General features: G+C 38.2%; 10 protein-coding genes across 12 annotated transcripts in view; 6 read left to right on the top strand and 4 right to left on the bottom strand.

Moving 5' to 3' along the window:
• Nucleotides 1-530: 530 nt before the first annotated feature.
• On the bottom strand, nt 531-8935 carry LOC131797934 (nuclear pore glycoprotein p62). The gene is made up of 12 exons (XM_059115599.2): nt 8689-8935; nt 7828-8145; nt 6388-7125; nt 6149-6185; nt 5210-5288; nt 4342-4437; nt 3684-3733; nt 2916-3053; nt 2002-2116; nt 1808-1874; nt 1265-1344; nt 531-906 (listed from the first exon to the last, which is right to left on the bottom strand). Exons 1-12 carry the CDS (start codon nt 8861-8863, stop codon nt 895-897), a joined length of 1905 nt encoding a protein of 634 aa, XP_058971582.2. The 5' UTR covers nt 8864-8935; the 3' UTR covers nt 531-894.
• Nucleotides 8936-14964: 6029 nt separating this feature from the next.
• On the bottom strand, nt 14965-17113 carry LOC131797965 (uncharacterized). Its single transcript, XM_059115630.2, has 3 exons — nt 17044-17113; nt 16740-16833; nt 14965-15904 (listed from the first exon to the last, which is right to left on the bottom strand). The coding sequence occupies exons 1-3, from the start codon at nt 17095-17097 to the stop codon at nt 15735-15737; spliced, it is 318 nt and encodes a 105-aa protein (XP_058971613.1). The 5' UTR covers nt 17098-17113; the 3' UTR covers nt 14965-15734.
• A 59-nt stretch (nt 17114-17172) lies between these two features.
• Nucleotides 17173-26583, top strand: LOC131797942 (dynein axonemal assembly factor 3). Its single transcript, XM_059115608.2, has 15 exons — nt 17173-17313; nt 17610-17669; nt 18092-18186; nt 18353-18446; nt 19057-19150; nt 19342-19405; nt 20104-20186; nt 20936-21026; nt 21588-21713; nt 22786-22908; nt 23892-24105; nt 24505-24619; nt 24953-25027; nt 25114-25195; nt 25878-26583. Exons 1-15 carry the CDS (start codon nt 17241-17243, stop codon nt 25935-25937), a joined length of 1449 nt encoding a protein of 482 aa, XP_058971591.2. The 5' UTR covers nt 17173-17240; the 3' UTR covers nt 25938-26583.
• Nucleotides 26584-26909: 326 nt separating this feature from the next.
• Nucleotides 26910-40460, top strand: LOC136279537 (streptococcal hemagglutinin-like). Its single transcript, XM_066163479.1, has 10 exons — nt 26910-27083; nt 27918-28056; nt 29172-29578; nt 30487-30597; nt 31063-31210; nt 32024-32181; nt 32945-33081; nt 33601-33652; nt 34535-39962; nt 40057-40460. The coding sequence occupies exons 1-10, from the start codon at nt 26910-26912 to the stop codon at nt 40458-40460; spliced, it is 7158 nt and encodes a 2385-aa protein (XP_066019576.1).
• Nucleotides 40461-41893: 1433 nt separating this feature from the next.
• Nucleotides 41894-78276, top strand: LOC131797922 (uncharacterized). 3 transcript variants are annotated; one of them, XM_066163425.1, is made up of 33 exons: nt 44021-44281; nt 44505-44576; nt 44709-44752; nt 46043-46069; nt 46868-46987; nt 52732-52767; nt 53923-54041; nt 54550-54915; nt 55619-55774; nt 58780-58970; nt 59913-60096; nt 60685-60872; nt 61308-61497; nt 62043-62236; nt 62709-62877; nt 63732-64002; nt 64408-64739; nt 65629-65822; nt 66341-66515; nt 67112-67302; nt 67721-67898; nt 68547-68740; nt 69230-69392; nt 69958-70099; nt 70683-70803; nt 71617-71685; nt 72395-72442; nt 73335-73610; nt 74125-74478; nt 75217-75367; nt 75597-75735; nt 75983-76076; nt 76699-78276. In XM_066163425.1, the coding sequence occupies exons 1-33, from the start codon at nt 44213-44215 to the stop codon at nt 77251-77253; spliced, it is 5772 nt and encodes a 1923-aa protein (XP_066019522.1). In that variant the 5' UTR covers nt 44021-44212; the 3' UTR covers nt 77254-78276. The 3 variants fall into 3 exon arrangements, with proteins under 3 accessions (XP_066019523.1, XP_066019522.1, XP_058971566.2); XM_059115583.2 differs by lacking the exon at nt 46043-46069 and having other exon boundaries at nt 76699-78275; XM_066163426.1 differs by lacking the exons at nt 44021-44281; nt 44505-44576; nt 44709-44752; nt 46043-46069; nt 46868-46987 and adding an exon at nt 41894-42166 and having other exon boundaries at nt 76699-78273.
• Nucleotides 59092-59733, top strand: LOC136279882 (uncharacterized). The gene has a single exon (XM_066164297.1). It carries the CDS (start codon nt 59112-59114, stop codon nt 59625-59627), a length of 516 nt encoding a protein of 171 aa, XP_066020394.1. The 5' UTR covers nt 59092-59111; the 3' UTR covers nt 59628-59733.
• A 2683-nt stretch (nt 78277-80959) lies between the features above and the next one.
• LOC131797924 (uncharacterized) lies at nt 80960-95473 on the top strand. The gene is made up of 20 exons (XM_059115586.2): nt 80960-81110; nt 81232-81275; nt 82665-82737; nt 83560-83666; nt 84484-84564; nt 84678-84717; nt 84960-85025; nt 85138-85182; nt 86045-86063; nt 86187-86334; nt 86921-87022; nt 88102-88178; nt 89276-89390; nt 89745-89786; nt 90703-90769; nt 91285-91392; nt 91663-91727; nt 92070-92159; nt 93020-93120; nt 94007-95473. The coding sequence occupies exons 1-20, from the start codon at nt 81100-81102 to the stop codon at nt 94175-94177; spliced, it is 1572 nt and encodes a 523-aa protein (XP_058971569.2). The 5' UTR covers nt 80960-81099; the 3' UTR covers nt 94178-95473.
• Nucleotides 95272-101196, bottom strand: LOC131797925 (alpha-2-macroglobulin receptor-associated protein). Its single transcript, XM_059115588.2, has 4 exons — nt 100738-101196; nt 98812-99152; nt 97662-97814; nt 95272-97347 (listed from the first exon to the last, which is right to left on the bottom strand). The coding sequence occupies exons 1-4, from the start codon at nt 101147-101149 to the stop codon at nt 97291-97293; spliced, it is 963 nt and encodes a 320-aa protein (XP_058971571.2). The 5' UTR covers nt 101150-101196; the 3' UTR covers nt 95272-97290.
• Nucleotides 101197-102157: 961 nt separating this feature from the next.
• On the top strand, nt 102158-109485 carry LOC131797966 (follistatin-related protein 5). Its single transcript, XM_059115631.2, has 7 exons — nt 102158-102500; nt 104042-104090; nt 104509-104736; nt 104871-105164; nt 105374-105667; nt 106794-107097; nt 107762-109485. The coding sequence occupies exons 1-7, from the start codon at nt 102453-102455 to the stop codon at nt 108684-108686; spliced, it is 2142 nt and encodes a 713-aa protein (XP_058971614.2). The 5' UTR covers nt 102158-102452; the 3' UTR covers nt 108687-109485.
• A 7433-nt stretch (nt 109486-116918) lies between these two features.
• The window catches only part of LOC131797962 (uncharacterized), a 9718-nt gene continuing 8336 nt past the window's right edge, over nt 116919-118300 (bottom strand). The window contains exons 12-14 of the mRNA XM_059115626.2: nt 117954-118014; nt 117457-117500; nt 116919-117122 (exon numbers count right to left, since the gene is read on the bottom strand). Of these exons, the coding sequence (XP_058971609.1) occupies nt 117482-117500; nt 117954-118014 (80 nt within the window). The 3' untranslated portion in view covers nt 116919-117122; nt 117457-117481. The remainder of the gene's footprint in view (nt 117123-117456; nt 117501-117953; nt 118015-118300) is intronic.

Genomic DNA, 118300 nt, shown 5'->3' with positions numbered 1-118300 from the left:
CTCCTCGTTTTTGGAGCTCTGCCGACTTCATTTTTCATCGAGCGTCCAAGAAACCGCTAGCCACACAAGCTTGGGAAAATGGGAACTGGACTTAAGCTATTTTTGTTCCCGAGAAAATGAGATCTGGCTCACAAGGATGGGAATCAAAAACGCAAGAAGGGAACAAGGCCGGGATTTAGATGCAATTGTGGTCTATCCACTACCATCTTACACATCACAGTTAACCAAGAGGGAACATCTTTCAGTAATGGTCAACTTCATTCCTGGGGCTTTTGGCTTAAAAATTGGAAGAAGATGAGAAAAGTCCTAGGAATGAGGTTGGTTACCCCACTTAAACTAAAGATTGCTTATGAAGTCCATTTGTCTAGGCAAGGGAGGTCCTGACATTGTCACATTCAAATTTCCAATTGCCAAAGCCTAATATTGTGCAAGGGAAACTCTTGCAATACAAGAGCCACAGGGAGGGCAGGAAGTAAGAATCAGCCCCTGTTAATTATAAAGGTCACAATGAATTCAAAGGCAACAATGAGTTGACTGGCAACAAAAGTTGACTGTTTAATCTATTAAAAAAGAATAGTTGAAGCCTTGTAATCTACTGACTTGTTAGGATACTAACACCATATGACAGTTCTACTATTATGCTTGCCTAGCTTATGGTAAGGATGGTAGGAATCTTCAAAATATATAGAGAGACAGGAAAACTGTGAAACCACAAGGCAAAGCTACAAGACAAGACACTCATAAATTTTTCTTCTCACAGGTTCCTAGCTCATTTTTCCATCTCATACCTAAAAAGACCCATTATGCCGACAGCAGTGTAAAGTTAAACACTATACATTACAATAGCTGATGTTGTACAACTTGTATTGGAAGAGTTGAGAAGTTATGAAATTATCAATCAAATGCCTGCAAGAAAGAGAGATAGAAAACCAATATGATGATCCATTTGTCAAGGAAACACAGGCTTGCAACCATGAAATCCATAGACATTGACATTCCTTTACAAGAGGGTTGTTTTAGAATCATTTTTGAAGAGTCAAATGTAGAATTTATTCTTACACAATGCTCTGTTCATAACAAAACTCTAAACATACAAACTCTAAACCTGCCCTTGATGGTAGGGTTACTATCCCAGAGGTGCCATTGAGACAAACTGTGCTCTCCAGAATTAAACTAGATCTCTTTTATTGGGGATGCTAAAAAAAAAAAAATTGTCTAAATCTGTACTCTCCAGGAAAAGAATACCCCTTTGCCAAAAACTCACCAATCTAAAGTTTCTTTCCTGTTCTTTTCTCCTTGTTTCACTGAGGCGAGAAATCTCTTCAACCTTTCTCTGAAGGATTCCTACAGGAAAAAGAAGCTTATTATGGGTAATTCATAACTTCCACCCAACACTTCAAAATGACTTTTGGCACCTGAGAAAGAAAAACTCTGGGAAAATACCATTAATTGATGAGTTACATAAAAATTAGTGTGTGTGAGTCAGTTGATTAACCATCAGTGAAGTGATTAAGTTTATCAATCAGTCAAACAGTAACTCAGTCAGAGAAAACAAAACTCAGTCCCTCACAAGAAAAAAAAAAGAATACAGGTCAGCAAGATCTAAACTAGTCTTTTTCTTTGTTCCAGGTAAATTACCATTACGATAATCCTTCACCAAAAAAAAAAAAACTAAAATGTATTTACCAAGCAGTGAGAGTAATGGTTGATTATAGCCTTTGAATTCAAGAATTTGAACTGCTCCCACCCACCCTCCTCTTAACATTAACTGCTAAGAAGGATGGTTCCTAATCTCTTTGTGGCTCACCTGAATTTTGATCTATCCACTGTAGTGAATTCATGTGTGCATTCAAAATCTTGGCAATCTGTGCGATCTAAACACAAACAAAGAGTCAAAAACCACAATAGAAGAGGGAGTGTAGAGACAAAACGCTGTTTTTGATTTTTGTTAAATTATTGTTTCTTTCAAAATTTCAACAATACCAATCAGCAATCACTTACAGGGTCATCTGAGTCCTGTTGCTGAGTATTTGCAGTATTAAGATGTTCAATGATTGATTTGAGATCTTGCACCATTTGCTTTAACTGTCCATCAACATCTTTAGCCAATTTGTACCTGATTGAGAAGAATTTGCACAGATCATGTTACAGGTAATGTTGTCACAAATTCATGCCAATCCTTCAGTGGCTGCCAAAGGCAAGTCACCAAGCTGCTGACTAAAGCCTCAAATTCAGTACTCCAATTTTTTTTCCAAACCATATCTGACAAACTGCCAGGTTTCATTCCAGTACATTTCATGAACTCCACCCCATCCATTCATAAAAACACTGTAAGTTGTTAATGAAAGTGATCCTCGCAGTAATGTGCACTACTTAGGCAGTAGTGAAAATAAGGCCTGAAAAAAATTCAGGCCTGTACGGGATTTGAACCCATGACCTCTGCGATACCGGTGCAGCGCTCTACTCTAGCGTCTAGCACTGCACCGGTATCGCAGAGGTCATGGGTTCAAATCCCGTACAGGCCTGAATTTTTTTCAGGCCTTATTTTCACTACTGCCTAAGTAGTGCACATTACTGCGAGGATCACTTTCATTAACGTCTTTATCTGCAGTTCAAATATATGACTTTCATATATTCTTAACCACTGTAAGTTGTGTTACATAATCAGCAATTCATTTGAGCTATCATTAATCCTATTCATTCCACCATTCACATCTTGTCATGTTTTGTCGCAATATAAATACTTGTTAATAAGTGTATATGGTCCCAACCGTGATATATGCAGAAATGCTACCAAATATATAAACTTGTGAGTTTAGTTCTAGATAGGATTATAACTTTGATTAGTGTGTGTATGAATAAAAAACTTTTGCAGAACCAAGTAGTTAACAAGTTATAAACTGTGTTCTACTAACGTGAAGTCCCTCTCCTTATCAGCCTGCTGGAGTTGCCTGCTGCCTGAGTTGCTTGAACTTACAGCATCTTCCAATGGCTTCAACATTTCCTCCAGTTCTTGTTGTTGGGCCATAATAAAGTCCAACTCTTGATCAAGTCTAACAATACATTTAATATTCTGGTGATTATTTCCAGAATTTGTGTTTACTTGTTACCTACTGGCTGAATAATGCTGTAGATACTTATCAATAATCACATTTTGGATATTACAGGTTAATAACCAGATACTTTGCATTGACTACTGACTGAATCCCTCTAAGGCTTGTTTTGAACCACTGCCTCTTCCAACTTATTCTCCATCAAACCCTTGAGATTTTAATGAGTTGTAAAGTGAAATTGGATCTTTGAAGCAAAGCTATAATATCCACGAGTTTCAATAAGTTTTCATCCTACAATCCTTTCAGAATGTAACTTTCATCAGTAAGAGGACATTTTCTGCTGGTTGTCCAATTAATGTGTGAAAACTACATACTCACTTCCTTAAAGTCTGCAATACCTCAGCCTTACAGACAGCATACTAGTAACAAGTGTTCTCACTTATTTAAGCACAACAGGTAAAAGAAATATTCAAACTGGTTGATCAATCCTTTTACTTGTTCAATTTTTAAGAATTCCAAGCAATTTTAGGCTGTAAAAAGAGATAACCAGTGCTACGTGCTGTAAATTTTACCAGTTACTGCTTGAAAAGGAGAACACCTTGCAGCTTACATTCTTTTGCCAATGTTTACCTTTTCTGTTCTGCTTTAACATTCTCCACACCAGCATTAAGCTCAGTGATCTAAAATGTCAGACACATAACATTTGAATACACAATCGTATCATTGTCATTTCAAGTTATGGTGTTCACCAGACAGACAATTACCCCACTAACATAACAAACCAATAGCTTGTGACATCTTTGCTAATTCCTCTTCATAGGATGCCCTCTTGACAGTTTGTTAAATGGACTAACAGTCAGACACTACGAGAATTAACTATCTCATCTGAGAAACACCATGATGACAACCCAGGGCTTAACCTGTTAAAAGCATCTAATTTTTCCCAATAGTATCACCCCTAAATCGAACATTAAGTTCATGAAAATAAAGGAAATGTTTGGAAACTCAAAAAGCTCTTGATTGTTAGACCAGATCTCCTTGCAAGCTCCATAGGAAATGTATAAAGAACAGTATGGAGAACTTGCATACCGATGTTAGGGTGTAAATGGCTAATGGCAGACTTTACCATTATGCTAACTGAAACATCTCTTTCACAGTCTGTTACATAGAGTTCTCGGAATTTAGAGTACTGTAGAGAGACCCATTTAAAGCAATGCTGTAGTAATCGCATCTCTTGTCTAATAGTTTTGTGAGATAAACTACTACAGTGTATGTGTATCATTTTCACCTTTTCTCCATTTTCCATAAGAAGCCTATCCCATGAATTCACTTGTGCTGCCTGATCCAAAAACGTTTTTTCATAGTCTGCTAGTTCCAAAGCCCACTAAAAAAAATTTCAATATATATATAAATTATATGAAAACGCAATTGAGATATCTGGTTTAAATTAGTGGGCAAACAGTAATCTACACCACCCTCATTAATATAAAAACAACCATTTCACTAGGAACTATTGACAAACAACCAGAACAAAATAGAACAAATGAAATAACTCTTTGTTTTAGAGGCTTGAGAATGAAACCTGAAAGCTTTCCTTTCTATACAAAAAAATTTTAACCAAAGGATACCTGTTGATGTTACAGTGAAATAATTATCTTTTGTCCTGCAGATGGAGATACAAGGCAAACTGATCCTTATAGGAAAACTAAAATTTAAAAAATTGTTGAAAGTGAAGCTTGGAAAAAATTCCAGCCTTTTAACCCTTTAAGTCCCACTAGTGACCCAGACAGAATTTCTCCTTACACTATCAATACAATATCAAGCAGACAAGTAATGAGAATAAAGAAAAATATCAATTAGGGGATTATTGGTTGATCCAACACCAAATTCTCCAAATTAGAATCATATGAATTGTATGGCAGACAGTAAGGAGAATTACTAATGAGATCTTGGGAGTTAAAGGGTTAAATGATTCAAACAGAAGCCTTTCAAGTTCTTATCACCATCTTCTTCCAGTTGGGCTACAATACTGCTTTTTGGAAGCAGAGAAAATTCTATAAAATTCTACAATCTCTGTAAAGGGATCTGATTGCAAAGAAATGAAATGCAACATAATTGAAACATAGTAATCTACCAAGGTTGAGTCCAGTATTTACCTTGTTAATGAGTTCTTCAAGCTGTTTATAAGTCAATTGTGGTACATTGCTAGGAGCTCCAGCTCCAGGTGCAGAGGAGCTATTGAGAAAATAATCATATTTCCTGACATCTAGTTAAAAAGTAAAACTAAATAAAGTGATTTAGGGGTTGGATAGAGTTCATTTAATTTTTTGTTGCAATCTTTCTCTCATAGCTATTTCACAGAAAAATTGTGCAGCTGCTGTGAAGCTAACAGTACTGCTTTTACAGTAAAAGGTTTGAACCCAGTGGTAACATGTAATAGTGTAGTTTGAACAACAGATCCAAACCAACCAATCACGACAGACCTACACCACTTGAGTCTTACAGCCAATAACATCACAGCAAAACTGACCAATCAATGTACACAAACCAGACTAAGTACATTCAACCGACAACAATCTTTCACTTGACTCTGATGATGACTTCCACACAGGTTGTAGAAATGTCAGTCACCACTACCAACAACAGTCCTTCTCAGGACTACACTCTTCTGGATGATCAAACTACACTAGTACTGCTTATATAGCACAGTCTCCTTAAAACTAACAAGAATTGAGAATTGAGAATCAAGGATCCAGGATCACTGAGAAAGAATTGAGGAAACAAGGAAGGAGAAGAGAGGATCGTAAAGCATGAAGAACTTTTTTGTAGATGAAAATATAAAAACTGCGCTGAAGACAGATGAGCTTATTACTTCCAAACACCACTGAAAAGTTACCAAGTTCCAAAATGACCTGAAAACTATCATTACCTGTTTGCTGGATAATGTATGGATATTATAGGGAGAATTTATATGTTAATCAATTCTGGAAGCTAAAGGGTTCAAAGATTGTTCCACATATTTAATATAAAAAACACATATTTAATATAAAAAACAGATCACTTTGGAATATTTGAGGAAACAAAAAAATATTCACCTTGCTGTGCTAGCTATGGTTCCAGGTGCTGAAGCCACTAAAAATATATACATAAAAAATTATATCAGAAATCAGAGTGTGTGAGTGAAAAATGTTACTTAAATGGACAATTATGTTGTTCTATAGCAAAAAGAATCTACTTCCAGTTTTGCATTTAGAAGTACGACTTTAAATGTCACATCTCTAGAGTGAACCCAAACACAATTATTAATCAATTAATGCATTGTCACAAAACTGACCTGTCGTTGTCGCAGTTGATAATGATGTTGTTTGCAGAGTGCTAAATTTTAGTCCTGATGGTCCGGATGCAGGTAACCCTGAAGCAGTCGTAACAGCAGTTGTGCCTATTCCTGAAAGCTTTGTACTCAGAGTGGGAACTGTGGAGACTGAACTGCTGGCTGTGCTAGGTGCTGCGGTTGTAGTTAATCCAAATGATGATCCTGAACTTGGTGTTGCTGAAGTACTTGTTGCAGATGGTAGATTGAAAGACAACCCAGTACTAACTGGGGCAGCTGCAGTGCCACCTAATTTGAGGTTGTTTCCAAGAGAAAATCCACCAGTGGTAGTTGCTGGGGCAGTAGCCCCAAGCGTAGGTAGAGTGCTAGGGTTACTAGTAGATGCTGTTGCAGTGACTGCCCCAAAAGACAGTCCTGACTGAGCAGAAGACACATTAACTCCAAGTGAAATACCCACAGTCGGAGTCGCTGTTGTGGGTGCTGTAGTTTTGTTTGTCCCCTGTGTAAGCCCTACTGGTGCTCCACCACCTGTTATCAGTCCACTTTGTTGAGTGTTTGGAGTGCCAAATGTCAAGCCCGAGGACTGACCAAAGCTGAACCCTGTGCTTGTAGCAACTGGTTTTCCAAAGGTAAGGCCCCCAGTTAATTGAGAGGAAGCAGCAGTGGATGTAGAACCCAGGGAGAGGCCTCCTGTTGCAGATGTGGTTGCTGGTGCAGGGCTGCTGAATGAAAAGCCTGATCCTGAAATGAAAGGACAAAATCAATATCCATTTTAAACCGTGATAACATATTTACGCTGAGTTGGAAAATACTTATACACATTTTACTCTATAAAACTTAAAAGAAGTGGAAAAGTAGAAAAGCCAGTTATGAAAAGAGAATGATTTTAATGACTAGGTTTAACAGAATTCCTGCTAGAACAAATTTTTCACAAGTACTCAACAAAATGTTATTATATCAATGTAATTCTTGAAGTGCAGTTGGAAATCCTTCTGTGAAAGAGGGCCAGGACTTCAAGCCATACTCAAGGCAAGCTTGGGAAATACATAACAAAACAGTTTTTTATTGAAATTTGGCTGTTGTAATATATTGTGATTTGTTTCTGTCTTGCAGATCAGTGATGTGCCTCTTCTCTTGCTTTAGAAATTTAGCAGTTTTCTTGTCAGTGATTAATCACTAAATCTTGTTCAACTTATTCTACCTAACAAATAGATTCCAAGTTGCCGTGCGTCTGTTCCTCTGTGATCTATTACTGAACAGATGCATGGCAACTTGGAATCTAGTTGTTTTATATAATACAGAATTAAAAAAAGTTTTAATGATGACGTCATCTATATGTCTGTCCTCCAATAGATCATAAGTGAGAACCAATCAGAATGCGTGCATAACTGAGCGTATTATATAATAGTTGTTATACCCCTACTTTCCAAGAAAAAAGCTTACCTGCTCCACCCAACCTAAACCGACCACTAGCTGCTTGACCAGAAGATGTGGCAGGTGTACCAAAGGAAATTCCAGTTGTTGAAGAAGAATTTAATGCAAACCCCCCAGGTTGTTGTGTTGTTGCTGCAGTTGCTGTTGGTGTACCAAACTGAAAACTGCTACTTGATTTTGTGCCAAAACTGAATCCCACTGGCTGAGATGTAGGTGTTCCACCCAGTGTGAAACCTCCTGTAGTGCTAGGTGTCTGACCAAAAGTAAGGCCTCCTGTGGCACCAGGTTTTATGGCTGATGGTGTGGTAGTTGAGCCAAACTGAAATCCTAGACAGAGAAAGACACAAGGAAACAGGCATTTTAAAAGGTTTTAAGTGACTGAGTGGATGGGCTGGACAGGGAAAGAATTCAGGATTGCTGCCCTAACATTATCCATACTTCCTCTAAGAGCCAAATTTTTCCTCTCCAGACAGACGTAAATCAGTCAATAAGAATATCATTGTACGATCATTGTATGTACAACTCGTTAAGTTTAAAAACTTAAATTTTTTTCCTTTTCGTCTCAATTATCCACCTCCTTAACAGAAAATCACAAAAAGTTGTTTCTCAGTAATAATTTCAATTGTTTCGAACCTCACACATATTTCTGCAAAACCCAAAAAGTCACCTTTTGAAGAATAAAATTTCAGCAAAATTTCCACTCAACGTGAGAACACTTTGAGTTTATGGGTGAGCCTTTACTTAATATAAAGCATTCGAATATTTATTCCGGTATATTTCACTAACTCTACTACCAAAGAAATAAGAACGAAATTTTTCTTATGTTACAAAAAAGTAGCATCATTCCAGAAGAATCGCCGCAAATTTCACCTGATTGTTGTGATGGTGCAGCAAAGGCGAACCCGCCAGACGAAGAAGTTGAACTCGAAGCGGCAGTACTTCCTGCGGGTGTACCAAAACTGAACCCTCCCGTATTCTGGCCAAGCTGAGGCGTAGCTCCAAATATGCCAACAGGCTTATTCTGCTGGTTTTGTTGACCGAACATTTCAATTTCCAGGACTGAAATTGTTTTTCTCTGTAGTTTACCTTAATCAGAGCACATTGCCCGCCATAACGGAAGTGGAAGCGCGGCTACTGAGCATGCAAGAGATGCCTGGCCTTTCCAGAGTAAGGGAGTGGGGTGGTGACAAGCCGCCGGTTCGCGAGGGCATAAATCCGAAATGGGTGGCAGAAGAAGAGATTTTGCTTCGTTTGAAAAGCTAAGGGATCTTTTTTTTGCTAGGAGGTCTGAAAGAAACTCGGGTTTTCTCAAGTTCATAAAAAAGATAGGAAAATGGTTCAGAAAACCTGGAACCTCAAACAAGGAAAAACAGTAGTAAACTAAGGCTAAGGAGAAACGGTCAGGAAATAAGATTTAAGCAGGAGCCCATTGAGCTCCTGATTTAAGGTAAAATTTGCGCTGAGAAATGGGGCTTGTAGTCTATAATTATCCTTTACGGGACTGTCTTTATTATCTCCTCAACAACAACAACTTTATTGTATCCTATATCAAGTTTTAGCAATGTATACAATTAAGATACGTCCATATCAATAAACTCAATCTAATGAACCTCGCTTACCAAATAAATGAGACAAATAATTGATTGACTATAATTAAGAGGGGGAAGTTCAGAGAGAGATCTAGAGTTTTTCATGGACTATTTCAGGAAAGAGACTACCCATGAATCATACTATTTGTCTTTCTTTTAAATTTGCTCTCTAAATGTTTTGTTCTGTCACTTCTTTCTACGTCTCAAGAAGCCGCTCGATTTAAATGGTATCGGCTGTTAGAAAGTCAAATATGTTAATTTTTTTGCGTTTCTTTTTTTAAACAGAGAACTAGTAGAACTTTCAACCTTTCGGTGGATACAACATTTACCTCAAGCCTACCAAATCAAACGCATCCCTCTTTTCTCCGCCTCTTTGTTAATTCATTTTGTTTTTGAAATTAGCCTAATGTAATTAGTGATTCCTCACATTTTTCCTGTTGCACGTGTAAAAAGATGCACGTAGGTCGGAAGGTGAATAGCCAGAAAACTGGAAGGAAAATTTAAGATATCGCTCTTTTTGATAATAGTTTATTGAGAATTTTTATTTTCACTTCTTAGGAAAAGAACTGGTTTTTTTTTTTAAAGTATCCTTGAAAGTTTGTCACTTGGGTAAAGTTAAATGATCCCCTACCTGCTTGATGAACATTGAAGTTGATCAATCGGAATTACAACAAGCTGATTTTTTCTTCCCACCTTTGTTGGTAAAATGTAACGAGCGCAAGTGACACACAGAAGAAAACGATAGATAGCATTCCTAAAACTCATCGATTCCATCATTTCTTTGTTTTTGACATTGATTGACAGCGTGAAAGCTGTAGTGCACGTGTTTTGCGGCAGTGTTGAATATTTGCAAACCGGCTTGTTTTTGTTCAGCTACTTAATCTGCATTTTAAGCAGGAATGATAATCTAACTTTTTCCAAATATTTCAGGAACTGTTAATTTTCTCGCGCGAGATTCATTACCACAAGAAATTGATACGACTGTGTTTGTTTCAAAGCAGAAATCGTAACTTTCCTAAACAAGCGACCTTTCTGACTCAACAGAAACAAGGGAAATACGTTTCCAATATCAAATCTGTTGCTAAGGAAGAATGGCTTACGTTTTAGCACTGAGAAAAGGCAAGAGTAGAAGAACAAAGAAAAAAATTTTGCTGAAGAATGGAGGAGGCTTGTCGGAGGGGTCAACGGTTGCAACACAGTGGCCGACCTTGCCTTGTCTACCATTTACGAGAGTGTTGAAAACTGACAGCTCAAAGAGCACAGCTTCTCAATCAACCTCCGGGTTACAAACGTGGTTGGACTCGTTTCCTGGTAAAGTCAAACAGAGCGAGAAAATCATATTTAAAAAGATTGACCAGGCTTGGCAAAGGAAAGATATAGATGAAATGTTTCAGCTGATAAAAGTACGTCACCTGTTCCTGTGCAGCTTGAAATTCTCATCAGTAAGAAAATGAACTTCTTTACTTAGTACGCGATTGAATGATTTTATGTTATTTTATAATTTTTATGTAGGAAAACGAATTCAGCGATGAAACCCAGAAGAAAGCTCTGCATTATTGGGACCAGGGACATTACTACCAGGAGGGTGAAAAGCGAAACAAAGCGCTCACCCCGTTAGCTCGTTTCAGAATCCGAGAGAGGTGAGTTAACAACAGAAAATCGATGAAATAACTCCGCTTCGCCGCAATCTTCTGGTTTTGAGAGTTGTAATAGCTTTGATCAATTTTGTAATAGCTTTGATCAATTTTGCTTGTAATCAGGTAGATGTCGACAGTTTCAGTAAGCTTTTAAATGGTGACAACCATTGGCGAAAAAGTTAAATAATGTCTGAAGAGTAGACATTTTGGCGTCCTTTTACTTGCGAAATCGCCTTTGAATGGTTCTGAAATAAGTTGACTTAAGCCAGTGTGCAGGGAAAAAAAGCAAAAACTTCCTTTTATTCATTTTTAAGATATCAGTGGCTGAGTTTCTGATTGACTGGGATTGACTGAGTACAGTAATGTAGGGTTTTCAAAATTTGGTTGTGTTCTTTCGGGTCTTCAGGTTTAAGTACATTAAACTCACTAAAAAGATACACGAACCGACATCCTAATTGGGAATCTTTCGAGGCTGAGCTATCTGCATTCTCTCGTGCTTTTACTGAAAAGAAAATCAGATTTCAGAGAACGAGAGCTGTGTAGCTTGAATCGATTAAAATCTGAATTTTTCTTGCTCTATCAAAAGCCTCAATCTGGGAAAATCGATGCTTAGCTTCGCAACGCTTTCTTTATTTCTATCAAAATCAAAAAACTACATCACGACAAAGTCTTCAAATTTCTTTCAATTTCATGTATTTCCTCAGCAAATTTATCAGAAATTTAACCGTTCAACCATTATCAAACAAAAATCCTTGCTGCCTTTGCGCGAATTATTCTTTAGATTTCTCTTGGGTCGGTCTCGACTTTTTGCGGGGACATAAGTTATACGTAAAAATTAATTTGTCTTGTAGAGTGTTTCCAAAATTCTTTGTCGCAGAAAGTTTTGTATGAATTTATATGAATTCTTCCCCACGAAACGATCGTGGCAAAAGGATAGAAAAATCTTATCTGAAAGGATAACGTATTACACTGGCAAACTTACGTTTGCAAACTTAAATTACATCAAATATTTCCTCTGTCTCTCAAAACTTTTGCCATCTCAGGTTTCTCCCACCGAAAAACATCTGCCCGAACGGAAGGAAAAAAGCGACTTTACCCAGGGAAGCCACTGCTAAGCTTCGTGCTTGGCTAGATGAAAACCCTCGTCCGTATCCGACGCGGGAAACTAAAGCTGCACTGGCCGATGACACAGGCCTTACGATCTTACAGGTATCTAACTTGAAAAAGATAACTCCTAAATAAGAAAAAAAAACAACAACTAAAAAACTCTTGGCACAAATTATGAGTATTGAGAACTTCAGGGGTTACATTATTCAGGATAACATGCGTGGGAATTTTGAGGACGTTCTGAAATGGTTCAGATAATTGACAAGAAAACATTTCATAGTTTTCTGTAGCGTAATTTTAAACAAGACTTTCCGGTATCAAATTCATTTGCTAGATCTGTTACGGTACTCTTGCACATTCAACTAGGTCAATACATGGTTTGCTAATACACGAAGGAGAATGCGGGGGAAAAGAATAACACAAAGAAAAGACGAAGTCAAGAGTAAGCACTTGTGGAACAGGTCAAGGTGAGTTTATCAACTAATCAGGTACAAATCTTGATTCTATTCTGACCGACGTACGTAACCCCCTTTTAGAGCCTTATCCACATGGAAGGAACTTTCAAAGTGGTGTCGAAAAAATAAACGAAGACTGTGTTTTTTGGCCAAATGTTGACGAAAATGCCTTTATGTTGTAGTCTGCCAGAGCCATGGCAAGTTCCCATCTTAACAACTACAATGGCGTCCACTCCAGGTACGGTCCCTCCGTGCGCTAGTTTTTGCACGTGTCCACCTCACGCCACTCAAATTCACGTGCCTACATCTTTAGGTAAGTCTAAAAATTTCAATACCCGGTTAAACTGAATTTCAAACGAACCGGCTATCATAGTTCCAAACTAGTAGTACTCAGTATTGTTCCCATGCGCTGCCAGCAGAACTAATGCATCAAATATTTCCGCGCTAAAGCGCGATTGGTATCGGTTGGAACTCGTAACTCGACGGAGTATACCCCGACTAAAATTAAAATATGGAAACAATAGATTCCATTTGGCGCGTATATATATATAATTAGGGTCAGATAAATTATGCTTGAAAATTGGAGCATTGTGCTATTGAGCGTCGTCTCTGAAAACATGGCATTGTGCCGAAAATCATGCTCAAGCAAAAGTTTTCGTTATGTTCAATCAGAAACATGTCATCTAGGGTATATGATTCTACCTCATATTTAACTAACTAAGATTTTAAGGCTTACCGAGGTTCAGAACACAAAATATGATCAAATTCCTGACGAACAAGCTAGAAAAGCAGGCTAACTGTTGACACAATGCAGGTTATAAAGTTTATCTCTCGTTGAACTGTAACAGCAAGGAGATCATTTTTAAGAAATTTAGTCGTTATGTCAGCATTATGCTTGATGCTCCAACTGTAGCATTATGCCTAGCATTATGCAGCATAAGTTATCTGTCCTATATACAAAAGCCTTCAATTGTTGGCAGACTTTATATGTTTCCGAAAGGCAAACTGTGAGCTTTGACCTTCAATTGTGGGCAACTATCAGAGCTTATTTTCGTTTCTTCGGTGTAATAAGAGTCGAACCGATGAATGAGCTTTCCCTTTTGATTTTCACAGGCTCAAATGTATCAGACTACTGGACAGAGATGACTTGTAACGCTGGCACTCTCACAGATTGGCCCGGAAGGTGATCATTAGAAGATTACACGAGCAACACATCAACTAACTATTACAATATACACGCGTCATTGACCTGCATGAGGTCAAGTTGCTTTTTCATTGGACAGTTTTCTTTTCTTGCTTTTTTTCGCATAAACTTAGCTGATATAAGGGTCTACAGCCCCCTTCCCCTCCCCAAAATAAGCGCAAAGAACCATGAGGAGGAATCAAACCAAAAGAATAATTCTGTGACCATAAGATTCCATAAAATAATTTTGTTTTGTTGTTTTATTTACACACGAGGTAAGTCACTCCGTTTTTCATCTTTTTTTTTCGCTGTTTTCGAAACTAGCCCTTGTGGTTACTGGGTTTCATTGCTGTAAAAATTACCCTCAGAATAACCGTTGAGTTACGATTACAATATTTATGAGCGCAAATCCCGCGCGAGTTAACGGAGGTGAAAAGCAAAGGATAAGCCAGTAAGAGTGCACCTTCAACGCTATCCACGGTTTTAGTATAAACTGATATCGGTTAATTAAAAAATCCAACGTGACACTTGTCGTATTCAGTTACACAGGAACTGTTGGTAACCAGTACCTAGCTCCACCTGTAGTTGCGCTTACACCGAATCTATGGGAACCTGAATTCCAGTGCCGAGGGCTCCACGCAGCCGCACAAATACTCATGGACATGGCAAGCAAGTGAACTGATGCGAGGCATCTTGACGTCAAATTTGAATCTGTGTGTGATTTTTTGAGTGATTCACTGCGTTTTGAAACCAAATTTGTTGATGCAGAAATTTATTTAGATAACGAATTTGGCGAGTTCCGGTTATAAAAGTTTTGTTGAGCTCATTTCTAATGAAACATCATTAATGTGATGGCAAAATTCAGTTAAAAATTTATGGGCTTAATGGCATTTCACAACTTTTAAATCACACTTTAGTGATACATGTTTGAATTTACAAACAAAATTTAAAAGTTGATCTTGAAGTATTTTTCGGCCGATCAGTGGTGTCATTGTAATTTCAAAAGTTTATAACTAATTTTGTACGGTTTAAGGATTTACTGACATATTAATGAAAATTCAAATCAACTTTGTGGCGTTTTGCAAAGGCTTTCATTAACTAAATAATGATTTGAATTGTGAGGATGTCACTACCCATGCAAGTTTTATGAAACAAATATAGCTGAAAATCAGATATATGTTACACTGCATCTCCTTTATTTGAATAGTAAATCTGCCAGAGATTTCTCAGTTTTAATGTTACAGTTTCATTGACCACGTGATTGCAAAGTTGACCATTGTTATCAAAGAGAAACTGAAGTATGAATTAAATAAATGTTTCCACAATTGATTTGCCTGTTTACACTCTGTAAAGAATATTTGATGAGGCACTCAATTTCAGCTTCATAAGTACTTATATTAATGGAAAATACTATATCAGACACATTCTCTTTTTCAAGGTAGGGGATAACAACAACTCCACAATCACGCACCTCCTCAGATTCATTTATTGTAAATTTTTACTGAGAAGTACACCAGCACTACAAATCCTGAAAACAATTCTGATCTGTTGGGAATATTTTTTTTGTACAAATGATGAGTTTTATCATAGTTATCCCAATATATTAGAAAAAAAAAAGACTACTACTAGTGACTACCACAAAACTAAAGTTAGCATTCACTCAGTCAGAGAATTCATTTTGTCTCCTGAAAAGACAAACATGAGTTTCATTAACAAGGACATAATTATAGCTTTCATAAAGTCACTTTCAAAAATGCCATGTTGGTGAATGTTTTAAATTTATCCAACAAGTAATTATGGTCCCCTTAAATGAGCTACATCTCAACATTTGAAGTATTTGTGCCATGGAAAAGCAACTAAGAACATCATTTTTTAAGCATACTTTTGAGAAAGATTAAGAAGAAACAACAGTATTTTCAAGAGTTGCACCAACTGTAACCATGTCCTATGTCGTCCAAGGGTCAGTGTGAGCGTACTTCTCCATAGGATTTGGCTGGATTTGCCTCTTTCCAGTAGCATCAATGACATTCTCCAAATCATAGAAAGAGTATTCATTGTATGAATAGTATTCCTTCACTTTGTATGTGCTTATGTCGCTGACCTCTTCTTTGTTTTCTGCCAACAAAAGGATTGTTATATGGAAATTATTCCCTAAAACAATAGACTAAAAAATATGAAAGTCTGGTTAAATCATAAAATCAGTCATTCAGCCAATAGGTATGTCAGTCAGCCAGTCAGTTGGCTGGTGAGTGTGTTAATTATTTGAGCAATCAATCAATAAGTTAGCTTTCTGTCTTTCAGTCAGTTAGTAAGTCAGCCAATCACTCAGTTGGTCTGTCAGAAAGTCAGTCAGTCAGTTAGTTTGTCAGGAAGTCAAGCAGTCTTTCACTGGATCAGGCAGTCACACAGTCTAACAGTCAGTCACACAGTCTAACAGGCAGTCTGAGAGGCAATCAATCAGTCAGTCTGCAAGTCAGTTAGTAAAAAGTAAATGAGATGGTCTCTCAGTCAGTCAGTAAGTCCACTAATCAATGAGTTCATTGCTCAGTCAGTCAGTCAGTCAATCAATAAATCAATCTCTCAGTCAGTTAGTTAATCAATCTAGGATTCGATAGCTTCATCAGTCAGTCAGTCAGTAAATTAACAAGTTAATTGCTCAGTCATTCAGTTGGCCAATCAATCAAATCAGTTAATTCATTAACTAATAAGTCCATCTGTGAGCCAGTCACTCATACAGTCTGTCAGCTGGTAAGCTAGTTAATAGACAATTGGTAAGAGGGACAGTCAGAGAGTGATTCGGTCAGTCCCACTAGGGTGGTCAGATAAACAGACAGAAAAACAGACTGGCAGACGAACAGTCAATCACCTGGCTCCTATACCAGCCACAGCTAGACTGGACGAAAGAAATTAGTAAACCAAGTTACTTTCTTGTGTTAAAGAATTTTCACACCTGTTGGTGAACTAGAACTGGCCGTGTTGACGGAATCGCCGTCATCAGATGCTGAGCTGCTGGATGTCAACCTCCACATTGCTGTTGGAATCCGCTGAAAAATAACAAAACGTAATTAGATAGAAGTAACTTGGTATTCATCACTACTGACGGTAGCCTAATATGAATTGTACTAATATACTCTATGTGCGGCATGTAAAAATAAAAGTACTTTGCGTTTATAAACGATGAAAACCACAGGAGAATAAATTATAACATAATATTGTCTTGCCAAAATAACTTTACTATCAGCTCAACCTCTTACCACGGCAAATTGTCGTAAATATCGAGGACTGATGTTCCTCGCCACGGCAGCCATCTTAGAAACCGGTATAAGCATGATTACGGGAGTGGACTGGAGTAATAACACGGAACCCAATCCCTTATCGGACAAACGAAAAATGGCGGACTGTCTTGCAGATTTTGAAAGTGTATAAAGTGCTTCTTTAATTTGACGCTTCCATGGCTGACGGATTTGGTGCAATTACGTGGTGGGGATTTAGCCCAGCTCTTGATCTGCAGGACAGATATCAGTGTAAGTTATGCTCCAGCTGATAATCATACGAATAAGGTTATCTCTTCTGCCCGGTTCCTGTTTATTTCTTAAAAATACGATTGGAGAATTAACTTTAAAAAACTTGATAATGACGACCAACAGAATTTTGTTTACTACACCAGGTCAGCTTGATACATGATCTTGAGTGGTCAAACTCGGAAAAAAAGAAAGGTTATTCTTTGTCAACTTGGTTCTGTTTTCAGGGTTGTCAAGGGGAAAAAATGGTGACAGTTTCTGTCCGTAGTTAATTCTATTTATATTTTTCTATCCCACAGCTTTAGCTTCCAAGATTAAAAATTTGAACATCTCAGAGTCAAATGGTGCCAACAAACGAGGTAAGTAGCAGTCTACGTTCAGGAGGCATGATGGAACTAGTTGTTTGGAATCTGTTGTTGTTATTCAGCACTTTATTTTTTAATTATTTAAACGATGCATTTTAAATTCTCATTATTCATTGTTATTGTTGTTGTTTCTTTTTCTTAACCTTAACATTAGTGTTCACTTTCTCTGCACTGATCTCTCGACATCTTTATGGTACTGGCAAGGAAAATTTTTTTAACAATCAGGAGCTTCCTAAATTGGTGATTGTTTCCTTAATTCTCTGGACCTTTATGTTTAATTTAAGGACGGTAATGTAAGGAGAAATAAGATGTCCGTCACCCCAAGGGGTTAAAGGGCCTAACCCTGCCAGAAGTGGTTAACACACAAGGTCATCTTAGTTATTAATTTCTCCAAAGTTTTGATTTTTTTTTGCTAGGAAAATGTAATATCCTTCTGATAGGAGCAGGTGATTGTCGACACATTCTAAAGACCATTGCACATACCTACAGACATGAGAGGAGAGAACTTTGTGTGAGTTTGATGATTTCTTCCATGTTTTGATCACAGAGAGATTATATTTCATTATCTGCTTGTAATTTCATCCGCAACTTAACTTTTGTGCTTGCATTTCAAGCATGAAAATCCTTTGAAGTTCAACATCCTAACCTCTTTCTATACCAATTGTTTTACTCAACAGATCTGTGTTGTTGAGAATAATCTTGAGATTTATGCAAGACATCTTTTGCTTTTGTCCATTGCACTGGAACCGAAAGAAAGACTTGGCTTGCAAGGTGAGCTGTGGATCACAATTTTGTTACAATATACAGTAGCCTGTTCTGAGCCCTTGGCTGTTGTGATAACTTAAAAGTTGACTGATGTGGAAAAATGTGAAATAGAGGAAACTGAGCTGGGGATTGAATTCTTCTGTCATGTTAGACTTGCCTGTTCTCATTTTCGTTTGTTTTTCTGATGGTTATTGATTAAAGTTGTGTCTGAATAGACAAAAATCTGTGACCTGTTACCTATTGTTTTACATTCAATACTGTTACTCATAATTCAAAGTTTGAAAATGAAATAAAAAGAGATTTTCAACATTGAAACTTCATGAGTTCTTCAAGAAGACTTCGTAGATGCTGAGATCAGAACAAATCTTTTGAGCCCCTCGATTTTCAACCAGGTACCATTAAGTTCTCTTCAAGGTTGATCAGAAAGGTACATTTAGTAAAAGAGTGTTTTTTCATGTACAGTTTTTGGAACTTCTGTAGCTGCAAAGTGATAACTTACTCTGTGGGATGGTATATATTGAGGCACTGAAATGCAGTTTTTTTTACCTTCTATTCAACTAATTGGTAGAAATATTTATATCCTTTTAAAGACTGTAACAATTTCCTTTTATTTTAGAAAAGACAGAGTTGTTTCTTGAGCTGTTTGGGAACAGTCTTGTGAGACCACAAGCCAGTGAGTACTTGCAGCAAAAGTCATCTGAATTTATCAGGTAACTATACTTTGCTTTGTTGGATCATAATGATGATTTAAATTCTCTTGAAATTAACTGAAAAGAAGCAATAGAAAAAACCTTAAAATATTTGCATAATATAATCCAAAGAAGAGTAACAACAAAATCATACAATTACATTGTGTTAGAGTTGTAAGCTGTTGGGTTTTACCGTATTTCTTTTCTTCCAGGATGGTCACGGATTCTGATTACCTTGAAGCTCACCTTCCAGTGTTCAACTTTTCACAGCTGAAGGTTGCTATCAAAATAATTTTATTCTATCTTAAGACTGTGATCATTAATTTTGAGTTGCTGTATGACAATACTGTAGACCCAAAAAGTGGTACTTTTCTCCTGTTAAATGTGGCTCTCTCGTATGCCACTAAACTTCCCATAATACCTCTGTTTTGGTGTTTCATGGCAGCCAACTTACTATTGCTGGTGGCCAGAAGAGAAAAATTTCAGCCTATGATCAACATTATGAGCACAGTCCACACCTGATATGACTCAGAGTAACTGAGACAAACCACAATCAAATCTGCTGGGTTTATGGCAGATTTTTGGTGAGATGCATCTGTATGGTGCTCAAAGCTCCTTTGCATTTTTTGTTCTCCTTACATTTAACAGTGAGGAATTTTTTTGTTCCTTTGTCCTTTGTTTGCAGAGGATTGTGTGCTCTTTATTTGGATAGATTTGATGAGAGTTACTTGCACTTTCAGAGAGAAATAATTTTCCAGACTCTACTGAGAGGAATTTTATATATTTTAGGCTTGGGAAATTTATTGGTGTTAATATTTTACTGTTAATTTATCTGCTGCAAGATCTTCTACTTTATTAAATGCAGAATGGTTACCTAAGTTAAAAAATTACTCTTAAGTCACTAACTAGTAAAAATATATGTGGTTGTAATGTAAAACATTTGTATTAAAACTATTTCTGATTATGTTGACTAGTTTAAAGAAAGAGATCAGCTGGAGAGCATATTTAAATTCTGGAGAAATTCAGATCCCAAAATATTTGACATCTGCAGACACTGGTAGGGTTTTGGCTGCAATTTCTTTTACATTTTTACTCTTTGATTTAGGGCGAAATATTGAATGAAAAAAACCTGCACAGCATCTGCTTTTGCATAATTACTGATAAATTTTCAATTGCTGTTGCTCCCTTTCCTCTTTGCCAGGCTTATGACAAAAAGAATAACAGCTCTCCATATTTGATGACCTAAACCATCTTTCTTATCCTGTTTTCTTAAAATGTTTTTGAAATTGCATATCCTAGCAGTAAAAAAAGGAAAATCATTTTTTCGAAGAAGAGGATGTGATTGGCTCATGTTGGAAAAATTACGTGTGTCATGCATGAATACAAAAGGATTTATCAAAGGATAGGGGAAGGAAGAGAAAATTGTCCTTTGGAAATATTTGAGAATATTTCAATATGTCCTGTGCTTGGCAAATGTGAACCTAGAAAATTACCTACTTTGCCAAAAAACTCTCTGTCGTTAATGTAGTGGTTGAGTATAGGACCCTGAAGTTGGAAGGTTTAAGATCTCTAATTGTTTCACCACTGTGGTGAAACAACAGACATTTTTCTGTTGAGTCATCAAGGATTGCGTCTCACTGAAATATAAAACTGAAAACAGATCTTATCTTATCATTCAACAGAAATGACAGTCATAACTCACTGAAAACAAAAGTTTTGCCATCCTCTGGATAATTTATTTCAATAGTACTTTCTCTCACATCATTTTATGATGATCTGTTGTTATTTAATGATTTTTTTGTGTAGGGATGAGAGGTTGAGGCAGTACCTCGCTGTTCGCTATGACTCCAGGGAGAATATTTATGACTGGGACTACAGTATGAAATTGTCCAAAAAGGTAAATTGAGTGACATTGCTAGCTGGGACAATTTGGTGGTTACTACTTTCACTGCACAATTCCTCTTTCCATGAGAGGAAAGTGTGTTTGGCTCGACTGTGCAATCATTGGTGCCATTGGCTTAATACCTGGATGTGTCGAATTTTCAGAAGTGCCTTTGAGGCTAAAACTGATGTCGCTAACTTTTGAGGCATTTTCTGCGTCAAGCAAAATTGCTTTGACTTTGTTTTTCTCGTAATTGGTCCAGACAACTTGCGCCATTCTCGCAACCAATCAGATTCAAAACTTAAAACCGATCGCAGCTAAGTCAATTGCGTTTTCCCGCGTTTCAGACAACCTGCTTGTTTCTTCTCTGAGTTCTCATTGGTACACGTGATATGGAACTTTTAATGGAAACATAAACAAGATAATCACTCACCAGAAAAAAATTTAAAATTACCTGGCCCAATTGGAACTCAAAGTAAAAACAAGTTAACTCCTCGGGAAGGGGAAAAGGGAAATTCATAATTTCTCAAGTGAGCGAGCCATCTAAATATATTGCTTCTTTTATATCGCTTTTAGGCATCAATTATCAATAGTCGTGAGTACAAGAGTTGGCGGGAACAGGGCGTAGCGTTTGAGTTACGAAGTGACTCCACTTATGAAGTTACCAACAGGACTTTGGCTTCTGGTATCATCATTAAAAAGGTATTTAAAAAAAGTGGAACACGAGCCATATATTTTGACGTCTTCTGTCATGAAATCCATTTGTTAAACAGACCCACAGCAACATAGAGTCGGTTTTCTTTATATGATAAAATGGTAAGTGTTGTTAATAGTGACGTCATCCAAGCGTCTTACCTCCAATAGTCATGAATAATAGCCAATGAAATGTGTGCATAATTCATGGTAATTTAAAAAATTTAAAGCGCACTTTTAATTCAACTAATTTATTCTTGTTTTCTCATGACTATATTCCCACCAATAACATAGTTCCATTTTCTGCGCCAAAAAAACCCACACACAACCCACAATTCCTCTAATCGCTCTGACGAAGGGCTAACGCTCGAAACGTCAGCCTTCAAAGTCTTTACGGTGTCAATTTACGTTTTCAACTCAGTTGTTAACACTAAATTACCTGCGAGGATCTTCTAATTTCATCTTTCCACCGCAGTGCAAATATGTGAATTTTCATATATCTAAATCTTCATTCACTCGGATGTTTATTTGTACCCAATTCATTGACCAGCTCCCAGTTGGCTTGTTAGCTCAATTGGTAGAGCGCTGCACCGGTATCGCAGAGGTCATGGGTTCAAATCCCGTACGGGCCTGAAATTTTTTTCAGGTCCTACTTACAACTACTAGTTTCAGTAGTGTTCTTAGCTGCGAGGATCTTCTAATTTCATCTTTCCACCGCAGTGCAAATATGTGAATTTTCATATATCTAAATCTTCATTCACTCGGATGTTTATTTGTACCCAATTCATTGACCAGCTCCCAGTTGGCTTGTTAGCTCAATTGGTAGAGCGCTGCACCGGTATCGCAGAGGTCATGGGTTCAAATCCCGTACGGGCCTGAAATTTTTTTCAGGTCCTACTTACAACTACTAGTTTCGGTAGTGTTCTTAGCTGCGAGGATCTTCTAATTTCAACTAAATTACCTGTTATACTGGCCCACCGACGCAGCACCACAATTTCTTTAGAAACTTACCCCCTTTATTCATTTGTGTATAATTCAGCTTATTATATATAAAATGCTACTTTCTTTCTTCGTGTGTCAGGATGGAGAGAGAGTTGCTCGCAGAGGTTACTGGGGAGACATAATCAACAGTCCATATTTAGCTTTTGGTACTGAAAGTGAAGAGGAATTTCTTTTTCAAACGTCGAATGGACAGCATGTTAGAGTAAGTGAACTTCTCGGGTCGCTTATATTTATGTGCCCATTTTACGTGGCTTTACAGAGACGTTTTCTCAGATTTTCTTGAAATCCTGAGGTCAAGGAATCGTGACCTGAAAACTACCCACAGGACCTTTCGGGGTTGTCGCGCAGACCCGGTAAACAGCTGAAGGTTGCGAATTCTTTTCTCGGTTAGTTTAGTTGAAGACGCTAAAATCTATGTAGATGATGTTTGATTTTTAAACGCGTTAGTTGAAGTTTCCTCGTACTTTGGTTCATTTACCGCGTGTCAAAAACGTCTGTGTTCGTCAATATCAATTGTAGAGTGTGACCCTTCGGCTTGTAACGGTCAGGCGATGAGGTTGAATGGTTACGTGTCGATAGAAAACGTTTCGACTGAGTGTCGTAAAACCAAACCTGAAGAAAATACAACGGTCTAAGAGAGATTTCGCAAAGAACCGATGAGACTCAAAGTTAAAACAAGGTCACTGCCTAAAGCGCGGGAAAACGTGGGTGACCAAGTCGCGATTGGTTTTAGTTTGCATCTGATTGGTTAGTGGGTGGCGCGAGTTTTCCTAACCAATCACAGAGCGAAGTAGATTAAAACTAATATAATACCAGATTACTTTAGGCACTCAGATTAAAGTTACCTGATCTTACCGCACCTTGGTTTGCTCGGTATGATTTAGTGCATCGTCATTGTTGCATTGCCATCTTCATAAACGTGGCTAATAGTAGGTCGGACCTTCGGATTTCGCATCCTGTCGCCCTACCACTGAGATTAGAGAACTTGATGGTGACTGCGGACATGAACTGCATCATATGCGACAAGCTTTCTGCATCCTGCAACGAATAGCAATCTGGAAAGCGTTGAATATGAAAAAAAAGAGGCAAATTTACCTAAATTTTTTACCTATGTGATGACCCGAAAAGACCCATACTTTGGGAAACTCGGCATGCTATGTTTCTAACTGTTTTTTTTTGTATCAGACAGCAACAAACGTCTCTGAATACAACATCACGGCTCTCATGCATGAAATATTAACAGGAGAAAAATATATCCCGCCAAAAATTGAGGATGAAAAGGAAAGAAAGAAAGAGATGGCTACTTTACAGGAAATTAGGGAAGAAGAGATTGAATCGGATCAAATGGGAAATACGAAAGACGGAGATACGCCAAAAGAAACTGTACATGCGACGCAAGGTGAATTACAGGACTTCCTATTACAGACCTCCTGTTCTTTTTGTTTTGGTTGTTTCGAGTTAGAATACTCCCCGAGCGTTTCGCAAAAACCCTGCTAAGCTACTGGTGACGAGCGCAAAAGGCAAGGGACCACTGCTCCTGACTCAGTCGGGAACAGTGGTCCAGTTGACTAGGAACTCGGAATGATTGTATTTTGTGATGGAGGGAAGGAAAACTGAAGGATTCAGAGAAAAAACTTCGACTGAGCAGGAATGCAAAACAGATAACAGACTCAACCTCCATGTGAGCCAGGTTCGCAAATCGAACCAAAGCAAAAGCGTTGAGAGGCAAGGGCTATATTCTGCACCAGTCCTGCTCCCCTATAAAACTCTGTAACTTATATTTCTTCTCATTTTACAGGGTACATGGAGTGTCCTGATGTCAAAGTCACTTTTCTGCCGCTGAATTGTGTTCCGGATCTCTCTAAGAAAAGCAAATACAACAAGCTATTTGACGTCATTTATTTTTCAAACAGGTATGTGATCACGGGATTAACTAAGAGTCACGTTTCAATATTATGGGCTAATTTTCACGCCATAAAAAATATTTTAAACTTGTAAAATACTTTTAAATATTGGCCCCGTGTGTGAGAGATAAACGTAGGATAGACGAAAATGAACCAAGGAAGAATGTAGAATTTCAGGATTGGAGAAGATTGAAATGGATTGTTAATAGTAGATTTGAAACTCTAGCCAAAACATCATTTCAACGTTCTGAAACTGCGACGTGGCTCTTGTAAGTAACAAGTGCGCCATCTTGTATGGTTACGCATACTCCGATAAGTTAGTGTGTGTATTTTTACTTTCAGTATGGTACACTTACTGACACCCGAGGTGAAAGAAATTTTTTCTGACGAAGCTGTTATTATCGCTGAAACAACTAAGTAAGTATGTTACATCAAAAGTTTTATAGTTATGAGTGACTTCAATGTATTAGAAGTAATGCTGTGTACCTTCCGTGTGCTTGTAGGTTCATGTTGGATCTTAAACCGGAACAAACGCAGGAATACATGAAAAAGATAACTTCAATGGCTGTGAGTGCTGGATGCAAGGTATGTTGAGAAAATATCAGGAAGACAAAAAGATAAAAGACTGCAGACTCAAGGCAGACCGACGCACAGGCAGACCGACAGCCAGACAGATATACCTCAGACGATGTGTGGACTGACGGACAGACAGAACGGAAGCCAGACGTACAGCAGACTATACATAGACTGAAACACAGACAGAGTTATGCAGTCAGTTAGACATACAGACTCAAGGTAGACCAACACTCAACAGACCTTGGGTATACGGACAGACAGACAGACAGACATTCGATCTATGCAAGGTGGACGGACACATAGACAGAGAGACATACAACAAACTCCATGTAGACGGACAGAAAGGCATGGGTCAGATTCTAGAAAAGCTACCAAACACATACATGGGTCAAACTCTATGCAGACTCACAGACTTATGCGCGAAAAACACAGAGCAGTTAGATAGACAGACCTACGCCAGACTCTTGGCAGACAGACAGGCGCAATTTTATCACTTGATTAGAAAGTCATCTTCCATTTCAAGATGCAAAATAGTATTCACCGTCTCCCATCCCCTCTCACGCCAATTCCTCGTATCGCGAGGAGCTATAGCTTGCTTAGTTTCCTCCCAGAGTACCACTCGAGTGAGAGTTTCAAACTTGCGTGACAAGAGACATTTCTGCGCGTGTTTATGTTTTTCATTTCATTACAGGCGGTAGACCACGCTGATGGAGAAAAAGACGCTCACGCCTTCTTCACTTTTCAAAGATAACCTTCACCGACTGAAGTCTTCTTGATTTAGAGACTTACCTAACTGGGCTCACGTTACACAGCATACTTTTTGTAATATTTGTTACGGCCTCCGGCTAGAGCTCTGAACGGGTCTGGCACTGATAACCTCATTTTTAGCGCTAGACCTCCACCACACCTCTTCCCGAGACCCTCACGCGTCTCAGATCTTCCTGCTGGCGGAGAAACGCATGTCCTGCAGCACGCAGGCTTGTTTTAAAGAGAATTGGGGCCAGAGGCCCACTGACTGCGTGAAACAGTGGTTTGGGTTATACCTCGTGTAAATAACTGGCCCTTAGTGTTTCTGCTGTGATACCGGATATTTCTATTTATTTTGCGGACAAGAACTGTAATAAAATTGGTAGAGTGTTTAGTTTTTTCCCGCATGCAAATTTTGCTGGATCATAGTTTAAAGAAGGATGATATTCCGCTGTCAAGTAGAATTGCAACTAGTCAATAAGATCTTAATAGTATACTTTGTTCGCTACTTTAAACATGGCACTCTCGCAGAAAGCGAAATTCACGAGTCGATTGAAAAAGATTTCCAGCCCGGGTAAAAAAGGGTCTCGACTCTAGAATCTTTCGACCTCTTGTGTCCATTGTATGTTCCCGCGCATTTGCAATAAACTGTTTTAAACTTGTTTTCAAATTTTGATAAGGTCAGAAGAAGGCCGAATTTCGGAAGTCAGATTCATAACAAATGGGAATCCTAGAATTTTAACTTTTAGAATCAAATCGAATTTGGAAATTTCTTCGAACGCTTTATGTCTCCGCGCGCGGATATCTCCTTTCGTCATTAATTTTCTTACTATGACGTACAGTGTTTTCGCAAAGTTTAGTCTGAAAAGACATCCCATGAATGTTCAATCACGGACTGTACTTTCGGGTGAGAAACCTGTTTTGGTGAAGAATTTAACAGAAGGAGAAACCAAAATTTAGAATTCTTCTCAAAATCATGGATGCTCTAGAGTACGTGTTTTCTGCTGCAAGCGGGGACAGCTCTAAGGTGCTGGAATTCAAACCAAAGTGTGTCATGCGAGAGGATCTGATGAGCTTAAGCAGAAAATTTCCATTGATTCCTGGTTCTGAACGATCGATAAAATTTTGCACAACTAAACTGTCTCAAAAGGTGAGTCTTTCATATCGTTTCTTCATTATACCCCAATCTCACGAACAAAACGTATTAAGTTAAACCGGGTTCAACTAAATAGAAATCAGAAACAAAGAACTGAAAACGGAATTTTCTATAAGTTTCAGGTAGTACTAGTTTGTGAATGCCAATGAGTGAAACGGCAGCTTTTATGAATAAAAGCTTTTCAACCGCGTTTAATAAACATGTTTGATTTCAAGAGGGTATCAGTTTATATAGAACTAGCGGACTTGGACATCACTGTTCCCAGAACTAGACATGTAGGCTGTAAGATAGCTCAAATTAAAATCTGGCGTTAGCTCAGTGTTATGTTAAGAAGGCGTCAAAGCAAGTTGTGTGTGGCAAAAAAAAAAATCTATTTTCTTTGTTTCTGTTTCATCCGGGGTGAATTTTGGGTAGAGGAAAGTTCGCTTTATGGTAGACATTCAAAACTCTGTAAAGCTGTCTCATTGATTGGGAAAAAAATGCAATTTCGAGCAAAAAATAGTGCGATTCATGAAAAAAATCGCACCAATGAGAGCCAATCAGATTGCGAGGATCATCGATGATTTCAAAATGGATATAAAAATAATATTAATTGCAATAATAAAGAAGTAGTGCTCATAATATAACAATACTAATAATGATCGCAACCGAACCCAATGTATTTACTTAAGAGAAAAAAAGGAACTTTGCCTTTCTGTTGCATCGCTATTTCTTACAATGATGAATATGGTAGAAGCTGTCAAAACTAAGACTTTATTTTCGTATCTCAAAAAATTACAAAAAATTTTTTAGTTTGATGGAATTCAAGTATATACTTTATTATTTCAGCTGCGAGAGACACCAGCCGATGCTGATTTTGATCTGACAGATCCCTATAGTTCACCGCCACAGTACAATGTACTACACGACCCTCATTTGAAGGATTACTTTCAGAGTCCAGCCATGAAGCGCAGACTTGTCGACAAAGGTAAGCGGCAATTTCCAATTGAATATCGTTCATAATCCCAGAATGCTTTGGTTTCGCGTTACTACGCCCTGTTATCGGTCAAGAAAACGTGCGCTACTCTCTCCACTATAGCCTGCTCTTTACTTTTAGTGAGTGAAACGAAGCGTGGAAGGAAGCAGTTCGATAGAAGCGGAGGAGTGAAAAAACGAAGGGGTTTGGGTCTGCTCGCGTATAGTCTTGTACCCAGACTTTTCATGACCAAGCGATTGTACATTTCAGTAACAGTTACTTCGGTTTTTACACTGCCGCCACTATCGCACTGACTATTTTGCACGGATTTAGCATCCTTCTGACTTGCTGAAAGCCTGTAACAGGCTTGGAAACTAGAGCCAAGTATGATTTGCTCACACGAGATTTCCAAAGTTCACGCTGTTCACTCGTTTCAACTTTAAGTTTTCATTGACTTCTTGTAATATTTTCCATTTTCTTCTGATTGACTTTGAGTCCTTTTTTATACCACTCGATTGAAATCTTGATTATTCAGCAATGATCAGTAGAGACCACATAGGCGAATAGTGGTTTTTTGCGCGCGCTGATTGGCTAGTTTTGAAGCGATTAGCCAGTTGTATTCACCCCCGAGCAGCTGAAGAGACAAATTGCGCGTCAGGAGTTTAATTTCTAACCATTTTCGGGAGAATATAGGGAGAAATAAACTGATTTTCTTGTTTCCGTATACTAAATTATTTAAAAACCTTATTATCAGTGACCAGTATTAACCTCCTACTATGAATAATTAACAATTATTCCTTAAGCGCTTGTTGAATATGAGATGGTAAATAGCCAACGAAGTGCATAGTACCGAGTTGGCTATAACCAGTTTCGTATCCAGCGAGCGCGTATGAAACAATTGTTTGCTTAAATTTCATTAAATCCTGAACGTTGGATATTAGGAGCCTTTTCAGCTCCGCAACAGTTGGTGCAATGCATTCCCGTATGAGGTGAATCGAAATATGAGCTGACAACTGGAAATGAGTAAACCAATCAAAACACTAGAAACTTGATGTTCGGAGCTGGAAATTTAATAATTGTTAATCATTGTTTGCTTACTTTGAATCTTTTCTTGGTTTGTACTGAAGGTTTCATCACAAACAGCGGCTTTATAAAATGTACCCTTCTTGAATTCAACATGTTTCGCCAGTGGATTAGAAAGCTTAAGTTAGATCGAATGCATCAGGAACGCCGAAGACAGCGTCGGCTTGAGCTTCAGCTCTGGAAAGAGAAGCAAGCTAGGGAACGTCTTCTTCGGGACAAAGAGCTGTACAGCATCGTGCGGTTGCGGGAACAGAAGGCTAGAGATCTGAAAGAACGCGCTGTCAAAAAGCGTGAAACAGACAGGGAAAAGTACCTAAAACTACAAGCGAAAGATCGGAAGAGGAGGGAAGAGTACAAAGAAGCCGTGAGGCGAAAAAAGGACAGGGAAGCAAGTGAAAGAGAGAAGCATCTCGCTGATAGAGAACTGCAAAAGAATGAAACGGAAACCAAGGCGTGTTAGACATAAATAACTTTGAATATAAATATATGAAAATCATATATATGAACTTGAAGACGAAGGAACGTTTCTTTGTCCGCAGTTCACATGTATGATTTTCATATATTTACAGTTATTTATTCATAATTTCATGGATTTATTTGGGGAGGGAGGGGGAAGGGAGGAATGGAGGAAGGGAGGGGGAAGGGAGGAATGGAGGAAGGGAGGGGGAGGGAGGGAGGGAGGGGGGAAGCTGTTAGAAGCTGTACGGTCCTGCTGCTCACAGGCTTGCGTACGCCTTATTACCTTGACATGTAATACGTATGGACCGAGCGCAGCGAGCTCTACATGTTTTGACATGTAGAGCTCACTGTGCTCGGTTCGTACGTCACGACCTCGACTCAAATGTTTCCTCGTCCAGTCCTTCCGCTCAGTCGATAATTTTATGGTGTTGGATACCTAGACTTTCACTCATTGAAACGAGCACTGTGATTGGTTGATTCTTGGTTACGTGGCTCTGATCAAATTCAAATGTATCCCGACCGGGATACAATTGCGCAGTTGTTGCCCGCGCTCCGAACACAACAGCATGTCCTCGAGTCCTAATGTTTCTCAAGACGAAGTCGAGGGAAACATCAGAACTCTCAGGAAAACAAAACTAACTGTTTCCCTTGGGACCATACAGTAAGTGTATATTACTTACTGAAGTGGAAGTGTAGGGCAGCGAGTGCCACACATTATCACCTCCAGCCAGATATTTTCCCGACCGGCCCTCCCGCTCAGTAGCTACGTTTTTATAATTTACTGGAGTGGAGTTGGAGCGCAGCAAGTTCCCCACGACATGACCTTGAGCTATTTGCCTGTCTGGCCCCCTCCCTGCCCACCGGCTAATTTAATTTTTTTTTATCGATTTATTTTTGCAGGGTAAGAAAACTAAAATTCGCCTCCTCGTGAAACGAAATTATGAAGACAGAAAAAGAGAATCATTGGTGCAACAGAAAAAACAGTCTATGGTGGAAGAAAAAGAACAAAGGGTAGACATATTTTCTTCTGACTACTTTAGTATCTCAGCATTCTTGAACTAGCTCAGCATGCGACGTTTTGAAACTAAGAGCAAATCGGTCTCAGTAAAGGATAGAATGCAACTCGATGAACCAATGACAACTCGAGGGTCGAGCGCGGGAAAACGGGGATTGGGAAGTTGTCCCAAGGTTTTCATTGTGAGTCAGTTTCAGGGCGTAGGTTTGCAAAACCTTAGGATTGCAAGAAATAAGTAAAATCATGATTTGACAACCATTGCGAAAAAAAAATTCAGATTTGTAGATGGATAGAAGCTGGCGTGTACCACTCGTTGAGCAAACTCCAATGCAATGTTAACTCTAACATGTGCGAAAAGCACGACACATTAGCGCGCTAAGAAGGTAACCACTTCATTTCTTTTTCCTGTACAGACTCAGACAAAATCTTATTGTAATGTTTCCACTGCTTTTTTTTTTTAGATGAGGGAGAATTGGAAGCGCCGTTGCGCAATGTTGTTGGTTCGACAGGAAGAAAAACGCAAACAGGTAGAAGATGAAAGACTAGAGTTTGAGAGAAATGTAGCGAGAAGGACTTCGATTGTGGAGAAACAGCGTCGTAAAAGCCGAGGTAAACCAATCCTTTGCTTTAAATATGGAGCGCTTTTCGTGTCGTAAAAGCAAAGCCAATGACAACAGCCGATCAAAAGAAAGGAAAATACGTTTGATATGAGAACTCAAAGTAAAACCAACCAAATTGCCTAAAGCGCGGGAAAACGCGGGCGACCAAGTTGTTATTGGCTTTAGTTTTGAATCTGATTGGTTGAGAGAGTGGCACGAGTTTTCTTGACCAATCACAGAGCCAAGTGAAGTAACATAATACAATCTCGGACTACTTCAACACTCAATCAAAAATTGCGATGACACAGACATTTTGGATTAAAAACGTCGTTTGCAAACATTCCTAACCCAATTGTAATAATCCTAGTTCTGTATGGATATTGGACAAGATAAATCGTTAGATTTTGAGTACGGGCGTCGAATGTTGAAAGATGTTATTCGCTTTACAAAAGAACCAAAAAAATTTGGGTCTCATAAAGAATCAAACCCCAGACCTGCGAATTCTGTGCTCCAATACTCTGCCACTGGGTTGCTGAAAACTCTGTCGTGGGTTAGGCCAGCTACAAGGTGAGTACATATGTGACAAGCGCCCAGCATACGCTAGGATCCCTAAGCAATATCGAAAGCGTTGAGTGTGTTAATAGAATCGTGGTTGGTTCTTTTTTCTTTGGAAATCGTTAAATGCCACTCAAGCATTTTTCTAACGAAGAGTAAATGTATAAATCGATGTCGCGGAGGATAAATAGAAAAGAATTTACCGAAGATAAATACGTTCGCTGTTATAGAATAATTCCGTTATATGTTTATGTTTTCTCCCTTTCAGAACAACATGATCAGTGTTTGCAAAAGAGGCGCAATACTCTTGTAAAGCAACATCACAACGCGGAGCTTTTCCTTGAGAAAATGAGGGAGAATAAGTTGAAAGACTTAAAAATATGGAAGCAGAAACATGCTTGGATTCGAGAGAGGCATGAAAAGCAGGTCAGAAGTGACTATTGGTTCTCTGGAAAAGAGGAACGCATATGGCAATATCAAAAGTGCTCTGAGTATTTGCGAATTGCATGCCAAATTATATCTCTCTATGGGGAAAGATCAACTGATCATTTTATCAGTAATGGCGAGCTTTTTGTCTCAATTGAGAACATAGCTACATTTGTTGATAGAGGGAACCCATGAGATCAAAACACCACACAGGGTGTTTTATCATCCCAATTTGTGCTTGTTTAGGGTAGGAGGGGGACATTGTAAGGAAATTCCGGGATATAGTATACTTTCAAGTCATCAACCTTGGCTTCGGTTAGAATTATCCGTTTATTTTTTTCTACCCTGTGTTGGATAACAACTTGTGGCATATTGACCTCAGGGAACCTTCATCGCTGTTTAATCTTGCGTATTCATGCGGGGAGAGGGACCGGCAAATTAATGAATATGTAGCACTGGAAAGTATTAATACATGCTAATGCAGATTATTTATATTTTTGCGTTTTGACAACCTGAATTGTAAGGTTGGTAAATTTCTGTTTAAAAACTTGTGACCCTCTCCCACTAAGGGATTGGGTCAAAGGCACCATAGGCACCCCCCCTCTCTTAGTTTTCCCCAGTCCTAATTTAGGCTCAAGATTCGGATGACTACTCCCGGTTCGATGACATATACCCGTTTAGGCTAAGTACCCCCATCCTTGGAATTTTCGCGTGGAAGGAAGCAGACGCATAAGTGGTAACTTTTCGCTGATGTGCTCCTTAGGGACGTAGAGTTTCGCTTCAGACCAAAGCTAGCGGTCGGGGTCGAGAAAAACGTCGGAGGTCTCGGTTGTCAAGCGTGTGGGATTTAAAGTCATCCCTTGAAGAAGAATTTGGAATCAAAGACAATGTAGTTTACAGGTAATACAGTAAAAAAGAAGGAGAAAAATGATCGGGGCAAAGGATGCAATAATTCACCTGCCCCCTAACAAACACTCTCAAGATGAATAAATGAAGAACATATGAAGTAAATGATATAGTTATTTACAAAATTGACCCCCTCCCCCCCTTATCTCCCTTCTTGGTTTTTCCTTAGTGATTTTTCGAAAGAAGAAAGGAACAATCTTTCTCAGAGTTGTCCTTTCCTTTGACCTTAGGGCCTCGATCCATTCCTTGGAAATGTGTTGTCTAGGGGTGACCTGGGTTTTTTTTGATCCCTGACATGTTTGATAGCCTTGCATTTTAAACCCACGCGGAAAACGGAGTATACGTCATTTGTGATGTTTATGTCTCACTCTATTGTCGCTTTCTTCTTCGGACGACGCAGGGCGAAAACCTAAAGAAATGGCAAATAAATGCCCAAATGAGCGATTCACCTTCGAAATTTTCTATCTCTTTGTCCTACCCGTCTCTCACTCTCTTTATCGTTCTGTTTTGAAGTGGTGTCGTTTCTGCGGGGAAGAAGACACGAGAAGGCGATCAGCTAAGAAAGGTAAGATTTTGTTCAGTATAGATGTGTTTTATGATAAAAAGGCGTATGGAGGTACACCCGAGTGCCTGGCATTGTATGATCATCCACGAGAGAAAATCACCTTTAAATGAGAATTGTTATACCATTTTGGTCACAATGAGAATATTCCTAACTAGACGATCATAAATTGTTTATTGACGCCAACTTTTCCGTTTAGAAGAGGTAGAGATCTAATTATCTTTCAAAACGATCGAGAATAAAACCAAGCTCTCATTAAGTAGAATTCTGCACAAGCTCATACAAAAAGTGACATCTGTAACAATGCAGAACTTCGCAACCTCTTCTGATTTCCCAATTCCCTCTCACTTTCCCTTTTGTCTTCCTTCCGCTTCCATTTGTTTCTTTCCTTGCTCCGCTTCTTACTTTGTTCTGCCCCATCCTGCTTCTTCGTTACCTTCAGTGTGTGTCTGCCTCTATGCCTTTCCTCTTTCGACCACTTCTTCTTCGGTTTCCCTTTCTTCCAATAAACTGAACTCGAAATAGACTATTCACACAATGACGTAAAACAAGTTAACTTTCTAATTCCATTTGATGTTTCAAATGGACTTCAAAGTGAAATGTATAAGATTAACAAGGATTTAGCAAACAGCTGAAAACAGACATGTTACATCCATGTGATCATCAGCGGACGCCATGATGGTTTTTTTTAACATCCTACCTAGTTCCAAGCAAACATCTGGTATCAATAACTTCCGGTTTATATGAGCATTACAATCTCCACCAAAGGGAAGATTTCCTAGCATGCCATCCTTACTGATTGTTTTCACGAAATTGTAGTAGAGATATGAGCGTGATTCTGGGGCGTAACTCGGTAAATTGTGACTTATTTCATATAATTGTTAGCTTTCAGAGAAAAATATGGATCGAGAGAGAGAAGAATTGCACAAGTTGGAGAAACTTTGGACGCGGTTAAAAGCTGAGTTCGCTTTGCGAGAGAAAGTTCACCACATCGTGTTTGATATAATTTCAAACGCTTCAGAGGCATTAGATCGCCATGAGATGCTGGAAACTTGTAGAAAAAATTCCAATTACGTTCAGGAAGTCATAAACTTTGCACAGAAAAAATCAGCCAATAACCAGTCAGACGATTTAAGATCCAAAGTGAGGAAGTATATACTACAAGTGATAGAGAATGTCTCCCTCGCCGTTGATGAAGCGGAACGATGGCGACATGTTCAAAAGATTGTAAACATTGCCATTAACAGGGCCAGAGAAGACGTGATCTCGTCACGCAAAACTGCCAAAGAGATAGTTGTGACTCTTATCGACAGGGCACGTGAGAAGGTTGCGCAGCAAATCTCTCATGATCTGGATGAATGCGCTGAGGCCATAGTGGCAGGTTCTATCATATCGGCTACGCGAAAGATGCAAGACGCTCCGGAAGTGATCATGGCGCGATCTCTGGCTATTGAGGCCGTGAATTCCGCAAAAGCGTCCATAGAACGCTTACACAAGGTGGAGCTTGAAGCCATCGTCGATGAAGACCAATTTCAGTTTTCGACGACCTTGGATAAGTGCGCCAAAGAGCTCACAATGGCTGCTATCATATCGGCCAGCAGATCATTGGAAAATGTCTTAAGTAAGGACGATTGCGATTTGATAGCAGCACGCTCTTCAGCCTCTGACGCTGTCGCAGCGGCTAGATCTGCAGTTCAGAAGTTATATGGCATAGAAGTTGAAACAGATGATGAAGACGAGGATCATTATGTTACGATTTTTAAGTGTCTCGTGAAATCCGCAAAAGGTATCGCTCAGGCCATGGCTAGTACCTCTGACACATTCTCTGGACAATGCGATCTGGAAGATTTGACGGCCAGGAAACTTTCAACGGATGCTGTGCATGCAGGGAAGATATCATTAGAAAAACTTGGCATAAACGTTGAGGAAATGGACGATGACGAACAGGCTTGTAAAGATATCGCAAGTGCTGCTATTGTTTCCGCTGCGTGTTCTTTGCAGAAAGACTTCCTGTCACGCGAAAGTGATTTGGTAGCGGCAGCACAAACTTTAGCTCACACGGCATTGGAATCCGCAAAAGAATCTTTTGAATTGTTCTACCGTGCGGAAATCGTTTCTGATGCAAGGATAGAAGGAAAGACGCATAAACTCCCTTTAGAGTTGGATGAAGTCGCAAGAGACATTGCAGAGGCCACTGTTGATTCAGCCACACGATCTCTCGAGCGGATAATGGAAAAGAAAGAGTGGAATCTGACATCAACAAGTCACGAGCTGGTGAGTGATGTAATTGACTCTGTGAAGGCATCGTTGGAAAGGTTTCACGGAGTCGCGATTGAACCAGAGGAAGAAGTTATATTGAGTTTACAAAAAGCCTCAGAGAGTTCTCTGGAATATTCCATTTTTGCGAAGAGTGCCTCGTTGGAAACTTTACAAGGAAACGAACAAGACTTGTGCATTGCAGCACGAAGTCTTGCACGGGAGGCTCTGAAATCGGCAAAAGCATCAATACAGCGACTCAACAACATCGCTGATCAAATGGAAGAAAACATAAAACAAACTGCGCTTGACATTTCCAAAACTCTCATGGATTCCTCAGGCAACCTTCTGCAAAAACTCGAGAGGGAAGGATTAACCGTGGCGTCTCGAGATCTTGGATGCAGTGCAATTGAGTCGGCTGCAAAATCTTTCTCTAAATTGCACGAAGACGAGGCTTCATTGCAAAACGTTGCCGACGATGACTCGGGCTTGCTGAACGCAGCAGCAAAAGTATCTACAGTTTCCATCCGTGCTTCTTTGGGTGAACTCTTTGATCGAGGATTCATTGGTGGCCAGGAGTTAGAGGAAGCTACAGGGTACTTAGCAACTCATGCAGTGCTTTCGGCTGAAAATCTACTTGATTCAATACAAGGTGACTCTTCGGCAAGTTATCTAGACTTGGAGATTTGTAAAGTTGCCAAAGACCTGGCGTTAAATGCAGTTGTATCTGCAGAAAGATCAATTACCCGCCTGGCAGGAGAACACCAAGAACCTTCAGCAGAACGTAATCCTCATCTTGGAACCTTGTTTTGGAAGGTTACAACCTATGTAGAGCAGCTGATAAACGGTGCTTTGAGAAATCTTGGGGCAGAGTGGTGTTTTGTCCAAATAGATGACGATTCAGAAGAATACGAGGAGCCTACCTTGGATCACTCGGCTGACAAGGAATACAATGATCAGAGAGATATCCTAATGTCGAAAGCGTCAAAAATTGTGCAGAATGCCATTGAAATCGCAAAGTCAAGGATTGCCTGTAAGTCATTATTTCTCAGCCAACCCATTCCAGATGACAGGCCTCAGTCTCGTCGTAGAAGTTCTGTTCAGTTTAACGAAACTTCAAGTTTGCATATTCACTGCGACAGCAGCGACATTCCCCGTGACACTGGCTACTTGAGCTCTACAAATAGGCCTCCAACTCCTTTCAGAGAGGATCGTCCCAGTTCTGTTGTCTCACAGGCAATTGAAGAACTCGAGAAAGAACTAGCCTTTTCTTCAGGTAGTTACATGGCCGAAACAAAATCATCCAGTAATAGTCTTGTTCGACGACGCCTTTCCGATCCAGGACCAGAGTTTTGCTCCGAAGATAAAGCGCTATCGAGGACAGAGCGTTCAGTGTCCGACTCAAGCCTAAACGACCAAGGTACTTCCCTAGACATAAAAGGCTCTTTGTATGATATTTTAAAGAAACGAGAAGAGTCAGCGAGCTGCGAGATCTCTCCCTCCGAGTCATATGTTGTCCTTCCTCATTTAAACCCTTCTGAGTGTTCCTTGATTGCCGCCCGAGTAGAGGCTTACGAAGTTTTATGGAAACAAAAGACGACAACTTGTTCGGTAACAAGCCTGCCATCTTTATCTCCCAAAAACTCCTTTGTAGCCGCTGAACAAGTCTATTCGGGTAAAGAAACGAAAAGACGTCGTTCAGTTTCATTATCTTCTCGTCTGCCAGATATAAGTAAGTCTGCCTCCAAAATCTGCAAGCCCTCGTCGAGTGCAAGCTCTCTTAAAGGCCCGTCGTCTCATCATGAGGAAACGTCGATACAAAAGCTCAATCTTCCCTCCCAGACTTCTCTCAGGGCTTCGAAGGAGTCTTTAAAAGGGGAATCGATGTCTAACACTGGAAAAGCCTTACATTCGTCTCGTGCCTCAGCCGAAAAGTTGTCATTACCGGTGTCATCTCGAAGTTCCCTGTCTAAAAAGGAAGAATCTCGACGAAGTTCAGGAGAAAGTCTGACTTTATCTTCGCCTAAACCGTCGGTGAGAAACGCGTCTAATTCACAGCGCACAACAGATGCAAAGATTGTCCAATCTGCTCGCAGCTCACCTTCGAAAGCCACAATGTCCCCCCGTGCTTCTGTAGAGAAAGCTATACTTTCAAAGGGAACATCATCTAAAACTCAAATCAAAACGTCTCCAAAAAGTTCTAAACTTCATGCCTCCACAGAGAAAACGACAACTCCATCTAGTGCCTCTTTGCAAAAAGGACTTACGTCTTCCCGGAGGTCGATCGAGATAGCAGCCTTGACCCAAGGAGAGTCAAAACAAACGAAAGCTCCCTCCACAAGTGCTTCAAGCCAGAAAGTTATATCTTCACCGACTGTTTCAAAAGAAAGTATAGTTTCGTCCTTTGCAACATTAAAGAGAAACACAACGTTGTCCACAAGTGCTTCTACCAGAAACGCCATATTGTCCCAACGTAGATCCAAAGGAAACATCACACGATCACAACATTCTTCTGCAGAGAATGTGTTATCATCCCGAGGTGTCTCCACAGAAGCAACAACAAAGTCGCCTCGTGGATCTCTTGAGAAAGTATCATTGTTGCCGCGTGACTCTACCGAGAACATCGTTTCTAAACGAGGTTGCAAAGAGAAAGATAGAAAGCTATCAAGTAGGTCATTTGAAAATGCAACGATGCCTCTGAGTTCGTCGAAGGGAGATGTTACGCAGTCACCAGGTGTTTCCACTGAAAATACAAAGGTGCTGTCACGTATTTCCAAGGAGAAAATCAGGCAATCTTCTCAAAATTCTTCTGAGAGAATTACATCAAATGAACGCGGTTCTCAAGGATTAGCTACCCAGTCTTCGAATGCATCGGAACAAAATATTTCACTTTCTCCAAATATGTCCAAAGAAAACGCTCAGGTTTCCCCCCTTATTTCTTCAGAAGAGGCCACTCTATCCTCTGGATCGACCGGAAGAGTAGCTGGAAGTGCATCGTCTTCGCTGAAAGCCCCTGATGATACAGAGTTAGCATTGTCCAAGACCTCTATGACAATAGTTAAAACACCTGCAAGCCAATCTGCAAAGGGTCCGGAGTCAGAGCAGGCTACAATGAAAACGGAACCCGCCGATAGAAAATTGTCAAAAGATTTGGTACGGTCTCCTGAAAAATTGATGGAAAAAAGTGATCCTAATAGGGTTTTATCCCCTGTTGAGAACATCGCACTTAGATCAGACATTGTGCAGGTGATTGGTGAAGAATCGAGGAAAACTAAGAATATTGAGATCACCATGGGCTCCAAGAAAGGTGTTCGTAGCTTAGAGAGACTAATCCAGGACAAGAGATTGACTCCGGAAGGAGCTGAGGAAGACTCAAGGCCGGCCTCTAGCGTAGACATGACAACCATGAGAAGGTTCACAGATGCAACAGGAGAAAAAGGGACCGTTACTGTTTCCACGGACAAACGTAAGAGCCCAAAATCGATTTCGACGAAAGTCTCAACAAAATCTTCTATAGAAAAGGCAGTATTGAAGGACAATGAGAAAGAGGATGTGGTTATGGAAGGCGGAGGCAAAGACGAGAGGGAATTTCAGAGTGTTTTCATAACGACCGGAGAGAAATGCTTTTCGGAGGAAGGAGACACGAAAGGGCAACTTATTGAAATGACTCATGCCGCAACGGAGGAGAAGCAACTTGAACAATTCAGTACGAAAAAAACAGCAATGATCAATTTCGAAGGTTTCCCCTTGTCAAGGAAAATGAGCGTGTCACGGTCTATCCACGACACTGTTGATGATATTGTTCAGAAAATGTTGGACACGACGGGCGAGCCAACTAAAGACCTCGCTCATTCTCGTCCCTCGTGTCTTGGGTCGTGCAAAGAGTTCAGGCGTGACAGCGAAGGAAGCCTTGGAATGCAAAGGCTCAGTAAAGGGAGGCTTCCCACTGGCAAGGTTTCCAGAACAGTGATAGACACTGTGGACTTCATGGTTCAAAATGTTTCATCATCTGACAATTTAGGTTCACGGCAAGGTTCTACTGGACACTTAAGTGGAGGTAAGTTGAGTAAGGCTGTACAATTTCATAACACAGTATCTTATTGAATACCGAATTACTAATTTTCCTTTTTGTCTATCTTTTTCCTCCACAGGCGTATCAAGAGCCGTCTCCTCTATGGAGAAATTATCCAGAGGTTCCACCTCAGCACAAAACATCCCATGTGGCTCTGGAATGAGTCCATCTCCACCAACTAGCCTCCAACCAAAAGTACCATCTCCGAGGAGATCTCTGTTAATTGCTACCTCATCCCAGGACTCAGTGGGAATCCGTGCCACCCAATCAGATTCTAGCATACTCAGTTTGTCAAGTGATACAGCCGCTGACCTCAGACATAAAGTGTCGGGTGCATGGCTTGATGGTGCTACCGTCGCAAGTGGGGTGACGTCTGATAGGGATAGTCCCCCAGTACGACCCTCCTCGGGTCCACCTCACTCACAACATAGGCGAGCCTCGCAAGGAAGTCTTTCGGTGAAAAATTCCTTGGATGGACATTGACTTGCGAGGAATAACTCAGTCGATAAAGAGAGTTAAATTTCAAAATACGAATGTTTGAATTAATTTTTTGTTGGACTCTTTTTTTTTAAATAATGTCTTGCCAAATCCTTGTAAAATAATTATCGAATCTGAACACTTATCATTTTTTTTTTACGTTGAGCAATATTGACATTCTCTTTCATTGTTACTTCCTTAATTCTAAACAGAGTCAATCGAACCAGATATCAGTTCAATAAATCCGTTTGTTTAATAGAGCCTTTGTTTTTTTTCAATCAACACCCCGCCGCCAGATGATTTTTACCGAGGTACTTTTAAGTATTTTTGAATATTTAAAACATTTAAATAATTAAAAATACTCATCGATGCTTTTCAAAACAAACAAAGTACATTCTTACTGAGTCCATTCTGCCATCAGCCCGCGACAGCATCTTGCATCATTAACCTCTGATTCTTAAGGATGACTAGTATCTAATTCTCTTCACCCCTGAATCGAAAATTAAGGTCACCAGAATAAAAAAAAAAGATGAAACTCTTGATTGTTGAACAATTCAATTCTCCTGCTCAGCGCCTTAGTAAATGTATAAAGAACAATCTGGAGAATTTACATACTGATATTAAGGTGTAAAGTAACAGCAGTGGTCGGGCACTTCGCTATCTGCACCACACTCTTCTTCCCTTTCCTGGCTGATGTGTTCTGCGACAGATCACGTTTGTTTCTGATGCCATCTAGTCTTATTTCTACTAGCACAAATTAATTGATAGATTCCTCAGAAGAGTACAGGAAGATAGAAGTGGACAGCTCTAGGTGACGGTCTCTGCCCCTTTTCGCCTGTTTAATCGTGTAGCTGTGTACACTCGTTTCTTTCGTAGCTCAAGTATTGTTCACCATCTTCGAGTTTCTTTGAAAAAAACATAAAAAAGATAAATCACGTTTCGGCACGGACTATATTTTTCTTTTATTGAAGGTTTGGTTTATAGACCACTTAGATTCATTTATCTCCTATTTGTCTATCAGTTTAATTTTCTTACCGATTCTGCGGGGCAAAGGCCTTAGTCCCACTCTTATCGTAATTTTTTCAGCCCTCTCAGCATTTCTGAACATTTACTTCCATCTTTTTGAGAGAGAATTTCCTTCTGGTCACGTCACAAAATATTTATGCCAAAATATTACTACTATGATCGTCTTAACGAGTGGCCTCTTGTATTACTCATTTCCACGAGTGACATCCAAGCTGAGCCGGAGATATTGCAGCGCTGATGGAAGACAGTATTCAAAACCCAGACAATATCTAAAATTATACAAAAACATCTCCGCCCATTGGCTAAGCCATGTATTGTTGGGGCTTTACTGATAACCATAAATTAAAAGGATTTATTTTGTCGGCGGCTTTTGCATATGATTTTCTACTAATTTGCATATCTTGAGTACCTTGCGTAGGTAGTCAATTCATATCTTGATGTCCGTTCGGTGCGTGTAGTTTGTAGACATCGTAATCCTCGGAGCTTGCGTTTCAGCATTTGGCGCCAATCTTAACATTTTTCCATCGAAGAATTTGCCGCATCTGTTTCTGCGCTAAATTAAGTGGTATCTATTTTGGTGCGCGATTTATCTTGCGTGATTCTTCAGGGTGACAAGCGACAAGATTCGAGGCGATCGTGAAGGAAATCACGCCAATTTAATTCAGAAAAGCACACAGATTTATAAGGTGAGTTGTTTTCTCTTTCGTTTGTTTACATTTCTGCCTTCAAACTGCTGAAAAATTGCTCTTGGAGCAGTTGATAATGTGCATAGCACTTAGAGCTCGTGGACAGAGTACCAAACGAACATTCGAACATGCAAACAGTGGAGAACGCTGCCCTATATTGAAATCTAACTTTCTGTTTTTGGTAAACAAGTCGGTTTTCTCTTCTCTAGATCAAAGACCTTAGAATGCAAATACCTTTTGAGAAACTCATAGTCAAACAATGAAATTCTTTGTTATGAAGTGGTATTTGTACGTTATATCAAGGAAAATATTTAACACATGCAATCGGTATGCCATTTAGTTTCATTCGAACAAGAACCGTAAACTTAAGTTAATGATATGAGTATTCTGAAAAGCGGTAATTAATCTTCACACTTGAAGCTAAATCAGAGAGGTCTGGTTTAAGGTTATCCTATTTAAAAATGGCCCTCGATCCATGGTAATTCTTCGATGGGTCAAGTTTTTGCCGTTGGAGGTACATCGTTTAAAATCTATCTCTAACTGAGCTGTCATTTCGTTTTAAAATATTCTCTCTCTATTTTTCCGTCTTTGTTCGTTATTGCTTTTGATTTACCTACTATGTATGTAAATATTCGTTGCTCTTGAGCGTCACATATCCCTGGTAGTGTGGAAAGCCAATATAGCGTACAATTTCCTTTTGAATTCTCGAAATAGCTCCATCAGAGTACTTTGCAATTTAGAATAAACCTGTCGGCTTGCAGTTAAGCCGATTGTTGTTGATATTTCTCGCAATCTTGTGAACAGTCGTCTTTAAACTTTATTGCTCAAGTTAGAAATTCGATCGAAAATTTACCAAGATCCTTATCCAAAGCAGCGATAATGAATTATAAGTTTTGATACTTCTTTCATGATTTTTTCAGTTCCTTGTGTTTAGGTAGCAATTTGGGGAAATTAAATCATTTTTGGGCTTAGAAAAACATAAGCAAATCGAAATCATGCCGTGAAAATTATTGGCGTTACAGACCTCACCCTAATGAAACATTTGACCTTTTAGCATTTAATAGAAAGTAAGATTTAAAACAGTGATAACAGCAAATGAGTTCTTTTGTCGCCCACGAATAGCCTTAAGTTAATTTGAAAGATCTTTCAGCATTTCATTTGAGTTATCACTAATTTTCTGTAAACGGGTAGATGATAACAGTTCATCCTTTTCATTTAAAAAAGTTAAATCGAGAATTATGCCTGGTTGCAATTTTACAAAAGCGCTTGGAGCTAGATTCTCTTGAAAGGCCAACATGAAGAGTTTTCGAAACCGGCCGCACTTCTGAGTACAAAAAACCAAGATTGCCTGCGTGAATTTCGAAGCAAGAACCTCCTATCTCAGTTGATTCATTTGTCAGTTGATCTTTAATACTTTATGGTGTGATTTTTTTTGTCAATATTCTTTTGTTTATCAGGTATGGTACTTTATCTAAGATTACTCTGACAATTGATGGATGGCCAATAAATCTTGTTTCTTATGGTTCAAAAAGCTTAAGGAAATGACTTATCGGTTCCTTACTCTGAACGTAATATCGCCAGAAACTCCGTCAATGCCGTGAGGTTGTGAAGTTTTAAGCTATTCGAACAAAAATGAAATCTTCGACATCTTTTTATAGTCTTCTCGGAAAAAATCTCTTTCGACGGAATTTAAGATTTAAGATAAATTTATTTCGGAAGAAGAGGAATTCTTTGTTTTGATGCGAACTAAGTCTTCTTCCGGTTCGTGGTCGACGCGGGAAGCATTGCCATGGCAACGGCAGAATTTGACTGACAAGTTTTTGAAAACCGGTAAACCCCTGGGAGGGTCAGTAAGGCCCAATGTTTGTCACCGCGTCGCAATATAGTGTGAAGGACATGAAATCTTTTTGAGTTTGTGAGCAGTTTCACCTCTACTTTTTTGTTTCTGTTTGAGAAGTTGTCAAACCGAAAGAAGTATCTTCAAATCGTAAAATTCGCTTTGTCCATTTGTCTAACCCGGTCGAAGTGAACTTGCAGTTTGTGATCATGTCGATTAGAGGACGCGAATACAACGATGATTCTGCTGCGAAACTTCTTCGTTCCGTCCGACAGCAGGTGAGCTTGATTTTCGTAATTTTTGAATGAGTTAGGCGATATATAAATCATCATAAATCTTTGGTAGTGGTTGTCTGTGGATTTACGTGTGCATTTGCTGTCTTTGTGTAGAATTTGAGGTCGCATTACTTAAGAGTAACTTTCTCGATCGACCATTTTCGTTGAACATATTTAGCGAGTGAGCTTGTAAACACTCTCATGATTTACTTTTCCCTTGTGACAGGAAGCTCACTTTGAAATGCTTTCTCGAGAATTGGAACAAGAGCGCAGAAACGTGGCTCATCAATTGGAAAAGGTAAACTTTGATCTCCATAAAGTTTTGATCGAATACCAGCTTTCCTATCGAACATTTTCGTCTTTCGATAGAAGCTATTCGACGACAGTAAACTTTTAATGGGATTTAACGTCACTTGTTTTTCTATTGCAGTGTAAATATGGCTCCGAAACAGCAAGTGTGAGCTCGATGGGGAGGTAATATTGAACATTTGCTTTGAGCACGGAAACTTACCTGCGAGTAATTTGAATTTATATAAGAACCTTCTCAGCTTGAAATTATTGCTAAGCCATGGGTTTGCTGTTGTACGTTGGTGTAAGGCTATTGTGAGTTGTCTCGAATGCTTACTTTAGATTTTGAAATTCGAATCTACTTTGCCGGTAAACCCCAGCTAAAATCCCCTTGAGATCGGACGGAGGACATCACATTTCACTCGTTAAAACCCATGTCAAGCGAGGGCAGTCAATGGTGACAACTGGTTTAGTAGAGCTTTCACCATTCAGTTTGTTTTTATATTTCAAATATTCCCTTAATTGGTAAAGATTGGTGATTTTTAGAGCATGATTCATAGAGGTTTGCTTTTATATGGAAAGATTTAAAAGCTTTAAACCTATAATGTAAGAATTTTTCTAAAACTACAGTATCTTATGTACGTAATTCCAGGTATTCTGAAGTCTTTAAACAGAAACATTGATAACCAAATTGTTTGAAGTGTCGAAGTTGGATCATTCTTAAAATTTCCTTATCTGTGTTTTACGAATAATATCTCTTGGATCTCGTGCTGGCAACATTCACTTTCCATTAAACTGCGTGAGGAAGGGAGATCTAAGAGATCGTAACGGGTATAATGATTGCTGATTGATTTGATCTCTTAGAGAACTTAAGCTTTTGAGCCCATTAGGGTTTAAAGAAACGTGGAAAGGGTTTTTTTTTTTTCATTCAAAAACAGTGGTACTGATATTTCTTAATGACTCCTGTGGCCGAAATCGATATTCTAAGATAAATGTGTTTGGATAATTTTCCGTGCAGGTACTGTTTGATTTGTACAAGTGCTATTGTTCTTAGGAGTAAACTATCTCCTAGTTCATCGTCAAATTCTTTGTTGTTTCGTCAAAACTGAAGGACGTTTTCCAGTTTACAATTCATTGTTGTGGTTTTTAGAATATATTCGTCGCCAAATTAATTTTTTAATTCCTTTTCTGGTTTTTGACGTCAAGTAATAGAGATCTTTGCGGTGTTGCCATTAAATTACATGGAATGTTCCAAAGTGTGAAATATTTTTGGCTGAGGTGTCAAACTGTTGACAGTTTTCTAGAATGTGAATTTCCAGATGTAATTTGTATTTAGCCAAGAAATTGTTTGAAGTTACTGCACAGGATGTACAAGAGCAACTGTTATGATTCCTTTTGGACTGATAGGTTGTCTTGTTTCATTTTCTAAAAGCAGCATTGAAGATGTTTGTGACTAATTAGATTATCTTTTGACAGATACAAGCCTCAGTTTAAAATACAAAGGTTAGGAAACAATTAAAATGTATTTATCTTCCTTTTGCAAGTTTCAATGAACTTAAGGTCATAGTCATAAACTGAAGGCCTTAAATTTTGATGGATAAGGCAGGTTTAGACTCCATAATCTGCTCTATTTTAATAAGCGACAACATTCTTTCTTTGCTGTGAACATTTTTTCAGACCACGGCGCATAAGTAAAGTTAAAGGAAATGAAGTGAACTAAACTTTTTATCAGACTCAAATTTTCCATTTATAATAATTTGACCTCAATAAACATGGCAATTCCTCTGATATTTAAGTATCGAGGTGCTTTTAATCATGCAAATTTTTTAGTTATAATGAGAACTTCCCTGAAATATCCCCTTATTGGGGAGGATTCCTAAGAAATTTCCTTAAACATGTAGTAAGGAAACTCAACTTAGGTAAAACAATTTGGTATTTGGTTTCAGGTTTTTTTTTTTTCTTTTTGCGATTTATGTTTAATTATCTTGTAGTTGGTGTGTTTTTCCTTATGAGCTAGAATACCTTGCTTCTTTTTTATATAAAGTAAAGGGATTCCATGTTGCCACAATTGATGTCATCTGTGTTCTACTGCAGAACAGATGAATTACTTGGAAAATGTTTTGAATAAATCAGCTGATACTCTCATTGAAGGTTTTATGCTTGGATACATTTTGACATATGATGAGGATTTAGAAAGGGCTTGAGTTGCCATGTGATAATACTGACTTGTACATGAGAGATAAAATGTAGAAAGAACTGGTGTGATTATTTGGGATGATGATAAGTTGCTTTTGTCAACAGTTCCACTGATGATTCTTTTGTTTGGCGTGGAAATCAGGGGCCAGGAAGTATTGGTGATGAACAGGATCTGTCAGATAATGAGAGTCAGCTAAGTGGATCAGCTCTTGTTGATTCATGCTTGTGAGTGGGAGAAACCAAAATTGAGTATATGTTCTCTGTTTATTTGTACTTGTACATGGTTGAATTTGTAATAAAATATTCAGTTTTTTCTTTCTAGCTTTTTACCTAGTGCTACAGAATAGGGTTTAAACCCAAAAGTACCTGTCAATTGTATAGTGTAATTTTGCGAGGAGGATAGTCTTGGAAAGGACTGTAAGGTTTTACAATCTGAACAGAGGTCATCATCTGAGTTGCAACACTGATGTTAAAGTTATCATGTATTCTGGACCTAAATTGAATGTAATGTCATTCATGTAATTTCAATATTGTTTTGGCACTTTTATTAATTGTAAATTATCGTCTATATATTTTTTTATAGTGGGTATCCTTTTCTTTTGTTTGAAGAACATTGAAAAGGATCTGCACTGTGATATTTGTGTATTTAAACGAGTGTACCTTTGCTGTCAATAATTTGTACTCCTAAGATCTAAACATTTAATTTTCCACACTATACCTTTCTTATATTCTTAACTTTAAGAATCTGGTGTAAAATCAAATGATATCCCCCAGTTGATATCTTTTATTTGATGGTGCTTTAGTGATATAACTCCAAATTAACTCAATCAAATTGTTAGTGCAGTATAAGATTACAGCAAAGGTGGAAATGGAGTGAAACACAACTTGACACATTTAATGTAACATAGCTGCAACCAAATCTCCTGTTTACTTGCTTGAGGTAGACTGACATGCTCTAAAGTAGATTTGTAAACTTGTTAGAGGGTATGCTATATCAATTCTGCCCCTCTGCTAAGGTTCCTTGCCTTTACCATTGTCCTGTGATAATGTCTGCATGGCTTAGTGCCACATATCCACTGTTGTCCTCCTGGGACAACTCTCTTGTTGGAGCTGTGCACTGGATAAGCTCTTTCTTGGCTAGGCTTCACTTTAGCTGTGTTTCTCCAGCATGACTCTATCATATACCTCAATAAGTGCACTACAACAACCATTACATTGTCAACTGCATCTTAGGATTGACTTCTCCTGAGGGAAGTTCTTGTGTTTGTTTTGGGAGAGCTCTGCTTACCTTCCAGTATTTTACCCTCACAGGAATTGCATATGCTGTCTGCATACTCCTCTACCTTATTGTCTTTTTTGTGATCCCTTCCTTCCCCCATCAAATATAATCATTATGGCTGTACACAAATCTGGCAATTGGAGCAGAATTTCCTTCCAAGAAACAGCTCTGATGGAACACATACCATTGAGTAGACAATGCACTGTAATGTTGCAATACTTGCTGAATCAATGGTGATCACTCTTTGGCAAAGGAGTGATATCTGAGAGAACCTCTGTGTGTAACAAATTCATTAATACCACAGGACTCTTCTCAGGTAGTTCAAATGCTGGAGTTTCCCTTTCCTTCATGCAATTCATTTAGCACTCCTTCAATTTCAGGAATTAGAAATCTTTCACAAATGATTTCAATCCATCGTTTGCATTTTGCACTACCACAACAAGGTTTGCGCAAGGTGTTAGATTATACTCACCTTCAGTGGCATCTTTGTGTAACAGCTTGTAAAGTTCCTTATGAACTTTCTCCCTTAAATTGAAAAGCAACTATCCCTAGGCTAGTAATTTGGCAAAAAGCTGAACATTGAGGTCAACAAGCAACTAAATTTGCTGGTATTTTGCTTTGAACTTATCATGGTTTGCACTGTTCACTGGGTTCTATTGAACCTGGAACTCCAGGACTCTCAGCTTTACAGCCAGTTTTCTGCCAAGGAATCTTCTCCAGTTCTTTGCTTTACAGTTAGTTCTGCTAAGATTATCTCTGCTGAAGTAATATTGGCTTCGAATGTCCTGACATTATAAAATGGACTTTCTGCTCCATACAGCTTTTGCTGTTTCTTTTGTCCTTTCTGCAATGCATGGACATTCACAATGGATCCGTAGACAATAACATTTTTCACTGGTATCCCTCCAAGTTTATTTGTGATTTACACTCCTTTCACAAGTACTTTAGAGCCCCAGTTAAATGTCTCCCTTGTCCACATCGCCAGAATTATCCTGCAGCTGGTAAATTACTATCCTTGCTCTGCCTCCCTGGCTTCTGCCAAAACATTGTCCTTATTCTTCCTTGTTGCCTTCCCCCCTTCACCTTTTGACGGCATGTGCCATGTCTATCATCTGTTATTTAGGTTTAATGTGGCTTTTGCAGTACAAATTGTTCCATTGTACTGCACTTGGAATAGGTCACTGTAGATCCCCAGTGACATGTCTGTCTTGTCCATGTCACAAGATTTTGTCACTTGACAAAAGAGGAATTGAAAAAGGTGTCCAATAATGGAGATTTGACAGTTTAGGGGAAGCATTAAATGGGTTGATTTGTTGTTTAATTTGTGGCCATCTTTGTAGTTTTCTTGCCATGAACAATACAAATAGAAATAATTTGCGACTAGAGCAGAAGTTAGTAGAATATGAACAGTAAGATATTGATAGATTTAACATCAAATTCTCGAAGCTTCAATTATACCTAATCTATTGACAATGGAAAGGAGAATTGATATTGAGATCTAGACAGTGAAAGGGATAAATTACTTCCTAACTATATTGTTGACAATATTATTATAAAAAGTGTGTAATTGTTTACAATATCATGTATCTTAATGTAAACTGGAAGTATTTCACTGTCTTTCTTGTTCTAATAGAAGTATTTCACCTTTGAATTTGTGAAACTCTCATGAATGTGACAAATTCGTAAGGTTTAAGTACAATGTGCCTGATGATTCATGTATGAATCCAATACAACAGCTGATACCACAGTGGATAATAAATTATATATTAGTTTTATGTAAATTGAGGGAAAGAAAAACTCATCTCATAATTTCATACAATCCAGTACAAAAACAATAGTTCTAATAATTCTGTATGTAAAGCAAAGATTCTGGCAGGTAAGCTATTGTCATTTAACAAGTTGTTATTATACAGTGTATGTTCATGTAACATAATTGACACAATTCTACAGATACATTTTAAAATGCATTTTACATCTCCCAGTCCTTTGACATTTAATGCATTGAAATGACATTTAAATACAAGGACTACAAAAATATTGTTACATGCTGAGAATTGAAAGGCTGGTTTTTTTCCTTTCCCCGGCTTATTGTTTAAAAGATTAATTTTCATGAAAAAAGTTTGGGTGCAAGGCCAAACTGTGTCTCTGTGAGAGGTATAAGATTTCTCCTTGGGTATAATTCATTAATTATTAAGATATTGATAAGCTAGTAGAAAAAAACAGTTTGCAGAATGTTTGATCAGTTGCTGAAATCCCTTGTTCTTCAACAAAGTAAAGGTACAAAGCTTTTGATAATATTTAGAGAAACCTCACCCCTATAGTTGTAAGTTGTAACTCAAAGCTGTTCAGAATCAAAACAGTTTTCCTAAACCTTTTTCGTGGTTCATATACTGTTTCCTTGTTGTCCTATGTCTGATTTTTACAATATTATTTATTTTCTTAGCTATCTGTAGAAGTTTTACTGTTTTGTTGAAAGAATATGTCATCTTGTTAAAAGCTCTTGAGTGTTCTCACAAGTATGCTACCATGCTGTATATAGAGTATGTCACACAGTAGTTTTAAGGAACTTTTTTGTAATGCATTGGTATAATTTGATTTTTTTTTATGTGCAAGTTCAATTAGCATCTTTTTGTAAAACTTATCCAAGTAGTTATCTTGTTTAAATATGCAACTAACTGAGAGAATAATTATGATTTAACTACGAAATTTATACTAGTTACCAACCATAGTTTTTTCAGCATTGTTAATGTCTGCAAAGTATTTTATCATCTAAAAATTATCTTAAAATGATACTTTATGTGTAGGAGATTTTTGCAAGGTCTTGTTAGTAATAATTATCTTTGTATTGAACATGTTAATGTGCACATGGATTAATATATTGCCCTGAGCAGTAGCTAGCTAGAACATAAAATTAGTTTGAGTGCAAATTAGGCTGAATTATTTCATTTGGGCTTTCTTTGTTACTGACTAATTGGAACATTGTCTGAAATAAGAACAAAGGGGACTTTGGCTGATCTTTAACAAAGGTTAATCATTAAGAAAAACAGATCAAAGATGTGGTACTGTATGTTAAAAAAAAAAAACCAAAAAAACAAGATCACATGCTCATTGTTTTTTGTATGCATGAAAAATTTAAATCATCAATTTAAATGTGAAATTGTGCCTTACATTTACCTTATACTTTGCATGCGTTAATAACACATGATATTTATACAGGATCAGATCAGGATGAGGTAAATGACACAAAAAGTATAGAAAACTACAGGACATGTTAATGGGAATGAATTAGCAGAATTAGGATTGTTTTTTTTACCTGTTAAATTCATCATTGGGAAAATATGAGACCATTTACGATGGCAGTTGTTTCTTTAGCTTGTAACTTTATTCCTTACAGAATATGCAACTTTTTTTAGCATCTTGAGGTGAAATTAAACAAAATCGCAGCAATGTGTCCAAGCTATTTGTGACAAGTGCAGTTAACACACAAGCACCTTGGCCTTTTGATTATTTAAAAGTTAGCTTTCTGTTTTCCATTAGGGTTTTTTTTGTTTTTGATAATTCAAATCCCTGAAAGTTTTGAGCAACCTTATTGTATTTTTCGTTGGGGTTCATGTAGTCACCAGGACTCATTTTTCTTATCTTATACTTTATAGTTGTGTGAGAAAAATTCAGTTCTGTAATAGAGGTCATTTATGACCTGTAAGATGGGCTATGAATTTGCTTACCTGCACAATCCCAGGTTATACAGCCTGAGCTGGAAGTCATCATTAATTTATGAATAAACTTACATTAAGTAGCTGCCATCAATCTTCTCCAAAATATATTCCTTTGTCATGATTTCATTCCTAGTAATTTCCACCAGTACATGGATGTACAGTGTATAGGTCTGAGTGAACACTCTGTTGACACTCTGGTTTTACCTTGAACAAATTATCACCATGTTTTCCAGCAAAAATGCTAATCATTCACATGGCATTGTAAATTTTTTATAATCTTTTTGTTTGGAATTCATGGAAAAAGGGAAAAGTCCATGGTAACTAGTTTTATGTGGCCTAATTGAGGTTTTGTGGTTTATTCAACAAGAGTGCCATGATTAACATCACAGTGAAAAAGAGATTGTATTTAATTCACAAGATTAATATTTGTAAAAAAAATTTAACACAGAGTTTGAGGGCATTTTGGCTTAGCACATGAATTGAACAGCTTCCAAACTTTCGGTGAAATGTTTATTTTAAATTCATTTGTTTTTTTCCCTCTTAACTTTGTTCTATCCTGTCATGGTTTACCACTACTTTTAACTTTTGTGATGTAAAACAAAGTTTATTCTACAAAAATTGAGATCTGTTAATTTTCAAGTAATGTCAAATGGCATTTGATATTTTAAGGTTTGTAGAATGCCTTATAGCCTCATATAATGCAATTATAGGCTTTGAACATTTTTTGTTGATGTTTCAGTTTAGTTACATTTCATCAAGGGTGTTAAATAGAATGAAGCATCCCCTATTTTCAAATATGTTTATCAGCTATTATGTTGAATAAAATGTCATGAATCTGTTGTATTTCTGTTTGTTGGAAATTTTGTTTAGTATTATGCTGTAATTGTGTATGAAGTTTAAAAATGTGTTATCTTTTAAAGTATAAAGTACTTTTTTAGATGCGTTTGGTTTGATTTGGTTTTTTCTATTTGCAGGAAAGTTCTCCAGGAAAGAGGTCTTTCTGACTCAAGGTGCGACAGTTTGTCTGTGTAATAAAAAAATTTCGATGTACATTTACTGAGTAATATATAGATTTAGCCAAGCCTAAAAGGGGAACTGGCATTTTATTTTTCCTGCACGTCTTAAGGGCACAACACCTTGCCCTGGCCAGGACTAGAAGCCAGGTTGTCTGACTCGGAGCCCAGTGCACTGACCACTGGACTACTGGAAAAAGCTGTGGCATTGGCATGCCTGTGGTACAGTTAATCATGCACGTTAAAAGTAGCACCTTGTGCAGTCGTATGGTCGTACATACAAATTTTTTCAGCTTCATGGGTTACTACTATTTTGTTTAATTATGGGGCTATGCTCTGCAAGCTCTGCTAGTACTTAAAGGAAACATTAATTTCATAGCCAGGGATTTATTATAGAACATGATTTTAATTGTAAAGCCTTGATAGGGAAGTTGATGGGTGAAAAATTATTGCTGCTAACCAGAAAAGTTAGACAGTGTTATGAACGTTTGTTATGGAGTTGCATGACTTCCATGTGGAAAGTCACATGTATTTGATAGATCACATTATTTGTGTCTTGTCTTGCCCTGAAACTTAAATCCTTAATTGTTAATCAGTGAAAAATGTTGAATGTTTGTCTGTAAAGTAGGTATTTTTGTGTTGATGAGAAATTGTGTAATTCACTCTAAAATGAAGTGGTAAAAACCATATGGACTAAATTTGCCATTAGTAAAATGTTTTCATCAAAAGTGAGACCAAACTAAGATATTTAATATGGAACAAGCCTTTGTCTAATTTACTTCCAATGAGTGAAGTCAGTTCACAGTGTTTAATGGAATTCTCCTCAGGTTTCGTAGATTTTCTTCTCAGTGGGTGACAATATTTTGGCAATTTTTCTTTTTGACATTCCAACAAAAGCACAGTATCATTGTCGTAGATGTGAAATATAAGCAAATGAACTGACACTTCTGATTAGTAGTTTGTAAAAAGGTGAACATAATTCTATGTGTTCTTTTACATGCTGCTTACCCCAGCTGATTTTGTAGGATCGCCATCACATAGAAGATAAATAAATGATTTGTATTATCATGTGGTGTTGTAAACCTGGTGTTAGTACAATCAGTTTTTAATAATTAAAATGTAGACCTCTTTTCAATGCTTATTTTGGCACAGGGATGACCAAAACCCTCTCTATGACAAAAGCATGGATCATGGAAACTCTGCCACAGTATCAGGACCACATTCTAATGCTCTCATGAACAAGGACTGGGAAAAAGATCTCATGGAGGCTGGTAATTACTTAATATATTTATAATTTTGCCATTGGAAAAAAATATACCTTAACCCTCAACTCCCATGAGTGATCAAGATAGAATTTCTCCTTACAATATCAAGCAGACAAGTGATGAGAGTAAAGACAAATATCAGTCAGGGGATAATAAGTTGATCCAGTACAAAATTCTCAGAACTAACATTATTAGAATTGTATGACAGGAAGTAAAGAGAATTACTTATGAGTTCTTAGGAGTTGAAGGGTCAAGGGTGTAAATGCATTGTGTGTGATATTTCAGTAACTCCTTATTTCAGTCATAAATTTTCATGAGGTCTCATTTATTTTATTAGTTAACAATAAGACAGTGAGCTTGAGATTTCTACTTCATGATAACTGATAAGGGCAAGGTGTAGCTTACTAGATTGCGCCATTTATGATAGAACATGAGCAGATTTCTACTAATTTACAGTACACAAAAACATCGATGGCATCTCTTAAAAGCGCTAATATGTCTTCTACTTTTTCAGACCTTACCCCAGGACAAACAGTGAAAAAGGTTGTCACCAGGACAGAAATGCGGACAGTACGAACACTGGATGGAAAAGTAGTTGAAGATACATATGATCCAGGCAGCACACAAACCACTGTAGAGCGATACACATTCGACAACAGAGCTGTCAATGGAAGCGCGCCTAGAACAATAACAAAACAGTATGTGCCTGGAGATGAGTACCGATCAGGCAGGCGGGGCCCTGGATCTCACTCTTCTGTGGAGGACTATCGGACACCCTATAGTCCAGGAAGCCAGAGTGGCTATGCTTCAGGGGAGGGAAGACGGACGCCTATGCCTAGTAACCCAGGAAGTGTGTCGGATGGTTACCAGACACCAACAGGTAAGAAATTGTAAGACAATTAAGACTCATCTTGATGCAAATGTGTCACATTTAATGTGATTGTCACTTGAAACACACACTAGGTGGTACGTACTACAGTGTGCTGCAGTGTGAGACAGACAATCACCCGCAAAACCTGACTGCTCAGTTCTTAAGTGAAATGATGTTTCATTAGGGTGCAGTTGTCTGTATAAGTGTTAACAAAACATACTGCACTATTCACCGGGGAGAGATTATCCAGTGGATAGTGTTATCCACTCTTTGATTAACCAAGCCAAGGAGTTTAACAGTTCTTAATAGCTTGTTCCATCTGTTGTGTAATGTAACAGCTGCTTTTTTATGAGGCTGTAATTAGGGGGGACTAAGAGCATTCAGTCATTGCTTTGATTAGAAAATCAGTCAGTTGTTATCAGAGAGGGGGGTAGCCAGGGTGAGGTGTCCCTCTGAGACCAGCTACCAAGCCTACAAAAAATTACTGTTGAGAATTCAAAGTTCCCTTTATCTAACTTTCAAAAAACACTCAATAACCAAACTTATTAAGCTGAACAATAAGATGGCCAACCATATTTAATAGTCAATTGCTTAAGTGCAGTTTGTTCAGCTTGTAAATCATTAATCTTTTTGAACTCCATATTCTCATAGTACATACATGTGCAGTGTTGTCATTGAAACCAGATAGTAGTAAAATCTTGTTTTCCTCAAGGTTCACGAAATTCATCTCAGTCCAGTTCAGTGGGAACTAAAGCTTATGGCATGACAAGTCAATCATTACCTCGCAGCACGTCTTCAACCCCCCGAGGGACTCCATCCTCATCAACAACCATGCCGCGGTCATCAAGTACCTCAGGAAGACAAAGCAGTATGTATATGTAATCACTGTTATTAGTGTATTTAATCCTTTAAACCCTGAGAATGATTAGCATCTAACTTCTCCTTACAGCAATACTGCTGAATAATTCATTAAGATCATGAGAATATGGATTTCCAACATTTGAAGCTTTGATTGTTAAACAAATTCTCCCTGTGAATACCAAAGGAAATTTATAAAGTAGAGTATGGAGAAAGTGGATACTGATGTTTAAGGATTTAACCCTTTACACTCTAACATCAGTATGCATATTCTCCATACTGTTCTTTATACGTTTCCTAAGGTGCTGACAAGGAGAATTTGTTTACCGATCAAAAACTTCTTTGGTTGCTGATAATTTCCTTCATTCTCATGACCTTAATGTGTGATTCAGGGTGATATTTTAGGGAGAAATTAGATGCTAGTCAGGATAAGGGATAAGGGATAAGGTATCTCCCAAGTGTACTGTGTGATTCTACTCTTGAGTTGTTCTATCAAAATGTCTTCTTATTGTTTCCATTTGGAAAAGGAGAATATTGTACAAAGATGGATTTTTATAGATATAATTGAAGTATTTTTAAGGTAATTTTTTCCCGAGAAAGTACATGTATATGTTTTTCAAACTTGCAGAAAATGTTCAGAAGTTAAATTTCAAAATCCATTACTCATAGGCATACTGATTGTTGACAAGCTCACATAAATGTAGCCCAATGTGGGTCTGAAATAGGCACACAGAAATTTTTCTTTTGTGTGCCAAGATTCAGTTCAACAGCATTATTGAATTCTGTAACGAAATAATTGTGCAGCAGAAATGAACACTATTCCAGACTTTTTTGCTGCTGACAAGATGCTAATATGTTCATAATTCTAAGAGAGCAAAATAATTAAGTCATCTTTCACTGTGTCTGTCATGTGTTTCAAAACAACTATCCATTTCTCTCTCCTCAGATAGGGTTTTTAATTAAGTTAAAAGGCAATTGGGAACATTAGCATAAAAACCTAAGGCTTCTTGTAGATAGTGTGTTAGATAAGATGATGAATTAAGTGCCTGAGAGGTAGGATATCATTGACCTCTATTGCCTCTATTGTGTTTTTTTAGAGCAGGTGTGTTTTTTTAATTAAAGGTGTTTATTTTTTGATCTTGTCTGTGGCTTTTTTTGAATAATTGATTGCAGTAGAAATTTATGTTGGAATTTGAATTTAAACTAAGATGGATTTGTGGAATGCCCAGTCTCTCTTTATGAGGTTTTTTCCTTTGATTTCGCCTGATGATAAACCAAAAGGTATTTCTGTATCAATTCTTTTGTTTTTAAAAAAGTGAAGTCAAGACCAATGTGAGTTAGGTTTTTACTCAACAGTGAAAATTGTCACCAATGTGTGACAGTAATTTTGAGCATGCTGATTGATTTGTATCATTGTTTTTTTGTGATGTAGCTTCTCTTTTGAAAAATTCACAATTTTGAGAATGTTTTTCACTCTGTAAAGTACTTTACATTCAGTTATGAACTAGATGTGGTTTTACACTCTCATGTTTGGTTTGGTTTTCCGTTTCAAAGTATACTTTTGTGAAAATTAATTCATGGAATTCACCGCTGTCTTCAAACTTAATTCTGAATTTAATTTTTTTTTTCCTTTTATGTATGTGTGATTTTTGTTTTCTCAGCATGCATTTGGAATATTTTAAACTAGCATGAAACAGAATATTTTTTACTATGGGAAGAAACTCGTTTTTGTTTTGATAGTATTTTATATAGTAACTGCATGAAGTTATTTTTGGCACTATTTAAATTTGATGTGTTTTTTAGTTACAGTATATGCTTGAAAATGTGCCATAAGCGTTAATGGATTTTTTTGCTAATTGGATTATAGGGGTAGGTTAGCAGGTGAAAAATGAAGTTCTTTGTTTAGAGAAATGTGTATTCAAACTTCAGCTATTTATCTTTCTGTTGATGCTTACAGGGTTGATGAATTAGAAAGAGTCAATTGTCAAGATTACTATAAAGGATCAGCAAATATTCCAATACACAGTTATTAGGGCTAGTATAGAGTGTTGAGTTCTTGAAGTAGCTAATGGAAATTTGCAAATACATTTTCAAGTTCTGGAAAGAGGATGGAGTCTTAAGATGACAGAAGAAATTGAAAAAAATAATAATTTTTTTTTGATTTGATGCTGCAAAAAAGTTCTTAATTGATGGTTGAGGTCTTTATCAATAAAGGGCAAAATTACTGAGTGCTGATTGGTTGAGAGAGAGGGCATTTTTTCTTAATCGAGGGCATTTTTAGTAATCAAGAGAGGGCATGATTACCTGTTAATGATTGGCTAATCCGTTGCATTGCTAATCCGTTGCTTCCCAGATAAAAATAGACTGCGCGTGTGATTTTCCTTCGTATAAATTTTGCCCTTTATTGATAAACAAGTAATCCCATGAGACCTCGTACTATTAAGGATTAATTGCACTTGAGTTTTCAAAATTTTCCAAATTGCCCTCGTCGCTTTGCGACTCGGGCAATTTTGGAAAATTTTGAAAACTCTCGTGCAATTAATCCTTAATAGTACTTGGCCTCATGTGATTACCTATACTAATGAGGTAGCTGAATTTACCAACTAACCTTTCTGCATCCAGAAGTGACAGAAGGGCATTTATCTTTTCAGTATCAACGTAATTTTCAAGTAGAAAGCTGATGAGAAGAAAGATGAATATCAACCAAAGAGCCCCCTTCAACTTTGAGACAAATTTGTTATTTTTCTTGGGCCATGCCATTTTACCAGGAACTTTGAGTCTAAATCATGGAAAGAAATGATTTATAAAATATGTTTTATTTTTGCCACAAAAAATTTGTATAGACCTGGGGTCAATAAAATACAGATTGAATGAAGTTCTCTCCTTGCAAATTACTTGAGCTTGTCTGCCTTGTCTGCTCTTTGGCAGAAGTATGTGTAACAGGCTATTGCAACCTCTTGATCACTAACAATTGATGCTTGTTTACTAATTAAAAATTCCTTTGCTTTTTATTAGCCACTTATAACCTTAGTATCAAAGTGGGTGATGTCAAGGGATCAGGGACAGATGGCAATGTTTACATCCAGTTGTTTGGTGAGCGTGGGAATACAGCGAAGATCCAGCTGCGACAGGCAGGAGATACAAGAAACAAGTTTGAGAAAGGAAGGACATACAAGTTTACAGTGGATACTGTTGATATTGGAAAGGTAATGAGTCTCCCATGTTTCCCCAGGGTTTGGGCTCTAGAGGCGAGGATGTGAGATCTTGCCAGATGATTGTGCTAAGGCTGGAAACTTAACTCTAATAGTGTCTCTTTCCGCAAGAAAGGTTGTACAATAGAGTTTCCGATGGTGTCTGGAATACCACAGACAAAAGAGCTTACTATTTTAGGGGTAACATTTCAGGAAGACAGTAGGTTCATAACACATATTCGGGAAAAACTAATTAAAGCAAACAAGTGCCTGTTCATTTTAAGATCTTTAAGGAAAGAAGGGTACAATCAGGCCGAAATAGACCATCTGTTTCTAAATCTGGTTCTACCAAATATATTATACGGGCTGTCCGTATTTGGCGCTGTAAATTCCGAATTAACAACAATCCAATGTTTCTTAGATCGATGTTATAAGCGCAAGTATACATCCGATCACATTAATGTTTATGAATTGTTAGTTCAACAGGACACGCGTATCTTCAAGAATGTTTTTAATAATACAATACACCCTTTAAGAGCTATAATGCCAAAAAAGAAATTAACCAAGTACAATCTGAGGAAAGAGACAAGTCACCATCCTAAAATAAACACTGATAGGTTCAAAAACACGTTTGTTAATCGCTTAATTTTTAAACATAATCTAGTCTTATAATTTTTATCTTGATTTTCTCTGTAATTTATATATATGCCTTCTTTTAATGTTGTAACATAGGATATGTGATTATTTATCTTATGACTTAATAAAGATTCAATAATAATAATAATAATACACATTAGTTTAAATGATTAGTGGAAAACTGTCAGGGAAGCCTGATAAAACACTGGGAGGCAACCTCAGCATGACAAAGTAGTCACCAAAAATTTGTTCTAGCCAGCGCAGTGAGCAAAAAAGTTGCTAGTAGGAAAGCTGACGCTATGTTTATGATTAAACTGGCAGGTTGACAGAATTAAGCTAAGCCATGATCACACTGGATATGGGTCAGGATTCTTTGTGGAGGAGGTTGAAGTAGAGGTTCCTGCCCGACAGGATAGAGTGAAGTTTCCTTGTCGCTGCTGGTTGGCTCAGGATGTTGATGACGGGAAAATTGAGAGGGAGATGTTTGCAGTTACTCCTCTGCCTAGTAAGTGAGACAATTGAAACGTTTTCGCCTGACTTTTGTTGGTTTTGTACGGCTCTTATGCAAAAAAATTTCAAGTTTAATGGCATTTTAAGATTTATTTTGTCCCCACATGGGCATTTGTAGTTGTAAGTGTTATTTTTGAGACAGGCAGCTAATCTGACTCATTCTTTTTGACAGAAAAGAATTGCAGGAAGAGGCACAGTGCCCACACTCCCTCCCCCACCCCTCCCTCTACTATAATGTCTCAACCAAGCTAAAATTCATTGTTTGAAGCTAAAACTACCTTTAGAAATATTAGTTCAGGCCTTTTTTATGGTATATTTATTTCCTTTGTAGACAGTTTTCTTAAGCCTTTTACTCCTAAGATCTGATTGTAAATTCTCCTCTCTGGCTGCCACACATTTCCTTGTACATTAGCTATGAGAATTTGGTGTTCCATCAAGACTACAAATTCAACCTGATAAGTGTATGGATGTTGTAGGGAGAAGTTACTTTGTTATCACTTGTGGAAGTTTTTAAGGTTGCCATACATGTATTTCATGATGTTATTCAATGTGTGCTCATATTTTGGATTACTGAATTTTTTAGACACGTCGTACACAATGTCAGTCAAACTTGGTGACGTTCTTAGCCCTGACACCAACCTTTATGTCCAATTGTTTGGTGAGAAGGGAGAAACAAGCAAGATAATGCTGCGGCCTGTTGGTTCATCGCTCAACAAATTCGAAAAAGGCAGAATGTATAAGTTTACTGTGGAGACCGTAAATATTGGAAAGGTGGGTTGTTTTAGTGACGTGTTGATAAACCTGGAAAAATCCTGGAGAAATTAGGATTTTTCCTCAAGGGCCTTGGGAACGTAATAAATTATCTCTTCTCGCTATAATCTTCACAAACTACCAACATTTCAAAAAATAATTCTCATATTGACATTTATGAAATAACTGCTATACTTCGAGCGCCCTGATTCGTAAAAAAAACTAGGGAGTCTAACCCTTCCACTCCTTAAATTTTATTGTCAATTCTCCCCTCTTGAAGCCACGCATTTTCTTGTAAATGAGTTACGAGAATTTGGTGTTAGATCAGGATAAAAATCTCCACCTGATGAGTTTAAGTGTTCTCATTACATGTTTACTGGAAAATCTATGAACATCATAAGGAGAAAATGCATTGAATCACTTTTGGGAGTTAGATATAATTCTATCATCTTTCAGATCGAGAAGCTGCGTATTGGTCATGACAGCAAAGGAGAAGGGAAGGGTATATTTGTGGAGGAGGTGGAAGTAGCGCCTGCAGAAGCTGACCGGGCCCTCTTCCCTTGTTACTGCTGGCTGTCAGAGGGGAAAGGAGACAGGAATTTAGAAAGAGATATACTTCCGGGTCAGCCCAGACCTCCACGGCCGAGTAAGTTATGCTAAGACAAACATCCTTTTATGAGCAGAGGAGCAATCCTTGAGAGGTTGTCAGCACGATCAGAAGATGTAGTAACTGTTGTTCATGAGGGCAAAATGTGCTCTGATTAAACTCTTGTGAATGGGCATTTCTTGTGGGCAATTTCCATGTCGCAGTTCAAGGGATCGTTTTGCGAACGTTCTGGTAAATCTAGGAGCAGGATGTTATAACATAAAATCCACATCTATTACCCTATTCACATCAGCAAAATACGTTTTGTTAAACTGGTTTCTGCTGAATGAAAATCATAAACAGAGAACTGAAAAACTTAATTTTCCATAGGATTCAAGTACTTGCTAACTTGCATTTTCAATGTGCTACATTTTAAGTCAAAAGATATAAGCCTAAGTTGTTTCTACGTAGAAAAAAAATAAACTGTGTTTGACAAAACAACTTTAATACATGTTTAAGCTTTGGTGTGAATGGGATTTAAGAAATCGAGATGAAGGCCGTAGCTTATGCATCAGTTTACTTAATCTGTGATGATCTTTCTATAGATACGTCGTATCACTTAGCAGTAAAAACAGGGGAGATGGCGATGGCTGGTACGGACGCCAACGTGTATTTCCAACTAATTGGTGATGAAGGGGAAACGGAGAAGATTCAGCTGCGCCAAGGAGGAAAAGCAGAAAAACGATTCGAGAAAGGACGAGTAGACAAGTTCATAGTGGAGACTGTGGATGTGGGGAAGGTGCAGCTCATATTTAGTCCTTCATGCTTTAACTCCTTTAAGCGATCAATAAGTGATTTCTCCCTATAGTCTCAATACACTTTCAAGCAGACAGGTTAGGAGAAGACAGGCAATTTTAAAGCACGGGTTTATTGGTTGATTGAACATCCAATTTCTTTGAATTGGAATAAAAAGAAATGTATACAAGAGTCGAGAATATTGTTAAGATTTTCGGAGTAAAAGGATAAACCTCTTCTCATATTTGTTGGCTTGTTCTGAGAATGTGATGTTCTATCCAAAACATATCCAATCGTGGATGGTTTTTCTTAATTCTCCCCAACGTTGTTTATTTCCCTTGCTGTTTATGCCATTTTAATCTGAAACAAAGGATAATAATTTGAACCGCGGGAAGGCCAATTGAAGAAGATCTTTAAAACAAGCAAACTAGCGCGTCTAGTACTGATGCCTTTCATGTTGTTTGTGTTTATAACAGGTTCAAAAGCTGCGTATAGGACATGACAACAATGGCACTGCTCCTGGCTGGTTTCTGGAAGAGGTTGCCGTGGATGTCCCAGCCCATACTGAGCATTTCATCTTCCCATGTCATCGATGGCTCGCTAAGAACGAAGATGATGGCAAAATAGAGAGAGATTTAGTTCCAGGTCGTGTAACATTTCTATCGGTCTCAGTTTTGTAGTTGTTTCACCGTAGGTACACGGCGTGCCTCCCTTTTCAGAGTTCACCAGACGCTGGCTTATTTTCTTTGCCGTTTTCTTTGACTCACGCGCGGATTAGCGAGTGAGGGAGTGGTCTTCAACAATAATAACAAAACTACGCTTTACGAAAGGCGTGATTTTATTGCATGGAATTTTTTTTTTAATTCTAAAATGTAACTCATCAGCCAGCGATCAAAATATTGGGAATATCATGTAAATTTGTCGCCAACCTTTCTTCACGGGCATGCAAGAACCATTAAAATCCCCACCCTTCTTCACATCCAGCAAGTGACTTCATAGCTCAGATGGTTTTCTCGTTCGACCGTTATTTGAAAGACATGGGTTCGAGTTTACTTGTGAGGATCCATGCGTCACGCATGTTAGATTTGACTGACAAACAACACCTTACTTTATTACTTTACTACTTTATATTGCGCAAATGCATCACATATTTAGGTTCCTCACCTAGCATTATATAGGAAGTTTGTCACCATGGACGTAGTTAAACAGCCAAGCCTGCCACGAGTCTCCTATAGCTCAGTGATAAAGCATCCGAAGGATTAATTAGAAGGTCGTAGGTTCGGCCCCTATTGGGGGCACTGGGAATCTTTTTTTCCGATTGCACTTGTGTCATGCACTGAATAACTTAGTCTTATAACGCCTTACTCGACTATAAAGATGACTTCCTCTTGGGTTGCCGAAATGTCAGTCATTACTGACAAGAATATTCCTTCTCGGAACCACCGTCACTCGGCCGATCAGACGTCTTGATCAAATGTTCAATTCTCTTACCTCTGTAGGAGTTTCTATTCCATCTGGCACAGCCTCGCCCAGCAAGACAACCATCACTACAACCATTGAAAGAACCACAACAAGTGAGAATTACAAACTACCTCCCCCTGTGGCCAAGAAACCGCTCATGGACGACCCACGGTACGGTTCACCTACAAAGAAGGTTATCACGGATGAACTCAGATACACTACAGTACCACCCCCACAGAAAACAGTCATGGAGGAGGTGCGTTATTCCACCACCCCTACAAAAAGGACAGTGATCGAAGAGGAGTACAGGTGAGAGAAAGAATCTAGCGTAACCAGCCAATTCTTAATTTTTGGATTTGAAGGTCAGTGCAGTGTTTCACTGAATGTTGGAAGTAAACTGAGATTGCGTTGGGTTTGCTCTATACCTCGCTCAGTGATTGTGCTAGAAATTCTCGCCATCAAATGGCGACTTAATCGTTCGCTTTTGTACGCGCTTGTGTTATTATTCATTCTGGGTAATATTTACCTTGTTTCATTTTGGCCTTTGGTCTGATTTTACCCCTCTGGATAGAAATGCGCCTTAGTTGGTAGAACCAGTGCAAATGCTGTCGAAGGCTTGTCTTTTTCGGGCCTTTTTCCATGTACTGAATTAAAACAGTGTCTACTATGTACTCTTTGTCGCTGATTTTTTTTTGTTTGTCATTTTTATTTCAGGTACACTACTCCTAGAAAGGATACGGCCCCTCTACCTCCCCAGAGAAAAATTATCGAAGAAAGAATGGTTACCAGAGAGATGACAACACCGCCCGTGCAAGGAGCCCCACCCACCGGGCCGCGGGAACAAAAACAGCGCATTACACATGAGGAGCTGACTGTAGAAGAGATGCGTAAACAGGGGGGAGCCCCTATGCCTTACTCCGCCCCTCCCCCCATGAATGAATATCGTTACGAGGAAGAAATGTTGCCTCCTCCGGATGAGTATCATTTTGAAGAAAAGAGAACAGAGATGGTGCCTGTCCCACCGGACTCAATGGATAGCAGGAAAAGTGAGTAAATGATAATCAAAACGTGCTGAGTGTGGCTTCTTTGGTTCACGGAGTAGGATTTCCTCTGCCATATGATCTTAAACACGGAGGCGCGCTCCGCCCCTTGGTTTTAGCTTAAATGCAAATTAGGCCGCGGTAATATTACGCGATGGCGTAGCGAATCATTTCGAATTTCAAATTTACCGCCATTAGTGAAGACGGTTTCTATTGGCAAAAGAAGATACAAATCTCAACAAATTCTTCCATTGTGATGGAAAGGAAGAAACTTATGAGAGCTTTTGAGAAATCCGCCTGCTCTTCACTTGCTTAGGATCGGCTGCAGCTCAAGCTGTTTTGGAGTTCTGTATGCCACAATACCCGTGGCACCTTTGCTTTTTTAGGGCGCCTTCGTGTTCTAGTGTTGTAAAAAGTGGCGACAGCAGAGAGATAGAGAGCCACAGTTAAGCGAACGGCAAACGACAAGAATTGGATTTTATCCTCTACCTTTCGGCCGTTTGTACAGTAACGTTGCGTTGTTTTGAGTTGAAAACACTTTTTTTGGATCTCTTCAGTGGAAAGTAGAAAAATGGGTGAAAGCACAGTTGATCGGTGATTATATTTTAAAGTCTTCAAGTTTTTGAACAATGTGTGTCAACGGACAAAACTTAAGTTTTGGATCTAATTGGTTCTTAGATCGCGCCTTTTTCTCGAATTACAGGCAAACTAAGCCAAGCGCGGGAACACGCACGTGGGCCAGTCATGATAAGTTTAGAGTTTGCGTTTGATTGGCTGAGTAGGGGGCTTGAAGTGTTCGACCGACCACAACGCCCAAAAAGTATTTGCAAGAATTGCGGGTTCTTTCTGACTGAAAAGTACCCAAACCATAAAGTTTTGTTGTGTTTTGTTGCAGTCGTCGCCTACCAGCTTTGTCTTAAAATGGGTGAGGTTCTTGGAGATGGAACAGAAGGAAATGTATTTATCCAACTGTTTGGCGACAAAGGCATGACAGAACAGATACAGCTGCGTCAAGCTGGGAACTCCAAAATAAGCTTTGAGAAGGGAAGAACGTACAAATTCACCGTCGAGACAATCGACATTGGAAAAGTAAGATTTGTTCGGAATGTTTCCTCTTAAATTTTTCCATGACATTCCTCTATCAGTTGTGTGCAATGTGCTGAATGGCAACACCTATCTGTCTGCTTTTTGTACCTTAGTCCTTCTCCTAGTGTTTTGCACATTGCTGTCACACAGAGTCTCACTCCCAACAGGGGAAGAGAGGGGTCCTTTTAATACAAGAGTCAAGTGGTAGCGGGCATTCATGGCTCTCAGTACTGTCTGCCATACATTTTTTATTGTGTTAGTTCTGAGAGTTAAGTGTTAGGTGTGTCTTTATAATCCCATCTTTGATTTTTTTCTTTATTCTCGTCTCCTGTGTCTTTGTCATTATATTGAAATTGTAAGGAAAAATTACCTCTTATTTCATATTTCCCCCTTCTGCCGCTGGAGAGATTTATTTGCTGTTAATCCTGAGATGAATCTCCTTGGATGCGCTTTGTGAATACCCAACTTGGAAATTCTTTTATCTTGCCGTTATCTTAACGTGCATTCTCTCTCTGTTGTAGATTGAAAAAATCAGCGTGAGCCACGACAGCCAAATGCCCACTGCTGGTTGGTACTTGGAAGAGGTTACAGTTGATGTGCCATCACGTGGGGACCACACCGTGTTCCCTTCGCACTGTTGGTTAGCTCCAAGTCAAGGAGATGGAAAAATTGTCAGAGATTTTGCATCGAGGCCTTGTAAGTATGACTAAATTGATTAAGAAATGTTTTTAACATTTGTCAGCAACATGAGACATGTGTAAAAGCTGAGTCAAAAGTAAGGATTCAGACGTCAGAACTTCGGATTTCGCGGTTTGATTCTTTTCCAACTGAGTGAAAGAGAACTTTCTGGCGAGCTAAACCATCCATTATGTTCCTATATGACAAGCATCTTACGCAATTCTAGGATCAGTTACTTCAAATGCGTCCTATACAGAGATACACTGTATAGTAAGTTAGAGTTAGGAAGATGATAAATTTCAGCTTGTCGGCTAATAAAAACCTTCCTTTCTTCATGACTTAAAAGAAAAAATTGTGATTTTTCTGAACTTCAAGCAGAATGTTTCGGGTCCAAGTCCTGTGCGGTCGTCGTGTTTACGGGCGTGGCATTTTATTCTCTGAGTGTCTACGTCTACCAACGAGTAGCAAAAGAACTTGAACATACGGAATTGTCCAGTCTTTTAGGATTAACAATATTACATTCCGTTGTTCTTTTTGCCACGAAAACGAGATGAACAACGGTCCTGCAAGGCACCACTAGGCGTCTAACGTTATTTTAATTATTTTTATTTCAGGCCTCTACCACTTGGCTATCAAGACTGGCGACGAGAAGAGCGCAGGTACAGATGCGAGTGTCTGGGTACAGGTGTATGGTGATAAAGGAGACACGGGACATGTAGAGCTAAAGAAATCAGGAACGATGGATAACCTGTTTGAACGAGGACAGACTGATTATTTCACTTTGGAAGCTGGTGATGTTGGCAAGGTATATGCTACGAAATAAAAAACATAAAAACATTTTTAAAAAAACCCCGAAAAACAAAAACAGCACTATTTACGTAAACAACATGGTTAGATCGGAAAGTGTTGATTATTTTTCTTTTTTTGAAGCGTTTGAAGGTACCGGTCATTATTTATTGCTCTGTTGGCGACGACTGCTCCTCCTCCGTTCCGTTCCTCATGAAAACCACGTGATCCACCCCAAAATCGTCCGCCCTCCCTCCCCCTCCACCCCCTTTAGGCAATAAATAATGATAGCTCCACTACTCTGCTGGTGTTTTTTACGACTGACTGGAATTAGTAGTGGCAATTAAGCTGTGCTTGAAACAACGGAAAATTGAATATGTAATAGTTATTAGTGTTTGAAGTTTACTTACCAACCGCGAGTACAACTCACTGTTTAGATCGAGAAACTTCGTGTTGGCCATGATGGCCGTGGTCCCTTATCAGACTGGTACGTGGAGGAGGTGATTCTTAACAGTGCTGTCAGGGGGGAGCACTTGATCTTCCCTTGCCATGCCTGGGTGGCTGAGGAGCAGAGCGTGGGATATGCAGACAAAGAGCTTTATCCTAAACAGCCAGGTAAGATGTTGTGTTATCTCGTCAGCCTTCACGTCACGTGGCACGCTTTCCTACCTTGAGAAAACGACGGCTTCAAAGTAGAATATGAGTCGTGTTCATAACGCGGTAATAGAATATGGAAATTGGAACGGGGCTCAGTTCATCAAGTTTTCACGGAGCAGACCAACTAGAGAAAGTCTAGTCCTGCAACTTTTTCCTTAAGAACAGTTTTTAAGAGGTTCTTATTTCTTAAGCTTACAGCGCATAGTTTTTCTGTGACAAGAGCATTTTTGCTGAAAACTTGCTTGTCCGAATGCGGTTTAACGCTAATATCATCATGCGAATTTTATCCATTCTCTTCCACACAGATTTGTCTAAAAATTCACCACATACTTTACTTAACCCTTTAACACCTAAGAGTGTGGAATTTTTAATTGAAGTCTTCACTGGCGTTGCCGTCCTGACTGAGGAAAAAAAAACTGCAAAGAGCCAATGAGAAACGGAGTGAAAACAAGCAAATTCAAGTTTTGCTTCTGTTTGGTGAAGGAGATGTTGCGTGTTTTTTGGACCAGTCACTGAGATTTGAGAGCGAAAAGCAACGTAATCCTATATTACATTTAACATTTGATTGAAAACTGTGTTGATTCCAATTTTCTATTTCATCCGCAGTTTCTGACTACCAAGTGAGAATAAAGACAGGGAATTTGAAGAACGCTGGCACAGACTCAAATATCTACCTGCAGGTGTTTGGTGATAAAGGAGACACCGGGGTCATTGAACTGAAACAAATTTGCGACACTAAAGATAAGTTCCAACGTGGGATGAACACCAAGATCAACTTGCAAACTGTAGACGTGGGCAATGTAAGTTTGAATATGTTTCTTGTGGTGCATCAACTTGCAGTTTCTCGTTGTTTTTGATGGGAAGTCTGCAGGTTTCACAAAGTCGGACACGATTCAGGAATTTATGAAAAATGTGGAAATTACAAAACTTGTCTGCAGCCCCTTCGAAGCTTGAGCCTTTTTTATGCAAAGACGAAAATGATCACGTTGCTAAAGGCAAATATGTACTTCTACAAGTCCTTATTTTCAAATTCTGGCTAATTGTCAATCCTTTCATAGGAAGTATGAATGAAAACATAACTTTGAAGTCAAACGCACCCACTCGTTTTATAGCAGAATCTTCTGTTTGTCTCTGATTGGTTGAGCTGTAGCGATTTTTTTCCAATCAATCACGGTGTATGAGGAATTTAACAATAAAGTCCTAGTTCACTTTCGACACACAATTGAAGGAGGTCCTGGTGAAAAGTTTTCTCATGCCTTTTGCTTCTCGTTCTCTTTCTCATCGTGCAGCTGGAGAAGATCCGGATCGGCCACGATGGGCGCGGTCTGGGCACTGGATGGTATTTGGAGGAAGTGGTGATTATAATTCACGACGAGTGTTGGATCTTTCCTTGCAACCGCTGGCTGGCGGATTATGAAGACGATGGTAAAACCGAGAGGGATCTGTATGCAGGTGAGAGAGAAATGCTGGGCGCGCAAATTGTTCTAGAAAGGGGGAAGACAAGTTTATTAGAACTCTGCAGGCTGAATTTGAATTAGTGGTTTTCTTCTGGACTGCTGCCCTGGTAACTGTGCTAAAAAGCTTAGATATCTTTATTAGAAACCCACGATGCCTTTTTCTCCCACAACAGAGAAGCCGAACCGCCCAACAAGATGTGACTAGACTTCATGCACATAAGCACCCAGACTCATAGATGTGTGTGAGAACAACGTTTTCCGCTTTTTTCGTTCCTCGACCAGCGGAAACAACAGTTAAATTTAGATATGATCTGAACTACAACGCTTCCTTGCAAGAACTACTGACCATACTATCAGTTTAATTTTTTTGTGTAGGAGTGAGAGGGATCTTAGGGGTCTGTTAGAACGACTTCGGTACATCTTTATCATAAGATTTTGCTATTTCAGCCTCAACAATCAGGTTGAAAAAATATTTTCTCTAATAGACAAGGCTGTGTTTTCGTTACGGAGGTGACTTCTCTATGTACAGATTTAACGCAAATGTTTTCCATCATTTTCAGAGAGAAAGACCTATGCACACGAACCTGATCTACAGGATCTGATTGAATACCTACAGACAGATGATGTCACGCTTATCGTGAATGCTGCTAATTATCTGCAGCATCTCTCGTACAGCGATGAACAGGTCAAGATAAAAGTTCGGTAAGCTGGACAAACATTCCCTTTTTTATCTGTTGTATAGGAGAGTGTATACTCAGACTACATTAATGGCAGCTTCCCTCACAAGCGCATGGTCAGCAGAAGTTTTAAGTTTGATGCTTTGTGGAATAAATCTCTCTTGAACAACTTAACGCGCCATGTTTTGTGCGAAAGCGCAAGGTACGGATGTTACAACATGGAATAGCACCTCTAATAATCGTAACCTTTTGTTCAGATTTAAGAGGGTTTTTTTGTATGTGCGCAACACCCAACCAGTTGGCTTACACGAATAAATCTCTCTTTCTCTCTCCCTATTTTGTTATTTTTATTTCCTCCTTTCCTTTTTTCTTAGTATGTTTTTATTTTTTTTCCCTCCCTGTCATCTCGTTCTTCGTGAAAATCGATCCAACTTCGCTCTCTCCACACGGCAACATTTGTTGCTGCTCTCAAAAGTGGTTTGCTAAGAAATTACCTTAACTCGAAGTTACTTATTTGGTGTTGTTAGATGTGAAATGGGTTCCTAATTTTTAATTTGAATGAACAGAAACTGTATTATTGTGAACGTTAACTGTTATCTTAACCACAGAGAGCTCGGCGGAATTCCAATATTGGTTCGTTTACTTGATCACGACTCAGACGAGGTGCACCGCTCAGCTGCGGCGTGTTTGAGGAATTTGTCGTACAGCAAGGCGAGGGACGAGAATAAGGTAAACTGTGTTCGAAAAATAATAGCTTTCGTTTGACGCCTCAATATGCTCGGTTTTTTGTCTGCGGACTTCATCTGTACTTGGTAATATCGCTTTGAAGCAGTTAGATTTTTTGTTAATCTAAAACAGTTTCGTTATCGCGGTTCATGACGTTTGCAAACAACTTACTGTCGACAATGTTGACTGCTTTGTATGTTGATCTTTAGTCGTTCTCTCTTACGAAGTTATCAACAGGAAGGTTAAGTTCAGTCTTCTTCTGTGATAATAGCACAACGTTCCTATGTTGAATTGAATTCAAGTTTTAGACTTTCATCGTATCAAACGTAAATAGACATCACCTGGAAAATATCACTCGTTTGTTTACCAGCTTTAACCGGGGCGTGAACAGTCATGTGAGGTGTTCAGTTGCTCATAAGAGAAATTATTTTTTGCATTGTTATACAAGTGGTGTATCTATAAATAATTGTCCCAGGATTGGGGGGAAGGGGGGCAGGTTACCCACAGAAAAATGGCTGAGAGGATCCCCCTCGGGTAAGGATTTTGGCATTGACGCACTGCCTCGGAGTCGGGAATGTTACTTTGTCGGCATCATGGAAGATCGCGTGAAACAGCATCTTTGGTCACCAAGGATGACATTTTGACACATAATGGATACTCAAGGGTGGAATAATTGACTTTTGGACACCTGAAAATGTTAAATTAATCTTGGGATTGCCCCTTCCCCGTTCCCCAAATCCTAAGGCTAACCATTGATGGGTGCATTAGGATTCGTTTCCGAGATATGGATATCAACTCGCTTTTCTTCTCAAACAGTTGGCAATTGCCGAATGTTATGGCATTGAGGCTTTGATACGTCTGTTGAAAAGAACAAGAAGAGACGAGGTAAGGAAAAGAGAAATAAACGAAATCTAAAGTACAGTTATGACGAGGTGGCCTGGTGTTGAGCGCGCTTTACTCCGAGATCGAGAAGCTTGGGTCCCAGTCCAGGCCAGACCAGGTCATTGTTCTGAGTTCATGGGCGAGACAATTTACTCGCTCAAGAGTGTAAATGGTTAGGAAAAGGGTGCAGTTGGCAAATCTGCAACACACTTACATCCTCTCCGAGTTGAGTATCTATACTCCTGCAGGGCCGCGTTTCTCAAAGCACGACAACAGTTTTTGATTAGTTTTGTAGCATTGCAGACAGCTTTATTGCTTATATTCAGTTTTCCTTCAGTTCCGTCTCATGATAAGGTAAAACCCCTCAAAACGTAAGCCCTGATTTACGCTTTATTTTAAGAGAGATCAAGGTGAAGTTTGATGAAACTTTTAATCCTGTATTATCTTACGACCAGTCGCTTTATTGAACTGAGGGTTTGGTAATTCTCGGTAGTAAAAGGGCCACTTGGTTTGTGAGGTTTAATCTGAAATTGCAATAGTTAACTGCGTAGACTGTAATTTCATTTTTAGCTTCGTATCTGTCAGCTATACATGAAATATTTTGGGTGATGCAGCTCGATCGCGTCTTTTCTATCAGTTTCTGGCAGCAGTGATATATTCAGTCAAATAAACTAATGGTTTTTCATGTCGCTTCCTTTTTTTTCGTCCCCAGGTTAAGGAAGTAGTTTTGGGTGTTTTGTGGAATCTGTCGTCCTGCGAGGTGAGAACTTTTACCTTTTTCTTGAATATAGTCTGTTATTGAGAAGGTTAAGCTTGCTTAAGACTTGACCCTGAATGCCAGAGTGTCTGAAATTTTCAACTCTACTTTTAAAAACGGTTTAAATCTGGAATTGCGTTAGTTTGTTCACAAGGATAACGCGACTTGTTTCTGTTTGCATTCGCAAAGTCGAGTCGTGTTCTAAGAACATGAAAATGCTCTGAACGCCGAAAACAGAGTGGACGGCTTGATGAGATAATGGTGAGAGATGGAAATGAAGATTCCAATCTCGCTGTTGAAAATATTTATTTTAAAACTCAAAGACTATAAAATTAAATCAAATTGATCAAACCGTTTGTCTTCCACCGCTCTTCCGCTGTACAGTTGTTCGTTACAGAATTTCCCTTATTTTTAGTAGCGGAGCACGCAGAGCGTAGCCCCATAATTATACAAAATAGTAGTAACCCATCAAGCTGAAAAAATTTGGATGTACGACCGTACGACCGTACAAGGTGCTACTTTTAACATGTGTGGTCAACTGTACCGCGGGCACACCAACGCCACGGCTTTGTCCAGTGGTCCAGTGGTCAGAGCACTGGGCTCCGAGTCGGACGACCCGGGTTCTAGTCCTGGCCGGGGCAAGGCGTTGTGCCCTTGAGACGTGCGGGGAAAAAAAAATGCGAGCTCCGCTTTTAGGCTTGGCTAAATCTATATATTATTTAGTTTCTGTAGCTTCTTCACTTATTTAATAATGAATTAAGTTGAACCCAGGCAGTTGATTGAACCGCTTCTGCTAACTGCGGGTCAATTTATTCATAAATTTTGTCATGAAATGAGTAAAGTGTGAAAATAACTGAATCTGTTCACAATTTTATTGTTTCTTTATTCCTGACAGGATCTGAAACTTAAAATCTTAGAAATCTGTCTCATTGTCATGGTAACCATCATTATCATCCCCTACTCTGGCTGGAGCAGAGCTGCCGCCAACAATTCGATGCCACTTCCGTCCATAAAATGGTCCACAGTGTTCCGTAACGCCAGTGGTGTGCTGAGGAACGTGTCTTCGGCTGGACCTGAGGCGCGGCGCGTGATGAGGGACTGTGATGGACTCGTGGATTCCTTTGTCTGGATCATCAGGGCACCACTTGGCAAAAATGATATTGATAATAAGGTAAGGTAACGATCAATATCCACTTTCTCTATACCGGCTTGGTGCGTTACCTTCACGATTTCTTATGAGAGAACGGGAAATCATCAGCTACCGTTTTTATACGATTTAGCGCATTGGGTGCGTCATAAATTTTTGGGCCTTGAGATTGGGCGTTCATTCGAAGCGGCTGCCTATTCGAGGCTAAGCGCTTATTAAATATTCACCATTTTTAGCGAGTAATAACTCTTTATTTTGCCACAGAACGATAAATAATAACAAAACGTAAAGATGTACCATAGACAGTGAATGTAGATATTATAAGACAGTAAGAAAGTAACAATCAATACTCCTCTTGTACACTTCGGTTTTTTTTTCTTTTTTTCGTGGGGTGGTGGGTTTTAACGTTTCCTAACTAGAAGGTGGGCTCGTAATCGAATTAATATGGTACTGAGAATAGGTTGTGTCTGTTTTCGCACCGAGACGTAGCCCCGTTTTCGAGCGTGTCAGTATAACTTGTGTAATTTTTGTCTAACAGTCTGTTGAAAATTCCGTCTGTATTCTGCGCAACTTGTCCTACCGACTGGAAAATGAGGTGGACAGGGAAAGATACAAGGATGCCCCAATACCCATCCAACCTGGCAAGGAATCAGGCAAACATGACCCGGGTTGTATGGCGGGATGCGGGACGGGATCAAAGAAGAAAAAGAAAGGAGCGCTCAAAGAACCTGAAGAGCCACAGATAAGGAGAGATCCCGTGGAGGGTGTGGAGTTACTATGGCAACCAGAAATAGTCAAGTCGTACCTGTTAATTATGGCGGAGGCGGCCAATCCTGAGACACTAGAAGCGTCTGCTGGAGCTATTCACAATCTTACAGCATGTGGCTGGAGGGTATGTCTTGCAAGTGTAAATGTAGTGATAAGTTAAGGGTGAAGATGCGGTGGAATCACCGTGTTGTGTGTGCTTGGGTAAAACACTCTCCTTCCACTTTAAACGGTGGGCCACTCACTTATATTTAATGCGCCGTAATTTGATTGGGATATCCTGGTGCGAGCTTTGGCATAATCATCTTTTGTACTCATGGGCAAGACACCATTTTACCCTCACTCTGCATCTTTCCAGTCAGGATTATAAATGAGTGCCAGGGAAAGCTTTTGAATCCTAAGTGGTCACCAGTGATGAACAATCGTCCCATCAAGAGGGTTGCGGTAATAATCTAAATCTCTCTATGCGACGGAAACTAAGAGAAGCTCCGGGGAACGAGAAACAGACTTTCCATCGTTACCTTTTACCCTTTTACACCATAACAGTAGTATGCATATTCTCCATACTGTTCTTTATACATTTCCTTATGTTCTGGTAAGGAGAATGTGTTTAATAATCAAGAGCTTCTTTAGTTGGTGATAATTTCCGCTATTCTCATGACCTAAATGTGAAATTCAGGATTGATGTTATGTGGTGAAATCAGATGTTAGTCGCTCTTAGAGGTCGAAGAGATAAAAAGTGGTTTTCTTCATCTGCTAAATAAAGGGTGACTTAGAATTTCTTTTGGGATTTTTTGCGAACGAAGAAAAAAGGGAGATTTGTAGTTTAATGTAGTTTTTTGTTTCCTACAAATTGATTTTTCAGTGGGCTATGATTGTCCGCTCAGCAGTACGGAAGGAGAAGGGTCTTCCCATTTTAGTTGAACTCCTACGAATAAATCATGACCCTGTGGTGAGAGCTGTTTCAACAGCGATGAGAAATCTAGCAATCGACCCGAGGAACAAGGATGTTTTAGGTGTGTATTTTTACCTTTTCTCATTTTTTGTCGTGTAGAGTTTAGCGCCGTTTTATTAGATAAAGCACTAATTGCAAGTGATCACCGAGGTTAACAAGGACAGGGGGACATATTCGGAAGTAACCGTTTGGGAAACCTCTGTCAATTAATGCCAGACGCAGCGAAGTATTTTCGATTTTGCAGTTGGGATTGTATTTGTTCATGCTTTTATTTCTCTTCTCGTTCACAGCTAAATACGGAATTAAAGATCTGGTTCATCGCCTTCCTGATCATCGCACCTCTTTAAATGTCAAAGCTGAAGAGAATACAATTGGTGCTATACTGTGCGCGATTCATCAATTCGTGAATAAGAGTCTAGTAAATGGAAGGTAATGCTATTAATACTAGGTTTATCCACGATACAATGCACTTCCATACTGTTCTTGGCATTAACTAGATATTCAGTCTAGAAAGCTTCTAAGTAAGCCAGTAGAAATCACTGTATTCTTTCAGATAAGTGTAAAGGTCATTGGTTCTACTGTTCTCCAAGTATGACCAGCTTCATCTTTGACCGATAATCCTCGTCTTTCTCTTTTTTTCTAATTGTCTCTTTGTTTTCTTTTCCCTTTATCTTAGACATGTTCATAAAGTTGGAGGGTTTCAGAAGATTATTGCGATCGCCAAGTCGCGAGATCATTACTCTCCGAGGATTGTAAAAACAGCAAATCAGGTACGAAAGAACATGCAATTAACTCTTCAACTCTCAAGATTTGACCCTTGTTCTCCCAACAGCTTACAGATATTTCTTTGAAGTTGATGTAGAAAAAATGATCCTCTTACCGGCTGAGCTGGCGGAAGAGGCCAGGGAGGAGGTTCTCACACATTGATTGGGGGGCTGGGTAACAGCCAAGTCTCTATAATGATCTGGTTGTAAAATTACGACAACTTTGTCTAGTCTTATTGCCTGTTTGGTACGTGATGCATTGATACTGTAAAAAGAAGGTACATGCCAACCACTACACCCCTCTCCACTGAAGACTGAAAATGGGTTCTAAAGAATGGACAGGGATAGATGACAAAATACTTAGGGGGGTGGGGAAATAGCCTTTGATGAACTGACATCCCAGTTTTCGAGATCTTAAAACCGTCGACTTTGAAATGAAGTTCAGTGAAAAACGCTTTGTGTGAAAATGAACGATAATTGCATGCGAAAAAGCAAGGTTTGGACTCGTGCACGTTTTAAAGCAGGCGTCGTCTGATTTTTAAATCGCTTATTAGTTCTACGTAACTTACACGTTTCATTTTGCGTCTGTGTCATGTGTTGAAATGCCGTTTTCATTGTTGCACCACAGGTATTAATAACTCTTTGGAACTTACCAGCTCTTCGAAGCTCTCTCAAAAAAGAAGGCTGGGAATTTACTAAAGAAATTGGAGATGAATACGGTCATGTTCCAACTACCCCGCGGCCTTACGACGAGGTAACAATGCCACGGGGGCCGCAGAGAGGAGCGCCGTCTGCTGTCGGAAGGAACGAACCACGGCCAATACGATCCGACGAAACGTCGATCCCCGAACCTCAATATGACCCTGAACAAAGAAGTGCACCCCCAAGATTTTCCGAAGATGGTTACGAAGCCGATGACGATGCTCGGCGGCGAAGGGAACCGAACAACACACGAAACGAGTTGGAGATGGAAGACATGGGTGGCTATAGGGAAATTGATCATCGGTCGGGTGTCGAGAGAGGCGGGGGTGTTCAAGTTTTACCTCCGGTTGAGCCGCCGGCTTACCCTGACGGGGGTGGACAGCCTCAAGAAGAACCGGCATACGCTCGTGTAGATAAGAGTAAAAAGAAAACGTATAAATTACAAGGAGGGGAAGGTGCAACCTCTGACTCGTGGGTGTGAAAATAATTTCATGAACGTTCCTCTGAACACTTTTTCGCATGAAGCTTGGAGATCGCTCACACACAAAAAGAACTCTCAGGAACGTGTGACATCTTCGTGTACAACAGTGGTGTTTTTGTAAACGTCGCTAAATGGATCGAAATCGCTAGAAGGACGCAAATTCAAATTTTAATGATTGAAAAGCGTTTCTTCTCGGCAGACATTTAGGATTTATAGTGTTTTAAAGTTAATTGCGTTCACTGATTGAACGAACGCCACGTTGAATGCTGATTTATGGCAATTCTAGGGAAAACTGATTTTAATAATAGTTTGGCCACAGTGTAAATGTTTCATTTGTGCAACACATTCATACAATGTGCAAATTAACTGTTAGATGCTAGAAACTGGTTAATCACCTTGTTGAAAGAGGGCTTAGACGGCCTAGTAACATTTTTTAGTTGTTTTTGTATGGAAATAGTAAAAATAATTCGACCTAATCCGTTATCGTCTATTATACTACTTTATTGACACGGTAAATCTTCCTACATAAGATGCTCCAGCTTCTAACTTCTTGCAAGCTAAGTCGAAACGTTCCAAGTTCGTTATCCGCATATTTGACGAAGCAAAGAAATGAATTCACCATTCCATGATATCGGCCCTGTTTCTTGGATTGATCACAAGCAGCGATCAAATTATAGGTTGGTAGTATGCATACAGCATAGACTATGATTGACAATGACTGTTCACCAATAAACCATCAGAGAGGGCAAAAAATTGTTTCCTTAATCGAGAAACAGTTAAACATTTCTACTACATCATTTTATTCGGTTTGAATAAAAACAGGTAATTTAGTGTTAACAACTGAGTTGAAAACGAAACTTGGCCACCGTAAAGAGTAAAAAAGCTGACGTTTCGAGCGTTAGCCCTTTGTCAGAGCGATTGGAGGAATTGTGGGTTTTAATGCAGAAAGTGGAGCTACGCTATTGGTGAGAGTATGTTGACGAGAAAACAAGAATAAATCAGTTGAATGAAAAGCGCTCGTTGATACCGTGCGAATTAAGAGTGTCGATTTGGAAGATAAATTTCTGTTCTAGTGTTTTGCGACTTTCCGAACTGCGTAGGTATAAGGAAAGGCCGCAAACTGCCATATGTTGTTTAGAACGATTAGGGAGATTAAAGTGTCTAGCGACTGGTTTGGATACGTTCTTGTCATTTCTTTCCACGTCGCGAAGGTGTTCTCGGAATTGGTCACCTAGTCGTCTACCTGTTTCACCAATGTATAACTTATTGCAATAAGTGCAAGTTATGCAGTAAATGACGTTGGCGGAGGTACACGTAAAGTGTAAAGTGATCACTGAGTGATCTTAATGGATCTCTTGGGTTCCGATATTTTCTCTACGTTATGAATGAAAGGACAAGTTTTGCATCGTGAGCGAGCATATTTGAAAGATTGGTAATTGGTTTGAAATGAACTTCTGACCAAAAAGTTGCCTATGTTTTTGTCACATTTGAATGAAATAAGTGGGAGTTGCGAAAAGACTGGTACTATCTTTTCGCAATCGCTCTTTTCCAATCGCTCTGACGAAGGGCTAACGATCGGAACGTCAGCTTTTTTATTCTTTACGGTGGCCAATTTACGTTTTCAACTCAGTGGTTAACACTAAATTACCTGCTATACTCTCCCACCGATGCAGCACCACAGTTTCTTTAGAAATCTACCCCCTTATACATTTGAATAAAAACACCCCACATCCTCTCTTCTTTTCTTGTATAGGACTAACTTGAACTAACTCTAACACCGTAAGCGCTTGCAAATGGTCTCTTGAACACTGTTGATGGGAAGGGGATACTTTAAGATCGAAAAGTGGAGACCGGCAATGATACTGATATAATTGTCTATGCTATGTTATTCTTCCTTGTGTGATATTTTCTTCGTCCGCGTTTTTTATTTCGTCGTTCGACTTCAGTTTTCCTATTCCAAATTTGGATTAGGAAACATCCCCTCCTACTTAGAGGTTTTCAAGGACGCATCTTTGTGATAGAAATTCCAACACAAGGACGAGCATTTTCGTGCAGGATGTGTCTCTAATTTTCAAAAAATCGTTGCGCTCGACGAAGGAGAACGTACAGAACGCATACTAATCGTGTCGTTTTTACGGAATTCACTCTCGAGGGTTTTATGGACCAACCCAGGGGGATCGATCGTGATGCCATGCGATTTCAGGTTTTGGGCACCATTTTGGACTGGCTGGCTGGCTGGCTGGCTAAGTGGCACAAATAGCCTCGATCTCGTGTGCAAATGTTTTCTTGGCCGCCTTGAACTGAAAACAACGATTTTTTTCCCGCACAATCAGTACAATAAAAAAAAAACTTTTACTAGAGATCGAACGCACTTTACTGATCTTTGATTATTACTAGTTTAATACCATTTAGCACACACCAGAGAAGAGGCAAGGTCCGGGGTAAGATTTTTTAGATGTGAGTGTTGTAGTGCACTTGCGCGATTTATGTAGTCCATAGTCATATAATGAAAAGTAAAGCATAAGTTAAAAATCCATTCAAAATCATTATACTTTATTTATCGGGAGAGATTTTTTACAGTGATTGTGCCTATTTCCTATCGATTTATTGCTTGCCTTTAATTTTAAGGTAAATGAAAAAAGGGGTTAAGTTTCTTAAGTACAGTGGCCCACAACTGTCACGGCAAAAGAAATAACGGCCTGGCGGCAAAAGAAAAAGAGATTCACGGCAAAAGGAAGAACCTCACAGCAAAAAGGAAGAGACTCGCGGCAAAAGAAAAAAACCTCGCGGCAATAAGAAAAAGACTCAGGGCAAAAGAAAAAACCTCACGGCAATAAGAAAAAGACTCAGGGCAAAAGAAAAAACCTCACAGCAAAAAGAATACCCTCACGGGAAAAGTGAAAGACTCACGGCTAAAGAAATAACCTTACGGCAAACGAAAAAACCTCACGGCAAAAAGAATACCCTCACGGGAAAATTGAAAGACTCACGGCTAAAAAAATAACCTTACGGCAAACGAAAAAACCTCACGGCAAAAGTAAAAGACTCGCGGCAAAAGAAAAAGACTCACTGCATAAAAGAATAACCTCATGGCAAAAGAAATAACAATGTCCTCACAGCACAAAAGAATAACCTCACTGCAAAAGTAAAAGACTCGCGGAAAAAGAAAAAGACTCACTGCATAAAAGAATAACCTCACGGCAAAAGAAATAACAATGTCCTCACAGCACAAAAGAATAACCTCACTGCAAAAGTATAAGACTCACGGCTAAAGAAATAACCTCACGGCAAAGGAAATAACAATGTCCTCACGGCATAAAAGAGAGCGTGGGGGCTGAGAGGTTTTTTCTTTGGCCGTGAGTTTTCTTCTTTTTGCCGCGAGGTTATTTATTTTGCCGCGAGGTCATTTCTTTTTTCTTGACTATTGTGGGCCAGCTGCGTCGGTGGGAGAGTATAACAGGGTAATTTAAGTATTATTAACTGATTGGCCACCGTAAAGATTTAAAAGCTGACGTTTCGAGCGTTAGCCCTTCGCCATTCTCTGACGAAGGGCTAACGCTCGAAACGTCAGCTTTTTAACTCTTTACGGTGGCCAATTTACCATATCAACTCAAAAGTACTATCAACTGAAATTAGATTAAAAAATTTATTAAATTAAAATTATCCTATAATTTTAAGGGACTGGGATCGAGTTCGTGATGTCAGTTGGTCAACATGGCGATGATCTGATTTAGCGAGCGGAGGACACATAAACTTTCTCGTCGAAGGCGTGAAAAATGCCCGAAAATTCATCTTCTTGGGTGTTAGTATTATAGAAGGATGTCCTGATCTGTTTCTTTGACCAGGATGGAGACAAGGTCGGTGAGGATATACTCAAATTAGACACGATTTTCTTCAATATTTATGGTTTTTGATCGCGAAAAAATTGTTTTACGAATGGTGAAGTTGTCATGACGTTTGATTTCTTTGCCATTTTAGCCCAGAAAATGATGTAAAAATGGAAGAAGCACCCTCAGATAAAGGTGATTTAACAATATATTTTTTTGTGGTTTTATATAATTTCATATTGCTCATTTTGTGCCACTGATTAGTACTTTAGTCTATCATGGAGAGATTAACGTAGTACGCAGAAAGGGTGTTATTTTTATTGACATAGATTTGTTTCTTTAGAATCAATAAAGAAATACGAAAGATTTCGAAATATATCGCTGCATTTAGCAAGCTATTGGGTCTCTTGAGTGATATGTGCTTCCAAGTGTAACTCGAGAATCGTCATGTAACGATGCCATTATACACGTAATAAATCAATTTTATATGGGAAAGCGATCCACTGTTAGACTTAGGTAAGGATACTCTCTAGAGTGTTCATATTTTTACTGTCATCATCTCTGTCATCAAGGATATGATGAATTAATATGACAACAAATATTGAAGTTTGAAATGGATTTCAGGCTTCCAGTCTTCCAGGCTTCCAGACTTATGTCAAGTTCGAATTTTATACTCTTTAACTGAGAATCATGGTAAATTGCCCTAGTTCGATAAAAGAAAAGAAATTAATTAAAACTCAGTTGAAACAATTTCTACTTAAAAAAACTAAAATTTGTTTCGGTGTTAGACATTAAAGCAATTACAGGCTTTGTGTTGTGCAGTTTACATCAAAGAATTTAGGTTTTCTTCATTTGTTGGACAGAGGTGACTTTTGCACTTTGTTTATGTGGCAAATCTTAGCAATTTTATGTTTACACAATAAAATTTTAAATTGAGCAAAGTGTAAACCTAGTAACTGGGAATTGCAGTGTACTTAGGGAGAAATACATGTACCTCCCACAAAGGTGGGGATGGATGGAGTGCAATTGCCAATTGTGACCTTTTTTTCAAATACAGAAAGATGTTACTCATTTGTCATTAACGTTGGACCAAGAAAGAAAAACCTCCTTGATTAATCTATTTACTCAGTCAACCCTTTCAACATTGTTCAGAGATCCTAGAAGTGTGCAGAATATTTGTAATCTGTGGAGCTTTCAAGCGCAGTTTCAATTTCTCATGGAAGACTCTGGTTTCTCTTTGTCCCACTATGAGACAAAATAAGCAACAATTTTTTTTTGAAAAAGTCATGATCTTAATACATAGCCATGACCTTTGTCTGATGAAAAGACATAGAAGCTGTTAATAAATAAAACTTATTGTTAGTAGTAAGATTGTCAAAATGGAATCAGACCAGGTTAATTCTAAAGAAAACCAAAGAATTCTGCATACATAGAAGTGAGAGAATTCCCTAGTCCTTGATGACTGATTACAACCCCTGTAGAAGTGCTTGTTGTTTGTCACTATTAGCTGTTAGACTTTAAATAATTCTTCTGTATTTAATTATAATGCTGATTTAGGGATATGTTATGGTATATTTTTTACAGAATCTGGGACAGGACTTCAGGGATTTGAGGACAAGGAAAAATCTGAACAACATCACCACCATGATGACAAGCAGTGAGTTCTGTTCTAATTATGGCTATCAACTTAACAGATAAAAAGAAAATGAAATTTGATTCTCTTTACCATCAAGGGCAGAGTTGCAAGTATTGCTATGGTGTGTCATTGTTTTGTATATTCAAACCACATTTTGATGTCATCTGTGATCTTTTACTAAACAGACCTATGGCAAAATGGAATCTACTTGTTAACCCTTTAACTCCCAAGATCTCACTAGTGATTCTCCTTACTATCTCCCATACAGTTCTTGTGATGTTAGGTTGGAGGATTTAGAATTGGATCATCTTATAATCCCCAAACTGATATTTTTCTTTATTCTCATAACTTGATATTGTTTTGATATTGTAAGGAGAAATTCTGTCTTGGTCACTTATGGGAGTTAAAGGGTTAATCCTTTAACTCCTAAGATCTGATTGTTACTTCTCTCCTCTTGCTGCCATATGATTCCTTGTAAATTAGTTATAAGAATTTGGTATAAGATCAAGATAAAAACTTTTACCTGATAAGTTTGAGTATTCTCATTAACTGAATGCTAGAAATCATATGAATATCATAGGGAGAAGTTACATGTTAGTCACTTCTGGGAGTTAAAGGGTGAATTAGAATTTAGTATTTGTTTAACTTATTAATTGGTATTTGGAATTTGCCATTTTGTTTTTTAGAATTTGGTGTGTGGGACTGGGTGTTAGTTTGATTTGGTGGATCCCATTGATGTCTGTTCCTTCAGTGAATTTCAAAATGACTAGGACTTGTATAAAAAAATCCTTTGTGCTCCTTTGGTCACTTCAGTTTTTAATGGATCAATTGATTTTTATTCAGATTGGATACATCCCACCAAATTCCTGCACTCTCAAAGTCGAGGGTGTTCCTTTTGAACATCTCTTGGTTTGGCATGAACGTCATGTATCTTATTCTGTCAGTTGAGGGTAAGTACTTGATTCAACCAGCTAGTTGTAAGGGTGGTATTATGTGAGAAAGAACACAGGTTCAACAAAATTTCTGTACAAATTTATTTTGGTTACTAATGGTTGGTTACAACATAGAGATAATCTTTTAGATGACTGCTGCTTGTACTCATTTGGCCTGAATGGATTCCCTGTTTCACTGAGTGTAATTAAACTTTTTCCCTTGCACAGAGGTGGCACACCTTGTGCCAAAACCTCAGTTCTTAGTATTTTTTTAGTTTGCAAAGTTGTTTTCCTCAAGAGATTTCTTTAAAATAAATATCAGTGTGCTTTTTTTTGGAATTTTTAAAATATCTGTGGTATTTGTTATTTGCAACAGAATGTTGTTGATCGCAAGTTATAGTTACAGGCTCAGCTTTACAATTTAAGTGTATGTGAGATTGGTTCCTGAAAGAAAGGTTCATATATGCTATAATCCTAGGTCTTTTATTATCATATATTTTAAAATTACTTTTAAACTGCTTGGCTCAGATTATGTCATGTTCAAAGTTTTTAAAGAAGGCTTCATTGTTAGTTTGCTTTTTTCCAAATAATAGTTATTGCATTAATATTGCTTTTATCAGTCAGAGACACACTGCACTCCGTGTCCAGAGGCCCTGGTTTGAGACCTGGCCAGGTCAATGTGTTCTGTTCTTGGACAAAACACTTCAGTCTTGTAATGTCTCACTCCACTCCATTCCATAAGTCACTTCATGTTAAAGGGAAACTAGGATAAGCTCTGGCTTGGTAGGCCAATAGGCTTGAGTACAGACTTAACCTTTTTGTTGTTTTTATCCAGTTGTGCCGTCTCAAGTTTATGCACTAGTTGGCTCTGGGCAGAAGGGTCAAGTGCTTGGAGGCATGGTTGCTGCTGGAGCAGGTGAGTTCATCAGTTTCAATTGTCAGTAAAGTAATAAGTTTTCTTGTTAATCCCACATTGTAGTCTATTTTCCACAGGAATTGTAATTTTTTGATGAATTCATTTTTCTGCAGTGGTTACATTTTTCTTGAGCCCTCTGGTTGGAATGAAAAGGTAAGAGTAACACTTAAGAGCCATCCAGGATGTGTCCTGTTATTCTTTTATAATAAATCAAATTTATATATTTTTGTTTTGTACCATATTTATAGATTCTTGTCTGACCTGTTTCAATGTGGTCAGTATTTGACAGTGGAAATTTATCTTTATTTCATCACCTTGGTCTGATACTGTATCTGTATGTAAGGAAAATCAACTTGAAATCAGCTTTCCATACATTTCATTTTATTGTTCTCTAGTGATCGTCTTGTGTCACAGTATGGAAAACGACGCCCTCTGATGCTTGGTGGAACTGTGTTACTTTGGTATGATAGTTATTTGGCACCTTCATTTGGTCTTAAATTTTTATTCTCATCAGCTTGGTTGTCATTACTGGTATACAAACTTGCTTGAAAGTTTTTTTCCTTTCTTTTGCAGTATATCACTTTTTGGAATGGCATTTAGTGCTCCTGATATTGAAAGGTGAGACAAAAATTTTCCATGCATTGTTCATGGGTAATTGCTCTTCTCTAAAATGACCTTTCATTTGGTGAGTGTCTTTGTGGGGTTAGTGAGTTAGTCTGTGATCACTATAGCCTCCTTCTTTGCAACAGCTTGTATTTTTGATAAACTGTCCATAATTATGCTTGTCTGTCTGCCTGCTTGTGAGCATCTGCCTGTCACCGGTCTGTGTGACAATCAGTCAGTCATGTAGTCAGTGAGTAGGTTGGGGGTCAGTCTCTATCAGTTGTTCATTCAGTCAACAGACTGTCAGTCTGTCTACCTGTCAGACAATCAGTTAGGCAGGTAGTCAGGCAGTCAGTCAGTCTGTCTGTCTATTCAGTCAGTTGGTCATTTAATCATCTTTTTTGTCTGTCTGTAAGTCAGTCAGTCTGTTGTTTGGTTGGTAATTTTTTTCCTGAAACATCTTTTGGGCCAGAATCTTATTTCCTCAAGTCTGATTGGCTTATAATTATAAAGTATCAAAACTAGTCCAGCTTTTTATAATACAGACAACAGTACAGAATTTTTTCCATTCTATTTGCATCAAAGTGGCAAGAAGCAAACCAGCTGGTAAAAAATTAACAAGTTTTTTGCTGGCCTAGGTCGTCCTTATTGGAAAAAAGTGCCCTTAGTCATGGCCAAAGACTTCAGGTTTGGCCTAGGTCGGTCCTTATTGGAAAAAAGTGTCCTTAGTCATGGCCAAAGACTTCAGGTTCTGTTTTTTCTCATTAAGACTCAATTTCTGAGAAATAACACATGTCACCAGCATGTCCTTAAGTTTTAGTTAAAGTTGGTTTTCAACAATCCTATTAACAGTGTTCTCTTTTCATTTTATTTGCAGTGACATTTCAAATGTTACGGTAAATGAGAGTATCCTTTGTGATGTAAATGTTTCGTGTCTTTCTACATGCAATTTTGTGGTAGATCTTGCATCCATGGAGTAAGTTAGTTAACAGAACAGTGTAAATCTTCTTTCTGTTTAGTGCTCTATGGATTTAAAGCTGCGGCGATGTCTGCCGTACTATAACCTGACCATCTTAGAGCAGTCAGAGGACAATTCTACTGCTAATTCGGACACAAGCTTCTTGCTGAGTATGCTAATGCAGAAAGAAGACTCAAGAGGAAATATAGGTTTGTTTATAAAATTAACCCTTTAACTCCCAAGATCGGATAGTTAATTCTCCCCCTCTATCTGCATCACATTTCCTTGCAAATCAGTTAACCCTTTCACTCCCAAGATCTAATAAGTAGTTCCCCTTACTGCCTGTCTTACAGTTCCAATGATTAAGTTTGGAGAATTTGGTACTGGATCAACTAATAATCCCCTAAGTTATATTTCTCTTTATTCTCATTACTTGTCTGCTTGAAGTTATATTGAAAATGTAAGGAGAAATTCTGTCTTGGTCTTTCATGGGAGCTAAAGGGATAAGAGAATTCGGTGTCAGATCAATATAACAACCTCTACCCAACAATGTTGAGTTTTTTGTTGAAAAATGTATGGATATTGTAGGCAGAAGTTATATGACATTCTATTGTGGGAGTGAAAGGATTAACACTCTTTTCTATAGTTGACACTTGTACTTAATTTAGAAATTATGTAAAAAATGTTTAAAACTGAAATGAAACTGTGAGGCACAGCTGACTAACATCCTTATAACTCCTTATAAACATCTACCAAGGTGTATTAAACCAATCTTCCAATTGATTGGCCCTACAGGTCTTTACATTGCATTCTATCTGTGTGTAATGGCATGCTATTCCATAATGAGTGTACCATATAATGGACTGATTGCTGATTTGACCCCACCATTCCAAAGAGGTAAGACACTGGAAATTAATAGCACCTTAAGCTGAAAGGAATAATTGAATGTGTGAACTGACCATGAAAATCCTGGACTTTGTAATGTGCAGATTTTTGCCTAAATTACATTGTGTAGCCCCCGAAAATAGTTACATGCTTTCATTTTATATCCTCCCCCTTTCCCCCTGAAAAATTCCTTTTTAATTTCCTTCTCAGAAGGCTTTGCTTGGTGAAAGGTTTCTTGTCAGTTGGGAATTTGTCTCATCTGACAGGGTGATTTTGTCTGTATTTATAAACTTTCTGTCCCCTTTGAACATCCAAGGTTACCCTCTTGGGGTGTTAGTGGAGATTTTCTTTAACTACACACTATTTAAATTTTGCTTTCTCAACAAACTGAAGTATACTTCAAAGAAAATAGGAAAATATTTAAAAAGTAAAAATTGATTTTCTTTAAATAAAAGTAACAATGAGTCACATTCATTTGGAAATTAAACATAATGTATACAGCTAGATGATAATGACTACTAAATATCTATTTAAAGTGTTTGGATACCTTTGGCAAAATTTCTTGTGTTGGAGTGTTAAATAAGAGCATTGACAGAAGTGGTTTAAATTATCAATGAACCTTTATACCAATTTTTTTTTGTTTTGAAATTTTAGTAAAATGAGGTGGATTTGCAATAAAACCAGTTTGACCAGTTTAAATTTGTTGAGTTTAAATCTAAGAAACTATTGGTAAATCTTTATAACCCTTTACACCCTAATATCAGTATGCATATTCTCCATACTGTGTTCTCAATAAATTTCCCAAAGTGAGATTGTTTCACAAACAAGAGCTTCTTCAGCTGGTGATCATTTCCTTTATTCTTGTTACCTGAATGTTTGATTCAGAGGTGATGCTGTCGAAAGAAATAAGACAATTATCACTTTTAGGATGTAAAGGGTTAAAGTTTGATCAAAGTTTTTCATTAACATGACATCATAATTTTTTTACCATATGTGTATTTTTCAATAACAATGAATATAATTGTAATATTTTTGAACTATTTTAAAACGTGCGATTTAACTTTGAAAACTGTTAACCTCACTAATAACAGGCTTCAGTTCTGGTGTTATGGGAGCCATGACACTAGTTGGAAATGTAACAGGAGCTCTCATAGGCTTTTTCTTTCCGGTGAGTATTTAACTGTACTGTCTGTGATATTCAATGAAACTGAATAATTTTTTTAAACAAACCAAGAAATTGTTATTAATCATTGATTCAGCCTTGTAGCTCTAAAGATCTGATTGGTAATTCTCTCCTCATGCTGATACGCACTTCCTTGTAAATTAGTTACAGTACCTAGAATTTGGTGGTAGACCAAGATAAAAACCTCTACCTGTTAAAATTGAGCATTCTCATTACCTGTTTTCTGGATAATGTAAATACAAAATAAAATTTGACTATTTTTTCAATAACTGTCTATAACATTTGGAAGAAAACTAAACTCAGTGCAACCTTCTGTTGGCTGGGAAGTTGAATAACACTGAACAATGCTCTTCCTTGGAAATTATGTTCATTGATTGCTACTAAGGATATCTATGAAATGAAAAGGGACAGGAAGAAAAGAATATTTAAATACTTTGTTAATTGTGTGGAGTTTGGGACACCCAAATAGTTCTTAGAACTAATCAAGTGGGTCCCAAAGCAAATAATTCTAACAAAAGGAATACAGTGTTAATAACACGTTAAATAAAAAGTATTATTTTTCATACTAACTACTAAGAATTAAAATATATTTACACAAACTATTTAAGAGTTAATAGTGCTATTATAATCCTCAATCGTAGAATTATTTATATTTTGATGAAATTTAAAAAAGGGAGTGATTTGTTTAACATTAATTGGTAATGAATTCCAGAGTGTGGTATCAGTTTAACAAAGAGAACGAATACCACATTGAGTTGTTTGAATAGGGTTTACACACAGATTCTCATTCAGTGATTGACGTGCATATAAATATGAATGAACAGAAGAGAAGCATATGCTTTTTGATGATAATGGTTGTTTTGATTAAAACTTTTCAGTTGGTAATTATATTATTATTAGCTTTTTCCATTGGCTGTATTAGTATAATTATGTATCGTTGTCTTGTTTTAGAAAATTGGAGTGGTTGGCACGTATTCCTTGGTGTCCATCCTGTACTTGCTTACTTGTATTGGTAATTATATTATTATTAGCTTTTTCCATTGGCTGTATTAGTATAATTATGTATCGTTGTCTTGTTTTAGAAAATTGGAGTGGTTGGCACGTATTCCTTGGTGTCCATCCTGTACTTTTTGTGTGTAGTGCTCACTGTGTTCTCCTGTCCAGAGCCCCCTAATAAAGTGACCCACAAGCCCATAGGTGAGTTGTGACCCCTGTGATTCACATTGTTTACATTTGACAATTTTTCATGTGAATCGACCAGTTGCATTGTGTTAAGGATAGATTGTTATCGTATAAGCTGTGCCCTGCATGATTTCTTTTGAAAAACATAATCAATAATAGAAAAATCCTGTTATGAGGGTCGTGCATAATGGGTTAAGGAGGGGTACAGCCCAGCATAGAGCCCTGTGACATGCCAAATGCAAGGTTAAAGGCAGAAAGAGAATGTAAAGTAGTGGTCACCTGAGAAAATTGTTATTAACTAAGGTAGGCTGGGTGGAACAATGAAATACTTGACACAGTCATGAATCAAATGCTCATATCTCTTACCAGGTCTGAAGGCTGTATTTCATGCCTACTGGGAACCATTAAAAGGTGAGTTCCAAACATGAACCTCTCCCTTTTCCTTGGAACTTACTAATGGGCTGAGTTCATTTTATTGTCATTCCTCTGCCTGATGATTAGTTTATGTTTTATGCTCAGTAACATCTTGAGCTCCAAGCACAATTTCATCAGACTGGGTTTGTTAATCTTTTACACCCTAACATTAGTATGTACATTCTTCATACTATTCTCTTTGCATTTCCTAATGTAGAGACAAGGAGAACTTATTAACCCCTTCACTCCTACAAGTGACCAAGACAGAATTTCTCCTTACACTATCAATACAATATCAAGCAGGCAGGTGATGAGAATGGATAAGAATATCAATCATGGGATCATTAGTTGATCCAATACCAAATTCTCTGAACTAACATCATAAGAATTGTATTGCAGATAGTAAGGAGAATTACTAATTAGATCTTGGGAGTGAAAGGGTTAACAATCAAGAGCTTCTTTAGTTGGTGATTTGTGACCATAATTTGTGATCCAGGGATGATATTGTATGGAGAAGTTTGATGCTAGACACTCCTAAGGGTCAAAGTGTTAAGTTAACATCTGCGATTTATGAGGAGATAGTTTTCCTCTGAGCTGAGTAACTGTGTGTTGAAGCTCTGTTCTTATTTAGAAGATTTTAATAGAGACTATCTCTTGAAATAGGTAGTATTTAGTAGGTAGGGGCTAACTAACATGGAGGCAAAAGGATAATTGTATTTTATGCCATTTTGGGAAAGAGGCATCTGGGGAGATGATACTTGATTCACCATTGCGGTGACTTGTCTTTTGGGCTTTAACACCTCCACTCCTAGAGGGAAGGAAGAAGTCATTTCAGCTTTACAGCTTCAATACATTATAAAGTTCTTTTCCGAGAATTTATGGAGCTATATGTTTTTATTGTATTGTCCTGTAGAGCGAGATTTCAGATGGGTTTTCCTCACCAGATTCCTTATGCAGCAAGGTGTTGCCACAGTCACTGGGTAAGGCCTGGTTGCACCTTTATGAAACAATATTCATCATCTTGATGAGAAGCTAGTTAATTATGTTAAACTTATGATACAACAGAACTCTTATTATGTCCCCGCATGGAGAGGCAGGGTTACGTGTAAAGTGTGTTTCCTAAAAAAGCAATGTAGTGACCCCAGAACTTTGGTGGGGAATCTCCTATACAACAGTGTTCCACTGCATCGCTCAAAATCCTTCAGATATTACAGTGGAAGGGACTCACTTGTAACTTCACCTTTCAATGTCAATATGTAAAAGTGCAAACAATTAAACTACAAGAATAGACCTACATATTAGGTGGAGGGTGTTATGTGGATTTAACACCCAGTTCCTTCAACTTATCAACAACTATATGTAAAACAAATCGGATTTTGGTCAGTTGAAATGTTAGATGGCATGCATGATTTTCTTAGATTTTTTCATCAAATTGGTTAGTTATGAACCATATGCATGTTGGTGAATTGTTTTTGTCATTTTTTTTTATGGATAGTTTTCTTGAGTTTTGGCTGGGAGACATGGTGACTTTACCAAACTGCTGGTCTCCTGAGAGGAGTGTAGCAATGCTGCTTCTTCCAATGCTGTTTTCTGCTGCACTGTTGTAAGTAGAATTTTATGTGATCAGTTTGTGTGAGGCCATTTTATTTCCTCTGTATTTAAAAGGGAGTGTGTCAGAGCAGTGCATGTGATCTGGAAAATGTTGAGGACCTGGTAGTTAGGCTGATGGCTAAGGTTAAAAAGAGGAGTGACATGACCTGCTGTTTATGAATGATCGATGTTGCTTTTGATAGGGTTACTTATATGTAATGCATGAAAACTCTGACACCCTTGCAAAAATAAAAAAAAATTCTAACCACAAATTATTTGTTAGTTCTGTTATAGGAGGTTTCCTATCAGACAGGCTCGGTAGAAGAAAACCTCTTGTTATTGGATCAGGTATATACTAGTTATTCCAGAACATTAAGTAAGCTATGCCACACCATCTTGAGGTCATCTTGTTTACATCATTCATATCTAGTGTTGCCTGCGATAGAGGAGAACCTTGAAATAATAATTTGTCATTATCAACAAGCACCATATGGGAATAGAACAAGGCTGGCAAGGGATGGAAGAGATTGACATTGACTGTCAATGACTATACAAGCTTGAAAAACACACTATTAGGCTTATAAGTGTTAAGATACACTTACAATACTTTTAGATATAATTGTATCCCAGTCTTCCAAACTGAAATTAAAATTGCTAGTTGCCATAACAAGTGTACCCTTTCTGTTGCAGCAATATTAATGAGTGTGTGTGCTGTGATACTGGCTGGATTGCAGGGGAAATATGCTTTTTACGCTTCAATGCCAGTAGCGTTAACATTTGGTAAGTTCAACATTTAGGTGTACTCAAAGTTTCAATGGGTGAGGGGGTAGCTCAGTGTTTAGAGCACTCATGAGCCTGATAAAATTCAAGTGGGAAGGGGGGGGGTAGGGTAGGTGGGGGTAGCCTGTGATGGATTAGTTTCTCATCTAGGTAGAGGAGTAACACTCCTGAGGCCAGTTTCTCAAAGTTCCTGGTAATTTAAGGGGGCGGTAAGACTGTTCTGTTTTCATTCAAGGTGGAAATTTCAGATTGAAAGTTATGAGAATAACACAATAAAATTAACACCTAAAAAAGCAAAATAGATTGGTTAGGGTGCCACAACCTGCTTCTCTAGTCTTCATTGTTTGATTGTGAAATATGGTTTCAGGCCTGTTAAGTCCTAGTAACTCAATAATCCTGAAACTATATTTTAAAATCAAAATCTAAACAATTCAACACCAGTTCATTTAATTTGTTTCTTTAGCTGCTTGTTTTGTGTGTTGTTTTCATAACCTTTGAAACGCCCATCAGGAATGAAGATTAGGAATAGTTATGGGTCTGTTAAGTTGCTGGGACTTTTGAGAAAGGGGCCCTTGGTCATTGTATTGCAGCGAAATGAGTCACTTGATTTAAATTAAGACATTTTACTCATTATTCTCCAAAATCCTCATTTTCGCAAAGGTCATGTAAACTTGATGCAATCTGAATGTCAACTTAATTGTTGAGTTCCTGAACTTTTGAGCAGTTGATCAGATATCATGCCATATCTAAGTGTTCTTTTGGTATGGCACTACAGTTCAGCACAGCCAAGACATTTTTATTTGTTCAAACACATGAACAATAACAGTGTAATTTAACATCCCTTTGTTGTTTTCCCTCAGGGGTTGGCTTTGGAGCTTATTGTGCAGTGGATTTTGCACTTGTGATGGATGTTCTTCCTAATGACAGAGAAAAAGCCAAGGATCTGGCTGTTTGGCATCAGGTAGAGTGCTATAAAGCTAAACTAAACAAGTTGGGCTCACTTAAGTTTTTGAATTAAAAGCATGTTTTTACTAATGTAGCCTCTCACTTATAAGTCACAAGTGCTGAGTGAAAATCCATTCAGACTGGAGAGGAACAGTCCTTGTGTTTCATCTGCAATAAGATGTACTCAACATGAGTTGATTTGACATCTGGGGTTTCTTTGGTAACATATGAACAGGGGTCATTAACACAACTGAATGACCAGAGATTCAAGGGAATATACTGAGGTGAAGCATTCATCTCCTCTTTGCAGTTTGCCTTGGTTTAACCCTATACACCCTAACATCAGTATGCATATTCTCCATACTGTTCTCCATATGTTTCATAAGGTACTGACAGGGAGAATGTGTTTAAAAATCAAGAGATTCCTAAGTTGGTGATCATTCCCTTTATTCTTGTGACCCTAATGTGGGATTCAGGGGTGATATTGTGAGGAGAAAGTAGATGCTGGTCACTCTCAGGGATCAAAGAGTTAATACTCTGACCAAACATCATTTTGAGTGGCAATTGTTGGTTGTCAATGTTATCCTTACTGCCTTTGCTCTGGTTTCTCTAGTCTCACTTCTCATAATAAACAGCAGTACGTATTGCAATTTTCTCTACCTTTTTGGAAAGGATGTGAATGTGCCACAAATGTGGATGTGATTAGACATTCAGTTTCAAAATTTAAATATATGTTGGACAGGTGTAGTTTGTGTGGATCTTGAGATGTGAAGATTAGGAAAAACAATTTTAGAGGATGATTCAGATGTCATTGTTGTTAATGAATGATATGAACTGATGTTCGATTTTTTAACACTTTTCGTGTTACTTTTGTGAGTATGAACATGCATTTTTTCTCCCAGGCCCTTGTCCTGCCACAAGCCATTGCCACACCCACAGGTGGTATCATTTTGGACATGTTTGAGAAGCTGAGATGTGATATAGGACTTGGTTACATTATCCTCTTCCTTGTAACATCTGTGTACTTTGTTCTTAGTGGTATTTTTGTTTATAACATCAAGAAAGCAAAATAGATTAAAACCTCTTCTTGTGAAGCATCATTTATACTTTTCTTATGAGATGCCTGAGGGGTTTCTTTTTTGGCTACATTCTTTATTTCACCTTTCAGTTACTTGTAAATTGCATATTCTAAGATAGCATGACGTTAAGGTTGCATGATGTGTTGCTTTCATTGTTGCCAAGGCACAGTGTCTTTGGAGGAATCCTGTAGGTCAAGATCCCAACTTGTGCTTGGTAGTTTTAATCTATTCTGCTCACATCTAGGTGTCTGTTAGTACAACAATCCACTGTTGCTTGTAAAAATTAAATCTAATTTTCACTGCATGTTGTTGAAAGGAATAACATTGATCCAAAGGGATCGAGATGAAGTATTATTTCAAGTATGATGTACTTGTCTTCCTTTTGTACATTTATCTCTGATGAAAAGGAAACATCATTTATTTCTAAAGAGATTAACAATCAGGGTCACAGTCAGAGGTGTCAAAGTTCAAATTCAGAATATTTTTATGGGAATTAAAATTATATAGATCTTAACAATTTTGATGTCAGTCTTTTACACAAGGGGTTGCCAAAATTGGAGAATGGATATTTTTACAGGCTGTATTTTGACATGCAAATTGATGATATGTAAATGTATAACAGGAAATGTGTTTTTGGTGAAAATTTAAAGAAGCATTAGAAATAACATGCTTGTGACTAAAACAGGAGATCTTTTATCAGTGTTTACTAGAATTGAAAACAAAGAAAGTCTGGTATTATGGAAAACATTTTAACCATTACCATGAAGGTGAACAACTTGTACATATTTTCTAATTTTAGTATCTCAGTAACTGGCCACCTACCCTTCCCCTAGCCCAAAAACAGTCAACTGATAACAAGTTAAGGTAAATGTTGGGTTAGGGGAGGGGTAGGTGTACAGTTAGTCAGACACTGACATTGATTCTAGTTTTAGCAAGGAATTGTAAGTTTAGTTTTCAGTGAAAGAAAGGGAACTTTTTAGCACAACAACAGTGATAAGAGTACAGTGTACTCTAGAATTTGCTATTTTACTAATACAAAGAAGTCAAAAAGCTCTTGCAACAAATACTTGCATGACATGTACAGTAGCTATTTTTTACTGGTATTTAATGTACTGAATTTCACTACTGAACAAAATGGCAAAAACAACTATTGCCAACTGGGCCATAAATATAAAAACGTTAAATAAGATAAGCATTGATAAAAATGTAGTTTCCCTACCGCCTACCACATTCTCTCATTCTGGATGTCAAATTACATTGTCACATATTAAAAATTTGTCTTAAGGTGATTCCTCAGATGAAAAAGCTATAGAATATTTTTTAAAACTTTCTTAAATGTTCCCTACCGATATCTTTTTACCCCATATACCTGTACTGGCATTAATTGTGCGCCTCATTGCATTGGCTCACAATACTTTTTGAGGTAGCTAGAAGCAAGGTATTTGAAAATAACACTTGGAAAAACTTGATAGGTAGAAAGTTTTGAGAGTATGGAACAATTTGATATATAATTTGTGAAACTATGACACAATTTTAAATGAGATAGACCCAAAACATTCCTCAAGTCATTGCTTTCAAGATTATAATTTGCATCGTTGAGTAACAGGCCTTGAGAAAGCCTTTACCTATCTCTTTTTTTCCTTTAATTTCTCCAAGTTAAAGTAAATAATTTGTACTCCGAAATTATGCAATAAAAAGTATAGGTCTCCCTGTTTGTTCAAGGGCTAATTAGACCACTCTACATGTAACTATTTACCTGGTCCACTGATTGAAAAACGATGCTATTTCCTTGGAATGAAGTGCACTTATTGGCCTGATTTCATGATTTTTATGTGCAGTACAGAATGCTCTATGTAATACTGAGGAATTACCTTAATGACTAACTGCTGAATCAACTAGTTCCAGCAAGCAATATGTCATCCTGTATGGCAGATTTGTTATCAAGCATGTTATCATATTCTGCAAAAGCCTACTATCATTAAACTTTCATACATAGCTTTTAACAGTCACATGACTGGTTTCACTGACAACCACCAAGGTACAGTTGAATGCATACCAATGGTTGTGAAATAAATGGCATGTACATGGTGGAAGATATTTCAAGAAGTGTGATGATTGAAAATAAAAGAAAAATAGTTACAACAAAGTTTGTTCTGGTGCATTTAAGTGTTCAGTTAGCACAAAGTCCTTTTGATATGGTAACACAAAAAAAACACTATAATCTCAATCAAAACCATAGACATAGCCATAAAATGAGTACAAAAAAAGTTTCCTCAACACTTTTATATCCTCCAACTCAATGAGCTTTCAAAACCAAACCTCTATTCTACACAACTTGTTCATTATGATTTTAGAATGGGGAAACACTTCCTTCTACATGCAATTTCAAAAAAACACAGGAGCATAGTTTTTGTTATGATGTTTGATAACAGGTTACACAGTGAGGTAATCTAAATTTAACAAAAAAAAGCATGCAGAATAACCTTTTGAAGAGAGGTCTTGCCTAAAGAGCTTTTCTGGGGTACAATTTATTTCGCTATAACAACAGTTTACTTGTTCTAAAGTTTTTTCTTACAAAAATACAAATTTTGCAGATAGGTAACTACTTAATTTGGTCTTATGTACTGAGTTGATGAATGATACATGTAAATTGTAGAGTCTCTTAAGCTGACATTTTAAGATGTCAGTGGCCAATTTACATTGCCAAATCAGTTGATAAAACAAAATTCTTTGTTATATCCCCCACTAACCCAGCACCACAGTTCCTTTCAAAACTAACCCCCTGCATCAATTTTAATTATTAGTTAAAATAATTTAGGTTTCAGCATTCTGCCCTGCCCTAACCCTTTAATTCCCAGATCAAATTTGTAATTCTCCTAAATGTCAACCATACAATTATTCTTATAAAGTTGGTTCAGAGAATTTAGTATTGGTCTACCTTGTTATCCCCAAATTGATATTTTTCTTTACTCTCATCACCTATCTGGTTGATATTGTATTGATATTGTAAGGAGAAATTCTGTCTTGGTCACTCATGGAAGTTAAAGAGCTAACTTTTAGTAATAACATAACAGAAAGCAGACTAGAGTGGGACTAACTACAGGTAATTACAACTCGCTCTTTGCAGCCAATTTGTCCATCAATGTGGAGTGCATTTTCTTTACCTGTGGAAGTCACAATAACACATGAGGAAACTGCTTAAGTACACAAAATTTTTTTCCCCTTGCAATCATGTTTGATTTTGATGTATACATGTATTGTATGCATTTACAATATTTAAATTCAGCTTGAGGCTGAGGGACCTGTATAAACAATAACAAGGCCAGACTGCGACACAGGGAGATAACCTGGCTTATCAAATGGCAACTTTAATTAAAAGACGTTTTAATAGGGCCACTGTCATGGTTTTCCTGAAAGATTGTTAAATGAAAGGTAGTACATAAATTTATATCTCAACTGTTAAGATCAAAACTCTTACCCATTTTCCATGTTCTTCTGCCTTCTTTGCCAGTTTTTCGTGCTTCTCTTTGAAATGGTGCTGACCATCATCAACAAGACGACGAGACTCATCAGCTTCTTTTCTGAAATGTTTGTGTTTCATTATCTTGTGATCAAAATGGTACAACTCTTGCTGCAATAAATGAAAACAACATTTTCCAGCCCTTAATTTTATTGTTTGAAATCCATCTCTCAGATAATTTTTCTGTTGACTAAAAATGCAATTTATGCAACCACAGGTTCAATGATGCTGGTTACCAGTCCACTACTAATTAAAGTCCTACAAAGCTTCTCACCTGCCTCAGTCTGTTACTTAACCCTTTACAGCCAAACATCAGTGTACATTCTCTCTATAATGTTCTCAATACATTTCATATGCTACTGACAAAAAGAATTTGTTTAACAGTCAAGAGTGTCTTTAGTTGGTGATCATTTCCTTTATTCTCATGACCTCAGTGTTTGTTTTAGGGGTGATACTGATAAGAGAAAATTGCTCTTAGGGTTTAAAGGGTTAAAGACAACTTTTATCAAATTTGATTTTCCCTTTAATGCTCACAGCCAACTAGTCTCCCCTATCAGCAGCCACTTGTGAAAAAAAGTAACTAAGACCCCTGTTCTTACTTAACTTTCTTCCAGAATAGAACTACCGACACACACATTAACTCATAATGCTCATCACAATGCATATTCTCCATACTGTTCTCTATACATTTCCTGAGGTGTTGAACAAGGAACACTGTTTAACAATCAAGAACTTCTTTAGTTGGTGATCACTTTGTTTATTCGCATCACCTTAATGTGTCATTCAGCAGTGACATTGTAAGGAGAAATTAGAAGCTAGTCACTCTTATAGGTCAAAGGATTAAACTAAGCACAAGCTTAGGAACCTTTCAAAGACATTGCCAGGTCATTGCATTACTGTATGTTCCTAGGCAAGACATTTTAATGTTCCAACAGTGCTTCTCTTCAGGTTGTTTAAATGGGTACCAGCAAACTTAGAGGGAAAACCTGCCATAGTCTATGGCACTCCAGGGGCATAGCAATACCCTAATGACTTCATGGCATGGAAACTAAGACAAGCTCCACTGCTTCATGGGCCACTTGGCCTTTACCCTAACTCAACAACTCACCTTAATGGAATCCAGTTCCTCTTCGGTAAATTTTGCTTTCTGTGCTCTCTCCCACAACTCACTCACACGAGGGTCGCGGAATTCTCCTCGCACATTCTCTCCTGTTGCCTTCTCCTTCAGTTTTGCAAAGCTATCGCTCAGGGAGGCATGGGTATCTTGAAGTTTATCTCGTAATTTCTTAAGTTCTTCTTCCTTGAAATTTGCTTTTGAGAAAACTGAATTTTCTGAGATTTCATCCTGGTCTACCAAGATTTTAAGAAGGCGGTTGTATTCTTTCAGCTTGTCTCTGTGATGGTTAAATTCAGTTTGAAGATCACCAAGTTCCTCAGAGTTAAATTTGCCTGAAGTGATAAATGTAAAAATAACATTAATAAAAAAACACCTTGGGAGAAAGAATTTAATAACACACTGGATTCAATGACTATAAGAGCTTGTAAGGCTAGAAACCAATCTGCACAGAGATGGAGAGTGTATTTTCCTTGAAGAGCACCTCAAGGAGTGGGTGAATCAATGACCTGTGTAATCCCATCTATAACTGTACATTCAACTAACTATCTCTTTTCTGATTGGCCAAAGCATATGGTGAATTTTTAAAATCATTGCCTGGGATATAATCTAGCCACAGATTATACAGTAATCATGTCAAGGTCACTCAAGGTCATGGGTAATCACACCATTTAAGGCTGTGGTGAATGATTTTTAAGGGTAATCATGTCAATTGAATTTGATTAGACAAATTTACTAGCTATGTTATAATGTTAGTTTAGGCTTGTAATTTGGACAGTGTATGCAATTTTGTTCACCTCTCAAATAATTACAGACCAAACTTGACTCCACTCAGTCTCATTACCCATGTATATTTGTAAATATGCATGCCCCAGATGTCCATAGGTATGGATGTGCATTTGTATATATATTGACACTATTTTTCTGGGCTAACAACATAAGTATGTGTTATTATATTGCCGACAGTGCCTGTAGGCAATATGAAGCGCATTCTGTGTTCTAGTTGGCTACCCAAGCAGGCAAGATGGGCCCATCTTGTCAGATTAGGACTGCCTGCTTCGATCCTGCACAAGAAGAAAACTGCCAGGAGCAGACTTAATATAATGTTTATAATTTTTTGATGTTGTTGGCAATGGAGAATAAAAAAGCTGCAGAAGATAGTCATAAAAGAGAAAACATAAACAGCCCTCTCAATAATGCATCCTTTATTGACCAAGCTTGTTTGGTTGAGATGGCTGGATGACTGGACAAGATGCCTTGTTCTTTTTTTTTTTTTTTTCGGGTTTTTATGGACTGCAACTTTGTCATGGTCCATAAAAAAACGCAAAAAAGCTTGGCCAATATCCAGCCATCTTGACCCCAGTTGGTCAATAATGCATATACTTCTTCAGCCAGACAGTTATACAAATGCTGCAATGGAATAACATCCCTGTCCAGAGGAAGGATATTCTACAATTATGTCTTCTGTGCCCGCCAGGACTCCTTCTATTCCATTTTACACCTACTTTTAATTGGTTGCACCTCGTGATTCGAAGTCACTTCATAACAAATTATTTTTGTGGTCAACAAGAGAAATTGAATGTAAAATTAAAGTTAATTTGAAACCGCAACTCCTGCGATGTTTCAACATAAATGCTTATGTCTCATTCTATGGATAAACAAGCAAAAAACTTCGCCATTACCCAGCCGTCTTGTTAACCTAGCATTAAAAAGCGCATTTTAATTAACTTTGAATATTTTTAAAAACACCATCTTAGTGATTAATTAGTTTGTGATTAGCAAACACACTTCTGCTCACTCTACGGTCTCAATGTACCACAACTGTGTTGCATTAGAAGTGTGAATAATGCAGTGTTTAACATGACTGAAAGTTCCTTTATGTGATTTTTTGCTCTCGAAATGAACGATATCATTACCCACCGTGTTTCTTGGCAGATTCCCAAAGTTCACTCAACCGTTTATCACCGAAAACGCCACGGCTGGCTTTGTTGTCACGAATTTCGTTTCCCTCATCCACCCCATCAAAATGTTTCTCCAAGCCAAACTGCTCCAGTATTCGGTAAAACTTTCTTCTCAACGTGGCCTCCATTTCCCCGTCTTCGTCTCCTCCGTAGGCTTTTACATCCTTCCATTTTATTTCAGCCCTGTCTTGTAGCTCTAGTAAACGACGTAAGTCAGCCAACTTTTGTACAGACATCTTCTTTTGAGCTTTCTGCCAAACAATATTGAGCTTGTTCATTCGAAATGGGCTGTCTTTATCTCTTCCTCTACCAGTAAGAGCATTATTCTGAGCGATCAGGAGAAAGGAGACAAGAAACACTGGAAATATCATTGTGAATATTTTTGATCTGCACAAACCCAAATCTTGCGGAGCTCAGCAAGGAGAGCCAGGCTCCTCAGCTTTGTTCCACGCGTGACCATCACGTTTCTTGTGTCCCACGCGTGACAATCACGTTTTTCGTGTTTCATAATTTATCTTGGAAGAGTCACTTTTAAGATTATCATTTTAATTAAAAGAAGAGATGTAAAATATAGTGAATAAACCACAAATAAATGACTAAATGGGCATCTTTGCGATGCCATACGTGACAGTAAAATCAATTTTATGTATTAGCTGGCGGGTTTTTTAATCATTCGAAGCTCTTTGATAGTTGAAGAAATTGGTAGGTAGTTATAAATAGTCCTCGTTTATATTATTCTGTACCTGTTTAATTTTGAGATAGCAAATGATACACGTCAGTGACCGCACAAGATTGATTGCGGTCATAAATAGTCTACTCGTAAAAAGTGAACACACCGTGTTGCTCTGGGTTCATTAATCACCTCTGAGCGACGGATGCCGGAAGTGTTGATTTAAAACTCCTTATTGCGATGCGCATGATTTTGTTTTCAATCGATCTCTAGTTTCCAATTTTTCTCTCAGCTTTTTCATAACCATTAAAACTAGGTACGTGACACGAGTGATCGTCGCACGCCTCATTTATTCTGTCAGGTTAGTTCTGTTTCGACGAACACAGATACCTAGTTCCTTGATTGAAGATACGTTTTTTTAGGTCAAATGAAATCAGTTCCCATCACATCTTCACCTGCGTTGAATCTACTAGCGGAAACCCTTCGATAAGTAAACTTTCAATTTTACAAAAATTAATTTCAACGCTAAAAAAATCGAACTTCCTCTGTAACCCACGCTGGTTAGTACGAGAGGCCGACTCTATTACTTTTATTATGTCTACAGACATTATTAGAGAAATGTCTGTCTTGACTATTCTTTCAATCAACAAAGTATTATGCAAATAGCTTTGAAGTATTCATCTCACGATCAATTTTGCTTACTTTTTAGTCACGCGCAAACTGTGCTCTCAACGCTGCGGGAGCCTTGGTTGTAATGTCTTTATCTACTTTCTCAACGCAGTGAAAAACCATTTATACTCAAAACTAAACAAGGTAATCAACCACAAGTCCCGTGCTTCAAAAAGAAGTCTTCCCTCGTTACTGGATTGGGTAAACAGGCACATTCCAGCGTGCCCGAGGAATACGCTTCGCTGCGCTAGGCACGCGTTCGAAATTCGTCCGTTGCGAAGAGAAAGAGATCCATCTTGCCGTTTTGTATCTGTATCCCCGCACGGCTGGCAGATATGAATTGTAGAATCTTGATGACCACGGTTGTATTTCTTCTTCTCAAGGTAAGTTTCTTCCCCGTGTTGTAGAATGCAAACAGTTTTTGAAGTGATTACGAAGCATTTTTGCGAATGCCCGTGCGACTGCGGATTTGACTTTCTTGACTGCTGAAATCGTGTTAGAAAAAACCTTAACTCTATGGAATCAGTTTTACATTTGCTTTCGGTTGCATCGTTTTATTCTGTGGCTAGATATTTTAGTAACAGCTGAAAACGAAGTTAATTGCAAACTTCTTAACAAGCCTTCGTTTTGTTTCCAAAAAAATCAGCCAGTCACAGTTCGGCACTGCAATTAGTCTTGCATCAGGCCAGCGAGAATTTTATTGAAATACGCCTCTAACTTGCATGTAGCTTTTCTTTCCGAAAGAGTTTCTGGTGACATAACAAAATCAACTTATAGGTTGTATTAACTCTTTCAAGAAAACTGTCCAATCGAATATTTATGTTTTTTTTCCGGTAAATTATTTGAAGGAACAACAGTCAGGTATGGAAGCACCCTTAAGGTGAATAAGTCTGTTGCAAAGTTGATGCGTTAGGAACCTAAAAGAGAAGTAGAATTTCCACAGTTGTCTCTTAAAGGAAATATTATAGTTCATCCTCTTTCGTAATTAAATGAGTCTTTCAAAAAGCCTTGACTTTTAATCGAAATTTTGTTTGAATTTGCATAGAAGTGATTTACCCTTCGGGATGTCATAAATTATGCATCATTGGCCAATTTGATATGAAAGGGAATAAAAGCCCTGATTGCGTCTGTTTTCCTTTCTTCTTCTATAGAAGATTTCTTTCCCTTCAAAAAATATAGAATGTTTCTCATCTCTGACTGATGGATGAATATATATTTGAAAGAGATAGTAAATGACTTTTACAACTTGTCTATCAAACAATTAAGTCCTTCGCTCAGGTGCATGAATAATTAAACAACATCCAAGGTATTCATTTATTAAAAACGATACCAGTTGAGGTTGGAATCTTCTGGTGAAGTTATCTGACCAGAATTGGTTTTAAGTAAATTGAAAATTTCCTCAAAACAAAGCCATCACAGCTAAAATTTGCTAAAAAAAACACAGCTAAATTTGCCCTCTAACTTGTTTGAGTTTATTAAAATGATGCCTTTTTTTAAAAGGCTTTCTCTCCTTTTGTGATGTCTTAATCATTTGGTTGCTTTTATTTTTGTTTTATCGAAAAATTGAAAGCCGATAGAAAACCTTTTTATGTTCTTTAATTGACAGCTGTCTGTTTGATCAGCCAACATACAGCTAATCGCCTCGATCACGAGCGCAATTGTCCAGCTACACGGGCGCGGAAATCGTTGTCTCTGAAAGCTTGGACCTGACTCTCAATCAATGAAAAGAAGTAAAAAGGCTTTCAGATGAAAAATGGCGGCAGTGCCGGAAGTAAATGTTGTGTAGTGGAAGCTGTGGGCTCTGAGATATTTTCAAGGGTTGGTTTTCATGTTAAATGTAACTAACCATCAATGAAATGTTAGCAAAATGACCATGCTCACTGTCTCTGTCACAAAAATGAAAATCACATTTTTTGTCAAACAGGTCCATGGAGATGCCAAAAAAAAGAAAGCAAATCTGACTAAGACTCAAAGTAAGTTATTATTACCTTCATTTACTAAATGCATCTTTGAAGCAGGAATATCCCTTGATACTGTGCCATGAAAATCACTCTCTGTCTTTTCGGTTCCCGAGTAATTCTCTTTGGCTTTCTAAAAGTGAACAGTCTCCTGTAGCTCATAAAATGCTTTCAGATAGCGCAAAACTAAGGATTATTGTATGGAGTGGCACAGTTTAATGATGGTACAGAAAGAAAATTGATGGACGTTTGTTTAAAAGCTTTTCCCGAGGAAATGTTAAAGAGAAATGAAGGTTTGTGAGATATATTGCGCAAAATCACTAAGTTAAATTTGAAAAAGACTGGTTTTCCTGGTGCAGATTTTATTTTGATCTTTCTTTAAACCTGAAAATATTCAGTCGCAGCTTTACGCAGCTTTATTCTAATTTTACAGGTTGTCGACGGAATTGTCCTTCGGGTCAAGAATGTCTTGTCCAATCAGACAATACTGAACGGTGTGTTTGTGCGTCACGGTGCAAAAAAAGGCACAAACCTGTGTGTGGAAAGGATGGAATCCTGTATGTGAATCATTGTGAACTGCACAGATCCGCTTGTTTGACTGGCAAGAAGATAGGCATCGACTGGGAGAAGGCTTGCTTGAAGAAAAAGGCTAAAACGAAGGGTGGGCTTGTATTTTTCAATATGATTTTTTATTAACCAAGACAAAAAGTTAATGCTGTTTAATTGCCTGTGACAGCCGGAAACTCTGATTAAGCCCGGTGATCACATATGCGTCTCATTATTTTTCTATCCTAGATTGCCCCGAGGAGAAATTATCCGAAATGAAACGACTCATACTGGAAACCTTTGAAAGAGAGATACATAGGAAGGTGACGGTAAACATCCTGATTGACGAGTTGTTCTTCCGGTACGATAAAGACAACGATCACAGCATCAGTGGTTATGAGTTAAAAAGTTTGGTCACCGACTACATTATGTACAATAACATCAAGGAACTCTTACAAATTTGCCATTCGACACAATGGTTAAACACTGCGGATAAAGATGTGGATGGATTTCTCTCTAAATATGAATTTTCATGGAGTTTCGGTATGGTAGGCCTTTGTTTGTTTGTTTTTTTTTTCAGCAAAAATCTGTAGGATTTTTTTTTAAATAATGGTACTGAAAGAGTTCGAAATTATGGATTAACCGGCCTCGGCAACTTAAAAAGACGCTTGAAGAAGTGTGGCGCGGCCAACCCACTCGTCGAAGGAACCATAATGTATGATTTGTGATGGAGTCTTACATTATTCTTGCAGGAAGCACTCCAAAGGTTTTTATGGTAAAAAATGACGAGAAACCGATGTCGGGTTCAAATCTTACTCTCCGATGCCAAGTGCACGGTTATCCAGTTCCTGCGATCACGTGGCGAAAAGACGATGTAAAGTTGAACTCCAACAATCGTGTTTTGACCAAAAAAGATGGGGAGCTTTTTATAAAGGGGCTCACACAAAGTGATAATGGTTTATATTCATGCGAGGCCTCCAATGACTTTGGAATGGACCGTAAGCAGGTTGAGATCAGTGTCCAGGAGCCAATTAAAGTAGCCCCGGGTAAGTTTTGCAAGTAGCGTGAAAGTACTTCCATTTTCATTTATCATTAAAACTCTATCGCGCTGGAATCCAGTCGAAAAGGACCTGCTTCAAGCCCTAATTGTCGTCTATGCGCTTGATTCATAGCTTACTCTCTCAGTGCCTACTACTGCTGAAGGGTATCCTAATGGTATGCAGTCCTTCGCTTACTTGTATTTTGTCTCCAAAATAAAACCTATCGCTTGAACAGATTTTTGATTGGTCGGGAACGTAACATGAACCAGCAACTTCTATGGCAGTTTTGCATCATCTGGTACATTTCGTCTTGGCGTCTTTTTCCATCGCTTCACATTGTTGCTCATTGTATGCACTTTGTATGCTACTAATAGACTTCGAAGATTAGTAAGGAGACAGAGCGTCAGGCAGACAGACAGAGAGTCCGGCAGGCAGACAGGGAGTCCGGCAGGCAGACAGGGAGTCCGGCAGACAGACAGACAGAGAGTCACACAGACAGACAGAGAGTCAGATAAATAGACAGTTAGACAGAAAGATATCATGCCTAAAATACAAGATATAGAGACCTTAGCGATTAACCCTCGGCTAAAACATCGAAATATCGACGTTCCTTTCGCTACAAAGGTGCCAAGGCGTGGAATACTCTAACTAGTAAACTGCGAAACATAACTTCACTGCTTAACTTTAAGAAACTTCTCAAACCTCATCTATGTAATTGATATAATACTCTATATTGTAATGTAACGTATATTGTATATCTTATGTGTGACTTGTAATTTGTGTTGTGGGCTCCTTTTGTATTCTGTATTTCTAAATACATTTTGTTTTACTAAATATATCATAAACAGGCCCCCAGTCAAACCTGCTTGAAGCTGAACTGGGCCAGCTTGCATAAATATCGCTAATGAATAAATAAGTAAATAAATAAGCAAGAAAGAAGTCTGGAAGTCACTCGGACTTGAAGACGAGCTGATCGCCACACAGGGATTTAAAGCAAAACCAGGAGCCCATAAGGAACGGCCTCCTGGCAAAACAAAATATTTTCTTCTTTTTACTCACATAGAAAACTTAGCGGAAAGAGAATGCATTTCTTGTCCAACTGATGAGTTCTTACGAATCACTTTTTTCTTAGCTATTCCTGGGAGTCACATGTTTTACGTCTTCGCAAACGATGGTGTTCACGTCATCGATCCCAAGACAGCATCCACTGTCACTCACATTAGCGCTGATCACGCCATAAATGGCACATCATCGTCCATTTGTACCGGGACCCGAGAGAGACCCTGTAACTGGGGTGGAGCAGTGAGTGTAAATTCGCAATACATCTACGCAGCGGATTTCCTGGGGCGTAGAATCCTTGTGCTGGATATTGCCGCTCAAAAATTCGTCCAAGAAGTACCCACCGAGGACTTTCCTTATAAATTGAAGTACTTCAGGTAAAGAAATGTTGTGATTTTTATAAGCGTCACTAACAAGAGTGACAGCGATGTCACTTCCAGTGTATGCGAACTCAAACGTACCTCTAAACGAAAACGAAATATGCCGCTCAGATACTTATACAACAAAAGAAAAGCTAGAAGGAAATCAATGAAAAGAAACCTCTTATTGTTTTCGCGCCGTACTTTGTTGTTATTTCCTCTCCTTTCTAAACGTTTTCTACGTTTTTTAAATGATGAGACTCACTTTGCCAAACAAATAGACGGCGAAAAAGCTGTCTCTCTTTTGTGGCTTTAAAGGAAATGAAACAAACTAGTAAACTGACAGGAAAACAAATTGTTTAACCGGGATAAATCTCCCTAAGAACGTGCTATATCGAGCGAGCGTCATGACACCAAAACCAAAGTTATCATAACAGCTAATCAAAAGAGAGAAAATATCACAAGTAGTGCTGAAAAATTATAACAAGCAAACGCGTCTGAAGCGCGGGAAAATGCGAGCTGGCAAGTCGAAATTGGAGCTAGTCTGTTGAATCTGATTGGTTGAGAAAGTGGCGCGACTTTTTCACGACCAATCACACAGCAAGGGAAAGCTAAACCAAAACCATCCGAATTGAAAATTCCTCTTATTGTGGAAACGTTTTTTTCCTTTCCCATTTTTAAGATCTCTGGACACTGTATGGATCCTAAGCTGGGGAAACAGTTCCCTTGATGTGCTCACTGAAGACGAAGACGACATCGGAACACTTTCTGTGATAAACGAAGCTGGTAAAGTGACTGTTCACTCATCAATCAAGGCGCAAATGATTGATGGCATTCCCAGGCCAGCGCATGACTTCTTTGAAGCAGGGAACTGCGAGTTGACAAACGAGGAAAGCAAGTATGCTTACGTCACTCACATAATGGAACCAGGCATTCATGAAGTGGACCTGGTTACCAAGCAGTATTCCAAGTTTTACAATCTTAGTGATTACCAGTGCTACGGAACAATCGGTTTAGTTTTATCACAACCCTTCAAATACGCTTTCGTCCAGTGTTACACAAACGAGGAACGTGACTCTAAGGCGCAAATGGTAATGGATCTAAGAGAAACACAAATCAAGGCGATAAACTCATTTAACTTTGGGACACCATTCGTGTCTCCAGATGGAAGTTTTGTCATAACATTGAATTTTTACGCGATTTTAACGCAGTACATCGATCCAGCGGGGCAGATTTACTTATTTAATGATATAGAATCCGACATCCTGCTAAGTCACCTCACCTTCAGGCCACGAGACGTTGGCTATGACGTGTATGTGACGTCAAAAGATCAACCGACGATAATTGTGCTGCATGTAGATCCCAGAGGCATAAAAATAATTAAGTTCATTTCGACAGTAGGCAAACCGTCGGGAACGAGGGACTGGATCCACACCGAGCGTCCAATCGTAATTGGCTGCGAGTCTGACGCCCGTTACCTAGCAACACCCGCCACGGGCGAGGACGCAGTGGTGATTTTAGACGCTGAAAAGCGGGAGATGCAAGGAAGAGTGGAAGAGATTAAAGAGGCTCGTACCATCGTATGGGTCGGCCGTGAACGGAGATAAAACGACAAAGAACCTCGTTTTCCTGTTGGCAATTGACCAAAATTGTAAAACTGTGAAATGTTTATAAGTTTTTAGATTTTGATTAGAAAAAGAAAGTTTCAATCCAAGGTCCATCATGTTGAAAATGACGATGTGTGAAAGGTATATCATTGGGGATCATTGACCAAAAACTAATTTCTAGATGGTCTCAATGAGGTTCATCGTGAGCCCTAAAATGACCGAGAGATTTAGCCGTTAGGCGTAAAAACTATCAAAAATTAGCCGTCGGTCGTAGAAAAAAATTAACCGTAAATAGTTTTTCTGGTGACCACAATGGAAAGATAGTAACCGTTAGCCGTAACTTGGACAAAATTTGAACCGTTAGCCGTAAAAGTCATCACCTCATTGAGACCCTGTTTCGAGTTATGGTTTTAAGCAGGAAAGTGATTGGTTGAAAGGAAAGGAAAGGAAACATCAATCAGGAAAGAGTTTCTGATTCAACACCAAAATTTCGGGGCTCTAATTGCAAGAAATGACTGGCAGGCAGATGAGTAAATCTTTTGGAAAGGTTAATCAACCAGCTTCGCTCGATCTTGCCTATTTACAATGCAGACATTTTTTTTAAATAAATGTTAAGACTGATCATGATATCGATAGTAGCGTGGAGATTTCTGTAAGATTTCATCCTCTTAGTTTCACGACAATTCTTTATTTTTCTGATAACTTACAATATTCTTATCTGTAACGTTTTACCATTAAGTTCAACCTACTTTCATTTTTTATTCAGTGTTACCGTGACTAATAAATGTAATTTGCATGACGCAGTCATGTGTTTTATGCCCTCACCCCGTCTGCTCCAAGTACGTATGTTACAGTCCTGGAGGGAAAAAAGGGGAAGACAGAGTTAACCTTGAGGGGTGGTGGTAGTCTGAGACAGGGAGGGTAAGGTATGAGGGAGGGGAGATTGAATAGAACTGGTGCAAAGGATTTGCATAATAGGAAGAGGCACCTGAGCCTATCATGGGTTTAGCATGAAGTTCATAGTCACATCAAACGGGAAAATGGTGATTTCGAACTGAATAGAACAATCGACCAAATGTCAATAATGAATAGTAAATGCAACTATTTTTGTTGGTCAGGATCAGGTAGCTGGCGAGAGATTCTTTGGAGGTCCAAGTGAGAGCTTAGACCGGGTCGTGTTTTGCTCTGAGCTGGGCTGGCCAAGCTGTTTCTGTGAGAGAGATTCTCTCAGTCACCTTGGACTATAAATGGGTATTGAAAACAGTCAGGACTTATGGACTAGCGTACCATCCACTCTAAATGACTCGATGAGACAGAAACAAGTCATAAACAATGGTAGTTATGCACGTGTTGGCCTCTAAAGTTTAAACTCCTAGGGTTTGGGTTAGGGTTATCATGACTGGCTTTGAAAACAAATTGGTTTTGTAAATTACGTTTCCTTATTGGCTCACCTTTTGAATTTTTTTTTCTTATTTTCCGTGGCGATTCATGCGTAGCTTTCTTTGAGGACCTAATCAGGATAAAGGTGATGATGGAAAAGAATAGTTGAAGGTTGGCACCAAAAAGAGAGAAGAAAAACTGGTCCCTCTCCTACGGCCAGACTCTTTGCCTCTGGTTCGGGGGTGGGGAGGGGGGCTGATGACAAGTTAGCCAAGTGTTAGGGTCTTTGAGGCATAAGGGGCATTAGGATCAGCACCGTGGAAAAGGGTGAACACTGGAGTTAAAATAAAAATGGGACCCTTATTTTTTCCATTTGATCCAAAAAGACAACTGAGTCATTACAGGAAGCCTAGATTTAAGCAAGTATGTTGTCGGTTGTGATATCTTGGTTGTTGTTGCTTCCTTTTAAAATTAGTAACCCGTGGGCTTAGCACGTTTTCTTCCAAAAATAATCTCCCATTACATTTTTATCAATCAAATCATTCTCGGTTTTTCTTTCTTTTTTTTTTCTTTTTTCCTCTTTTTTTCGAACACAACGTCACGGTTTTTGTACAAATCGCAAGACTCAAGGACTCGAAAATCACTGAGTGCAATACAAAATAGTCGAATTCTGGTATCTTGAAAGTTTGTTTACTTACTGTCAGCTAAATAGAAGTCGTTTGTGACGTACGTGGAGTATTCTCGCTTGCCGTGCCTGTTCATTCTTAGTTTAGGTGGACCTGCACAGTAGAGAATTAATTTCATACGTGAGTGATACCTAAATGGACAGAATTTTAAACAAAATTAACCAGAAGAAATATTTGGTAACCTATTTCATTCAGCGCACACAGATTAAGAAATTTTTTGTCTTTGGACGAATAAAGAAATTAATTGGACTTACTATCGCTTAATATGGCGTCATCTGTGTAATAAGCGATATCCTCTGAAACAAAAATAAATCATTATTTGATTGTTAGTAAGAGAAGAAAATTTTGTTAATAGTCATAGTTTTTAATACTACTCTGTTCCAGCGTTGGCAGCGTAGTCGAGGGATCCTGAGCTCTTCAATCGGTTACGCATTGAATCGGCTTAAGGTTGTTCCTCTTCCCACCCCCCCCCCCCTCCCCCCTCCCGCCCTTACTGCAAGATAGCCGTCATTACGATGGATAGCATTTAAGGCGCGTTCTGATTGGCTACTCAAACTCCGAATATCCCTTGCTATTCACCTCCAAGCAACTCTAAGGGGTTTTCTCTGGAAATTATTGTAATAATAAGGAATAAATGAGTTAAAATCCTCTTTTTGGGCTGTTATCTCACTGTTTTGGTATCAACATAAATCACTATTCACCTGAGTGTCAGTGGCTAGCAGTGGATATTTACTTCATCGCTTTAGGGCTTGGTAAATATGGTTCATTAAGTCAGGGATTTTTGTTCGCATGCAATTGGTCTAAACGCATCACGTGACAGAATATACCCCAAGATAAACCCGGGGGTTGTCCGAGGATATCACCCAAATGATATTCCCCAATTTCAAACCTTACGTTCACTGTGATAAGTCTTCGTATGAATTTAATTTAAGAGGGGAGAGCGTTTTGCTGTTGTTACAGAAAAAGGAAAATATTTATTTGTTCATAAAGTCGTAGCAGAGAACACTCAAAAAAAAAAATATTAGCAAGTAAGCTTTTCGTAAACTTGCGCAAAAACATGCCCTTATGCTCCTTGGACATTATCTGTTCCTCGAAGCACACAGTTTTCCTCGAGCTTCACTCTTGGAACAGATAATGTCCACGGACAAATATCCGTGCTTATTTTTGCGCCAATTAGAGGCTATTGATTATCTAGCCACCTCTATTTCAGTGAATAGTTGTTAATGATTCTAATTATAATTGCCAGTTTGGACAATAAAAGTCCCTGGTAGTTCCAATGCTGCAACGTGCTCTCCCCGATAATAATAATAATAATAATATCTTTCCTATGGTCCTGTTATTTGTAACACCTTCCCAGTGGTTACAATTTATTTTTATTGTTATCTTGATTGCATGTAACGAGCTGATTTTAACAGATTAATTGCGATTAAAGGAACGCCGAAAAACCTCTCGAAAAAAATTAGGTTTCGAAGGAACTGAAATTCTGAGCATCATGTTAGGAGCAAATTAGATTGCATTTGGCCACCCCTTTTTACATCAACTATTCGAAATAAGATTTATTGCAAATTCACTATTTGTGACAAGATTTCTTCTAAAGGAACAAAGAAACCACTGAAATGTGTCTAACTTGCGGTTTTTTCCTGTAACTGAAATCCTTGAAAAAGGATTTCAGTTACAGATAACCAGTGACAATCAATTCTACATTTTTGAATTGCATCTACGGCTCAAGTTATTCTTCTTGTCAGATTCTGTCATCAGCAGATCACCTTAGTGACATTAGAGCCCTACAAAGCGTCAGAACTACCTTAACTAATCACAATGCAAAGAGCCTTACTGCTCCTTAGGAGTATATTCAGTACCTGTGTCTTCGTCGCTGAATGGTTTCGCAGAGGCATGCGCACTGATGAGAATTACAGTAGCTACAAAGAACAACGAGTAACACACCACCTTGGTAACCATTGTTTCAAATTTAGGATATCGTGAACCCTACAAAAGAAATAAGAAAAATGAATACATTTTTAAAAAATTGATGCATGCTTATGGGTCTCTTTATTTCTAATTGTCAAGATAACATGAAAAAAAAAGTTATAGCATAAGAAGGAGGTCGATCTAATTGTAAGAAAAAGTAGAAAAAGATTCCGAAAAACAATTGCTTTTAGACTCTAAGTGTTAAATTCGTCAACTTTCGTTTCATTAACTTTAAGTCTCAAATTATCTTCTTGAGGAAACTGTGAAACCCTTAACCAAATAACAAAAACGTTATTTTACCACAAAAACTTTGTTCTCATATAATGTTTTTCCTGTTTGAGCCAGTAATGCAAGAGGCTGAAGGAAAGTGTTTTCCGTATCTAATGCCGCACTATTTTGACTCGTCTTGGATTTACATTGATATCTGAATTGGAATTCCCGATCATCGTCACCTAAGTTGAGGTTAAGAATTTGAAACTGAATAACTCTAAATGATAGTGCATTGTTTTGAATTTGAAAAAGTGGAATTAATATCCGGTTCGACTGGTAAAACAGACTTTGAATACACAGAGCGACTAGAAGTAGAGAAAAGAGAATTTACAATTGTCCGACAACATTTATCCATAGGGAGCCGAAATAAAGCTTTCAAAACACCAATTCAAATAAGTAAGAGTTCCTACATAAAACTTATAGGCTGTGAATTTTTCTTGTAAATCTAAAATTTTAATGTGTGAAAGATTAGAAATTGTCCGTATTATTACTGTGTTTTTAGACGATAAAATTTATTCCTTTTAAACTATTATGTCGGTGATTGTTCGCAAGCCAATTTCAAAATAGCAAAATCAGGAATGATTTCATTTCTGGGACTCAACTTTGTTTTATACTCGCGACCTGTTATTATCCGAAAGGAAATGCAAAATTCTTTAGCTCTCTAGCTGAGAAATATTGAGGTTTTTTAGTCTAGAAAAATTACGGCTTTTAATATTAGCTAAACAACCTTCTTAAGCGTTAAGGAAGTAAACTAGGTTTTTCTCTCTTCTTGCTTCTAAAGGAAAAAGTATATTTATTTACAACAACAATAACTTGAATCTCCAAAGTTCTTACCTTTCAGTAATGTCTCCTTAATTCCTGACTGAATCAGTGAAGTGAAATCAGCACTCTTTCCCGCGCTTTTATGCGTAGAGACGCGAACGGCTCAGTGATCACGTGGTTTGGGTTGTAATTTGTCGGCGGCGTTTCGGCAGCTTGTTTTGCTTCATGCCTTTTTGACAATATCCGTTTTCACTTGAGAATAGAAAAGGTGGCGATAGCTAAACAGATGTTAATGATAAGTATTTCCTATTAGCGCACACGATCACCTATCATCTGTGTAGTCACCGCTCAACGTCTCGTAATTAACCGTATCTAACACGCAAAAGTCTATTGAACCCAAAACACAAATTTTGTTTCTGTCGCGCAATCATTGTTGCAATATACTGCATTAGTTAAGGTTTTATTCATACTGATATTAATAAAATAAAGAAAACAACTTTGTGGCTACAAATTTTTTTCACCATATTTAGAAATGACGCCGATTTTCATCCACTCTTAATTCATTGAATAGTTAAGAAAATTTCCAATAAAGCATATCTATATCACGTTTTCCTTATTCTTGACACTGCTTAAATATATTGTTAAGAAATGTCTAGTATGACTATTCGTAAATTGCATCTTTTTGTATGATTTCCTAGGAGGAACGAATACACATATTCAAGGCAATATACACATTTTAACAACAACTGGGGGAGTAATGTTAAGACCATAGAAACGGAAAAGGTCTTATAAGTTACAATTATCAAAGCTTAACACACAGCAAAGAAGGTACAAATAATGATTAAACCCATTTGTCTTAGTGTTTATCACACACGTATAAGCGTTTTTTTCCTGGATTGGCTCGTTTCAAGGAAATGGGCCTTACTGGAGATAAGATTATACGTTAGAGCGGGCCAACATTCGGAATTATCTACCGGATAATAAGAAGATAAAGTGGAACAATAACTCTCTCTGCCAAACGAACCCAGGTAAAGAGACATAGTTTTAAGTCTTGTCGCGAGAGTGCCAATCGAACCCACAGAGACTCTACGGTGAGCTGAGGCCTTTACAAGGTTCGTATGTGACATGCGTCTCGCATGCTGTAAAAATCAGAAAGCATATTTTAGAAAATAATGAGAACGATTGTAAATTTTAAGCTTGGTAATGAAAGAAAGGAATTTTTTTTGTCTTGTTACGAGCGAGGAACATTGAAAACTCAAGACATTTCTTAAAGGCAAAAGACTCATTTCCGACTGTCAAATAATATAGCATTCGTTTAGTTAATAACGAAAATTCCATGTAATGATCAAAACTTCTGATACCTGATTACGACAAACTAAAGAAAACAGAAAGAAAATAAAAAAGCGAGCATGCTTGAAATAAAAATGTAAAAATTATTTTGCTGTGAGAATTTCATTGCAAAGGTTTAAGTTACTTTTTTAAGTTCTTTTTTAAATATATCGATTGTTACAAGTTGTATTTCAAAAGCATAAGTAGAACGAACTTTTTAAGCAAAAGGTCTCTATTTAATAACTTAAAGGGTTCTTCTATAAAAATAAGTTGACGAAAAATTATGAATTTTGATAATTATGCCCACGATAAAGACTTATTTAACATTAAACAGAAGAATAATTTTGATGGAAAGTAACCTCTTTTGTGTTCAAATTGACCCTGGAAAAAAGGGAAATTTTGTTGGGTTAGAAGAAGATTGTACTTAGTGTCACTCAATAATTCGCTATAACGTTTTGTGTTGGTTAATTCGCTCAAAATTTCATAATTATCATGAAATGTTTTTAGACGTAAGAACAACATGTAACCAGCAAGCAATGAGGTAATAAAGGGGAGAGTTTCTAAGGGAACTGTGCAGTGCTGCGTCGGTGGGAGTCATAGATGATAAATTGGTTTTATCAACTTAGTTGATAATGAAAATTGTGTTTCAAAAGCTTACCACGCGATGGAGGAGACAAGTTGCTTTTGACATTTTAAAATACTGGCAATTATCACGTTAAAAATGCTTTTTTGCTCCAGTTCTCTTTTTTAACTTCTCTTTGGGATAATTAACATTTCGTTATCTAATGGGGCCGATTTCTATAAATGATCTGTTACTGCTCGCACCCCGGAATCTCTCCGCCACAGCAGTTCGAATTGAGATGTACTTAGTCGTGAATTTATGAAGATATTTGACATTTGAGAATGATAGGCGCTGTGTGCGCATACATTCTACCTTAACGAGAAAGTGCGGTTTGTTTTTTAAAATTTATGAATGCTGTTTACAGATTTCAGGTTATTTTGACCCCACGGAGAGGCAGAGAACCTTTCGGAAACACTTTTGTGGCCTTGTTGTTCGCGAACAAAATTACTTGAGCCAGTTGCTTCAGACGAAGGGCCAGTTGCTTAAGCAAAGTTGAGGCGTCGTCAGACAAAATCGCCCTCACGGTAATTTACAACGTTTTAAATAAACGTTGATATTTTAAAAACTGTGTAGAGCATTGTGACTATAGTTACCCCTGGGAAAAAGTTTGCCTCCTACATCTCAAATCTTGAGGTCCACCAACTGCTTGAAACCGAGGCTTAGGTGAAATTTCATTAAAATTAATCGTGACGAAATGTGTGCTTTATGCAGAGTTAATTGGACAAATGCTGTAATTGATGTGTTTATCGATCAATTCGGGTTTAAATGTCAATAATTTGCGTTTACGTCATGAGTGGGCTATGTTTTCTCGGGAGGTTTCGAGTTTAACGCAGGAGTCAGGAAGGAAAATATTGTGCTTCCAGCTCATTACACGAATTAGCGTTGCCCCTATTTTTAGGGATGTTTTTCCCCTTATAATCCACGAAGTAAATAACCGCCTCTTCTCCTTGCAAGATCAATACATTAGCCAGCCAAATTAAAAACCAAACTAGCGAGTATTAACATGATATAACAACGAATTTTCAGCCTTACTCATTTGCAAAGAAATACTGCCGGAGCGTTTAGAAGATGTATGTTAAACGTTAGGAAGATCATTCTTGCGAGATGTACATGGGAGCACTTTTTCATTTAATTGTTTTGAAATTTCAAGCTGCAAAAGGCATATTTCCGTGACGCAAACAAGAGTTTAAACCCATGAGTCAAATATGGCAAGAATACGCTTGAAATTTAGCTTTATTTACACACTTTTTAACTCATTCACATTCGCCGGGCTTTTCAAGCGGCGCTGAATCAATAAGGGTGTTATCGTGTTTCAAAGATCTTCATGAAACTTGCATTCCTCGTCACTTTCGGTCTTCGTTTGTGTGGTATTTATCATTAACTATGTTTTTGCAAGCTTTTTCATGTCCGTAGTTTAGCCTGAGAGGAAGGAGAGACAAAATTACGAGAGAAAGGTTATTTTGTGGATCAGAATTATTGCAAATAATTTTGACTTAATAAAAACATCTATGTTTGTTCCTTCAAAGGTTAATGAGGTGTACAGTTTTGTTTCTCAAATAAATATTTATAGCAATACTCGGCAGGTGTTGCAGCTAAAAATAGTTAAACGACGTCTTCATGATGTAAATATTGAAACGAATCTATTTAGAATCTTCAAAACTCGGCCGTGGAACTTGATATCACAAAGAAACGTTATCGTTTCAAGAAACAAAAATATCAGAAAAAATATACCAAAATGAAAATTTTAACTTACCAAGAAATTTGGACATCTCTCAACCTTAGGCAGCCATTGATCTCCTGGGAGCCAAGAAAACGTTGTAAAATTAGTTTCATACAATACAGTACTGTCACTACAAATTAATTGAAGGTCGTGAAGTAGAAAAGTTTAAAGAACAATCTAAATCTAGTTTACGAAAGTATGGCTTGTTTAGAACACAATTGAAACACCGAATATAGCTTCTGAGCACAGCAATAGCTTTTCCACGAGTACTCGCGGTCGCCCATCATGTCTGGGTCAAAAACGCGGCAGCTAAGTGGGCGATCTTTTAGAGTTGTGAGTTTTGTCAAAGTTTTGTTCGTGGGGAACTTCTTAACGCTTTACATTATTTAAAACTCAAGTTACATGATTACTCGGATGGATTAATTTTCATCCTTGGAAGAAGAATCGCGCGTAAATTAGTAACTAATTAGTAATTAGTAACTTTTGACCTCTCCTCCCGAAAATTCCACGATCCGCCACGGAATCATTACCTTTTTCTTCCTGGTCTTGGGAAAGGTATATTGGCTACTGGCGGGCTGACTCCTCCCAAACCTGCACAGAGAAAGAAGAAATCAAATAAAGTAAGATGATTGAAACCATAACGCCTGTTGATATTGTGAAGGTAAAGGTAAAAACGTAAGGGATCTTTAAGCCTACATCTACACGTCTCTCTTTCTTTAAAAGATCGTCTGTAGATCGTAGACACACCTTCTGCAATTTTAGGAGATCGTTCGAGATTGTTGACGGGTGGGTCTAATTATTGTCAAAAGAGCGAGCGCCTTCTTTAAGAAATCTAGTTGTGATGTTTTGAACTTACTGGTAATTGGTCACCAAATTT

The sequence above is a fragment of the Pocillopora verrucosa genome, chromosome 3 (genome assembly GCF_036669915.1).
Source record: "Pocillopora verrucosa isolate sample1 chromosome 3, ASM3666991v2, whole genome shotgun sequence".
Taxonomy (NCBI): Eukaryota; Metazoa; Cnidaria; class Anthozoa; order Scleractinia; family Pocilloporidae; genus Pocillopora; species Pocillopora verrucosa.
Note: the sequence above shows the minus strand (reverse complement) of the source record. Positions and strands in the feature narration are given on the sequence as shown.

Excerpts from the sequence above, each read along its gene's own strand:
- LOC131797925 (XM_059115588.2), bottom strand. The coding sequence starts at position 101,149 with ATGATATTTCCAGTGTTTCTTGTCTCCTTTCTCCTGATCGCTCAGAAT. Across the intron at positions 97,815-98,811 it reads AGGAACTGGATTCCATTAAG|CAAGAGTTGTACCATTTTGA; the intron begins GTGAGTTGTTGA and ends CATTTATTGCAG. Across the intron at positions 97,348-97,661 it reads CAGAAGAACATGGAAAATGG|GTAAAGAAAATGCACTCCAC; the intron begins GTAAGAGTTTTG and ends TGACTTCCACAG.
- LOC136279537 (XM_066163479.1), top strand. The coding sequence starts at position 26,910 with ATGGATGCTCTAGAGTACGTGTTTTCTGCTGCAAGCGGGGACAGCTCT. Across the intron at positions 30,598-31,062 it reads TGGAAGAAAAAGAACAAAGG|ATGAGGGAGAATTGGAAGCG; the intron begins GTAGACATATTT and ends TTTTTTTTTTAG. Across the intron at positions 33,082-33,600 it reads AAAGACAATGTAGTTTACAG|TGGTGTCGTTTCTGCGGGGA; the intron begins GTAATACAGTAA and ends TCTGTTTTGAAG.
- LOC131797934 (XM_059115599.2), bottom strand. The coding sequence starts at position 8,863 with ATGTTCGGTCAACAAAACCAGCAGAATAAGCCTGTTGGCATATTTGGA. Across the intron at positions 7,126-7,827 it reads GTTTAGGTTGGGTGGAGCAG|GATCAGGCTTTTCATTCAGC; the intron begins GTAAGCTTTTTT and ends CTTTCATTTCAG. Across the intron at positions 6,186-6,387 it reads ATCAACTGCGACAACGACAG|TGGCTTCAGCACCTGGAACC; the intron begins GTCAGTTTTGTG and ends ATATATTTTTAG.
- LOC131797942 (XM_059115608.2), top strand. The coding sequence starts at position 17,241 with ATGGCTGACGGATTTGGTGCAATTACGTGGTGGGGATTTAGCCCAGCT. Across the intron at positions 18,187-18,352 it reads ATGAGAGGAGAGAACTTTGT|ATCTGTGTTGTTGAGAATAA; the intron begins GTGAGTTTGATG and ends TTTACTCAACAG. Across the intron at positions 18,447-19,056 it reads AGAAAGACTTGGCTTGCAAG|AAAAGACAGAGTTGTTTCTT; the intron begins GTGAGCTGTGGA and ends CTTTTATTTTAG.
- LOC131797924 (XM_059115586.2), top strand. Across the intron at positions 90,770-91,284 it reads GGTGTTGCCACAGTCACTGG|TTTTCTTGAGTTTTGGCTGG; the intron begins GTAAGGCCTGGT and ends TTTTATGGATAG. Across the intron at positions 91,728-92,069 it reads ACCTCTTGTTATTGGATCAG|CAATATTAATGAGTGTGTGT; the intron begins GTATATACTAGT and ends TTTCTGTTGCAG.
- LOC136279882 (XM_066164297.1), top strand. The coding sequence starts at position 59,112 with ATGGTGTCTGGAATACCACAGACAAAAGAGCTTACTATTTTAGGGGTA.
- LOC131797922 (XM_066163425.1), top strand. The coding sequence starts at position 44,213 with ATGTCGATTAGAGGACGCGAATACAACGATGATTCTGCTGCGAAACTT. Across the intron at positions 54,042-54,549 it reads AAAAGATCTCATGGAGGCTG|ACCTTACCCCAGGACAAACA; the intron begins GTAATTACTTAA and ends CTACTTTTTCAG. Across the intron at positions 65,823-66,340 it reads AGACAATCGACATTGGAAAA|ATTGAAAAAATCAGCGTGAG; the intron begins GTAAGATTTGTT and ends TCTCTGTTGTAG.
- LOC131797965 (XM_059115630.2), bottom strand. The coding sequence starts at position 17,097 with ATGGCTGCCGTGGCGAGGAACATCAGTCCTCGATATTTACGACAATTT. Across the intron at positions 16,834-17,043 it reads ATTTACGACAATTTGCCGTG|CGGATTCCAACAGCAATGTG; the intron begins GTAAGAGGTTGA and ends GTTATTTTTCAG. Across the intron at positions 15,905-16,739 it reads CAGTTCTAGTTCACCAACAG|AAAACAAAGAAGAGGTCAGC; the intron begins GTGTGAAAATTC and ends TTTTGTTGGCAG.
- LOC131797966 (XM_059115631.2), top strand. The coding sequence starts at position 102,453 with ATGAATTGTAGAATCTTGATGACCACGGTTGTATTTCTTCTTCTCAAG. Across the intron at positions 105,668-106,793 it reads GCCAATTAAAGTAGCCCCGG|CTATTCCTGGGAGTCACATG; the intron begins GTAAGTTTTGCA and ends CTTTTTTCTTAG. Across the intron at positions 107,098-107,761 it reads TATAAATTGAAGTACTTCAG|ATCTCTGGACACTGTATGGA; the intron begins GTAAAGAAATGT and ends CCCATTTTTAAG.